Genomic DNA, 144,179 nt, shown 5'->3' on the forward strand with positions numbered 1-144,179 from the left:
TACCTTACACTAGGATTAGGCTTAGGAATGAAACTTTGTCTTGAAACAAAACCCAACCATGTTTTAAAATCCTGTCTGTTGCCAATAAGGTGGCAATGAGGTTTGGGGGAAGCCTTTGGGATTTGGCGTGTAGGGGGTGAGGACTGGAACCCAGGCCTCATCTTGGGCCAGTCACCCAGCTTCCCCAGGAAACACATCTACATTGTTGAATACCCCATAAGGTGTTGTGGGTTAACCTGGCTAAGGTATCTAAGTGACTAACTAACAACAGATCATTGGCAATTATTCATTTCCTCTTCAGAAGCAAACCATTCGGGTCACTGCCGAGTCAGGAGTGCTGGGGGTCAGTCATCTGATGGATGAGGACATTCCATGTTCTCCACCACGGTCTAGAATCAAACCTTCATCAGTTACACTCACAAGTGGCCACTTCATTTTTCCCTCAAATATGACAGGTTCAATAAGGAGGCTACAGGTCTCCACCGACTCCCATCTAAAAACTTTTAGGCAGCTTCACAGCTTTATATCCCCTCCCTCTCCAGTTCTTTTCCCAGGTAACTAAACTTATTTCAGAACAAGTTAAAAAATCACTATGGCCTTTAGGGGGTTCTGGGGAGTCATTCTTGGGTATGTTTATTTTTCTTTTCTTTTGATGTTGGAGAAGGGTGGGAGAAGAGTTGAAAATAATCTCTTTAAAATAGTGAAGGTGACATTTGCTTGATCACACTGACATTTTTATGGTATCAAAGCCCAGCTTACTGAAACAGAAATCCAATGAAAAGGATAAAGAAAGCTCAAGCTTAGCTTTTGGCATTTGTATTCACTGATTCACCACCCTCCACCCCCCCATCTCCCCATGAACAGGTTTTCACTGACAATCAGATTACATGCAACAGAAAACACTGGTGTTTTGCTCATACACTGGATTTGGACGTCGCTGTTCATTTTGAGCTTCCTCGAGATAAACTGCACTTTTCCAACTCTGATCACCACACTGAATCACATACAACACTTTTTCCAGACACCCAACAATGACACTTACTTTGACACAGAAAGATTAGAACTTAAAATATCCTGACAAGACTCAAGGTATGCCAAAACAAGCTGTCCTCTAAAAAGAGAGATGGAATTGGTGCTGCTAGATGGAGAGTTCATAATAGGGCACAAACATCCATTCTCAGAATTCTCAGAGTTTATTCAAAGCCTGTGGTTCCTATCCTCAAAGCATGGGATGGTGGGAGTGGGGGAGGGGGTGGGTGGATGGGACTGAGGGAAGTTTACAAAGGAGAATTTTTGAAGACAGGAAAACAAAATGAATCATCATAAAGGTAGACAGCAGATCAAGGAATGACAGATTCAAAGCATAGGTTGCTTGCTCATCTGAAGTGATATTTGTGGCACTCATGAAAGATAAGGGCTGGTCTAAGTGGCATAATCAAAGCAGCTTTGGAAAATGGTTCACTCTGAGAGTAACTTCTTTTTCTTTCTTCTGGGTGGAAGGAGAGGGAAGACAGAATGGGGGAAGAGATGGATTGGAAATGGGGCAGGGGTTAGAGCCAGGCAACTGGCTAGAACCTGGGCAGGTTAAGCATGGACAATGGAAACAGCTCTGGCTATGACCAAGATGGGACAGCCCCAAGAGCCTGCAGAAGAATGGGATGCATGGATTATAAAAAGCAAACTGGAGTCTCAAGGCTTCCTGAGATGAACAAACATACTAAAATGTTAGAACAGTGTTTGTGCTCCATGGGCTCCCATGTTACCTGTAAAGAGAGAGACTGTAGTCAAAAAAAAATGGGGGAAGGGGAGTACTTTAAACAAGGTAAATACGTTTTTTCACCATAGAACTTCTCAAAGCTTTAATAAGCTAATGTGCCTAGTTTGACTTTTAAGAAAGAAAACTATCTTGACATCAAGAAACAGGATGCCTCATTTTCTAAGCTTATTTGATGACAGAACTTTTTTTTTTTTCTCTTTTTGTCCCTTTCTTGTGGAAACTGTGCCCCGAAGATCACAATTTGGGAAGTACACATTAGAGGATTCTTCATGTTTGTTATTCTGTCATTATGGAATCCAGGAAAAAAAAAAAATTTCCTCAGATGCTTTTAACTTACTTCATTGACACCCTTAATGTTTAGTTTTTAAAATCAGGAATTTACTTTCCCCATGACTTTTTTATCAGAATTTAAGTGAAGATTTCTCAAACTTAAAAAAAAAAAAAAAATAAAAAAAAAAAAATCCCTAAAAATATATTATTTTACTTCTGAACTGGATGTGGACACAAACCCATTATCAAAAGAGATTAGAAAAAAACCTGATTTTAAGAATGGTGCAGTCCTTGTAGGGTGGACTCAGGTGAGGTAAGGAAATGCATGTCCAATAGCCTCTCACAACCCTTTTCAGATTCAGAATTCTGTGATTTAAAACACCTGAAGTACTGCACCTACATATTATACACTAGCATAGGTATTTCAAGATATGACATAGTTGATATATCACTTGACTAACATAAATATATCCTGAAATGAGGAAAATGAAAAAGCAAATCTATTCATGTCTTTATATTTTTAATCACTGAAACCATCCCAGAATGCCTACTGGTAATGAGGAGGTGAAAACCAAATGCAACCCACATCTCCAGCATCCTTGGAGCTTCCTCAGAGGCTTGGTGTTCATTTCTGAACATAAGGTTTGCCTATTTCTAGATATAAGAGAAAGGGGAAGCTGTTCAGACAAAGTGCCCGTGATCTGGGACTCCTGGGGATCCTAATCACTGTCACTTCAGCCCTTCCCCTCCCGAATCCCCAGAGTTGGAATGGGTGCATATTGGGAAAGACAATTTAGCAGCAAAAGCCCTGAATATGCTATGTGTCTCAGGACACAAGAACTGCTTCTTCTAGTCTTGAGAACACTACACCCATGGTTAAAAAAAAAGAATTCAAATTTGACAAAACAGGATATGCTGAGGCAGCATTATATTTTAGGTCATAATAAATCCTTAAATTAAAAGTTTGAAAATGCAATTTAAAACATAAATATTAACACATTACAGCACTCAGTACTCCAAATCAAAGATAATACTTTCAGTTCTCATGCTAGAGCGATTCTAATCCCAGAGGCCATATCCTATCCTATAAAGTTTGGACCTAGGTAGGATCGAGGGGCTGAAACTCAAGAGACTTGTTAACCAAGATCCTCATGTGAAGTGGCCAGAAACTGAGGCTCTTCACCAACAAAGATCCAAAGCCAACCCTCCCAGATACTGCCTTTCATTATTAAATAAACATTTGTTCCCTTACTTTTATACAACACATGGCCTTATTAAGCAGGTGACTGAACACTCAAATCCTGGGCTTAGGCCCCACTCACATACTGAAAGCCACAACCAAAAAGAACCATACAGGGCAGCATGTGAACTGAGAGGCCGGGCCACAGGCACAGCAGCCCCCCAACATTTACAGGCTGCGGGAAGCAATGCACATTTGCCACTAGTACTTACATGACTGAACACATATCCTATCAGCTTGTACTGCCTCAGTCCAAAAGTATATTCCTAATACTTTTGAAACATTATACTCCTGACCATGAAAGCATAATCTCCTCATGTTGAAAATAAACAAATATATTAAAAGAAATCTGAGTTAAAAGTTTTATTCATTCAACATCTCACATTACAAATATTTAAAAATTATATGCATACTGGTATAAATAGTCATTTGCAAACTATTTAATAACATTAATTTTCCACTAGCACTTCAACAAATGAACTCTTAAAAAAGGAACTGTGTTATATAACTTAAGAGTAGAACATACAAAAATAGGAACTTAATGTGAAAATGACTTTAATAAAAAAATGAATTACCCTTATTTAAAATGCTATAATAAATACTACAACCTCCCCATACACAGTAAAAACTATATGGAAATTCAGCCAAGTAGTACAATTAACTGACATACTTAAATAACTTTTCCTTCTGATAATATGAGCAATACACTGGAAAAAAAATTAGGGATTAGTAAAAACTAGACACCCACTTGCTAAAAGTTTCACTTCCAAAAAATATAACAAAAATCTGATGAAAATTATAAAAACTAATTATACTTTAAATTTTAAAAATATAAAAAATAAAACAGTTGAATACAATATTGTTCCAATTCTTACAATGCTATCAATCACAGTAGCTTTAAAATAAGATAATAAAATAAAGCAAATGACCAAAACCTCTTTTATTCCATTTTTAAAAATAATCTCAAATTTACATTAGTAGAAAGATTGATTTATGATTCTTTTCTTTAGAAACACCAGCAAGAAAGAGGATTACTCTTAACAGTAGAAAATGACATTTTTAAATGTCTGCAATTAAAAACAAAGAATTACACTGCAAAGATCTTTCAAAAGTTTGAAATAAGTATTGCACATAATTTGAAGTTAACTTGCCACAATTCATCACATTCAAGTTTTAAATCACCTTTTAACAGAAGATTCAACTCTTCAAAACAAAAGGGGTGAATTATCAAGTCTTTCCAACAGCACTCTCAAAAAATGCTAAATTCATTCACTGCAAGTTTTATTTTGCATTCTGCAGAGGTCTGTGTATGGAGAAGTAGATATATTATACCAAAGCGTGGGGACCAGAAGGGGCCAGGGGAGGGTTTCTTGACATAGAAAATAATCAGAAACACTTTATTTTCCATTGCAAAAATAACCATGTAATTACTCTGTAACTACATTGTAAGTACATGGCCACTGCCATGCTAGTGCGCTGGAGCTACATGCTTGGTAAATTGAAGTGATACCCTACAATCTGTAAACTAATTACATGTTAATTATGTTTTGAGTTACATGGTAACTCCCAACTACAATCTCATGTAATCTGAAGGACATGTAATCAACAAAGTTCAGAGTAATAGCTAATAATTGTTTATGCCCTGTAAATTGAAGTGTAACCAAATAATCTGTAAACACGCTGTCACACAATCACAAGTAAATATTAGTAGAGTAACAATTTCTTACATTAGTCATGCATACTAACATTACACACCTGACCCACGGCAGGCTATTTTTTTTCTTTATATATAATTTAAAAGAGCAGACATCTCTGAATCAAACACTTAACATTAATTTATTAATATTAAAAATGGCTAAACATTCACCAAAAATGTCTGCATTATGAATAATTTTAAAAACTTATTAAGAAGCTGTAGACAATTTGTTTTTTTTCTAATTTCTACCCTAGCTTATGCATTTATTTTTTATTTTTTTCTTTAGGAACTACAGTGTTATCTGTCATTTTCATGCGAATTTTTTTTCATTAATCTGTGACTTTACATAGACTATTTCTTAAATTATAGGTACACCAATAGCTGGTGCTGGGATAGGATGTTTAAGCAACATGCTTTCTCTTCTCTGCAGACTCTAAAATAGCATTGCCAGTGCACAACATTCATAATTTAAAATGTATGCAGAGCACTGAAATGTATAAAAAGCAGAATATAAGAAAATAAAATTTATTAAAATTATTTATATTAAAAAATGAAGTATATGAAGATCTCTCAGTAATAAAAGTACAAAAAGCTACTCTTTGCAATATGAAAAATTGAGGTATTGCATAAAGAGATATCCCGTCAGTGAAAAGTGTGCCTAAAAATGTTCACTGTTGGAAAAACAAGATATACAAAAGTAGTGCATAACAAATATACATTATGTGCATGACAAAATAAGTTAGCTACAAAAACACTGTACCGAAATTCAGCAGGTCATGTACAAAGGGAAAAATTATTATTCAAAGCTAGTTCTCAAACAGTGTTATTTCTGGTAATGTTAACTCATCACACCTGTTTACTGAGTAGGAACAGCACAATAGCACACCCCAAGCCACCTACAAGCATTTAAAAGAATAAAAGAGGCAAAAGAACATTCCAATTAGAATTATGTAGTTCAAGAGAAAAGAAAACAAAAGTCCCTGACCAGCTACACAAGAGCATCCTCCGTTAGCATGACTGCTTTCGATATTTGCAGGGAATTCTTTAAAAGCAGCTCCCTTTCTGTGTTTGACTATTAGACAGCAAATGCCTCCATTTTGACCTTTGGAACTTAACAGGTATAGTTAATTAAAGCCTGTATTAAAAATAAAGGACTGCTTTTTCTAAAGACAATCAGTAGGGGATCATCAGCCAGGTGGTTCCACAGCAGTGCTGGGGCAAGTCTTTGGTTTTAAAGAATCCAAGATGGTACTGTTACATAGCACAACTAGCAAGACTGCCATTGGATCTTTTTTTTTCTTTTTTAATGTTTTGCACACTGATAATAATCCTTTCAATGATGAACAGGGCATTTAATAAGAGAATGTCAATTAAAATAAAAGTTACTCCTATGGCCAGGGCTTCAAGAGACTATTTTAAATTTACCCCTGAAGCATACTGTTCAACACATAGTAACGCCTTTCAAAGCTAGAGTTTTACTTATAATAAAGCATGCATTACTTGATGAAGTTGGCACTTCAAACACTGACTATGTCCCATGCTAAGTTCTGAAACTGTAATGTTATTTTATTTTATAGGAAGAGTAAGATAAACATACGTACCTTTGCACAGATTTATACAGTTACTTAGTTCAACAGTGCAAAACACTTTGCAACTACTTAACTTTTTTTAAACTTTTTTTATTTAAATCATTTTCTATGTTACAACTAAATTACAGGATACCCAAAGTAACTTGAAATCTAAAAGTAAGCCAATCCGCAGCCAATTTGTATATTGGTTTTGTTTCCCTGTTTTGGCTACAAGTGTACTGTATTGCAAAACCAAAAATGATATCCTTGAGGTATCTCTAGATCTGTTGTTTGTCATTTAACGTCAAAATGGAGAGCAAAGGCTGACACCTGATGAGCATTAGTAAATTAGGGTATAGAATTTATATAGAACATCAAAAATAAAATTTATACATTTGTTCTTCAGGAGAGGAAACGCTAGTTTTCCCACCAGTCGACCTTAACTCTACCTTTGGTAGGTTTCCTGGGGCTGTGACCAGATAAGTAGTCTAAAAATAGATAAGCGCACTCCCTTCAGTCTTAACTTTACCCAATTTTTACAATCTAAGTTTTTAAAATTGCTTAAAAGAAAATAAACCTAGCTCTGCCTACTGCCTACTTTGCTGTTTTTTCTTTTTTCTGACGTGGTAGTACCTTTGAGGCATAATGAAATAACATTCAGCCTCAAAACCCTTAAATTTAATTATAATGCTGCTTCAATCTTGCTCAAACATTTGTTTGCTTTAACATGCTCTTTCCTGTTAATAATTGTTAACTTCCTCCACTGCTGTTAAAAGAATAAAAAGGGGATGGAAAAAAGAGAGGGAAGAAAAAGAGGAACAAAAAGAAAGGAAAAGGAAAAGGCAAAAGCACTTCCCTGGGGAAAAACTCTGTCAGGATAGACTGATAGTGTTATTGTTATTGTGGCATGGTTGTTTTAATAAAAGTATTCTTATGTGTTATCTTATTAACAATAATTTAATTAAAAACCCAAAATACTCTATTGTTTCATTTCTCTTTTAATATTTCTCTCTCTCCTCTAAGAAAATGCTGCAGGGAGTTTGGATGCTCTTGGTCTCCAGCACAACAAGAGAATAAAACTTCCAGGCAGCATGATGGCAATACGAAAAGGAGTTCATACATATTGTTTTCAGTGACACAAGAATCTACAAAACACCTATATTATAGGTCATTCTTTTCATTATACTATTGTTAAGTTACAGACTGCTACAAAAGGACATGCCAGCGTGAAGAGGCTGAGGAAAGGGTGAGAATTAACAGAGAAGTGTACTTATTCTGAGGCCTGAAAATGAGCACTGTAGTTCTCCTTTAGTTCCAGCGGAATGAAATATGCCGAGGGCGGTCGCCGCCTTCCTTCACCAGGGGCTTGTGGAATTCCCTGCCAGCACGAGAATGGATAGCAGCCCAGCAATATTCACAGTAATACTGCAGACAGGTAACATTAGCACAGAAAAATGGAGCAAATTTCCCCCCACAACGGGCCCCCTGACATTCATCACACAGCTGATCATCCAAGACATATGGCTTTACTTCCACCTGCAATCAAAAAGAAAAGAAGGGAGCTGACATTTCTCAGTGACTGGGCCAGGCAACTCTTACTGTCCGGGTGCATTTCCATCTGCTGTCTAAACGACTCTGTGCCAAGGTGCCCACAAAAGCGGGGTCAATAATTCACACTTACTGAAATTAAGCCAGCACACCTTTTAAGAATCTGATAAAACTTTCATATCCATCATTTTACTTTTTTGTTTTATTTAATAAAAAATTTTCCGAGAGAGAGAGGGAAAAAAAAAAAAAAGGATTCTACCAGAAATAATAGAGCAAAGCCACCTGTTCAGACTAGAACATTGTTGGTTAAAAGCCACAGAGGATTTCTCATAGACACAAACCATCATCGCAATTAGTGGATCTGGACTGCTGTCATATATGGAATTATAATTTAAATAAAACCAACTAAGGGCTTCCCAGTTCCACTAAATAGCACACTTCAATGTTCTAATAGGTGCATAGATGCCTGACTTCTGTGTCATGGGCTTCTGGGTGGTGATACAGCCTGGCTTATGGTTTCTATTACAGTGTACACTTCTTGGGCTACGATAAAACAAGATGCAGCCATATATTCACAATTGAAAACCCTGCTTTTGTTCTTTGTCATTAAGAATGGATTCCTGAGTTTCAAAGTCAGAGGTGAAGTTATACAACTGGGCCTGTTCCAATGTACAGTAGGCCAACCTGTCACTTGAGCCACCCAAGCATTAAAAATAACCTGGCTATTAAATCGCTCGACCTAGAAAAGAGTTGGTTATTTTTAGTCTTGGAGAGACTCATGGTTGAAACTCCCTCTACCACTATCACTATCACCAGTGCCAGCTAGTACTGACAAGGAGTCCTGACAAAGGTTAGCCATGAATAAAAAGAGAGGAGAGACATGGAAGCCAAGGAAGAGAGGGAATAACTAGACCATTAGGCTCTGGCCCCTTGGCCACTCCATAACATCTGCAGAGTGGCCAGAACACTGATTAAAGGATTCGATTGTAAGAAACACTAACTATGTCTGGATTTCTAATGACTGATCTCACAACTCTTGAAACATGTTGGGATGAAGCAGTGAGGCAGAAGGAACTATTTGCTCATATCTGGATTTTTTTTAGTGTGAATAAAAAACAAGGTGGCCTCTTAAAGTATACTGCAAGGAATCCTGCACCCCACGCCCACATGCTACTAATATAGTAAAATACCTTTCTCTTTAGTACATTCAGAGGATAACAGGATGACCACTATTATCTTAAACTTTTTACTACCACTGAAGTAGAATATACATGATGTGAAACATTAGCGTTACGTGTAAACCATTATTGACTTGATAGTTTCCACACCTTGAATTAAGAACAAAAGAATGAAATCAATCAATAAAGAATATTTTTAGCACAAGGCCTCATAGTGTTGGATATCACAGTCAGTGCTAATGAAAGTACCAATCAGCCATGAAATAAGGAGCTTACACCAGAATATAAATCAACACATTGCTTCGTTCTTCAAGGTCTCTCTATGAAAAAAATTCAGCCTAACTAAACATTGTGCTTAGTAATGTAGTTGGGTCATATTCTGGTATAAATTCCTTGTCTCACCACAAACTAGTAACAAGCAGTTTGCAGACTGGTCCACACACCACACTTCAAGTAGCACTAGTATAAGATTCAGTTCTGTCTACTAACACCTAAATTCATGAGGACAGGGACTTCTTGTTCAGTCTCTTAACCTCTAAAAGCTACAGCAGCGTCTAGTCTGCCATAGGCACTAAAACATTTGTTAAGTGCATGGAACACAAAGAGAAGAAATAAATCTGTGAATACAAAGAAATAAGAAACATAATGGAATAGAGTTTCAAATGCAATACCATGGAAAACAGAGAAAAGGGATGTCTTTGAGGTTTTCTCTGGCCTTGTGATTCAGAGGATAAATCCAATAAAGAGAAATTAAGAGGTACTGAAAATGATGCAAACTAATTACCACCTAATTTTGGGTGGTAGAAAAGACCATCAATGAAAAGATTATTATCTCTTTTATTTAATCTGTTACAATGAAAGATTTCTGAGAGAGTCCTGGAAATGAATTTATTCAATCTTGTTACATAGTACATTGGAAAACAGGGCTTGCTGAAGTATTTAGGATGATTTAAAAAAAAAAAAAAAAGATCAAGAAATCTCAAGGGCATTCATGTATGTATCCCCAATATAATATGGTACAAAGGACTTTGGTAAATATTTACTGAATGAATGAATGAATGAATGAATGAATGGAAGGATGGATGAGACGATAGCTTCAGAAAGATTAAATTGACCCTTAAGTAAACTGATTCTAGTGTTCTCATTAGGCTACTCAGACTGAGAGAGAGAGGAAATTCAAAGGAAATTCTTAGATGTGTGAATCACAGAGCAAACACTTGGCTATTCATGCATAATGCTCAGCTGCCAATTTATTGTCATATAAAACTTACCCATTCCAGTCTTGGTAATGATACATTTAGAGGAACATTTCTAGAACTTTCCAGAATGTAGTCTAGGACTTACCCGTTTATCTATCTCTCCATGCTGCAGCTGAACAAAGCGGGCACTGATAGCAGCTATGTAACTCTGTTGATTAGAGAATGCAACTCGCCCAGCTCCTTTTGGGTATTTTAGCTCAGGGTCAGTATCAATCCCAGCGTAGCACACTCCTCCATACAGCCGATCCATTATCATCGCAAGCTCCACTAAATAAAAAAGGAGCAAAGAGGGTATTTGAAATTAGAAAAATTCATCTGGCTCAATAAAGATTTCATCAAAAGCAGTTCATTTGTACTCTGAGCTCACTTCATTATAATAATGCTAAAATGAATATTAAAATCAAATTTATCACCACAGTCCAGTGACCATTGTGTTAATCTTTTAACTATGAGCAGGAGCTCTGTTAGGTGTTTTACATATGTTTTTTTAATCTCATTTTTTTAAATTATAGAAATTGTAGGTTTAGAGTTACATATGTCTCTTTTAATCTTCACAAAAAACCTATCAAGTAGGTAATAAAATCCTAAGGAAACTTTGGCACCTCTAGAAAGGATGTTCAATCTGTCCAAGGTCAAATTGCTAAGTGATAGTGCTGGGCCTAGACACGGTTTTGTCAGCTCTATAGCATGTTGCTGCCATATACTTACCAGTTAACAATGTATTGTTTAATATAAATAATTATTTGAATAGTAACATTGTATTCTTTTACACAAATGAGTCAATTCAATTACCACAAAGAAAACTGACTGGTAGATTCTGTTTGGGGGTCTTCCCGGCTTATCTCCATCAACCCTGTTACCGTTTCCCACAGTCTAACTACCCAACAGTTTTTCTTACAAAAACTTGAAATAATGAGTGCATCTTCTTTTCCATGAAATTCTACAATTTTTAAATGGTATTCTTATTCATTTTATGCTTTTTGCCTCCCTTATACTATTAAATCTCAAATTACTTAAAGTTGGGGCTATAATTTCTTCTAAGTCTTATTCTAAAAAAACATGATGTACTCCTGAGAACCTTATTATATTTCAAAACTCAGTGAATCGCTGTTGAGCAAAGAAGACATGAAAAACAAAACCTGAAGCCTCAATAAACAATCTTCTTATTCTTGAAGGGATTTTTTCCCCAACAATGATGAGAGCGATCATGATCCAGCATTATAACACAGTACACTCAGCACTTTGTATTGGCTATCACATTTAATCCACAGAACAACTCTATGAAGTAGATACACTCATTACCTCATTTGACAGGCAAGGAAATGGAGAATTAGAGAAATTAAGGAATTTGCTCAAGCTCATTCAACTATTAACTGGGAGCAGAGCACAAAAATTCAAACCCAGATACTTTGATTCTAGAACTCACTCTTAGGCATTAACCCAAATGCTTATGGAGAATTTATCTTGACAATTTTTTCTATTTCTTATGTTAAAGGATAAGGAGGTTTTCGGTGGGGTTTGTTTGTTTAATCATACCAGCTCGTAATGGTCGAGGAACACCACCAACAAATATAGTTTTTCGTGGATCAAGTGGCTGTGAACCATCCATCACAAAGTCACTGTCACTGAGATTCCAAGGCCGAATCTGTACCTAGGGAGTGTGCAGACCAAAATGTATCATTCTCAATATAGACAATTTATAGGGAAAAATAAGTTTAAAATTATAGCAAAATATTTTACTTCTAAGAGTAATAATCAATATTATTACAAATAAATAAAGTTGTAAAACTAGAAAAGACCAAAAAAAAAAAAAAAAAAAAGTGTATTCCAGCCCTTTTATTTGAAGAAGCAAACTGAATCAGGGTGGAAAGTCCAATTGAATTGCCTATCATAAGTCAAATCACTCAATCATCATGTACTTAGTTAATTAGCTATTTTTCAGCTAATTGTGCCTCTACTCTACCCAAATGTTCCCTAACATCCTTATAATTTAAATTTAGCATGGTATCCTCTGCTAATTCGTCTACAGTGCTAGGAAAACTAGAGTTGTGTGCCCAATCGGCTTATGCCCAGGAAATACAAACTACTCCCCGTACTAATAAAGCTGTTGCATATTTCAAAAAGCACTTCAAAGTAGAAATATTGATATTTAGATATTTACAGAAGTTAACTTGTTTATTAAACACACTTCAATCTGTCCATCAGTTCAGTCAATCAAGAATCATGTACCTCATTTCAAATTATTTCTATCTATTCACTGTTACAAATAGCCATACCAAAAGTCTATGGGTTGGTATGGGGTATTCCCAGTAGGCACACCAGGAGAGTCCTAGGCTAGAGATCCCAAATTCAAACTGGTAGGGAACATAAACAAGGGAGGTGGAAAGAGTTCAGGCCACAGGAACTCTGGAAAGAATGTTCCTGACCTAGAAAACCCCAAGACACCAAGATGAGCTCCAAGAATTATGGCTTGAGTTAGGTCCACTGAGACTCCATTCTATGCTATATCCCACCGCTAAGTGCTGGCTGAGTGACAGTAAATTGTTGATTTGCCAGATTCGTCAAAACAGGTCAGTTGCTACTCTTGCTGAAGACTAAATTTTACGTTAAACTTTTCCAAAAAGAAAAAAACAGTATGTACTGTACCTATACATGTATATACATATTTCATTCTCCTTTGAGAGAGTACCATACACAAAAAGTTAAGGATAATACTGAGTAAAATCTTGGTCAGAGAGAGGAAGGAAATAGAATGGCATACATATATTTGGATTTGAGTTCTATTCGTCAGAGGAAATTCACCTACTTACCAAATGCATTATCAAGTGAAGTCTTTCCATAGTAAAAATCTACCAATATTTTAACTAGTCAAAAACTCAATATCAAAATGGAGTGTATAAATAAGCGGAATGTCAATGGTAAAAGCTTAACAATGACAACAAAACTTAGTAAGTTTTTATTTAGGGTCTACTTGGTGATGTTGTCAATTGAGTATACCGAACACATCAAGATGTTTGTGGGTTTTGCAAACAAAGGAGCTGAATGGAGGCAAAAACAAGAAGCTATTTCCAAGCTAGACTGTACTTACTGGCTTATCCTTGATAGTGGGACTTGATACACACAGGTAAAGTTTTCCATCTTCTTCTATGCATGCGTCAATGAGAGCCTGAACAGAGCTTTCATCTTGAAATAACAGGAATGCATAGCCTGAGAAAAAAAGGAAAAAAATTTAAAAGGCTTATTTATATGCTTTCCTATTCATCTGCAATTCTTCCAGGGAAAGGAAGCATACACTGAAAGTCAGGATGGAAAAAGGAGTAGGAAAAATGAAAACAAAAAATAAAAACAATATTCATATGAAGAAATTGATAATATCAGCAAATACATGGTATATTGAAACATCTTTTAGAGTAAAATTAAATTTGAATTGAAAGTATATTAGGTAGAAATTTTAAAGAGGCCTTTTGGAAAAATTAAGTTTAACAATGGAAAGTTTCACAATGAAGGCAAACATCTATGAAGAGGCTAAACATTAAACAATGCTTTTTATAAAGATAGGAGTACATGTATATTGAAACATGAAAATTACCTTTAGGAGGAAAATAGGATTTGCTCTCTGCTTTATGAGGCCAATCCACAATCAAAGGGCCGAAGCGACGAAAACTAGCTGTGATTTCATCTAATGAACAAAGCAAAAGAGTAGGCTAAAATATTTTGGGGCTCATTTTTTTTAGAAGTAGTTTAAAAAAAATTGTTTCAAACCTGCCATTTGCAAGACAGCACAAAGAACTCCTGAATCCCCTTCATCTAGATTCCAACCACTACCATTTCTCACATTGCTCCTTTACCTCTTCTTTACTTCTCTTCCCCTTCCTCCCTCTCTGGGTGTATATATGACTCAATCTATCTATCTTTCTCTGATATGACACCCCATTACCCCAAAATAAAACTGTTTGTATCTGCTCAAAGCAAAACCACTCCCCTATAATGCCATATAACCCTCCCAATAAGGAAATCAACATTGATACAATACTATCATCCAGTGTACAGACTCCATTCAAATTTCAAACCATCCCAACAATGTCTTTTTCTTTTCTGATCCAGAATCCTATCCAGAACACATGTTGCATTTAGTTGTCATGCCCAAGGACATCAGTCTTTATTGATATGGAACAGTTCCTCATTATTTCCTGTCTTTTATGTCCTTGACAGTCTTAAAGGGTACAGGCTATTCATTCTGTATGATGACCCTCAACGCAGGTCTGTTGTTTCCTCATCACCAGATTCACACTGTGCATTCCTAGCAGGGATACCACTGTTTCCCCACCATAAAGAAATCAGTTTTTGCTTTGTATTTGGTTAGTATTTTATGGGGAGACATTCTTTTATACACTAATATCCTGTTCCTTATCAGCCGTGGCATTCACTGAAGACTCCTGCCTATACCAACTATAGCTACAAAGGTGATTGTCTATTTTCATCATTCCTTTTACATTTACTACATTTACAGCAAGGAAGAGCTTTCCCTTCTCCTGCATCTATTTACTCATTCACTTACTTATTTATTTCAGTATGGAACTATTTTATTTAAAAGATTATAATATGACTCTCCTTATTTATTTTGATGCTCAGACTGTCCCTCAAATTGTCCCTGATTTGGCGAGTGGGAACACCTTCAAGCTGGCTTCTATGTCCTTATGACTTGTCCCATCAATCTTTAAGTACTTTCTTATTTTCTGGCCCAAGAAGATAAGGCAGTTTCATTTTGTTTTCCCTTACTACAGCCCTAAAAGCAGACATTTTTTCCAAGAAGTCCTGGCTCCTTGTAGTGGCAGAAGACATTGAAAAACTAAGATTTGGGTGCTTCATACCCTCATTGCTAGTGGAGGTTCATTATTTCTAAGTCATCTCAGTGGACAAAGTTAGGAAATACATGAATATTTGTGTACACACACATATATTTACAATTATTCCTATATTTGTGTGTGTGTGTGTGAACAAAAAGTTAATACAGATACATTTCAGGGTTCTTTCTAGCTTTCTCCCTTTCTATGTTTGTAAATTCCCTTTCCACTGAGAGAAGCGTGGCTTCCATTATCCTCAATATAGTTACTTACTTGCTCAATGTAACCAATCTTTCAATTACCCTGGTAGTCTTCTCCTCCTCCTACCTCTGAGTTCAGATCTTTACTGCCCTAATTTCTTGGACACTGTGCATGTACACTGTGCATGTAACAGCTGAGGTGTCTGAGTGGGCCTCTATGCATACATAAATACACACACTCCTTCCACCTGACACCCCTTCCCCCCTTGCCAACCCACTTCCTTGGACACAAATATCTCTGAACCTGATGGAGAACAGAAAGGAAGGTAAGATGAAACGGGAAGGAAAGGAATGATTGGAAGGGAAGTCTTGATCATATTTTACTATTAATTTAAATGATACTAATTATGCTACATTATATATTTAGACGACCAATGAGTAAACTATAAGAAAATAAATTTCCAAGAGATTCTAAGAAGAGTAGGTATAAGTAAGCACGTGTACTCCAGATTTGGGAGTAGTGCAGGGCAGAAGGACAGAAAAGAGACATGGGGAATATGTTCTAATTTCATTCTGGTACAACTCTTTTCATCTCCCCCAGATCGTGAAACAAAATCAGAACAGTCTGTTCTGCTACAGTATCTGTTTCTCCAGAACCTTTCAGCTTGTGTGAGGTTGGTAAATAGGGGGAATGACATCATTAAAACATGGAAGTTGTCCTGGTTCATAAATGATTTTTCCAAAGCAAGGTGAGTTAGCACAGAGGGAGTAGAAGTATGACCTTTGTCAGGAAAGGAAAAAGCCCCCAGCTTGATACACAGATGGAAGCCTCCTCAGCTCTATTTTAAGAAAATTAAAAATGAGCAGAGCAACCAAGGATCCCTTGCCAAAGTGGTGTATGCCCAGCCTTGCAGGGCTCTCATTTCCTGGCTGTTTGCACTCCCTCAGGAGCTTAGAAGTCCACTGCCCCCTGTCTTGTCTTCATGCATGCAAGCTTTGTGCACTTTCAATACTCCTTGAGGCAGCCTCCAACCATGCTGGGCTGCTGCCTGGATTGTCTAAATTATCTCTAAGGTACCAATTATCATTTTGGGTTCAGAATTCATTAAGTTTCAATTGATCTGCCTCTAACCCTCTTTTTCCCCATAAATCATGTAATTTTTAGTGCATGATTCTGTAGAATACAAGAATGCATATTTCACATTAGAGTAGGAAGTCCTGCATATTTAAATTGCAGCAGACTTAACATACCTGGTCTTAAGGAAAAAGCAAGATGACTATCACATCATTAATTTTGCTCAGTTTAAACTACCTCCTTTGCCAAACTGGTCAAAATTGCCTCTTCCTTTGAGAATTTTAGGAACCGTCCTTTATATCATTTAAGAATGCTCAAGCAATTTTCTAAAAAAGATAGACTATCTAGGCCAGAGAAGTGTATCTCAGACAAGGTAAGATAAAATTCAGTTTTCTTTCTGCTTTTTGTGTATAAACACACAATTTACTCATCAAAGACCACCTAGGGCTCAGAAGTGCAGAAGATCTGATCTTAAAGGGTCAAAAAACCTAGAATCCACAATAGTAAATAAAAAGAGGATTCAAGACAAAGAAAGGAGAAGGCCACACCCACAGGCTTACTAGAGTGGACAATATTGTGACCCAGAAGAACAGCCCGGACCAACACTGCGCATAAGCCATGCTCTCTGAGGGAAGGATGGAGTTTGAGTCAGTCTAGCCTGAAATTTCAGCAAGATATTTTATGGTGGCCAAAACCCCTATTTATTTGAATCTTTGGCCTTTAAAAAAAAATGAATCAAATATTTATTAAAGTTTGGATTTTATATTAAATGTAAATATATGTATAATTTATTATATGATATCAGGACAACTGATTAATAATCTTTGCCTTTTTTAAACCACTTTTGTCTCAACCTACCAGAGACTGATCATCTAAAGAAAAAGGAAGGTGGTTCAAATAAGCTTGATCTCAGTCTAAACGGGAAGTACTAAACCATTCTGCATTATTAGACCTTACATAAACTTAGAAAAAAACCCTTCTATTCTCCATAACAAGAATTAATTTCCATTTCCATTCTGGAAACTAAGACAAAATAAATTAGGGAAAAAAGCAATGAAGGATTATATATAGTTGCTCTGAAGTCTGCTACTTTGATTTTTATTAGGGTCACCTGAATCTCCTTAAGAGCAATCTTTGCATGGCTGGCTCCATCACAATCTTCTCAGCTCAAATACCACTTCCTCAAAGAGGCTTTCCTTAACCACCCATCTAAGAAGACTTACCCAGGTCTATCACATCACCTGAACACTTATCCTCTGATACTTTCCTGCATGTTGGCATTGTTTTTTATTTGCCTTCCCCCACTAGAATGTAAAGTTTTTGTGATCAGGGACCTTGTATCTTGTTTCCCATTGCAAGCAAGCCTAAGAACACTGCAAGCCTTTGGAAAGCATGTAAATATTTAACAAATGAAAAAATACTTGCAATATAACCCTGTCTTACGGTAAAACTATAGGTTATATTTTTCAGAAGTTCATGCTTAATCTAGGATTTTAAATTTTTAAACAATTAACTATACATTTTATGGGGCACTCATAAAAGGTAGGAAAGAAACAGGAAAATACACAAATTGAATTCATTTAGTCCAATCCCTTATTTCAGCTGGTTCCCCTTCCTTCTATGAAGTAATCTTATAGGCTATGATAGGAAGATAAGAGGAGGGAAAAAATGCATCAAGACTGAACACCTAGGGCCAGATAAGACTGTTTCTATAATAGCCACAACCACTTTCTATGAGTTACCTAATGTGTGCCATAGGCTGGGCAATGTGCTATAAACAGTTCTTTCTTCATCATACCTTCATCAATGTCAGGAGGCAATCCACCCACAAACACCTTGCGAGAATATCGTTCCACTCTTTCTCCATTCTGGTGAGTGAAGCAGTGAGGAGAACCCAGACCACTATGAAGAGGTTGATCCCCACGGCCATCATCCAAAAATCCATCTTCCATTGGAAACAGTGAAGATTGACCTGGAATAGAAAGCAGGGGGGAAAAAGCTAACAGAAAATGTTCTTTGACACTGATTATCATGCACAAGAAACAAGGAAAATGTACATTCATAAAACTGCTGCTTTTATTTTTCTCACTAAATAAAAAGTAGGATCACTTAGATATGCTGTTGAATTCCCATCACCTTAAAGTCCCAACTGAGTTAGAGAGAAACCACATGGTTAAATAGAGAGCTGCTCAAAAATCTCACTGGAATTCAGAAACTTGAGCAAGGTGAAATGGAAGTCCAGTAGGAGAGAGCTTGCTTTTGAAAGCAGCTGGCAGCAGGCTGCACTGGCTGGCAGGCCACATGGCCACTGGTAACCCAGACATTGCACTAAATATTAAATACAGCTATCAAATGACAAATTTAGGTCAGTTAAATTTCTTTAAAACATCAAATAATATAGTCTGTGCAATTTCCTCTAAGAATGTATGTAAAGTGAACAAGTCAGTTTTTAAAGTGAGAGCTCATCTTAATTAATCTCAACTAACAGGATGTGATCAAAAGCCACTGAATGCTGCTAGCTAACTTTGTTATCTGGGCATATAGAATTTAAGGTTTTTAGGCATGCTAAAGATATGCTTTCTTTCAGCTGAGTAGTTATCAGCTTGCTGAGGTACTATCTAATTCTAAAAACTAGCCATTAAATTTGGTCTTTGAAAACCTTACCATTCAGAATATATAAACAGAGAAGACCAGAGATGCCAACATGGGGAATACTCATCCCGTATTTACCTGACAGCAAAAGTAGAACTTTTAAATCATAAACAAAACACAGAGCTACAAATAACTGGAGAATCTCTCAAGCACTGTTGCAGCATTTTTCAGACGGCCAGTTTACTTCTATGTACTACATAAGGAATTTGTTAATGGACTTTTCTAGAAATATGTCTCCAGTGCTCTTCCTTTATTGAGACATTCCAATGTCCTTTGGTTGTCACACTTGTCTTTCTTTAAACTTTCCTTACTAAACACAAATAACACAGTGGATTTGTTATGATTGTATCCTATAATAAACATCTCAGAGTTACATAATGAAGACAAAAAGTGACTATATTGGAGGTTATTTCCTGAATAATCTTCAAACACCACTTACGTTTTAAACCTGAGGTATTTGGGTGTTTAACTCACTTCCTTGTAAAAAAGCAAAACTATTACAGGAGGCAAACTAAGTCAGGTTATCTTGGGCACCTCTAGGAAATGATTCTTTAAAATTCTCTAAACTTTCTAGCATTTTCCCCCAATGTTTGAAATGTATAGGATTAATCATTTATTTAGTTCATCTCATTTTAAGCCAAATGTATTATGCTTAGCAGAAATAAGGTATTCAAGTATAATTGAGTTTCCAAGGTAATGTTATCTTGGGACTAGTTTGACTGTATTTTTGTTTTTAAAGATTCTGAATTTTTTTCTTCTAAGAAATGCCTTTCCAAAAGGAAAAAAGAGAAGCAAATCTGCAGACATAAAGAAGTTGAATTTATAATAAAATATAGGGAAATCATTTTGACTGAAATCCCAATTCTCTCATTCTGATAACTTCTCTTGAGCTCCTTAACTTCCTTAAATCATAATGCCTAAAATGTTAACTATAACACATCAACTATGTATAGATTAAAGCCAGGTTTTATTCCCCTTCCCCCCATTCCAGACAAGGGTTAGAAATTGAGCAAGCTGGTGTCCTCTCCAAATACAACTGATACATTCAAAAGTTAGAAATTATAATATTACCTCTCCTTCGCCCATATGTCCTTGCTGCATGTCAAATGAGAAAGAAAACAATCTTTCAAACATTGTCAAAAAAAAAAAAAAAAAAAAAAATCAACTGTGGTTTCATCTACCAGCTTTTGAAACTGAAAAATGTTGCTACATTCCTCATTTCCTGGTAAGTGTCTCAAAAACAAATAATTTGGATGGTGAGAGGTCAATTTAATGCATTTTTAAAAAACGTTCTTCAAGGATACAGTAATGCTTTATTTAATCCTACTTGTTTTAAAGGAAGCCTCTTACTGTATGTAATTGTCACCCAATGCCCAAACTATTATGAAACTAAGGCAGTATGTAATATGACCTAAAAATCAGCTACTACCATATCAATCTCTTATTTTCTCTCAGAATTCCCTGCCAACTGGCAATTTAGTAGATATTTCCATATTTAATTCTTTACTTTTTTATCACCACAAGATAAATAGCAATATTAAGGTATTTATTGATTCATCTCTAATAAAAGAAAACCCTAACAAAGTAAATCTTTAGGCAATTTATAAACTTTCTTTTAGCCAATGATTTCTTGTTCCTAATCAAAACTTTAACCCAATGATGAAAAGTAAAAAGTTTGGCATATTATTGACAAGTATGTTGCAGCTAAAGAGAGAAGACAAGGTAATCAATAAGCCAGGAACATTAAGGAATTGACAGCATAAAACTTTAAATCAGCAAACTTTCAAGAAAATGTCTTCCCTTAAATAAACCGGAATCTATAAGCCCAGCTCGTCCAAACACCTCAACTCTATTCAACAAATTTCTGTATGCCTGATCTTGTTAAGCAGTATGGATAAATAGGACATGGCCCTGACCTCAAAGAACTCGCAGCCTTAAATGCAAAACAGCCACTTCAGTGAATAATGATAATGTAACCTGCCTATTGCTGTGACAGTTATGCATTAGGCAAAAGGAATAGAGATTCTGATTAAAGAGTCAGAGAGAGGGAGCTGTGTCATTTGAGATGGATGTTAACAGAAAAACAGGGGAAGGGCATTCCAGGCCCGGCAATGCCACTGACAAGGATGCTGTAATGTTCAGGGAAAGCTACCCAGAATGGAAGCATATGGAATATGTAGAGAGACATGGCTGGGGATAAGGCTAAAATAGGAAACTGGGATAGGTTTTTGAGTTAGAAGGTATAGGACCTGTAAGAATTCACTACATAAACTGGTCAGGGTTTTATTACTTAGTTCTCTAGATAAGCACTAAACAAATATAACTCAGAAGTGCCATGTGTTTTCCAAAATGAAAATATACCTTATAACAAAATACATTTCTACCCCTGCTAGACTCACCAAATTTCATGAAAGTACTTAAAGGATTAAAACAACATAACCTTACACAAAAAATATGAGCAGCAAAAGAAAAAATTAGATAAACTGAACTTAATCAAAATTAAGGACTATTGTGCAACAAAGGACATTATTAAGAAAGTGAAAAAACCACCTACAGAATGGGAGAAAACATTTGGAAACTATATTTCTGATAAAGGTTTAGCATCCGGAATATATAAAGAACTCTTACAACTAAACAACAAAAATATAACCCAATGAAAAAACTGGCAAAGGACTCATGTAGATATTTCTCCAAAGAAGATATACAAATGACCAACAAGCACATGAAAAGATGCTCAACTTCACAGGTCCTCAGGGAAAAGCAAACCAAAGCCATGAGATACCACTTCACACACATTAGAATGGCTATTATTTTTAAATTGGAAATAGTAGGGGGGCTCACAAGGATGCAGAGAAATAGGAACCTTAGTACATTGTTAGTGGAAATGTTAAATGGTATGGCTATTATTTAACAGTTTGGTGGTTCCTCAAAAAGGTAAACATGGAACTGCCATATAACCCAGCAATCTCACTTCTAGATACATATTCCAAAGAACTAAAAGCAGGGACTCAAACAGATTTGTACACCAATGCTCATAGCAACATTATTCACAACTGAAAAAAGGGAATCAACCCAAGTATCCATTGATAGATGAATGGATAATAGAATGTGGTCTACCCATACAGAGGAATATTATTCAGCTGTAAAAAGTAATGATGTTCTGATACATGCTACAGTATGGATGAACCTTGAAGACATCGCACTGAGTGAAGTAAGTCAGACACAAAAGGACAGATATTGTATGATTTATATGAATATAATTTATATTATATTACATGAAATAACTAGAATATACAAATCTATACAGACAGAAAGTAGAGTACAGGTTGCCACACGTGGGTGGGGTGAGTATGGGAGGAGAATGGGGAGTTATTGCATAATCGGTACAGGGTTTCTGTTAAGGGTGATAGAAAAGTATTGGTAATGGATGGTGGTGAGGGTACAACATTGTGAATGTGATTAAACCCACTGAATTGTATGCTTGGGAATGGCTGAGATGGGAAATTTAATGTTGTATATACATGCTTCCTCAAAAAAAAAAAATAAGAGAGAGCTACTACAGAGACAATGGACAATTAAATGCAATACATGATCCTGGAGTGGATCTTGTAATGGAGAAAATGCCAAAGAGGTCATTATTGAGACAACTGGAGAAAAACAAACAAACAAACAAAAAGGAATATAGACTGTATACCTTCTTTCAATGTTAAATTTCCTGAACTTAATAACTGTACTTAATGAAATTACATAAATGAATATCCCTGTTCTTAGGAAATAAACTAGGAAGTATTAGGTGTTCAAGGAGCATGAAGTATGTAACCTATGCTCACAGGTTTAGAAAACAGACAATGTGGCAAAATGTTAAAAGTTGGTATTTTGGGTATCTGGATAAGGAAAGTTCTGGCGTTCTCTTATTGGTTTTGAATTATTTTTGCAACTGTCCTATTAGTCTGAAATTAGTTTTAAATAAAAAGTTAAAAGCAAAAACAAAGTCATAAAACCTTCCACAATGGTTAGGTTTTCACTGTAACAGGTCTTAAGTGTTAACAGATCTTAAATGTGGTAGTGGGGAAGGTATTTTCTTAACTCAGTTTGACAGAGTTTAGAAAGACAAATGATAGCACAAAAACTGACTTGCTTAAAACCAGGGAGTTTAGGGGGACAGATTAATGGTTTGAAAATCTTGGATCTATCAATCTTAAAGAGTTGATTAATGTAGCTTGCATTTCTGAGAAAAGATATTTGAAAACAGTAGACATTTTAAAGCTATAAATTAACATAAAAACTCCTATAGATTCCATTATCTCAAAGATAAATACAGTTTTGGGATCAAAACTAAAAGGCTATAGATCAAAAAGTAAAACTCATATTCTCAAATTCTTCAAGAGTGTACTGTCAAACTTTGACTTTTGTACCACAAAATTAAGTTGGTTAATATAAAAGAATTTAGGTTAAATTAAGAGATTAATTCTGAATTAATTTTCCCATATTTCATTTTCCAGACATTTCATTTCCATATCCCGAAAACAGGTTATACTAGTTGTACACTGCTTATACCAATAAAAACTGTTCAAATGGAAAAATTAATGTAAATTAACACTGAAAAAACAAATACAATGACATTTTGGAGCACAGAATAATGAGACCGTTTAAAATTTTGATTTCTACTTACAATGCTGTTTTTATACCTTTTATTATTTTTAAATGTATTTTAAATATATTTTTAAATGTAAAATTTGAGTATAACTTATATAGAGAAAAGTTTACAAATCATAGGTGTACAGTTCAATGAATTCACAAAGTGAATATACCTATGTAATCAGAACCCAGGTATAAGTGATTTTAACAAAATGTTAAATGTTGCCACTTTATCCTATATAATATGAGGGATGTACTTGGCACCTTTATCTCACATATTTCAAATAATACTTTGCCCAAACATATTATGATGAAATACTTGTAACATAGATCCTCACTAATTTCCTGAGGAAAATGTCAAATTTCTAATCTCATGACTATCAAGCATCACTTGTTTTTTGATGTTTGAGAATGTTGAAGGTGGCTGAAGAATTGGCGAGTAAAAAAAATCACTTTATTATGTTCAAGGAAATCTATGATATAGAACATTTCTAGCTAAGTCAGCTGAAATGCATGCTATTATCACTGAATATATTCCAGTACCTATCAGAGTTAAAGTAAATACTATTTAAATGTTTATCCCCTTTTATTTTTATTTCTTAGTTTTGATTTATAAATTTCTCAATAATCTAATGTTCAGGACATACATGATTCAAGAAAGTAATAAATGGGTGTGAAACATTATGGCTATAAATTTTTATAACCTCTGGATGCATGTAGTTATTAGATTGACTGACAAACACTTTATTTCCAAAATATCTTCACAGGATTGCTTACAAGTGGTATGCCTGTTATTAGCCCTATATTGGTCATCAGATTCCCTCCAGTAAAAAATATTCCACTAGACTGCTATGGTAGACTTTCAGAGAAGGTATGGAAAGACTGGGCAGGACTAAACAAAGAAATGAAAATATTATTTATCTCGTAAAAAGTATTTTTAATGTATTTGTTGCAACATCTGTAGTAGTCAAAAAAGAAACAAAGTATTCATAATAGCTGCACATTCATAAGATGAAATACCTAGTACGCAGCCCTTGAAAACAACGTGGTGCATTTTCATGTGCCCGTATGCAAAACCCATGAAGATGTAGTTTGTGTGAGGTGCATAGGTGTGTATTGTGTGGTACCTGCTGCATAATTTAAAAAAATACAATATAAATAAAGTTGGGAACATGCATGAACTTTTTTCTAGAAACAACCACAATAATCCTTTGGGGAGAGAAACTGGGATGGGGAAAGAAAGAGTCTTTTACTTCTTTTACCCCTTTCTGTGCTATTTGAATTTATTATTATTATATAAACTATATTACTAAGTTTGTTGATCAACCTTTTTTGGTTTTCTTCTTGGTACTTATATTACAAACAAAAATTGATCTATTAAAGAAAAGCATCCTTTCCTATATGAGAGCATCTAATCAATTCTGTAAAGAACAGGGATAAAATACACAAGGATTTGTAGACAGTGAGAGAAGTGATCATATCAGGCTGCTCCAGCCTGCTGCAGGCTTTCCATCTACCTGCACCTCTCCTTGCCCCATGTTGACAAAGCAGACTGTGATTCTATCTGGGGTGGGGTGGGGTGGGGAAGGCTCAGATTAAAAGATGTTATCAAATAACTGACTCTTCCAACAGAACTAAAAAAAAAAAAAAAAATATGCAGGATGGAGGTAAGTAGCCAAATTGGTAAACCAATTAAAAAGGATAGAAATCAAAGAGTGGAAGCTAAAAGATACTGTTTTTAAAGGGCTCACCATTACAAAATTACTTTAAGACATACGTTTAATAGTTAATTTTCTATGTCACATTGACTTGTGATTACATTAGCCTGTAAGTACAATATGCAAACAATGTTGATATGATATAATAAAGATCTGATACTATTATTTGTAAAAAGCTACACTACAGAAGGACAAATGTTACTGAATATCCCTAATCCTCAGTTAATTTATCTATAAAAATGGGGAGCTGATGAGAGAATAACAAAAGATACTTTAAGTATGTGTGGACAGACAGATGCTCAATAAATCATTTCTTCCCTTCCTCAGAAGCAAACTCCTATGCATATTTTCTTAGGTTGGTCTTCAACAAACTCAGCTCTCCATTATCTAAGGTTAACAAGTGCTGAGCATTTCAGAGTTTACATTGTTTTCATTTGATCTTATTCATGGAAGGGATCTTTCTGCATGTTCCTTATTATGCAATCCAGTAGCAGCTAGAACCATAATCTACATTTTTCTTTGCTAAAATTATATTCTCCTTTTGACAGATTTCTGCCCCCCTTAAGCAAACAATCTTCCTCCTTTCATTCCAAAGAACTATAATTAAGAGATGTTGTTCTATGCTAACCTTTAACAGATCTCTTACTAATCACCTCCTCTAGGACAATCACATATTTAGTTGATGCTTCAAAGTGCACAGACATCCTCAGAGGAAAGGAAATACATCCATGACTCTGTTAAAATTTAATGTTTTTTGTTCTGTAGCTTTTGTCACAAGGTTCATTTTTGAAGCAGCTAATCTTAAGAGCAAAAGCAGTGGAAAGGAAGGTTAAAACAAAAGTACAATGGACAAGCCTTTGATACAGAGATGGTGGTGGTAGTAGTTATATATTAGAGTTTACATACGCAAAAACATATCAGTCTTTTAATCTGATGTCCATCTGAGCTAAACCAAGACACACCAAAGAAACTGAAGTAGGTCTGGCCTTTAATGAGCACTCCCTTCTCAAAGTTTACACACAGTTGAAAAACAGTAAATTTCAGGCTTGTTCTTCATAACCATAAAATGGATATACTAATTATGTCCCTATTTCACTAAATTTACCAGTAAAAGGAATCCCAAAGGTAGTTAGAAAGCTTTGGGGTTTTATACATTTAAAATCCCAGGTTTCCCAACATGCCTCAAAAAAATCTCTACAACTAATAAGGCAGAAATAAATTGAATATTCCCTATAATATGTATAACATTCTCAGCACAGTTATCAGTCATTATTTGTTGAATTATATTGACATTGCCTTTAGAAGTCACAAGTCAAGGCATATGAAGGTCATTGTGTAAGATGAAATCTAATAGTTGCACGTGCAAAGAAAAAAAAGATAAATTTGATCCCCTAAATGAGTAAAGCCCCCTTTATCCTTGTTCATGCAAATTCCAATATTATTCCAATATAAACTGCTATAAACTTGTAGACCACTCTGAATCTTTATTTCCTTTTTTATATCATTAGGATTTCTACTCTGTCTCTTACCCAAAAGCTTTGAGATTTCTTGAAAATTTCAAAACAAGTTATACAATAAAAATCACATAGTCAAACTCAAATGTTCATGTTAAAATGTTCATGTGACAGCTCTTTCATCTTTTATCCAAACAAAACAAGAAATGGCTTTCAACTCAAGAAAGACTTGGAAGAAAAAGCCCTGCAAGCTACAGTTGAAAAAAATCAGGATAGCTATATAATCACTCTTCTAAACGTTCAGAAAAGCCTGAATAGACTATTTATGAACAGGGAAGAGCAGCTCCTTTTAGACTTAAAATTGGATAATAAATATAAAATACAATGCATTAAGCTTTTACTTTCAGTTTTTGAAAAAAAGGCTGGATGGATATGTAAGATGTGAATGACTGCATTTAAAAGTGAATATGGTTAAGTTTTAAGTTACCTATCTTAATAACAAAGAAAGCATGTTTAACAACCACAGACAACTTCTTACAAACTCATCATAATCCCTTGTCTGTTTTTCCTACAAGTCTTTAGCACTAATATTTCTAACAAAGAAAAAAACATTTATTCTAATTATTTTAATTTGGTTTACTATGTGGCAAGTGCTATGCTAAGTGATTTATACACATTGACTCTTCACTGCAACCTACTAAATAAGCAATATTCCTTTTTTATTTTCCAAATGAGGATCCTGTGGTAGGCAGGGGCTAAGTAACTCTCTCCAGGTCAGCCAGCTAAAAAGTATTATGACTGAGATTTGAATCCATATTCTACATGAACCCAGAGTCAAAGCTACTTGCCTCTCTGCTCTGTATATCTTCAACAAGAAGTAGAATCCAAAAAATAAAGGCCCAGAGGCAATTAAAAGAATATTATGTGATACGACTTTGCTAAGTTTATAGCTGGACCACTAACGGGTTAGTTATTAGAGATAATTTGATGCTAAAGAACTTAGTATATAATCAGGAAAACCAAAAATGTTGGGGGAAAAAAACCCAGAAATTATATTCTTAAAGAAATATAGCATTATACTAGACACTCAGTTCAATGGGGAATAATTATTTTACTACATTATCTCTAAATAGCTTTTCACTCTTTAATCATATAGAGGGCTGTTGATGAAGGATTAATAAAAAGGTAACACTCAAGAAAACTGGGTTAACAAACTCACCATTTTAGGCTCCTTTTGGGGATTCTACATTCCCCTTAAATCTACAATATCTATAGAGATTATGCACAAGTTTATGTGCTAATACAGTGCCTGGCCCATAGTAATTGAGTACTCAAATGGTGGTTGAATAAACAAATGTTAAAAATTTAAAACAGTTTATCTTCATTAAGCACAATTAATTCATTATAATAGGTTTTCAATATGGGTACCTGCAAAACCTGGGCCAACAAGAGAATGAAGGTACTAAGAATCAAACCTGAATGAGAATAAGTTATCTACAGAAGCAAGAGGTTTCATAAATAAAGCTAAAGAGAATTGGCGATGCTCACACCTAAATCAAGGTAACTAAAAAATTGTTTCAAAATCTCTCCACCCCCACACCTTCCTTTAATTTCATGACTATCAAGCAACCTTCTGCTACAATTAGGACTGTGTTATGACGAGACAATATGGCTATCCGTCAGTTTCAGCATCTGATTCACCTAGAAGTTTTATTTCTTACTATAAATGAATAAATGGGCATCTGGTCTTAGTTGGGTTGGTCATCAAGAGCTAACAACATTTGATCAATTCTGACAAAATCCAGGTTTTGGTACTGCAAAGCTGAAGACCAGACCTGAGACTGTAGCAGTGATAACCCCACACTCTGGGGTCTTGCTTGAGGAGCCAGCAAGTTTCCTCTCTTTGACCTCTCTTTTTGTTTTCTCTTTATCCTCCTATCTTTCAGTTTGAGACAATGTTAACCTCAGTCAATATACCTCTATAATAAACACAATTTCCATGTATGCAACAGTAAAAAGCATTTAACCCACTTCTAAAGTTTATAGTACAGCAAAATTTCAAAACATAAATATTAGGGGAAAAAGTTTTTTGTTTTTTTTGTTTTTTTTTTTTGGCCAAGTAAGGTCAATACAAAATTATCTATTTATAAAAGAAAGGACATTAGGAGGGAATAAAAAATGAAGGACAATCTCACAATAATAGTTGGGTTTTTAAAATTTCTTTTCTTTAAGCGAATTTAGCTCTCAGAAAAATCCACTAGAGAGTGTTTATTTTTCTCACTTCAACAAACATGGGCCCTAGGGGCATCTGACCTCATTCAACCACTTCAGGGGGAAATAGGGACAAAGGAAAGTTGATCACTTTGCCTAAGATCACACAGCAGTATTCCAAATCTTGGTTCACTGCAACGTTCCAGTGTGTGGACCTGACTCTGGAATTCGTTCCACAGGAAACGGTAAAGCAAATCCTACCCCATGGCATCCCTTATATTAGATCCCCTTATCCCCATGCCATTTTCACCATCGGATTTGGTTTTCAACCTAACCAAGTTTATGCTGGAATATTTTACTGTGGCATTATTTCTAGCAGCTGTAGCATGAAAAGACCGAAGTCTGATGAATGAGTGAGGTTTTTATAAACTTTACGGTCTCTAGTAGATCTGGTACAGCCAAACAACTCTCTTGTAAATCAAATCTCCTCTTAACAAGTCCTGGCTTAACAATCCTATATTCTATAGCACACTGATTTCAAACACTACCCAAAAGGAGATCCAATCATAAAAATAATTTTAAATTCCCCATTTACAATATACCATAGACAAGGTGTGAAGCTTTTTAAAATTTGTTTTGTTTTTACAATGAAGAGAATATATTTAGCTAGTTAAGAAAACATCTTAGAGGTGGTAGGACTTAAAATGGAAAGGCATTATAAACACACTGAATTGTGAAATAAACATTCAACAGTAAATGGTTAGAAAAGAAGTAAACAAGACCTCTGTATTCCATCCAATTATTTAAAGTCTGTGATACTAAAAGTTGGTACTTTTTAATTTTTTAATTTCTTCTGTGCATGGATGATCCCCCTTCCCTGTGAAATTAAGCTTGCTTCAGCATATGTACATAAGTTTTAGCCACCAAAACTTCATTTTTCTTGTACTCCTTAGACAGCAAACAAATAGTGAATGACCTTGTCCTTTGCAATCTCAAGCACTGTGGTCTTAGGCTGCTTTTTCTGATTTTAGATCTCTGATTACTCTCCCTTTCTCCTGGAACATTTTCCCACTACATGGAAATGTTTTTTATATTGACATTTCAAAGGTCACTCTACAGAAGCTAATGTTAGATAAAGTCATTCTTTTATGCATCGTTATGGGATTCTCATTTCATTCTCATTGTCACCAATTTCAGGACAAAGAATCAATTGGCTCTCAAATTTTAAAAAAGTTTCTGCCACAATTTGGAGGAAAAAGAATTAATTATTCTTAAAATAGCTGATAAATTAATAACAACTTGCAGTTATCATTACAAAACAAACTAACGTCATTTGACAACTTGTCAAAGCACAGCTACTGTATTTTCTCACCTAGAACTAACTAGTGAGCAGTTAGTTTTGTGAACTTTACTAGGGTAAATCAATTATCACTTACCATTAATAAGCAGAGAGCTATCGGATCCTGGATATGAATAGTTTAGACGACCTGAAGGTAAAAGAAGGCCGTTACTAAATTTATCTTCTTCATAGATGGCTTAAATGTATTCAATAACAGAGCTAAATTGACTGCTTTTAATAGGCAAGGTATTTTAAAAGCTATAATATGGGCCAAAAATTTGCTGTGCTAATAAACACAATGAGTCAGTGGACATATCAATCAACATAACATGTTCACGTATCTTCAGAGAGGGAAAGTTTGAAAATGGGAAAATAAAATATCCCTCACATTTAACTAATAGGTCATTCTAATTTCCAAATCCCTGTCCAAAGTACTTTTCTTTATACCATTATGTTCTAATACCAACCCATAATCTAATCCCAATATTTTATGCCCCATAAAAATGTGAATTTTTTATCATTTGTGTAGTTTTTGTTGCTTTTTCAAAGTTTATAATTAGCAATAATATTTTTCTATATGATTTATAACAAAAGTACCAGGCTTATGTCTACATGTAGAGACACAGTGATGGGTTTATATTCACAGTTTGGGGAATAAGTACAGAAGATAAAGAAAAACATTTCATTGTAGTAATACATAACAAAATACAGCAAAGCACTTAGCACAGTGCCCAGAGCACAGTAGGCACTCAATAAGTGCTGGGTGAGTAGTTCCCTTCAAATTTTGAAATGGTTCAAAATTTAACTGTACCCAGGATGTCAATCAAAACAGAATTGTGAAGGTACTAAAATTTTTGAAGGATGAGCCATCTTCCAAATTGGTAGTCCACAAATAAGGGGGAAATAGTACTGAGATTTCTCAATTTTTAAGGCATTAACTTATAGAAATTGCATTTCTGTTTTAGAAGAATTTCTACATGTAAGTTGAGGTATTTATACCACAAATCCTTACTGAGTGCATACCATGTACCTAGTTCTATGCTATAAATTATAAAAATCATTGTGGCAACATTTTTAAGTCTCCATACCCCACATGTCCATCTGCACCCACCTTCATAAGAGTGGTGGAAAACCCTCAACAAGTCTTGCTCATCTAGGGAATGGATAGAGGAACTTGATTATTAATTATCTACCATAGTCCAGCATTCTATAAATCAGGAGTAGTGTGAGAATTTAAAACTGACTCACAATTACAAACATTCCATTAGGAAACAGCAGTCTAAACTACAACCCCACAGAACCATTGCAGACTCTCAAAGGCCATGGAAAAGTATATAAGCAGAGGTTCTCCCATGCCTTGAGACTTGGGAAAGCCTTCTAAGATGTCAGAAAGATGCTACCTCGCTCCAGTGAATGCTATAGGAACCAGACATTAGATATGGTCCTATCGATCCAATAGCTCCTGGTTTACAACTTCTTTAGAGAGGAACTTTAAGCCTCTGCTATCCTCCAATGTCTCAAAATTCTGCTACTTTGAAATGATCTCAACAAAAATGAACTCATAACCCGAAAAGAAAAAAACGTTCTCTACTTCCAGCAGCTTTAATTAATCCATATTGAAACTTTTGAGTCTAATGTGAAACAAAATCAGAACAAAAAATTTTCCTACTATTTAAAACCAAATACAAGGTTTTTTTTTTTTTTTTTTTTTTTTTTTTAATTAAGCTGTTCATTGTTCCACTTAAAAATTTCAGCTTGTCCCTGTCTAGGAGTGAGGACAGGAATGGAGATGGAGGAGAAGGAAGTAAAAAATTAATTTGGATAATTTTATTTTCTTCCTAAAAATTGGCTTCATTCTTTAAAGCTTCTGTACACAGACTAGTATCCAAACCCAGTGAGTTCCATGTGACTACTTTAACTACAAGACTGGATCTTATGACCTATCACAAGTACATTTTGAAAAAGAATAGACTTGAGAAACGAGGAACAAGTACATGACCTCAACTGTCAAAAACTTGGGATGGGAGAGTTCTGTTTCTGAATCACTTAACTTACAAAGTAGCAGTTGATTTTCTGTAATGGAACTTATGCATCAATATTATAACTGTAAAATCCTCTAGTAAATGAACTTACAGAGCTAATACACATACCACTTTTATTTATTATAAATCATTTTAAAAAGGTGATGAAGGTAAACAAAGGAACAAAAATATTTAATTACATTAACTGAAGTTAAAGATTGAGAGGAAATTTTTATCAATTCTAAGATATTCCAAAATTTTTTAAAGCTCACATCCTAATGGCTTGAAACCACTGCTGTTTTATATGACCCATAGTATCTCCTATTTGAGGCTAAGGAAGGACAATTAACAAGAACCCAAAAGACAAATTACCAAACTGGCTTTCCCAGTTTAACAAATGAAGTTACACCTTATCAGAAACTCACCTTTTATATGCCTTTTAAGGAGAAAGAGAGAATATTTCAACTTGACAGGCACAAAGATGCCCCATAACTCAGTTCTTAAAATGTGCCTCAACACAAACCTCCTTGAAGAAATCTCCTTACCTCACCCGCAAGGTAGGTGACCTCTGGCATTTTTCTGTCCTTAGATTTCTGAATACAGTAATTCTACCCCTCAGCTAAGATACAATTCAGCATTGAAAAATCATTGGCAAAGTTCATCAGCTAACTCTGTGAAAGTGATACTTGTTTTTAATTTTTTAACCTGGCTTTGTGATATGGCTGGAATCAAGTTTTGGCCTCTGAGCAGCAAAAAACACCTGTGGCATTTTGTTAAACAATCAGTATTGCTTTCTATTTCCATTTTAAAACATATGCAATGACATTTAAAAAAAACTTTTTTTTTTTTTTTTTTTACTTTCATAATGCTTTCCCAACCTATCTATCCCTCTGTAAATACTTTTCACAGCCAAGAGTCATTGATTTATAACATCCACTATGGGATAACACATATCGCTTCTTTTTGGGAAATCTTCTGAAAGCTCCCATTATCAGTGCCATGGGACTTATAAATTTTTCTCCAAGTTTTTTGCATTCTCCACGTACTCCTCTCATTTCTGCTCTAATATCCTCTCTGCTCCATGGATGCCATTTTACACCAATATTTCTGCATTTTGTTCCATGGCAAGCTTATAGAAGATGCCCTCCCACTTCTGAACCAGCAGCCTTCATTTCATGTCCACAGTGAAGAAAATTTTTCATATCTGGTTTTCAGACTCACCTTTTTCCAAGACTTCTTTCCCCAAAAGGAAAAGCTTTTTAAAATTAACTCACCAAATTTTATTTCTAGCTATCAGTAGCAATAGCTAACCTTCTTACATAATCCTTTCAGCTACTGGCCAACTTTCTTATCTCTTTTACATAATAGCCCCCTTTAGAACCTAGAGCTTTTTCACCTAGGCATACTGAGTTTCCTGTTTGGGCACCAGGTGAGCATTCGGTGAGTTCATTCCACTAAATTTAAAACACCAGCACTTGACAAATGGATAAAGTGTAGTAAAATAAAAATACGTGAGATATCTGAATATGAATATAAACCAGTGCTTGTGATTTCTGTTTGTTTGGTTTCTGACAGCTTATCTATTTATAAATATAACCCAGGTTTTGGCACCCCTAGAATCAAATTCCTCAAGGGAGAGGGAGGGCATTAGGGTTTCAGGCAAGTGAACCTATTTTGTGGGTAAAATTTAATCTTTGAAGGCTCTTGGTATTTATTATGTTATAAATATAAAGAAATACTACCTGATCAGCAGTCCCAATCTTAAGGACATTATGACAAGGAGAGTAGTAATCTCTGGAGACCAGCTGTGGCATTTGGAGCCAGAAGCCTGGTATACATCATTCAGAAGACATAGGCTATATTTGGTGACATGACTCAATCTAGCCAAATATAGGCAACTGACACATACAATGTGACTCTGGGGAACTAGACTACCAAATTCTACAGCCTGGAAAAAATCCATACTCCAACTAGGAAATTCTATACTAGGCATTTATGAGTTAGAGAGAATCGATATTTACTAACCAGACTGATTTAGAATTGGTTGGGGGAGGAGGTGCTCAAAAGAACAGTATTCACTATGATATTCCTTTATGACACTAACTAAAGCAACCTGGTCAAACAGATGAAAAGAGAAAAGATTAGAAGGAAATACTCCAATGCATTAGTGGTACATTTATTCACAATAAGATAAAATAAAAGTTAGTGTCTAAAAAGCCACCTAGATCTTATTGCTACTAATGATTCAGTAGGAAATGATACATCAAATGCTGCCATTTCAAACACACAAACACTGAAAAATATCAAATGTTCTACAATGCTATTAGATGTCATGCCATGACCTTCTCTTTTTCAGTCATGCCAGCATTCTTGGCGACATGGTGTAGGCCAAGAAATAATAGGGGGAAATTTGGCAGCGTTGTCTAAGGTACAGCCATGCAGTCCTATAAGTGACCAGTAGCATAAAAGTTTAAGTTAAATTTTATTTGACTGACTTACAATATAAAAACTTAGATACGCCACAAAAGGGGAGAGGGAATGTGTCAGTGAACACCGTTAACATTTCTAACAGGGAAAGGTTGAGTATGGATTCAGGACCATTTCTAAGGTAGGTCAAAGATTTACATACACACATATATATACACACAAGTATACATTCCCATGATGCATACATATATTTGTTGTTATTGTTTATCTGCAGGCACTCCTCCTACCTAAGCTCCCAATTTTATTTGGATCATTTCTAAGTAAATCAAATCCATATTGTCATAAATTTTTTTTTTAAAGGAGGTGCTTCTACCAGCCTCTCCAACTGCTCTTTCTGTCAACACTATCTGAGACTTGCAGCAAGATGGCGCTGCAGGGACCTGGACAATATATAACTTCAGTTTGCTAATGGCCTTGGTCACAAACAGATATAATTCTCCTCTGGGAGAGAAAAAATACTAATTTCTCATTTTTATAACAGCCAAACTGGCAAAGTTCCAGAAGGTTTTTAAGCTTTGAAAACTATGGAAAATTCAACTTAAAATTTTTTATTTTGATAAAACCAGGGAGAATCTTCCTCAAATTTAATTCTTTTTAATTGTGATGATAGTTGGAAAAAAGACTATAACAGTGGCAAAAGAAAGTAACATTTATCTGTAAGATGAGTAAAGTGGATGGGATACATTTCTATAGATTGAGAACAATTTAATATAAAGTAAGGATTGCTTTGGTGTGAAGGACCTGTGTGAAGTTGCAAGATTTAAAAGCTTCTAAGAATTTCAGGCAGAAGGGAATGTCTAGAGAAAATCTAGCAAGGAGTTAACCCAATTAAGGAATTCAAAAGATTTCCTACTGCCGGTAAACCTAACAACAAACCAGCAAAAGCAGGAAGGCTATTTTTATCCCAGCCAGAAGCTTCTGACTCTAGATGCTACATTTAGAGAACAGAGCAACAAGATAACTTGCCTTAAGAGGATGTTATGATACCAGTGATTAATGACAATTTTTAAGCTTTTAAAAACTAGGCATTGTTTTTGTCCAAACTAAACCAAGCTAAAGCTGTTTAACAAAAAAGTGATATCATGGAAAGAAAAATGGAAAAACAGACAAAAGGGTAGGAAAAATGTTTTAAGTAATCCAGAAAAAAAAGCCAAGAAATAAGATTGTCTTACCTTGCAAAAAGGTTGATTAAAAAAAGCATGCATTATAAGAGGCTTTTTTTTTTTTTTTTTTTTTTTTTTTAAGAACCAGTGAATAAACAAAGAATTGTGAAACTGGCACCAAGGTAAAAATGAATATAAAAGATCAAGACAACTTACCAAATCTCTAGGGACCATAAGCTAAGTCACTTGTAAATGACAAAACTTTAAAGTTCTCAGATTTATACATATCCTTAAAAAAAAAGTATTTAAGACTTTTCTGATTGATCCCTAGAAAATAAAAAGAATCAAGAGTGATTTCCTTTTATATAGATTCATATTCTATACCCAGTGCAGAAACTTTAATCCTTACCCTCTATCTAAAGTATACTAAGTAAGACAAAAAGGTTTTAAAGGTTCTTTTTGTGTGTGTGTGTGATGTTTGTTTTCCCCTTAAAGGTTAGATAATAAATACCTAGTCTATTATTTAGTCTAAATTATTTTAAAAAATTGAACACTATTCCCTACATGAATAAAAAATTACCGAAGTCCAACCCTGCCTCCCCCACCAAAAAAATCAGCAAATTCACTAGTTGGCTTTCTGCACACATACCTATCATCAACTCTACTTATTTACTTAATATAAATTCTTCTGATTTAATTGAAGCTTAATGAAGAATGTGCTTTAATTTCATACCTCTTCAAAGAATTTCACCTTTTGTATTTTTCAGAAGGCCCAGCCACTATATTCTCCTATGGATAATTAAAGCACTGGGCCTTCCTATTTATTAGCCTTAAAAACTAAACAATAAATAGGCTGTTCAAAAATACCTGCTAATGATTTGAAGGATAAGCTGCATGAGGCCAGGGGTCTTTGTTTTTATTACAGTCCCTGATATATCTCAATGGTCTAAAATAGTACCTGGCACATAGCAGATGCTCAGTATATATCTGCTGTGTGAACGGTCTCAGGCAGCTTTAGAATTTACACATATATCTCAACTGGTTCTCGAAGTGGAGTGAAGATGAGGGTAGGAAGGGAGAACTGTGTATGAATCACTTGGGGAACAAACATGCTTAAGTCCCATGACAAACCTGATGAATCAGAATCAGGGAAGAAAACAAGCCAGCTTGGAAAAGTTCCCTCAGTGATTCTGTTTTGACCTCCACCCAAAAAGAGACACTCTTAATAGGAAACCAGCAGGTGTGAGATCTGAATCCTTTATCGAAGATTATAATGATAAAATACAGATTTATATTCTATACCCAGGACAGAAACTTTAATCCTTACCCTCTATCTCAAATATACTAAGTAAGATGAAAAAAGGTTTTAAAGGCTTTTTTGTGATGTTTGTTTTCCCCTTAAAGATTAGATAATAAATACGTCCTCTATTAAACCGGGAGCTAAAGGTTATGTGTTCCTGGCATGATCCTCAAGATACCAGTTAGCCGAATGACTTTACAGAAGCGGGTGCTTCTCTCTGAACTTCAATTTCCTCAACTTTGTAAAACAGAGATCACACAACCCACATAAAAAGTTATAGTAAGGATTTAAGTTAGAGATAATTCTCAGAAGGGTCATAGAAGAAAAATCAAAGAAACGATCTCATTTGTAAGTGCCCTTTCACATGGAACTGGCATTTAACACTGCTTTCTATACCGAATGTATCCAGATCTACCTCAAGCAGAAAAAACACATAGCCCAGCATCAAATATGTCCTGTGATCAACTCCTACCTGGTACATGGAATGTTTGCAAACGTTAGTGGAACTAGAATATAAACAGAAGTCTAAAATGTAAGCTAATTCCGAACCATTGTGGCTTAAAGAAGACTCTAATAGTACCTGTCTCCCCGCCTCTAACGAGGGCTGCTGTGTTACACAGCTCCCTGTACCTCTAGTCATCTGGCTCCCCTGACCCAGGCACTGTGCAGGCTAGAACCTAAATAGCCCACACTCCTAACCCTGCCTCAAAGGGCAAAGAGATGGCTTCCGATGTCAGAGATGAAGCTCTAGGATAGAGTAAGTGACCTCCCCACCCCTCTCTGACCTACTCACCATTTCCTCTATTAAATTCCTTTTCACTATGTATTATGTACTTGATGGTAATGGGTAGTATTCTAATAGCAAGAGCCTGAAGCGGAACAGTTAGAGAAGCTCTCCCCAGAGCAGTATTTCATAATCTTTCATAATTATTAAGACTTACTTTGGTCAAAATATTTCATAAAGGCTCCTCTCCATGATAACTGTGGCCCCCACCTCCCACCCCAGTGAATACAATAAGTAAAACAAACAAACAACAAAAAAAAACACAAACACAAAAAAACTTAACAGAGGCTACTATGAATAGAGTAACAACTTTAACTATGTTTTAATTGCAATTACATCAATATTCACAAGCATTTGGAAGGTAACCGTGCATATATAAGCAGCATTTCCATCATTAAACTGGAACGCTGGTCACTACAGGGTTCACAGACCCCACCAAATAATTCCCAAGGCTGAAGAGGCCCATGGTTCACAGGTTGAGAACAGAAACATTTCACATGGCTTGTATTTCTTGGCCTACCTCAAAAAGAAAATACGCAATCTTGAAGAAAAAAAGCCTTCACTCAAACAACTAAATTTGATTATCTCTAGTTACATACAAGCATTCAATATTAAACAGTCTGCCACACCCAGACTTACATGATATTCATGTAACTATTTTCAGTCTTTAAACTATAAGAACTGTAGACAGCAATTTAAAAATCATTAAGCCCAACTTTTCTGTTTACAGTTGAGGAAACCAAGGCCTAGGGAGAAGTGACCAACCTAAAGCCACATAACCGCTCGTGGCAAGGCCAGGTTTAAACACAATCCTAAATGTTTCTCTCCTTTTTACTACTTAACATTTGGGTCAGTCTATAATAAAATAACAATTTCTGATTCTTTCCATTAAAGAGATTGAGCAGTTGATTTAAATACCTCTATTTATGCCAGACAGCTAATATTTGTTGTACTATAAATAGAAAAAGAACTTATGGCCAGCAGAAGTCAGATTCTTTTTTTAGGCTCTTTATACTTCACTTAATCACGGTGGCTCTTCATAATTACAGATGTACACATTATTGTTGGTTTTTCAGGACCCAAAAAGGGTTTTCTAATTAGTTGATTCCTCCTCTTTCCCAATGTATAGCAACCATCATCAACCCACCTGGTTTCCAAAGAGATCACGGAACTACTTTCCCTTCCGAGTTCCACTAATGTTCTCGACTGACTAGTTACCAGGTAATAACCGGACTAAAACAAAGCCTTGTTTTTAGAACTGAGTGCACTGGTGTGGGACTGAATTCAGGGTCAATCAATTAGACAAAATAACGAAGCCCAAAGGCAGCCTGGCCTTCTCAATTTCTGATTCAAATAGTAACAGGTTTAGAACTAGTTAAAAAATATTCCTTTTTATTGTGGAGCAACAACAAATTAACTGAGTTTTCTTTTGTCCCTCTTTTGCTTTGATAGCAACTTGAAGAGAAAAATAAGGAGAGGTGAGTAAAGAAATTAACTAATCAGACATACACTGCTGATAAATGAATCAACTGCATAAAACGTTCAGGTAGAAATTCCACGCATATCAGGAAGTAATAATTTTGTGGCATAATTATGCAACTGTTTCCTCCTTCCTGTTGCTAAACTGCATGCAAAGAGAATCTTGGATATTTTTATGGCAGCTATGAATCATGTGGCATTGCTTCCCTTCCCCCAAAGTCAGCAAATAACATACTCCAGGATTATATAACAGGATCAAGGAAAGCCTTAAGACCTTCAGAAACAACTCCCTATTGTCTTCGCCATCATCAAAAGATCTTTCATTAAGCAGATATTCGTACATAGAGCTGTTCTAGGAGCTGTCAGGAAGTGGGACAGCAAGTCACCTCTTCATAGAATTTTACAATAATACAAAAGGAAAAAAATAGAAAAACAATAAGTGACACTTAAAACGTACAAAATATAAGAAAAATGGACCTCTATAAATTGTCTGGACCCCCTTACTCCTTGTCTTATACTATCAGGAGAGATCTAATATTTATCACTGAAAAATCGTTGACAAAATCTGAAAACCTTACCACTTAGATGACATTCAGATTTCATTTCTGAATGGAGAATATTATTTTTGTCTGTCCGCATGGTAAAACCTATACTTACTAAATTGTGCACAATAGTTAACATGAAAATATAAAACATTAAAGAAAAGCACTTGTTGATTTGTTACTTGACTGCAGATTGTTTTCTGATTTATCTCTGTTTAACTGTCACATCTAGTTTATTCCTTTAATAATCCCTGTGCTGAATGTGTATCCAAACAAAATTAAGTCTTAATGGCCATAAAATAGGTGAGCCTTAATACAACTGCAAAGGAGAAAAAGAAATGATAATGAGTTAAAAGAAACTTTTAAAGAAATTTTTAGCATCTTTAACCTTCTAATAACAGAAAAGGATTACTATCACCCCCCCCCACCTTTATCCTTACCTCTCACCCAGGTAAGAGCAGAGTTGCAACAATATTTTAAGATGACTAGGCAATTTTCATAGACTCAAAATAAGATCCCTTGTGCTCAATGTTCAGGATTAAGATAAGGTGTATGCTTAAGTAATTATGAACCCACATCATGAAAGACATAAGACAAATCCCCCTTTGTGACAATTTTTATATGATTTTCAGCACAAATAAAAACAGGAGTCAAATATTCTATCACAAATATGTGGGGGGTAGAGGGCAAGGGATCACTACCTCCTACTTAGCAGTGCATGTTATGTAAATAAATAGAGCAGATGAGGATCTGGCCAACACCCAAGACACATTTAGTATTATCTAAATTAGTATCTAAATTCATTTCAGTTTAGAGGCTGTAGTAAGGAACACTTGAATCCTATGAGTACATCAGTGTTCACAAACATCACATTTTTTCTCCCAGGCCTTTCCCCATCCCCTCCCCGATCTTAAAAAAAAAAAAAAGCAACCAACAACCCCTAATCTGAAAAATGTAGTCATGCTGTTCAAAATTCACACTTTTATACACTCTGCCTAAACAGTGTTGTGAGGAATCCCACAAATCCTGACCAAAAGTAAACCATAAAGGAGACAGTTGTTCAAAATTAAGAATATGCCCTGAACCAGTAATACAAAGAAAATCATACCCCACAACTTTGCCTTCCTCACAAAAGGAGTTACCTCAACAGAGAAGCCCAGGTCCCACCATAGGACACAACTAAGCAAAGGCAAAAGAGAAAGACTGTTTAGGATGTACCATTTCAGCAGTTAGGAAAGGTAGAGTACAGAAGGAGGGGAAATCCACCTCACTCCTAAATCTCTACATACAAAGTTAATTGTAGCAGTTTTAATCATATTCTTTGCTAGGTATCTTACTCCATTATTCATGAGGCTTCTAGAAGTAAGGCAGTTTTTCAATCTTGAGATACCTTGGCTACTCCCCTGCTATGCAGTTCTGAATTAGTTGGTATCATCCAAACAGAGCAAGAAGGAACAAGCGGAGACCAGGAAGGCTCCAACTGGGCATGCAGTGCAGCTGCGTGGCTGCCTCTGAATCCTAAAGACTGGTAATATTAAAAGATCCGGCAATTAGCCAGAAGATGCTAGGGATCACATAATACTAATTTACTTGGAAGGAAAAAACTGATTTTGAGTCCAAGTAAAATGAGCTGGTTTGCATTATCCATTTCTTCTTTATTGTACTTTGTATCAGGCTCCATTAAATGTCCCTTAAAGGAAAATGTCCATGTAACACTTTAAGGGAGGTGGGGGAGTTGCAGAGTAGTCTTTCTCCAATTGCCAATGGCAAACTCATTTAAATGGAAAAAGGTTAAATGCTGTAAGATATATCGCACCTCCACCCTTATAAAAAATAAATTTTAATTTTATAGCAACAGAACTTTTGAGTCCCTTTCACTTGTAAAATTTTATTTATTCCCAAATTCAAATTTATAAGTGAATGACATGAAATTTAGTCCTATTTTCAGCAACTCATAGCAGATTTCTAGAGAATTATCAGTCTATATAATGTCACTATCAGTATACTATATCTATTCTAAAACATCTGTATCCATATACAACATCTGTTCTCTAACATAGAGACTGCAATTTGCAATGTAGGAGTATCAGAATTGTGTATCAAAGGAAAAGTTAAGGTTTCCTGCCTATTCTTCATGATAGATAGATAGATAGATAGATAGATAGATAGATAGATAGATAGATAGAGATAGATATAATATTCATTTTTTCCTTCCCATAAAGATAAAATTTAAATAATGATCTCCATAGTCACTCTCTTATAGTGACATAAAATCTTTTATAAATTTAATGAAATAGGCTTTTTGAACTAAACTTTCAACTGAGTTTCATGATTTGCTTCTAGAGAGAATATTATAAATTCTTTTGCTTAGCAACAAAGAAAAGAGGCACAGATGGAACATCACTTGTCTACTCATTTAAGCATTTGATTCAAACAAATCCACAGAAATGAAAAATAGTGGGTGGGAAGGGTCCCCAAATTTAATGTGTAGATAAGGAAAAAAAAACATCCACAGTGTTTTAAAATGCAAGGTCAAAACACCTTCAGCAGTCAAGAATTAAGTACATAGCATTTTTGGAGTATAGCCACAGCACTTGAAATAATTCTATTAAATGAATGCTTGAAGCAAGTGAGGCAGTAATGTGCATTTTTTTTTTAACATACTCCCATACTTCCCTACATTTGCAATAGGTTTTTTGGGCACCATGGGGATATGCAAAAGACTGGCACTTTAAACAACTTGCATTTCTGAATGCAATCGTCATTGCTTACATTCAAATGAAGTATTTAAAATGTCTGAAAACTCAGGGAGATTGTGGTGGATATGCTGAGAGCCCCCCTTTCAAAAATTGAAAGCAAGATACATTCTACAGCAATATTAAGAGGAAAAGTTTCCATTTTCACAATATTCAAAGGAAAAATAGGACAACATTCTGTCGCATAATTTAGTTAATTAACATTTGAACAATAATACGTTGACAATTTACAGATTGCCTTTGTTTTCTCAATAACTTCACTGTCTTATTTTGGCTTTTTAGTGAAGTGAAGCAAGTTGGATATTAAATTATTTTCATATATAGGATCTAAAATAATCAACCACTATTATGAAATTGTGGGTTGTTATACTCGAGCTAATATGTGATAATTTTCAAGCACTAATTTTTGTCTCTTTTTTCCAGGACTATCTCAGACCTTCTCCTTCCAGTCCATAAACTACCATTACTTCATTTATGCCTATATTCCTTATTCCCTTCACACACACGAAAGAAAAAAAAAAAAAAAAACTCCTTAATTTCCAGAGGTCTCTCCTACTATACACTGAACATATACTGCTTCATGAATCTTTATTTGACTGTGTCCAACCTATGCTTCAGAAGGCTAGAACAGATGTACTCGCATGTGGTTTTAATCTATTTCATGCTGCTCCATTTCTAAACAATACATACCAATTTCACAGGCCAGGACAAAAAAGCACAAATAACAATAAGTTACGAGAGCCCCAAATAATCATCTCAGCATCCACAGTAGTAAAAGATTTTTCTGTTCAGGTGAAGAAAAATGCTTGATAAGCCTAATAATGAAACAATGTGCAAGCTGCTGCCTGGGAGATGAAATTCAAAATCGGTCTCTAGCTCAGGCTCTTAGCTTATGAGAGAGACTGGGTGTGCTGTGTGGTGAGGAAAATGAAATCGGTCTCTGGCGAAAAGCTTCTGCAGATTGTCACAGGCGTTGATTATGGAGAAGGCAACACACACAATCCCATGGGATAAAAATAACATGCAGACATGCCTGTCCAACCAAAGAAAGGACATGGAGATAAGATGTGGGGAGGACCCTTTTCCTCCCAAAAGAGCTAAACCCCTGAACATGGAGAAAATGATAGTAGCCTTAAAATTGAAGAAAAAATTTTTAAATAAACTGTAAAAAAAAGAAAAAAAAAAAAAAAAACAAGCTAGGTATTCTTTGGAGCATTTGTTAAAAAAAAAAAAAATATATATATATATATATATATAAGGTTTCCAACAAGCCAGTTGGAATCAGCAAATTATTTATTCATAAAGAAACGCAAAATCTGTATTTGAAGGTTCCTATGCATATTAGGCACTTGTCTATTGATTGCAAAAATAAACTTTTTAAACATTATAAGTTTTTTCCCCCAAATGGAAAAAGCAAATTCAATTTTCTGTCTTTTTAAAAAATGTAAGTTAATAATATAGTCATGCAAATGTATTCAACTTGTAGTTTTTATATTAACTTTTAGCCTTTATTATTTAAACACATACAAGCACAAACTACATATCTATGAGGAACTGCAAATGAAAGAATGAAAACAAAAGCCAAACAAATTTTATAATTTTCCTTCACTTCATAGGGGAAGCTTAAAAGAAAAAACAAAAAAACTCTCAAATTCATCCTTTTAATTAAGTTTTTATACCTTTTTCCCCTGAAAAGCATTGCTCTCTACAAATCTCATAGAATTAATGCCCATTTTTTTGTCTTCTCTGTTTCTAGAGAAACTAGAGCATGTGGAGATGTTATTTATTTATTTTCAAAATGGATCAGCAGGTTTTAGATACTTATTTTAAAAGGACAATGCATTACTTTTTAAAGGCATTCAACTTTATTATCACCTATAAACAAAGTTTCACAATAGAACCACTGTTAAAATCAAGCATAGTGTTCCTAAAACAGCTATTTAAATCAGAAGAGAGTTTATGACAAAAAATGAAGTATTCTCCTGAGCAAAACATTTTTGGTAGTGATATACTCCAGTGATAGAAAGTTCACCATTTTGGTTTAAAAAAAAATCAAGCATAACTATAATCTAGCATTTTAGGACCATGAACTCATTGTAAATTCTTCATTGCTCTTTGAAGAAAAAAAACTATAAATTTAATTTAATATGCTAAAGTTACCCTGGCATTTCAGCATAAACTGTTAAATTCAAACCGGCTTTCTCATTTGCTAACACGAAAACAGAATGAATAGGTGGCTAATACTACATACCATTTATTGCGTGGCTCCTATGAACTAGACAGTGTGCTGGATTCTATAAATACATTGTATTAATGAATTCTCACACTATCACAAATTGAAGTAACTGGCAGAGTGGCAATTCGAATCCAGATCTGACTCTTAAAAACCCATGGTTTTTCTATTCTGCCATGCTGCTTCTTATTAAGCACAATTTTACAAAAACTTTCATATTCCCAGACTAGGTCAATCAATCAGATTTAATATTTTCTGTCATTAGACTTAACTTTTGATTATCCCTTACAGAATCAGCTTAAAGAAACTTTAAGTAAAGCTTGGCAAGAAGAAATGTAAAGCAAATTAGGACAGAAGAAATAAATCTGAGAGAAATGCCCTGGATAAAAGGGATAAACCAAAGAACTTCTATTGATAATTCTATTAGAATAATGTATACCAAAAATTGTATCTAGCCTAAGTACTGGTTGGAGGCTTGCTTCTTAGAAGCTTCACATAGCATATGTTTCCACCTGCTGCTGTTTGTAAACTGGTTTTCTCTGATAAAAACCATAGGCACTTATCATGAAAAATGAGTTATAATTACTTATTATCCCTAGTATCTAGCATATAGGAAGCTCTAAAAATAAAGAAAGAAAAAAAAAAAAGGTTGCTGAAGGGTAAACACATTAGGAATAAAAAAAATTCAGCTACATTTTTTGCATTCAACTTTTAATTTTGAAATAATTATAGATTGATAACAAGTTGCAAAAAGTAGTACAGAGAGATCCCATGTACCCTTTACCCCTTGTCCCCACATCTTACGTAGCTACAGTACAAAACCAGGAACTTGACATTAGTACAATCCACAGACCTTACTCAGATTTCTCCTCTAGCTACTTTTGAACAGTGTGCAGTTTTTCTGGTGCTTCTAAACCTTTTTCTAATGAGAAAAAGAAGGGACAAAGAAGCTAAAGTCAGAGTGCTAAAAAGTGGCAAAAATAGAGCCGACTGTGAGTGAGACATCACCCTTCAACAGAAACAGTATGAATCAGGATTACAGACTTATCCCTCAGAATTCCAAGAGGAATTCAGTAAAGACTTTTAAGATACTTTATTTCAAAGTCATCTCATCAAATGGATGCATATTTTTCACACATCATTTTCTATCTCTCCAGAACCCCAAAAGCTTTCCTCATTAAAAAGTTACCACTATCAGTCTGTTGAAAAATACTTAGTTTTGCTGCATCACCAATATGATAAACCTAACTCAAAGAAAACCAAGCTAGGCGGGCCAACACTTGAAGTGTGGGTTGCCTTGCCATCTTTGACCCCAATACAAAGCTTTGACCCCAATACAAAGCATGAGGCTCATAAATGTTTAATGAATGAAAGACTGAAAGTGAGATGATGAAAAATACCAAACATTCCAAATTTCTTTAAAAAACAAAAACAATTTCTTTAAAAAACAATTTCTTTAAAAAACAAAAACAAAACTGCTTTCTAGTAAAGTGAGATTTTGTGAAGAAAAAGTTTTTGTTTTGTGGGGTAGCTTCACAAAATCGTAAAATGACAGCTGGAAGGGCCTTTAGAGAATACGGGTATGATAATTCTCAACCCTAGTTGCATGTCAGAATCACCAGAGACATTAAAAAATAATATGCAAGCCCAGGTGGGGCCCAGGCATCTTACTTTATTTTTAAAGCTCTTCAGGTGATAAGAAGTCTCTTATTTATAATAAGTCCATCCCTTATTTATAGTAAGTACCTTATTATAAAGGTGAGGAAACTGAGGCTTAGCCAGATTGAATGTCTTATTCAAGATAATACACCTAGTTGGTGGCAGAATTGAGATCATAATCTAAGCAGGAATAGTAATATCTTTTTTAACAATACATATTTCAAGAATTACAAAAGTTCATTTTAACTTAGAAACTGTTGGTCATTTTTTGAAATGTGAAACTAGGAAAAAAAGAAAAAACATCTATCAACATATGAACTCTTCCTAGTTTATAGTCTCTGTCATGGGTAAATAGGCATACACATTTGGGGCACTGAGCAGTTTTTGCCTGCGATAAAAAATGAGACGTATGGCTCATGTCTTTCCAGTTAACTGTCCATCCTCAGCAATGACTACTCTTGTATTCTTAATTGGCATTGTGATGGGCCTACTCTGGATGTCTAAATAAGTTTGAGTATTTAATGAAAAAGAGGTAACACTGATGGAACTTACTGGACACAAATTATGAATCTATAATATTTTCCACATTATTCATCAGTTTTATTACATAAATAATACACATTTTAACTACTTACTAAAATCAAATCACTGAAATTCTAAAGTTACCTTTAATCGAATCATTTTCAGCTCTCATTATGTCAATGAGTGAGCTCTCCAGTGAGTGCATGTCAAATGTCCTGGGGCGATCCTGCAAAGACAAACAGTCACAAACCACTTTTTAAAATAGCATTTAAACACAAAAGAAGACAATAAACTGCATCAGATGGAACAGGGATGAAAATGTGGCAATTTTACTCCCTCTATAAAGAGGGTACATCACTTAGTAACAATTACAAAACATCAAAAACCACAAAAGTACACAGGGCTTGGCAAAGAGTGGTGTTGGGAATGATTTCTAACAATAATTTCAACTAAAGCATTACTTTTATTTGTAAAGCTGAAATAATTAAAACTAATTTCCATATTAGTTAAGAACAAATATAAAAATAAAATTCTTAATCTTTCTCTGCCACTTAAGACAGCAATAACATGCAAAACATTCCAAACTTGTTCTAGCAGTTACCTCTAAATTGGCATGGATACATGCTAGTCATAGTAGCTATATGTTCTTATAAGCCAAAGTTTTAAATAGTCATCAAATGTCTGTAAGAACACTAAGTGGTAAATTATCCCAAAATAAATATCATTGGGAAATCATGGCAAAGACAAATTCTAACCTTTCTTTAAAAAATATGATTGATTTATTCCTCTCTCTGCTACCAAGTCTGTCCTTGACTGTCAGTGATTCATTTTCTCTAAAGACTCAGTTTTAAAACTAATAATCCATATAGAAAATGGAAAAGACCTCTCTCCATCTCTCAAAAGCTACATAAAAATAACTTTGGTGGAATTCCCCCTCCCCCAATATAAAAATAAATTTGGAATAATGAAGTACAGGAACTGCTCTCATTACTTTGACAAAACCTTCTCTAAGTGCTGAAGCAAGTTCTGTTCCCCAATTTCTACCCCCCAGCAACAAGTTAATAGGTCCTCAAACAACTCAGTCATTATTTCTGGTAAATAAAGGATAAAAAGATACTGATCAAAGTTAGAATCTGCCCGAGAAAATAAAACACACACACACACACACACACACACACACACACACACACAAACTGATTCTTATTTACTATCTCAACTTGCAAAAGTCAGGCTTTATTTTGCTGCCATTAAATTTAACAAATACATAAAGGGAAGGGGTGTGGAGAGCCCTGCAGGGCTAAAACCTTGGCTTGAGAAAATGCATGTCAAGAGTGGATGAGGAATCCTAAAATACACAGTGTCGGAACTGCTCTGCCATTCTGGATGAAGAGTACTAGCGAGAACCAAAATTAAAGTTTAGCTTGATAAGTTAAAAGTAGAAGATGAAAACGCTTTAAAATTAAACTCTGAAAGGAAGCAGTAACACATGCTTCTAGCCCACGTTAAGAATAAACAGATATACAAGACCAAACTGCAAGAGTATTAAAGAAACAGGAGCTTCCAAAGGAATTTAGCAAGCAGGGTGCTACATAACCTTTCCTTCAATCGTATTTGCTCTTTCATCACTTTTTAATTCAAAGCTCTGCCCTTAAAAATATTTCACCTCCTGATTTGATCTCATTTTTAAAACTTGTTGGGATCTCCTTTCTCCACTTCCCTGGCTATCTTCTAGAACATTCAGGCTGATGGAGCATTTCCTCCACTTGAAAGCATTTTTTTGATCAACCTGCATCTCTCCTCTGTGCTTTCATAACACTTTCCACCTGAATGATTACTGTTTTCCTGACAATAGGGACAACTCCTCCTGACACTACTCCACCACAGTAGATATTCAATAATATTCACTGAATGAATTGTTTTATAAGACAAACTTTTACCACTGCAACTTGAGAAGGCTAAAGGCAGCTTTATTTGGTTATAATCCCATATTGGAAGTGGCAGAGAGTTTTGCAGGCATTTATCTGGGAGTGGGGGGAGAGTGCCTTAACATGCTATTCTTCTCTCAACTAGTCTGACTCACTCCAGAACATCTTTCCCACCTTTTCCTCTTGCTTCTTTCCTGGCTGTCCTCATCTTTTCTACATGATTTATAGAGAGGTAAGGAGGACATTTGGCCAGAATTAGACATTCTTAGGGTCACTGTTCACAAAAGGAGAGAGACTGTTATGTTTTTAACCTTCCTTATCTCAAGCTGCAAAGTAAACCAAAACCCTCACTGCCTATTTTTGGGAACAGCAGAGTGGATTTGAGACTTAACTTGAAGGGTTAGAGGTTAACATAAAGTTACAATATCTCATTTTATGGTACCAGGATTTGTCCTCTTTTCAGCAGTCTATAAACCACATCCAGACAGGGCAATCCAATACAAAACCAGTCTTGAAGTGCCTAATTCTGAGTGTCTGTCCACTTGGCTATGTCCTCCGACTGGAACCTTCCCAAGAGCAGGCACTATGCCATACATCAAATGTTCCCAACATCTGTGCCCTAAACAGGTCACAGTGAGACAAGACATCATCTGCTCAGCCCTCAGAACTGTCCAGAAGGGCCTGATGTGGCAGGAGCTCCCTAGCAGATGATGTATGTTCTCAATATGATCATTTTCTATGTGTGCCATAATGTGAAAAAGGTTGAGAAGCACTGCCCTACATTTCTGTATCTCTATGCCTCACACAGGGCCTGGCAGTAAAAAGCACACAAATGCTTGCTAAATCAACGAATGAATGAACTCCTTCAAGCACTTTTAAAACGTTCAAAATATTTTCTTCTCTCTTATTTCCTTATCTTAAATTTTGTTTCTATATTTCCCCTCTCCTGCTACAGAGTTGTAGGCTTTCTTTTGCCAAAATAACTTAATACAGAAAAAAATAAAGAACTTAGCCTAGTATTCATACTTAAGCAACTAAAGTGGTAAGAAACCTTGTGAATTTCTAGAATTTTCATTCTGCCAATCGCTAAATTAAAAGAACACCAAAGAGAGACAGCTGATAAAGAATATAACACATATGTTTTTGTTTCAGTTTGGTTTACTTTTTTCCAGTAAGCCCCCAAAGCCTCCATTTTACCTATAAGTTTCCAAATGAGGTACTAGAATATACCCCCTAGCATATTGCCTGGAATATAAAAATTGTTTTACCAAATTAATAACCACTGACTTCTAACTGGTAGAGTACATTAAAACTAAAATCCTAAATGAAATTTTAAGATTTCAGTAATGCTTTATAAGATGGCCAAAAAACGCTCTATCCTTTTTACACTGATAGTAATTTTTCCTTTAATTTGTCATGACTTAATAAAAAAGTGACAAGTAAATACCATATAAAAATTTCAATCAGTTGGTACCAACTCTCAGATGCAATGTGTTGAGGACTCTCAGGCACTACATGGTTTCAGAAAGAAACAGTGCCTCGACAGACACAGGTAACAGCCAAGTGTAAAAGGCCCAATGGCACAAGTACCACTTTCTTGCCAACACGAATCTAATATATATTCCTATCTACAACCCAACCTTAGTAGCAATTATAATTACTATAAACAACTTTACATTTATATAACATTTGATTTTGTTTGATGCTTTGGCAATTCAAGGAGTTCAAAAGTCAAATACTTTGTCGAGTAAACAAATGTATGACTAATCAAAGTTCATCATTCTTTGTCCACAAAAAGGTGGGGGTCAATGACCCCTAGAGTCTTAAAAGAACAGTCACTGCATTTTCATTAAGCTATAGGTAATGCAAAATACACTCTTTTTAGAAAAAAAAAATTACTTAAAACAATTCCTTGGGGTGGGGGTGGGGTCCTGATATCATTTAAAAAAAAAAAAAAGAATCTCATTAAAGCAAAACACACAGGGAACCATGTTTGCTTTAATCCACCATGGCCAGTTTCTCCTGGCAGCCTAAAGGAAGAAAGCATTAGAAAAGTAGAACTTCTCTTAATTGAACATCTACTAAGTAAGTAAGTGGCATTACTGTACATACTTTATTAATGCAGTTTTATTTAATCCTCAAGTTTCCATATAAGTTAGATTTTACTATTCCCATTTTAATGATAAAACCCAAGGCTAAGGGAAATCCACACAGTTTACTGCATAGTCAGGTAACTGCACAGTTTAGCAACACAATCAAGACTCAAGCCCAAGCCTGACTCCAAAGTGAGTGATGCATCTTTGGGTAAGGTAATGGTCACAGCAGCCAGAGGACCACACTAATTAAGGTGTACATATGAATGAATGAGGCACTCTGCACTAAGGTCCACGAGAGCATGAATGTACTGGCGAACAGTAGGCACTCAAATGTTATTTAATGAATGAAATAATGAGCAAACTATAAAGGGTACTAGAGAATGATATAAAAATTACTAAAAACATAAGAGAAAGAGAAGCCTTATCTCCCTTCTCCCCTTTGGGATGACAGATACATGTGGCACACAAATTAGATGCCTAAACAGATGCATCTCTAGGTATCTGCTTACTACAGGGGGAGAAGTGGTAGTAATAATAATAATATCAACAGCTAACATTTATCAAGCTCTTCTGCTTTACCTGCATAATCTCATTTATTCCTCATAAGAACTTGATACAATTAGGTATGTTCAGTTATTACCCTATTTTACACATGAAAGAACTAAAGCTTAGAGTGATAAAATTACTTTATCAATGTCTGGTAAATGGAGGAGACAGAATTTGAACCCAGTTCTTCTGACTTTAAGACATGTGAGCTTAATACTCATGAATGAAAAGAGCACCAATTATTTTTCAAGGCTTAGCAAAGCAAACTTTATTACAGTGCTCATACCTCCTTTTACTTTTTAATCTTAATTGTAATATTTAATATATTGGGTTGCATGTTAGTCAGCAGTTTCAGTTTCTGTCATGTCTACTTTATGGGACAATTTCTAAAGGAAAAATCACATTGTGAAAAGTCAAAGTTGATAGACATAACCTTCTGACAAAACAAATGTCTATTTCTAAGGGCTGTGCTCTAGGATCCTTCCTTTTGATATACATCTGAATAATCCTGTCCAAAGGGAAAAATAGGAAGACCTACATCAGCCTATCACTAATGAGATGGCCTTTCATAACCTTCCAGAAGCAGCCACAAGGAGCAGGTGAACCTGTTGGACTATTACTATCAAGAACAACAACTCAACTGTAATTAAGCCACAAACCAAAATCATCATTTGTGGTGATTTTTTTTTTAACATCCAGATGGATAATCATAAGTCAGTGGTTCTCATACTTAAGAATGCACCAGAATCACCTGCAAGTCTTGTTAAAACACAGATTATTGCCTCCTCTCAGTACGTCTGAGTAGGGCCCGAGGATTCACGTTTCTAACAAGTTGCCAAGTGATGCCAGGGACCACACTTTGAGGACCACTTTGTTAAGCAATTCCATTCAAAACATTAACTTCTTTAGATACTTAGTGTAATTTGTAGCCTACATCCTGGTTGATCAGCTGTGATGCAATCCAGCTTAAGTGAAATATTTCACAAGAGCCATTCTAAGAATTTCTTATGAAGAGAAGGCCTTTGCTCTCAAACCCTGAATCAAAGCCCTCCTTTCCAAGTCTCAGGTGCATAACTTGGGAAGAGATTAAGAGATATCAAGCTGGAATATTTCAACAAATACAGAGTTGCTCTGTGAGAAAAGCCTTAAGAGGTGAATGGTTCACTCTAAGAACAAAATACATATCTGGTGCTTACATTTTCACAACAAAACATCATCCTTGATGTCTGTATACCAGGTATTTTAAGCATATGTCTCTTTTTTCATTCAACAACATAGAATACCTGCCCTTCAGGTATTCACTAATGATGTGTCTCCTCCATCTCAAGCAGTGGTCAAAAACTCTAGAAGGCCATCTCAATTCAAGAAGTCTAAGCAAAGAATATGCTAATTACTCAATCCTCAAGATTCTACCTATTTATCAAGTTACTTAATAAAAAAACTATATAGTATATTCTGGTTCCTGTTGACTTTGCCTTTACAGAATTGTGACATAGCATTATGATCTCAGATTTCAATAAGTAGAAAACATTAGTATCTGCCATTTGTTAAACATCTATGGATTTTCTTGTAAAATCTATTATAAGGGAACAATTCATTATATCTGTCAATGCCCCACAGATAGAGACCCATGGGCAAATTTTTCTCAAAAAGGTTCCACTCTTGTTTATTAGAGAATGAAAACTCCATAACATACCATGGGCCTTTTTGTCTCAGCTGCCGGGATGTTCACAGCTAAATTCTGTGCTCAGAGGCAGTAACTTTCCTCAGCCTAATTTTCTTATCTGAGTATATCCAATGTCACTGACAACCGCCACCATCACCACTGTTATTGGTTCTTGTCTTTTTAAACTTGAGTTTGTGTGTTCTGGCTTTACCAGACTGGGTCCAAAACAAAATGTAATTAAACTGAATGTAACCACATTATTAAAAATCAAAGCCAAGATTCAGCTACTCTCTTTACTCTTTCTCTAAAAAACATTCATTACTATGATTGTCATCTCTCAGATGCTGTGTATCTGTAACAGCCTGTAGAAGTTTCTCTTTCTGGCTAAACTTTCCCTCGTGAAGAAGGGAAAGAAAGATGTTTTGGTCAGAAAAAAGTCTATGCCTGTGTATCAGCTGCCAAAACAAACAGGAAGTTTGAGATGCCAGTAGAGCGCATAATTAATCAAAGGTAACTATGAGAGTTTTTATCCAAGATTTGCCAAGATGTAAATATTCTTTTTAAATCAGATAATATTTATGCCCACAAATCATCAAGAGTTGACTAGAGAGATTGACAAGATTCCACATCCAAGTGACCCTCCCATCCCTATGGAGACAGTAAATCATTGTTCTCCTGTGCTACATGACATTGACACTCTCTGTTACAACTATTCCCCACTGGACTGCGAACTCCATCCACTCATCTCCATAGCCACAGACTCTAACATACGTTTTGCACACAGCAAGTCCGTCATATTCATCACCACCATTATTAAAGTTGCTACCATGTTCCTTCTGGCTCCATGTTGTGCACCCTATATGCATTATATTTACATACATTAATTTCTCACAACCTCCATGTGAATAGGTACTATTATAATCCCCATGGTTGGCAAATGAAGCTATGAGAAGTTAGCTAACTAACTGCCCTCAAGGTCACACAGTAAGTGGTAGAGTTGAGATTCAAACTTAGGAGATCTGACTTCAGAGCAGAAGCTAAGAAAAGTGGTCAGTTTTCATGAGTCTTGCCATGACCTAGAATTTTTACTCTAGTGACACTTGCAAGGTATGAAATCTTTCATTGTATACATGACCTGAATACAGAGAGAACGAGCGTCAGAGGTCGAAGTCAAAGTGGTAATTATCTGAAGGAGGAGGAACCACATTTAATAGCATCTCATATTTCTCAGCAGGTTCCCTCTTCAGTCACTACTTCCTCATTATGATCTCTTTAATGAAGGCAAAGCGTCTTACAGATTTTAGGCTGCCAAATGCTCCCGAATAGAATTATAAACTATGACTAAATGAATGAATGTCTTCAGTGTATTATCCCAACTGGGTTAATAGCACAATTTGGTTCCCGAGTGAATGACAAATTAGATCTCTCTAGAAATTCTTTGAGAGGAGAAAATGTATTTTATTCCACCTTCACTAAATAAACCACACTCATTTTGAGCATTAGAAATATGTAAGGTGATAAACATTTCTTATCACTGCTTATATGTATTAAAAACAAAACCAAAAAATCCAAAAAAAAAAAGGTCCTTCTAGACTAGACTGGATCAACAGACCCCCTTCTTCTTGTTGACTATTTGTTCATTCTCACCTTCCTGGGCAGAGAGAAATAATTAAAACTAAAGTCTATGACAAGACCTGAATTCAAATCACCACTTAGTGATCTTAACACTGTGTCATCTTTGAACCTTGGATGTATCGCAAAATGAGGATAATAATAATACCTCCCTCATAAGACTGAAGTGAGGGACAAATGAGGCAAAACTGTGAAGCATGTGCACAATACCTGGCAATTAGTAGACACATTAAATAAACATTCCCATTGCCCCTTCTCTCTCTGGTGAATGGCAAAATAACCCAAAACTAACCTTTAAAATTAGGTATTGGTTGTATCTGAATCATTCAGCTGTTCCACACCTTTTCCTGTAGACCATTTTCAAGGAGAATCAAAATGGCCCAACACCTCTGAACCCAAAAATATCAGTGAAATAAAAATGAGCTTCTCTGCAGAACTAAGATTTCTCCTACTTAATAAGTTATTCAGGGCAAAAGGTCATTAGTTTAAAGTAGAAAGCTAGTACTAAAACTCGACCCTAAAGAACGAAGCCATGAAGACCCTTCCGGCCACTCCTTTGTCTTTGGCAGCTTGCTGGCTGGCTGTTAGGGTTCCAGAGTCAACAGGGACTCAAACACTCAACTGTTATTCCTAAACTGAGGTTTGTGTCCTGTAACCCTTGACATCTCTTCTCCTTTGTGAGCCTAACAGCAATCTCTAAAAGCAATATATCCCCAGCTTTCTGGGCCCTCACAACTCCCACCCCCACATTCCACTCCTAAGCTCTCCACAGTCTCCGGGCAGAAGGCACTGAACACTTCAGCACAAAACAAAGGTCACCTGACCGCCCCCTGCATGGGGAGAAGGATCCCGTCAGCCTGGTTCATGTACGCCCAGCACATGGTCCACAGAACACATTAAGCATTTGTAGGCTGAATGGGAGCAAGAAATGAAAAAGTCTGATGCAGTCCAAAGGCCCTCAAAAGACCCTAAACCTCTGAATTCCTCTTTAAAAACACAAAGAACCAACCAACCAAAGAAAATACAACCAAAAGTGCTCACCCCTGTCCCGCTCTCTCATTTCTCTTTGTAGAGGTCCTACCCTCAAGTCCACAGAAGCCTGAACTTTGAGGAAGGCTGAGATGAAAGGAAGAAAATTGTACTAATGCCTCCCAAATCCTTGGTCACCAGCTAATGTTTTGATGCTTTAGTTGGACCTGTTTTTTTTTGTTTGTTTGTTTTGTTTTTTGGTGGCCTTGGTGACCACCAGTACCCTCCCCAACCCAGAAGGGAGGAGATGAAACCAATAGTGGTTTCCTTAGAGCTCACCCCAGGTTAAGTGGTGGAACAGGCTGAGCAGGTGCAACAGATATAGGGGGCCTTGCTTCGGTTTCTCACTGTCTTACTTGAAAAAGCAACCTGAAAAATACTTTTAATGTTTTTGAGGAAAAAAGACCCCTTATCTTCTACAAACACACAGTGAACCATTTACAGAGGAAATGATATGATATCTGGAAACTGCTTCAAAATAACATGAAAGGGGAAAGAGTGGGTAGGGGTATAAATGAAATAGAACTGTCCATGAGCTGATAATGGTTCAGTACACAATTTTGTCTTCTAATGAATATGTTAAAATTTTTTCGATTACAAACATCTAAAAAGAAGTGGGGAAACAACTTTACCAAAAGAGAAAAAAAATCACTGAATTTTTTTCATCAGTATTCAAGAAAACGGGAGCATCATCTGGCCTGATTACAATATTATTTATGTACTGTGACTTTACTAAAAAAATGATAGGTCTGCTTATAAAATTCTACTTAATAATTAATTTCATATTGCCATACACCAGTTATATACTGGTTCCCTCTTATATGTTTGGTATCACTTAAAGATTAGCATAGGCCAGAAATACATCAGAAATCAAATCAAAATAATTTGTATGAGATATCTGGTGATGTGCCCAGCACTTTACATAGCAGTTGTACAATAAATATGTGCTAAGTAAATTAAAACCTAAAACATAAACAATTACACAATAAAAGCCAAAATATACACAATTCAAATCTACATGGTATCTTTTCCTATCTCTTACAAAAAAATCACCAATTCCTCATTAAAATGTCATCTCTTTTAAATTCCATGTTCTAAATTTCTTAAAATAAGTTTTCAAAGTACAAGCTACCAACACTGATGAAAGTTATATATAAAATTATAAAGCCTCACCTCAAGAAAATTGTTAACTTTTCTGGTAAATATTTTTTCTGCCCCTGGGCTACATCTCTTGTTCAAAAGGAATGCCCTAAGAAATAAAGCCTATATAATAAGATAATCAATACTAAGAACTGGTCAAAATATTTCACAGGAGCCCAAACTATATCTGTAACTAATTTATTACTTCAAATTTACTATAGATTCTCATCACATTTTAGATTATTGAAATAGGTTATGATTCTACTCAATATTAGAGAAACAGTTTTACATTTTCAATATTTTTTTAATTAGAGAAATTCTAGGTTTACAAAAAAAAGCATGTAGAAAATACACAGACTTTAAATTTAAAAAAAATTAAGCTACCTAATTTGGCAACATACTTAAGGTATCTCACAAAAAACCTTCAAGTTAAGCATTATCCTGATGGACTATTGTCTTCCTGAATTTCAGTGATTTGCTCAAGGTCACACTGCTAATTAAAGTTCATAATCAAATCTTAATCTGCCTGGATACAGATCCTATGCTTCACTCTACTGTATTTTTGGCCTCATAAAACAGCCTTTCTGTATTACTGATGTTTCACCTTCAGAAACTGATTAAAAATAAAAATAAGATCTCTATCCATTAAGTGTTTTTTTGAATAGGAGAAAGGGGAACATAACCTGTTTCAATAATCTAAAATGTGATGAGAATCTACAGTAAATTTGAAGTAAAAAAATTATATATTGCTCTAAATTTATTATGACAAAAAATATGCTTTAAGTTCTGCAAGGCATCTTTGAATAATTAAATATAAAATGAGTTTTGTAGGGAAAAGTTAAAATGAATGCTCATGTTATAGGCTCCCTGCCTTAAAGAGAAACCATTATATACAGTACCTTATCTGTGATGAGACCAAAAACAACACGGTGCTGAACTGAAAAAAAAATGTAATAGTGGATATTGAAACTTATTTTCCTTATAGCAAGACAAATCAGAGTTATATGAAAAAAAAATTTAGACATAAAAATCAAACCAGGCCTATGTTAATTATAAGACATTTCTTTCTCAGGGACACAAAGTAAGGATTACTCTCAAAAGCTTCAATTCATGAACTAAGTTAACACCTCTCTAGTTGCAACTAGCAACAAACACATTCATTAGGCTTGCAATAAACAGGTTTTTCCTGAAAGATGTTGTAGCAATGTGTTGATCACATTCTGTGGCTTCTCTGAAGACGATAATAACAACAACAACAAAATCAAAAAAATTCTACCCCACCGAAGTTTCTATTCCATCAGAAAAGCAATTAAACCTAGTTAAAAGGCCTTCTTCAAAGAGAAGGAAAATGGCATCTGGTAGGCTTTTCCCAAGGTTTTTCCAATATCTCAATTCTGCTAGAGCCATCCAACTTATATTTTACAGTTAAAAAATTAGTTTTCCCCCTTTTAATATAAATAAATACTAAGTCAAAGAAAATGTTTCCTATCCAAATATCCCTCCTGGGACTATATTAAGAGACAAAACAAAACAAAAAAAATGCAATGGGGTTGCATTTTAAATAATTTTAATAATTCACCATGGCTTTCAGAATTGAAGCAATGCAGTAATTTTCTGTTTACAAATATAAGATGTCATATATACTTTTAAGGAGCAATCAACTGACAACAAAAGACTCATTAAAGTGACATGAATTATTTGCCTGGTTAAGACAACTTAACAAATCTGTGGTGACTGTATCTAAAGTACCAAAAAGCTCTCTATGTCAGGACCTAAAGTCCTAATCAATCAAGTTTTAGGACACCATCCTGTGACATAAAGATTTTGTCCCTTTTTTTTGCCCTACTTCGCAGTTCTTAGCTAATGGAGTCAGTAGCATAACTGAGCTACAGATAAGAGGGTGTCAGCATATATACTTGGCAAATCTCCTTTACTTTCCTGTAAGGACAGAAGAAAATCTAGGCACCCCTCCAAAGAAGTGCTAGAGTCTAATGTAATTATTGGCAGGTCCCCCAATATATTATTTGGTTTGAACATCCAAATTCCAGGATGTATTTGATGATATGGTTGGGTCAAATCATGCCTTTAGTAACATGAATATGGGCCCTGTTTCTTCATTTTGAAATCAGGACAGTATTGCCAATCTCACAGGGTTGAGAAATCCTATACATGAAGTGAGATAACATATGTGAAAGCACCTAGCTCAGTGGCCAGTATGGAGTATATATTCAAAATTAAACAAAAAAAAAAAAAAAAAAAAAAGTATTGACTTGAATATTATGTAAGTTTCGCCTTTTAAAGTTGATAAGCAAAAATATTCCATTTTCCATTTTAGAAACTAAATCTATAATCATTTTGGATCATCAACCCTGAAGTAAACAAATGTAAAAATCATAGCTATTCATATAAAACTGAAATAAGCATTGCCCAGTATCAGTTACATGGGGCAAATTATTTCCTTTTAATACACAAGATCATGCTAGCCTTTTGCTTGAATACCAATATTATCATGTAGTCATAGAAGCCCTATTCTGGAAATTTCTGTGCTCTCTCTGTAACATGTAAGAAATACATAGAATTGTTGGTATCGATAAGCTTTCTTTCCCGAAATTAACAGCTCTTGAGGAAATAAATGTAACTAAGTCATAGGAGTCTTTGGAAAGAGGAGTGTGGATTGTGGTTGCCACAGTTCAAGTCAATGTCACAGTCCCTTGCTTAAGGATCACAAGGAACTTGAGGAGATCACCTAGGTCAGGCTGCACATTTTATGAAGGGCTGGGGGACCCAAAAGGTGATGATCCTGATAGAACCAGTCTCCTGGCTCCCAGTCAAGTTAGACATTCTTTCAATTCTTTCATACAAGTTTAACCAAGTAATTCTTACCAACTCAAAAGGAATTTTTTGCCAAAAAAACTAATTCAAAAGAATTATTGTTAAACACAACACATACACACACACACACAGAAATGTATTCATTTAAATTAAATACCACAGTAGTCAGCTTACTTACTTCTAAGGATTTTTTCCAAAAGTATTAAGAGTTTCTTGTCACAGAAGATTTTTTTCAAATCACTTATTTTTCATGTGACTTTCATACCACCTCTACTGCTCCCTCTGCCCTCACTCCTGAAATTGTGGGGGTGGGGAGCAGAAGTCAGCAAATCTCCTTCAACCCTATCATGTTTAAACCAGGTACATTGATCCATCCTTTTTCCACCCTCAGAATAATAAAGAACAATTCTAAAAAAGAGTTTGTTTCTAACAAGATCTTTTAGCATCAATCTTTATCTTATTATTTCATAAATCAGCTTATGCTCTTAAAATATTGTCTGGTCACAAAGATTTCACATGTTAAATACATTCCATTAGCCCCAATAGGAAAAAAGATAGATTAATGTTGGGCAAGTAAGCATAGTTTACTTATTTTTCCAAAATTTTCATTTTCTACAAAGCAAATCTTTATCAAAAGTCAGTAAGCTGCGAAACAGACCACAAGGTCAAAATAAGAAAAGTGCATTCAATTTTGAGCCAAATCTTAATCCATTTAAAATGTATAGGATGCCATCTTAGATTTTTAAAATTAGCAATATATGAATATGAGTTATCTTTGCACCGAATTTCCCTTAAATTTATATTCAAAGGAATATCAAAAGCAACTTTTTAATGAGACTTCATAGTGATTGCCAATGTCTTAAACAGCGTTTACCTGACTACTAAAGCACAATAATTGCTCTTCAATTTGAGTAAAATCCCTTCCTAAAAATGAATGCCAACAGCGTTTTGCTACTGAGGGGGAAAAAATTTTATATGAAACAAAAACATCTAAAATGGACTCTAACCAAATACTTTAAGATACATTCTAATCATTATACCTGAATCCTTAGGGAAGGGATATTTAAATCCTTGGAAAAATACAGGGTTCCCTGAGCAAATTTCCCCTACGCAAATTACTAATTAAAACAGATAATTCTGCTTGTGCCAACATCATATTTGGGAACACTGCAACTATTTTGTAATCTGCTTTAGCTCTTGCAGAAAAATCACTAAAATAACCCTCTAGCTGTACCACAGGTGTACATGTGTATGTAAACACACATATATACATATATATTTTTAATCCTTGTTTGTTTAGACTAGAGGTTGTACTCTTACTAGGTATGTGCTCTCAAACAAGTTATTCCATCTTTCTAATACTCAATTTCCTCATCTGTAAAATGGGGATAATAATAGCTCTTCCCTTAAGGGGCTGTTGTGCGGACTGATTCAATGTAGCTATCACTACCCTATATAAATTTCCTAAACATACAAAATTATCATACCCCAAAAGTATACAAATGTAGTGGGGGCAGCTGATACTCAATTAACCACAAAATCTTCTCTCTCGTTTCTGCCCACTAAACTGAATGCTCATTAATTCAAAAACATCCAACAATGTGACACCGGCCAGGCAAGTGATCTTGGACTGGATCTATTTTTAGGAACGGTTTAATTTTCTACATCCCAAGTGTTAACAGTGAAAAATAAATAAATGGTGAAAGGCATCATAAAAGAGTCATTCTCAGGTCAACAGTTTCATAGTATTGGAAAAGAAATTGGAATGATAAAAACATGTAGATTATTTCTTTCTCATTAGCAGTCTTCACTAACACAGGACAGGCCAGAATTTGCAAAGAGAAGAGGTATTGCTGAACTTATCAATGTACCCTGTTCAGACTACAAGGTTCAGGGAGGTTCCAGGTTTAAAATGTAACAGATGAGAAAACTAATTCAATCTTGGTTTTCAGCCAATCACTACTGAACAGTGGAAAAAGAAGTGCATTTTTTGTGGGGGAGGGGGAAGTTACATATTTACTGTAGATGGGCAGAGAAGGTTTATTAGTTTCCACAAGGAAATACATCAATGCTTATAAATTATTGATTCTGACAGAAATAAGTAGGGAAAACCCATCCCTGATTCTCTAGCCAGGCAAGAGAGGTATAACAGTTAATGGTACAATCGCCAGCTACCAGGTACTTGCAGTCATGCCAATTTATAAAATGATACCCGGAAAGATGAAGGCTACCATTAGCAAACTGTCAAAGAAACAGCTGAGTATTTTGTTCCAAATTCCACTCCTCTGCTGCTAAAATGATGCCTGGTAATTAACTCCTTTTCTATCCAAGAAGAGCTCTGAAGTGAATAAGGACAGCTCACGATCTCTTGGTTACACCATGACTATTTCCTAAATCATCTTAACCTATAAATGGAATATAATCTTACCGGAAAAGGAAAAATGTTGTCAGCTCGGTTCAGGCTATCTTCCATCCAGGATTTGGGAGCAAAAGCAGAGCTGGGGCGAGCATACTTCTGGAGCTGAATATGATTGCTTGCAAAATTCTTCTTCAACGGCGAGATGGAGTTCAGGGGCGTTATTCCTCCGTTCAGGCCTCTGCGGTGATCTCGGCCTTGAGACCCTCCCCAGCCACCATATCCGCCCCCTCCTGGGCTCCAGGAAGATGATGGTGTTGGAGAAGGACTCTGGTAGCTGCTCCACGGAGAGGGGGGTTTGTTAAGATTATTCGCCAAATGAGGCAGCTGGTTAAAAGCAGCATTTCTGTGTGTGAAAGGCGGGGGATGGGGACTGGCAGGAGACCTCCTTTGCTGCTGATGCTGGTTGTGATGATGCTGAAAATGAGGGTGATGAGGGTGGTGCTGCGAAAGGGGCCCCATCTGAGGGGAGAAGCTGCCTCCGAAGCCAGGGCTGACATGGTGGGGGAAATTTTGAAATAAGAGAGCACCGTTATTAGCTGAAGCGGCAGGGACCCCTCCCTGGTGAAAGAAACTTGCATCTTCATTGATAATTGTAGAGGACGAAGGTGCTATCGCTGCTGACCAGTTACTGAAGCCAGTAAGAGACGATGCACTAGATGTCAAGGGTTGAGTGGAAGTACCTAGCCCAGTGGCTTCTTGGTAATCGAACCCTGTCAACACTGGTGATTCAATTCTTATCTTCTCCTTCCCGTTGCCATTTTCTGAAGAGTTGTCCCCTTGGTTTTCTTCTGATTTTGACTTCTCAGTTTCAGGTAGTATTCCAGCTTCCTGACCTGGACTGGGGGACAGCTGCTGCTTTTCTAAGGGGTCTTGCTGTTCCTGTTGCTGACTTTTTGCTTTTTCTGACCCCAAAATCTCATCCTGAATGTTATGGGTAGCCGGAGCAGGAAAGAGCCAGGCTGACCCAGCACTGCTGCCATTGGCAGCTGTGTTATTATTTATAAAAGCAGCAGGGCTGGGGGTGGCATTTTGGTGATGGTGTGGAGGCTGCAGATGTGGATGGAATCTGACTGGAAAAGCAGATTTATTCCCAGTATTGCTTTGCACTAGCACTCCAAACCCGTAATCCCCCATTTATTACTTTTAGGATCAGAATCTTACAATAGAAACGGCAGCCTGAATGTCTCACGTCTCTTTCTCCCTCTATCCAAAATGTAAGTTGTTTTTGTTTTGTGGGTTTGAAATGTCTTATTTATAGCTAGCTCAAAAATCACAGCTTATCCCCACCCTAAATAGTTCTGATTTGGAATTCTGGTCTCTGGGGAAAAAAAAAAAAATCTCTTAAAACATTGACATGAATCCAATTGAGCTGATTTCTAACAGGGAATAAAAATGAAGAGGGTAAAAATCAAGTCTTTGGTTAGTGAAATAGGCGCTTTCTTTTTCCAAAGGAAAATGCACATGAATGACAAAAGCACAGCTTCTCAAGCATCTATGGATGTAGAAGAATAAGCATTGCCCGGAGTAAAAATATATATATATAATTTAACAATCACATATGGTCTTCCTCAGCAGTTTAGATTCACTCACATAAAAATTAGAATAGGGCTAAGGGGAAAATACGTTCTTTTCTTGGCAGCTTGGTTTAAAAAAATCAGGAATAATTTAAGAACATTATATATTATATATTTATATAGATAGATTATATTAGGTTATCTGGGGTGGGAGGTGAATTCCTGGTTGCGGGAGAGGAAATCAGCATTGACTAATGGAGGGAGGTTTCTGCTGTTCCTGGTCCTGTTTCTGATCTTTCACAGGGTGCAGTTTTGGCCTCTGGGGCTGTTCCTGAGGCTCCGGGTGCAGATCTTGCTGCGGTAGCTGTTCCTCGGCTGCCCCCGGCCTCCTCTCCCCCATGAAATGGGTTGGAAACACCCGTTTCTCCCTCTTGGGGGGGTTCGTGATCAGGAGGGATTAGCGAGACTCGACGAGAGCGAGCTGGCGGACCGGGGTTGCGGGGACCAAGGGGGCGACCTGGAAGGTCCTGCGATTTCTGCCTCTTGCCCTCTCTGCGGCTCCGGGTTTTTTTTCCCTCATGGGAGCCAGGGGCAGTTTGTTCAGTTCTCTCAGTTCGATTCTCCGCAAGGGGATTAGAAATAAAAATTTAAAAATAAAAAGGAAAAAAAGGGGAAACACCCACTACTGCAGTTACTCTAAAGGAGAAGGGCCTCTCCCCTTTGCTCTCTCTCTCTCGCTTCCCCCAGATTTTTTAAAAACTATAATTTAGAATGCTTTTGTTTCTCCTCACGGTTGCTGGGGCCGTCGTCGTCGTCGTCGTCGCCGCGGTCGCTTTACCCCGGCTTCGCAGGACCCGCCGTCGTTGTGGCGGACTCCGCCTGGCTCTTCTTTTTCTTTCCTTTATCCTGTTCTTCCTCCTCTGCTGTCGCCGCCGCTGCCGCTGCCGCCGCCGCCACCACCGCCTCCCGGTGCCCGGCTCTCGCAGCCGCGGCTGAGTCCTTCTCCTCAGGACCGAGCCGAGTGAAATGACAACCAGCTGGAAAGACCGAGAGACACTTCCGGTTCGAAGAGGGAGGGGTGGGGTACTGCGGACACCCCACCCACCGGCGGGAAGACCAATCATCTGTGAGAGTTTAGGCGGGGCCACGCCCCTTCAGCGCGGGTCTCCTCCCAGGAAGGTCGAAAAGTTAGCCCTGCCGAAAGACGCCCCTTCCGTCTACGCCTTGCCCAGTGAGGCCCGGCGCCTGGAACCCTCTCTCCGCACCTTGAGTGAGCGCAGCGGGTCGCCATCTTTTGTATGGGCAAAGGAGTCCTTCGCTTTTTACCTTCCCTGAGCAGGCTTTGCAGGAGAAGCATGTGGGGACTCGCGGAAGAGAACGGAATCTTCTTGCACTCCGGTAAACAGTTAAGGTATTGGGCATCGAGGTGGCGACCCGTGAAGCCCCGGGTGAACGGGCGGACTGCCCACAGTAAAGGTGGTTTCCCGGGCGTCACGTGCTCGGGCCTGAGCTCCGCCCCAGAGGGATCTGGAAGGAGAGACGATGGGTCTTCCCAGCGGCTGTGCTGTCCCTAAAAGTGCGGAAGCCCTGTCCTTGTAGTGCTGACGCGGTCCTCTCCATTCACCTTCCGTCCATCTGTCTCCCTCCCCCAGCCTGTCTTAGGCTCTTGCCTGGTACAGTCTCGATCACAAAGATACAGCTGCTGTAGTCGTCGGTGGCTGAACCCCCGTCTCCATCCCGTTCTAGTCCACCCTGCACGCTGTACAGAGGGAAAATCTTATCATGGTCCTCCCCTACTCAGATCTCTTCTATGGCTGCCCATTACCTGGAGGATAAAGGCCAAACTCCTTACGTTGCCATTCAAGGTTTTTATACACTGTGAACAGTATCTCTTTAACATTTCACCTTTCTTTGAAGGCCTCACACCAACCTTCTTTTACATGCCCTTTCCTCTTTTCTCCACTTGGTAAACCCTATTTGGTTTCAGGAATCAATTCAAGAGCCACCATTTCTGTCAATGTATTCTCTGAAGAGGAGCTCCCACAGTCCATGGATATCTTGCTCCTGTTTGGTTGCTTACATCTCCAGGACCTGGGTTCCACTGTGGACTCTGAGGAGGGGGCTTTAGAGATAGAAGGCATCAGTGGGTGAAGGCTGAAGAAATAAACAAACAGGCAACATTGAAGTCTTTCTTGAACCTTCTCAAGTCTGAATTATTTGTTTCTTCATGCACATCTCTCCAGCTTTCATAATGTAGGTTATTTGTTTGCTATTCAAGGGCTCCATGTCTTGTTCCTCTTAGTACATTCCTACACCATGACCACCATCCCTGCCCAGGGTGATGCTCTGCTCTTAGCAGTGTCTCTAAAGATGCTGAATAAGTGAATGTTTTCCTTTAGCAGGAAATGAAAAATGGAAACAAAGAAATCAGGGTAGAACCAGAACTGGCTCTGGCTAGATTAAGGGAAATAAAGGAGAGAGAGAGAGATTAAAGACTTTTAAAAAGAATTTTGTGAAGAATGGTGGCTTATAGTCTTGCCGGAATGACCCCAGCCTGCAGAACTTCTGTTGCCTCAGTCTCTGACCCTCCATGCTGACACCTGTTTGGGGCCTTAATCAGTCAGTGATTTTATTCTCTTTCATTCTATCACAAACATCAGTCTTTCTCTGCAAGTCTGTTGTGAGTTCTTTGAGAGTAGGGGAGAGTAGGGATCAGGTCTTCTGTTGTTTATTGCCCCTGTACTGGACATACCTTGAGACTTAGCTGGTTTGGTCAGGTGTCATTTTCTTGAGAATGCCTTCCCCTTCTGGCTGGGATAAGTGGTCCTCCTCTATGATTCCTTAGCATCTTGTAGGTTCAGGGCAGAGGTTGTGTCTGATTTATTTTTGGGTCCCCAATGTCCAGCAGAGGGTCTGGCAGAGAACAGATTGAGGACATGTTTATTGAATGAAAAAAAGAATGAATGAATGGTCAGTGCCCAGTAGATAGTTGAGGGTCTTTTGGAGTTGACAAGTTCTCAGTGGCTCAAATGGCAGCCACAACTTGTGGGAAAGAGGACAGACAGTCTTTGACCTGAATTTGAATCCCAGTTCTGCTACTTCCTAGTTGTGTGGCATTGGGCACCACCTCAGAAGCCCTGATTCCTCATGTATAAAAAGTGGATGATAATTTCCTCCCTCATTAGGTTGGTCTGTGTAAATTATAGGAGATACATGTAGAGAGCTGGGTTCACAGGAGGTGTTCAGTTCCTTATTAACATATTAAGAACAGAAAAATACTTCACAAATGTCTTTTGCCTGGAAGCAGCTGCATGCCTGAAGGAATCCAGGAACCTGTCTGGGTTTGTAGAGGGAGGAGGTGTGCCCAGAGCCACAGTCAGGGAGCTGCTAAGTCAGCCAGATCTTTCTGGGCAAAATCAAGGGTGGGCAGTAGGTTTGGGCTGGACTGACACCAGAATGATCTCTGTAGACATCTGCCAGGTTTCTGGTTAGGAACTGGGAGTGTGGGAGAAGGACAGGGAAAGCAAGTCTCTTGGGTCGATTGCCCACTTAGAAACCCAGATACCCAGCCCACGGCTTCCCTCCTTGAAAACACTCTGGCCTCAGAAACTGCCCTGCGGTAACCATGACAACAGCTAGGCAGCTCCAGTTAGGAACTCCAAAGGGATCTACAGTTGCAGATGAGTGCTGGCTTGAACACTGCTGGCAGAAGAGAGCCCACCCCCACCCCCCCATGGTGCAGCCTGCTCTCCAGGAAGCTTTCTGGTAGCAGAGAAAATAAGCTCTGCCCAAACATTAAGATAGGAGCAGATAGAAAAAGCCCCCCTCCCTGTCCAGCTAGGGCCGACACACCTTCAGGGTGCATGCACCTTGCTGGCTACTGCCCAAACCCCTCTGAGGTTGGAGGTCTACCACACCCCAAAACCAGAGCTTCCCAGGAAGCAGGGCCTTCATATCTCCTTCACCAGCCTCTTTTCAAGTTTGGCAGGTGATACAAATCTCACCCCATAATCACACAGGGTGAACTCTGCCCCACAATTCTTCTGATGTCCTCTGTCTCTGCCCTTGAAGCAAATAGTATCAGCCCTCTCCCAAGAGCCCACACCCAAGCACCCCAGGGGCCTGCCTGATCACTTTAGCAATCAGGGCCACCACCCAAGGCTTCCCAAGCTGTGTACTGCACAACTCCATAAGACTCCACAGACTATAATGTGAATGCCACCCCCCGGAGTTGTGCAATATCGTGGCCCTGCTTCTGTTCCTTCCCATAAGACACAGAGACACATTATACAAATATGACACCCATATAAAAAAGCCACCAAATACTACAGTAAATTGCACGAGCACATGCTCATTCCGTGCAGAAATATGCCAAGCAGCTGGTTCTTTTAGTGTTGGTGGCCCAGGAGCTTTCTGTAATGGAATTGAAGGACACAGTGTCCTTGGTATTGTGGTGAGCTGTAGTGAAAAGACAAGTCTGGGCAGGAATGTGGTCCCGGCCCCTGAGAGATTAATACCCAATACCCAGCCGTTACTTTGGCAGCATTAACAAGCATTCTAATGTTCTGGTGGAGTATGTATTTTAATGAAACCAAAAAATCATCAATATGATAATAGTGTTCAAAGGCAGGTCCTAGAAAGATAGGGGAATAGAGAAGGGTGAAATCACTTTGCAAATATCTTGTTTGCCTAGAATACCTGGAAGCTCACTATCATAAGGCAAGCTGGACAAAAACCAACCCAAATCCTGGGAGTGGGTTTTACTAAACCCCATCTCTGACTTTCATTCTGTTTCAATATTGAAAAGTGTATGGGTTTGCTTAGAAAGCACCATTGTTTTTCTTAAGTTAATTGCTGAGTTACATTTTCTCCTGTCTGTTACTGTTTTGCAGGCCCTCTGCATTTTAAACACCTTTTCCTCCCACCTTCCCATTTATGGGATTATCATTAACATAGAATCTATAGTCATCTAGCCAATTTGGTGGGGAGTGGTGAAGCCAGTTCCTCCAGTGCACTGCTACTGAATAAATGGTTTGGAAAGGTACAGGACACACACATGCTTCATTTGAAATCGGCCATACCTTGGCAAAGATGCAGGTGAGCTGGAGCAGGGGTTGACTTTCCAAACTCTGATATGCATGACACGGGATGACTGGATTCTTTTGTGGCTCCAGCCACCTCTGTGGATGACTGCTGACCTAGATAAGTCCTTGCTGTTGTGACTGGATATACTTCACATTCTGTATCAAAACTGTGGCCCTGCTACCAAACAGCTGCACACCCCTTGGCTGGGCTGGAGGATTTTCACCTGCTACACTGGAGAAAGAATAGCTTTGCAGAGCGTGCAGAGCGTGCGGGGACACTGCAAGGTCCCAGAGGTCAGAGACCAAACCTCTAGCCCCAGTCTATCCATGAACTCACAGATACTTGTCCTATTCATCTCTCAATTTCCTTACGATCATTATTTTGTGCTACCGAAAGAATTTGTGAAACATTCAGCAAAAAAATTGAAAAGAAAGCTATCTCTGTTTGTCCAAGCTTCTTGCTCCCTTGTTCTTGGAGTAAATACATGCTACTAAAGAGCAATTGTAAGAGTTGATTCTATAAGTGCCTGCCCTCAAATTTTAGTGTGCAGCAGTCCCCAGAGGCACCGATCAAAATGCAGATTCCCAGGCTCTACCCCAAGATATTCTGATTCAGTTTTCTCATAAAATTATGAAGTACAAGAGGTTTTTCTCATAATAATATAAGAGGACCAAAAAAAAAAAAATTAAGAATGGCTAAAACAAAAACCTTCTTTCTCATATAAAAGTTGTTTGGGAAATTCAGTCTAGTAGGGTAGTTTTCAGATGTCATCAGACACCTAGATTCCTTCTTTCTCATTGTTCTGCCCTCCTCAAAATGTGGCTTCTGCCTTTTGATCCAAGATAGATGATCCAGCTTCAGCCATCATATTTGGATTCCAGACCAAAGGAGGGGGGAAACTTTTCAGAAGACATACACATCATTTCTGTTCTCCTTCCATTGGCCAGAACCTGGCTACATGGCCACACCTAATGGTGGAAGAGGTTGGGAAATCTGGTTGTTATTGTGGGATCACATGCACTCAGTTAAAAATTGGGGTTCTGTTACCAAAGAAAAGAGAGATGGATATTGGGAGACAAAAAGCAGACATTTCCGTGTGGAGCTCTGTTAATCCGCCAGTAACCCATGAAGTTAAGTAACATTGATTCATCAAATGAGAAAAGAGAAGCCCAGAGAAGTTGAATAACTACTCAAAGGCATACAGTCTACAGGGGTAGAATCGGGATCCAAACCCAGGCCGCCTGACTCAATACCTGTATCCATTAGGTTATACAGCCTCACCTCATCCTCCCTAGCACTGATGGAGTGGAGCACTTAGACCCAGAGAGGGATAGTGGCTCTTCTGAGATTTCTTAGCCAAGACAATGTTCTCTTTTTGCAGTTGAGGCAACTGAGGCCTGGGAAAGTCCCTTAACTAAAATAACTGAGTTATTTTACCCAGGTATCTTGGCTCAGAACTCTTTCCCTTCCTTAGAGATTCTCAATTTTTAGCATGCATCAGATCACATGAAGGACTAGTTGTAACACAGACCAGACTATCTGATTCAATTCAATCCCAGAATTTGCTTGTCTAACAAGTGCATGGGTGATGCTGACGCCACTGGCTCAAGGAGAACACCAAGACCCACTGACCCACAGGATATCCCCTTCTGGACCCAACAAAGGGCCTTCAAGTCAATATGATCAGCTGAGCCTATCACTCTCTCTCCCAACCTTAGTCCTCCTCCCTTTTTCTCTAGCTCATTGAATGGTGCCATGACCCATTCTCTTGGTCATCTAAGCCAAGCATAGAAGTCATCATAAACACACCTCTCTCTCTCTCTCTCTCCATCCTCTTACAGTTGTTAGTCCCCAGATTTTCTTGATTTTCCCTTCTAAGCATTTTCTCTTTCTGTGTCTTGGTTTTGTTCAAGCCTGTTCATTTCTTACCAGGATTATTTCCAAAATATGTTCAGGCCTAATGCCTGGCCCTGCCCATGGGATCTTTGTAAACTGGAGGGTCTGATTACATGACCCCATTGTTTAGACACAGTGTTTTTCAGCTTCAGTGATTTCTATCCTAGCATCACAATTTTTACCATATTGATGCAGTTCTTATACTTTGGATTATTTAATATTTGTATAAATTGATTCACTTTTTGAAAACCATTACATAAGTATGCTTTCAAGGAAATTAATAGCATCACCCAAAACGGAAACCTAGTATCGCTTGTGATAACCAAAAGGGAATTATCAAAATTAAGACAATGGAAGTAAAATAATGCCTTTAAATTTCTCCTAGAGCCTGTATCCTTATCAAAAGCTCAGAATCTGAGGCCTTCTTTTCTTTGTTAAAAAAAGGAAGATGAAAAAGGCTAGAGAGATGTTAAAGACTTACTAGCCCAATTTTGGAAGTCCTTCATGTGATGAGAAGGACTTAAAGAGAATGGAAAAGCAACTACATTTCTCATTGTGTGATTCGAGATTATTTGCCCCCTTGTCTGTGTCCCAGCTGCAAGCATCTCATTTACCCCATTTTCAAAGGACCCATTATTTGGACAGCACTCCTGAATGTGACATCCAGGGCCCTCTAGGACCTAGCACCTGCCTGACATTTCAGCGTCATCTCTTGCATCTATCCAGGAGAGCTGCTCTAGGCATCCTGAAAATTTTGAGGTTCCACAAACATAATCAGTCATTGTATTGGTTTCCTGGGACTGCCATAGCAAAGTACTACAAACTGGGTGGCTTAAAACAGCAGAAACTTATTCTCTTGCAGTTCTGGAGGCTCAAAGTCTGAAAACAAGTGTCAGCAGGGCCATGCTCTCTCCAGTGGCTCTAGAGAAGAATCCTTCCTTGCCTCTTACTGTCTTCTGGTGATGGCTGGCAATCCTTGGCGTTCCATGGCTTGTAGCTGCATCACTCCATCTTCACATGGTCTTCTCCCCTGCGTCCCTTTCTTTATGTGGTCTTCTCCTTTCTGTGTATCCCCGTCTCTTCTCTTCTTAGAAGGACACCCCTCATATTGGGTTAGGGCCCACCATAATTCAGTAGGACCTCATCTTAAGCTTAATTACATCTATAATGACCCTGTTTCCAAATAAGGGCACATTTACAGGTACTGAGGATTAGGACTTCAACATATCTTTTTGGCGGACACAATCCAACCGTAACAGTTATGCATGCTATTTGCTGCAAGTAAAAGAATGCCTGAGTTGGGTGAACTCACTGCCCTCCCCTCTGTGGGATCTGACTCTCAGGGGTGTAAATCTCCCTGGCAATGCAGGACATGACTCCAGGGGATGAATCTGGACCCAACATCATGGGATTGAGAACATCTTCTTGACCAGAAGGGGGATGCGAAATGAAATAAAGTCTCAGAGGCTGAGAGATTCCAAATGGAGTTGAGAAGTCACTCTGATGGGCATTCTTATGCACTATATAGATAACCCTTTTTAGGTTTTAGTGCATTGAAATAGCTAGAAGTAAATACCTGAAACTACCAATCTGCAACCCAGTAACCTTGACTCTTGAAGACAATTGTATAACAACGTAGCTTACAAGAGGTGACAGTGTGATTGTGAAAGCCTTATGGATCACACTCCCTTTATCCAGTGTATGGATGGATGAGTAGAAAAATGGGGACAAAAAACTAATTGAAAAATCGGGTGAGGGGAGTTGTTTTGGGTGTTCTCTTTACTTTTATATTTTATTCTTATTTTCACTTTTTCTGGTACAAGGAAAATGTTCAAAAAATAGATTGGGGTGATGAATGTACAACTATATGATGGAACGGTGAACAATTGATTGTACACTTTGGATGATTGTATGGTATGTGAATATGTCTCAATAAAATTGAATAAAAAAAAGAATGCCTGAGAAATAGTGACTTATACAATTAGAGGTTATTTTTCTCATACATCAAGAAGACTAGAGGTGGGTGGTTTCTGGCGTTGGCAGGTCAGCCTACTCCTTAGGTTGCATGACAGCTGCTACAGCTGCAGTTGTCCCACAGCAGCATTGGGAAGCAAGAAACAGAGGGCAGCAAAGAGCTGAGAAGTTCTTGTTGTGAACTTTTCTCTGATGGGGCCCCAAATGCCCTTCCAGCACACTTCCTGTTATTTGGTTTTCGGTTGGAACTGGATCACATGCCCTGTTCTAAACCAGGACCTGGACCCCCCTTTCCCACCACCCAAGGATCCCACCATGAGACATGAACAAAATCAGTGTTCTGCTAGCAAAGGAGAACGGAAAGTCTTTGGACGACTCAAGGGGTGTCTTCTCTGCTCACCACACAATTTCTGTAGGCCTTGCCGTGCATGCCAGAAACACCTACTTTGTTTGCCTGGGGAGCTTCCTACTCAGGCATCCTCCTGGCTTTCTCTGCCCCCCAAACAGAGGTGGGTGTCTGCTCCCAGCTTGGCTTGGCCACTTGACCACCTAATTGACTATTTACATCCTGCCCACTAGACTGGGATTTCTTTTCCTCTTTGTAACCTCAGGACCCAGCATCCTGCCCAGTCCCTGGTCAGCCTTTAGTGGATGTTTGTTGAATTAAGGTTGAATGAGTCCACTTTTTTCCTTTCTTACATACAAGTCTCAAGCACGTCTCAAAGTAATAACTGTTAGGTTGAATTTACCAACAAGCATACTTTGGAAAATTTTGCAAATAGTACTCCAGATTTTTATTGTTGCTGTGTGTTTTGTTTTGTTTTATTTGGGGGAGGGGTGATATAAGAATCTCTTAATAGCATATGCGAAGTTACTGGTGGCATAATACTTGTACCACCCCACTGATCCTACGGCAGATCAGTCAGTGTAAATCCTGGTGAGTAATTTTATAAACTTAGTAAACCATTTCTATCTTGTATAAAACACATTACACAGAGTAATAGCTTCATTTGGCCAAGTCATCTTAGGTGCAGTTCCACAACTGCATTAGGCTTGGCTTTATTGATAAACCCTCGATGTTAAACAGCTTCTTAATGAAGTGCATTGCCTTAAAGCCATTGGATGGTGCATGCACACACTCACACATACATGCACACCAAGTTATCACCACCCCCAAACAACTGCAGAGTCAGTAATTATATAATATTAATCCACAATATCCCATACAATTGAATATGCCAGATTCTAATGTAGCTGAGTTGATTCTCTGTAATGGGCTTCTTGAAATGACCTGGCTCCGACAGAAGCACCTTCATGTTCACCAGCCCATGTAAAATGTAATAAATGCATGAATAATTTAGCAAGGAAAATAGGTAGCATTATGGCCACACTTATGTGCAGCCATTATTTAAAAGCCTGGCAGCTTGGTAGTTAGGAGCCCTTACATCCAGGGGTGTTGTAATTCAGCCCCTAACCATTTGCTCAGAGCTGAGATGAGGCAGAGGAGAGCTCCAGGCCCCTAGCTCATTTTTTATTTAGAGCCAATTTTTTTAATCCATTAGGCCATTTAAGTTCCAAAAATAGAAAGGGGAAAAAGAATAAACATGCCTCAAATTTAGTAGTTTAAAGACTGCTTGGAGTCTTCATTAAACAGGGTGTGGGATGCATTTTTTCAAACACCATTCTGCACAATTGTAAGTGAGAGTTTAAAAATTAGTTTCATTGTATGTGTGTGTGTGTGTGTGTGTGTGTGTGTGTGTGTGTGTGTGTGTATTTCTTTTTAATCCATATATAGTGGTTTTTAAGGTCGTGGTTTTCAAATTTTTGTTCTTTCTGTATACTCAAACACATAATTTTGTCTGTATAGTACTACCTATCGTATTTATTATTTACCCAACAATATTTTTAAATGGACTCAATTTTTTAGAATTTGATAAGTTTAAAAAGAAAATTCTGCATCGCTAATGTAAAAATCAATATGACATGCCATAAATGGAAACTGTAATTTGTTTTTTCCTAATACACACTAGAATAAACATAGATTGAGTCAAACAAAGGCCTAGCGATTAAAATAAGAGACAGTTTCTCTGTGTGCTATCTGAAAGCCTCTCTAGGATTATGAGTGGTGCATTTTGGGAAGCATTGGCTTCATGATTGAGGACACAGACCTTTCAAGCCAGACAGAATTGGTTCAAATCCTACCCCTGCCATTTACTAGCTGAGTAACTTGTGAGCAGATCTTTTTGACCTATCTGAGCCTCAGTTTCTGCATCTGGAAAATGGGGATACAAATTGTTGAGCAGTGTGTTGAGAGGCTTAGATGGTATATGTATTAAAAAGCCCTTAGCACTGTGTTCAGCTTATTAAAAATGTCTAAGAAATGCCAGCTATGATTCTTATTAATTTATGATGGGGGAGATGTGCTCATCACAGAGTGCCAAGCACCAACAAATTCAGTTCAGATCAAACAAAATGTACTATGTGTCTGCCATGTGCCAGGTTCTGTGGCAGGCCCTGGGGACACAGAGATAAGTCTGAGGGTGACAGACATGTAAAGAGATAATGACAGCTGTATATGTGAAGTGCAGCAAGACATTTGTGCCCACATGATTATGGCAGACTAGAGAAGGAGCACTTGACAAGAGTCAGCATCAGGGAAGAAAAATGCATGGATCCTTACATCAGGCCTTTTCTGATGGTTATGGGGGCATACATCAGTAATGGAAGGTACCAAGTAAATTGGATTTCTGCTGGGAAGCAAGATGCATGAAATCCAAACATATACGCAGAAACAAGTACATATTATCGCTCCCTTATGGACTCAAGTGATGTGAATGAACTGAATATTTTCACAACCAAAGAGAGGTCCAGTTGGTCAAGCAACACATAAATGGAATTTCAATTATAGGTGGCTTTCAGATATTTTTAGTTAGGCCTGCACAGTAATTTACGATTTTTTAAAATTACTTGTCAACATGTAAAATTCAAGAGATTTCATATGGAAACACAGATGTGTATCTACTCTTTAAAAAACAGAAGATGTGGCCATCTGGTTCATGTTTCCATGTTTATCAGTTTGGGGTTGGAGTTGAATGGCTGCTACTCTAGTTAAGATGAGTCATTTGCTCTCCAGGTCCCCATAGCCCCTCCTGTATGGCAGATATTACTGTCCTTCGACCTAGACAAGTGGGACTTCTGCCCTAGGCCCCATACTTTAGAGGGCCCCACTCTTGCCTTCCCCATGCAATGGGCAATCTATAGGATGAAGAGTCGTGCCCACCCAGAGCCTGCACTCCCTCCTTTAGACTACACTCCTGGTACCGAGGAGCCCTAGAATTCTCCACCCCAGTGACCTGAGCCTGCTCCCAGAGCCTGCAAAGGCCTCTTTCTTGGTTAGTTCTTCCAAAGGCACAGAGCTTGGCCTGGATGCACATCCCAGACCCAATGGGGTGGGGGGTGGGGGAAGGCAGGGGGAAGCCAAGGAGAAGCTGAGTAGTTTTTTGGTGGGAGAGGAGAATGAAACTTGGATGTATACAGGCCAGGTGTCCAACCACCTGCACAAGGCCTCTTGTTGTGTGAAATGGAACCAGGTGTGGGGAAAAAATAGGGGAGCAGGTGGTGTGTGGGTGGAGGAACCTTGGGCTGGGGACTAGTTCTCCAAATGTCATCATCTTCAGGCAAGGAAATCTAAGGAGTCTGAGAATTCTAAATGTGAACTTGGCTTCCCAGGTCATTATTAAGGTGTATTTGTCAAGGTAGAAGAATAGAGAGTACTAAAATTCATTAGCTTGACTTATATCTTGTAAATATTTCAACATGTGATAGGCAGGTCTCTATTCATACTCTTTCCCTGGGCTGGCAAATGTTAACACCTGGCCTGCTGGTGGATTTCATTTTCTCCTGGCTGCCTGGCCCCTGTTTGACTTTGAGTTTGTGGCTGCTGCTAGACTGTAAGCTTCATGAGGGTGGGAAACATGCCTGATTCATTTAACACTGTATCCTCTGCCCCTTTAAGATCCTCAGTACATCCCAGGGTACCCAATTAATATTGAATGAATGAATATCTAGTCAATATCTTTGATTGGTCTTGTTTAATTATTTTCTCCTGTCATATATGTACACACATCATGGAATATATAAAATTTTCTCCTTAGATAATTTATTAATTGTTAGAGATGGTTTTGGTTATTTGTATTTTTCTGATTATATGTGAGTTTATATACATGATAAAATAATCCAAAAACTTTTTGGTATGTTTATTTCCAGTCTTTTTTCATACATTTCTTTTCATAGTTGAGATCTTACCCAGAGATTTATGACAGTAAAGCTCCTATATTCCAACTATTTGAGCAGCTTTCTTGCTGCTGTTTGTCATTCTCCAGGATGCCTTGATAAGTTACATTAGAAGGCTTCTAGATCATGAAGAAATATCAAAGTGAAGAATGTGATAAGCACTTTCCAGATAGGTGAATGTGGTTCTAAATTTTGTGTGTGTGTGTGAGTGTTTTATGATTTACTCGACTTACCAATTGTTTATTGTTTTTATCCTGATCATGATCATTACCGAGGCTCAATTATTAGACATCTAATTTTTTGCTACCTTTTCCCATTAAGTTCTCTATAAAGAAAGCTGCCTCCACTTGGTCCCTACCCTTTTGAAGCTGACAGACACCCACGCCTGTGTACTTATCTTTCAGTCAGCAGTCCACAAGCATTTATCAAGTGATGCCAAATGCTGGGCACCCTGAGACTCTATGGTGTGACAGAGAGAGATGACTAAATACCGAATTGCAATAAGCATGACAAGCCAGTGAGTAAGGGTGATGCAGGGACATTGAAGAGGGACGACCTTACTCAGCCTGGGCTCCAGAGAGAGCTTCCAAGAAGAGGGGAAATTTGAGAACAACCTGCAAAAATGAGCTGGTGTTGGCATGTGTGGAAGGGAATCAGGTGTCAGGTTGGGGCCCCATGGGGGTGGGGCCTGGTGAGGGGGCAAGTAGCTCACCCACATTCATTGGCCAGATACTATATGTCAGGGGCCATGCTGGGGACCCAGGAGACAGGGATGGAGGGTCGAATGAATGGATAGGTGAACAGACTTTTGGGTGACATCCTATGTAATAGAATATTTTAGAATTATATCCTTGATATTTAAGCCTAAATCCAAGGCATTCTAGACCATTCTCTAATAAAAGTAATTTTTAAATGCCTTTTACAGTTTGGTCATGTCTCTTAAAATTAAAAATGTGCATATCCTCTGACCCAGAAATTCCACTTCTTGGGTACATATTGCAGCACTATTTGTAAAAATGAAAAAAACCAGTATCAGCTATATATTTATACATTAAGGAATGGCTTAATAAACTCAGCTATCACTATCCCATGGAGATTTATGAAATGTTAGAAAGGGTGAGGTAGATTTTATATAAACAGGAGAAACTCCAAGACAGACAGCTGAAGGAAAAAAAGGCAAGTCACAGAATGCACACATAATATGACATCATTCACATAGGAAAATCCACTCAACAAACATATCATCTATAGGCACAGAGATATACAAGTTTTTATTGGTTCATAAATATACGGCTTTATATACATACACAGATAACTAAGTAAGTGCATGCACAGAGTACTTTTACTAAACTAAGAACTGGCTACTTCTGAGGGGTTCAGAGATTAGAGGAGCTGGTTAAAAGAGATTTAAGCCTTACCTTACATTTTTTTTTATAAGGAGAGTGTATTCTGTGAACCACGTGTGCAATTAAAGAGTAATTAAAACAATGAGAATGTTCTAACTTTCTGGGTAAATCAGTACTACCTATTTGAAAACAAATTGAGCAACACCAAACAAAACTCTCAAAAACGTTCCTACCCTGTGACCCAGTAATTTTCCTTTTAGGAATCCATCTGAAGGCAACAATTCCAGAGAGTCACAAAGATTTTCATCTGAAGATGTTCAATGCAGTGTTATTTATAATAGTGAAAAAAGAATGGAACCGTCCAAAATGCTTAATATTGGGTGAAAGCATAAATGGCAAATTTATATAGTGGAATGCTGGTTGGCCCATTAAAACGGCACTGTAGAAGAATTTTTATTGACTCGTGCAAATGTTTACAAAATAATATTGTCAGAGTATAAAAATGTGCAGGTAGTATGATCACAACTATGATACGAGTGCAAATACACAAGGCCTGTGGGGTGGTTTGGAGGATCCAGGAGGCCATTTGACCTGGGCCTCATGTTCACCTAAAAGTCTCAAATTGAGACTTTTGACATGAACTATAATGCGATTACACAAATAGTCACAGGGCTACTCCAAACACAGTTACACATAGTCACAGAGATATGCTTGCAGTTTATCATGTGACTCGGATTGTTTTATGCAAACATTTTAAATACGGCTGGGGTTTTTCATGCTGCTTTTCACATTGCTTCATACTGAAAGGATCACAAATAGAGGAAGCCCAGACTACTCTCACCCTCTAAGAGGATTTGTTCACCACAGGCAACAAGGTCAGAAGGAAACACCCCAAATATCAGCATTTGCTCTGGTTGTCTCTTGGTAGTGGGATTACAGGACCATTTTTAATGGATAATTTTCTGCTTTTTTCTAAATTGTCTACAATGAGCATGTATATATTTTTTCCGGTTCTAATGTTGTTTTTTTATTGTGATGAGATATATAAAATATAAAATTTGTCTCCTTAACCATTTTAAGTGGACAATTCAGTGGCATCAATTATATTCACAGTAAGCATGTGTGTTTCTTTTATCACTTAAAATATGGTCAAAACCAAGCAAACAAAGAAACAGAAGAGGAAATATTCTCCTTTAAAACACAAAAGCAGAGCCTGGCTCTAGAATGTGCCGTATCAGGATGTCCCCAGCCAGAGATCTCGGCAGGCTGGCACCAGTGCTGGACAGAAAGAATGCAGCTGAGCCCCACTCTGGGGTGTCATGGAAAGGCCAGCCCCCCCTTCCCCTGCACTTCTAGGTGAGGTCATAGTAGTCTGTTGGCCAGAGGAGCAAGAAGATTCTGGTTCCAAGCTGAACTGGGTATTTGGAGGGGGTGGGAAAATAATCCAGGCTCCTGACAGACGGCGGACCTGGGGCCCTAGCTCCATGGCCCCGGATCAGAGCGTGTGACAGTCATTCAGAAGCAGGAGGGAGCCAGTCATTTCAGGAGCAAATGTGATATGCAGGTTGGGCTGATAAATAAATCCCTTTATCAGGGGGCTTCAGAACAGAGGATTTATTTGCATGGCAGAAAAACTGCACTTGGGATAGTGGGCTCAATAGGGCAAGAGAAAAAAAGAACCATGAGATCACAGTGGAATCTCTTATTTGTGGAGTTGGCTCTTAACTCTTGACAGGTTCAGGAAGGAGGTGTGTGTAAGCATGCATAAGAGTGTGTGTAACCATGTGTCCTAAGTGTGTGAGAATGTGAGTTCATGTTAGAGTGTGTGTGTGTCTGTGCATGGATACAGGTGTTTTATAACTAGTAAAAGTGAATACCCCGCCCCACCACTGCTACCGCCCTCCACCCCCACCCCATAAACCAGTTTCTTCCCACTAACAAAGCGAGTGTAACTGGTTCTGTTTGCAGAATAAACATAAGGCCTTCGGTTTTAACCCTTGTGAGAAAATCGCTCCTGCCTGCTCACTTGCGGAGCACACGCACTGCTAGGTCAGGGAGCAAACACAGTGTCTTGTGCTAAAACAGCTGGGGCTGGAGCCAGACCCCTCATTAGAGGAAGCTGCTACTATTTCCAGCCTGCCTCTATTCACTGAAAGCAGGTCATTACAAACACAGCGCGTTTTTGCATATTAAACAAATTAAAATAATAATATGTTCTCTCCTTTCATGGGCTATGCTGATAAATCCCAATTTATGAATGAAACATGCTGATTAGTTAGTTGAAAAATAATTAGTCCCAGAATGTGCTTCTAAGTTGAAGACTTAATGAATGCACACAAATACGTTTTCATAAGTCCTCAGCAGATTAGTCTTTTAAAGGAAAGTATTCATAAATTGAGTTCATAAGAGACAAATTATGAAGAAGCATGATTATATTTTTCTCTCTTTCATGCTGTGTGGAACAACATTTCAATGTTATTTAGTACCTGTCAGCCTGGGTCACTTTACAAATATGGATTCAAGCAATGGCTGCTATACTCGATGGAGTCTGGCGTTCCCAATTGTCAAGACAAAATATCCCAGCTCTGAGACGCCTTCCTTATCCTGGAGAAGACCTTCCTACTCTGTAATGGAGCTTTCACTTACAGTTCATTACAGAAAGATCGAGACACGGCTCCAACCACAAGAATATTAAGAAGAAAACCAGGGGTGTTAGCTACAGAACCAGAGTGAGGTCTGTTAGATTTTCATGGTGTTTCCAAGGCTGGAAAACCAATATTGGGTTTATGATCTGAGTGTCTTGACCACTGAGAATCAGAAAGCCCCAGACCTCCAAAGACAAAGGGGCACAAAGGTGACTGCCAAGCCAAGGGCCTTAACCCACAGACCAGCTGACCATTCCTAATCTGGGAAGCTTTACACAACGCAATGAATCTTGCTGGGGTATTAGGTTTTAAAGACAGCTGGTACTTCATTGTGTATGGTCAAAAATCACCCTGGAAAATTCCTTAACTATCAGGCCTGCGTGGCACAGTAAGATTATTTGATCTTCATTGTTGGACCAGGTCACTGTTTCTCTGATTGAGCCCCAAATGAAGGCATAGACTTGAATTTAGGAACCTTGCAGCACGTGGAAATGCTTTTCCTATGCAAGGCACATAAGAATAGAAACCACCAAAGGGGAACTGCAGATTCAGGCTTCCGTCCCACATTTCTTCTAGGGCAGCAGATGCCCACTGAGTATTATGATGAGAAGAATGGCCCATGTTTTTAAAATTACCCTTTTTTTCCCCCTCTCCAAGTGTCGGTAGTGGAAATCACATAAATTAAATGGCCGTATGCCCAACCAGCAGGATATGGGCCAAGCTAGGAGGATGGGATTTGGTTTCAGACAGACCTGGCTGTATAAATTGCTAGCTTATTTCTTGGAGTTTCAACGTGCATGTCTGTAACTTGGGAATAATAATATAGCTAATGCCTAAATAACGCTGACTTTGCGTCAAGGACTGCTCTAAGTGTTTTAAATATCTTAACTCCTCTAACCTTGGCAATTTGCTACCTCTGACAGGGAGGATGGAATAAAACAAACCATAGGAAGGCCTGGTATAAAGTGGATTGCAACAAACAGAGCTGCATTATTGCTTTATTGCTGCTTTTGGGCCTCATGGTTCATGACTCCCCATCACACTACCTCCACTTCATTCGTTCACTCATCCTTCTTTCATTATTTCAACAAATGTCTACTGGCCACACGGAGCCACGCACCTTGCTCGTCTCTGGAGAAGAGACCCTGATAATTCCCCCAGTGGACCCTCTCACCTGCCCCTCTGTCTTTCCTGCTCCCTCAACCTGGAATTTCCCCCTCTTGCTGTTTGTTTGTCTCATGTAGGTGCCCTTCATGACTCAGCTCAAGGTCACCTCCTCTGTGAAGCCCTCTCTCATTCCACTCAGAATTGATATTCTCCCAGTTCTGCGTAAAGTCTGGAGACTGTCCTGATGGGTCAGACTGTCATTCTGCCTGGTTGGTCAGTACCTGTTGTAAACTATTTTGAAAATCAGCTCTGATTTCCCCCACCCTCCACCCCCTCCCCATTCTGTGGCCCAAAGCATTCTGTGCATATCTCCATCTTTGTCCTATTAGCCTGTGATTTCATTGTTGGTTTTGCTTGTCTGTCTCCCCTGCTTGACTGTGGGCCCCAGGAAGGCAGGTCTGTGTATCACTCATCTCTGTAACTAGCTGAGGGCTGGCCCCTAAAAGGAACTAATATCGGAGGAAGAGGGAAAAGGAGAGAAAGATGGGGGGGGGGGACAGAGTTGGGGGGTGGGGGAAGAGGGCTGGTGTGTTTCCAGTTGTGTGCTGATCGCCATGAGGATATTGCCACAGGCTATAAACCTGTCTTTATCTACACCCCGCCCCAGCCATCTGCCCCCCAAATTTTGGCACAAGAAATCTCTGCCTTTCCTACAAAAATTTCAGCTTCTATGAAAATTGTATATAAATGTTGAGCATTCTCTGGGTTTTGCATTTGGAGAGAAAAAAAGTCTCTTGCCCTTGCTATGTCTGTTTCATTGTCTGGCCCTTTGAGGGTCTGGTCTGTGAGTGTCTGTGCCAGTGCGTATGGCTGAGAATAGATGCTTTATGTGCAAAGGAAGCAAGGCTTTTCTTTAGCTGCTTCTCTGAACCCAGCTGCCAGTCACAGGGCTGGCTGCCTCGATCAGCTTCAAGGAAGTCTCACATCTATATTTTAGCTCTGTATTAAGGGGGCTGCTACCTTTCCAGGCAGATCTCTGGGACATCCTCTGAATTCAGGAGTTCCCCTGGGGTTGCGGAGGGCCCGGGAACCGAGTGCCAGGCAGCACAGAGTAAAACCAGAGGCTCTTATGTGACTTCCTCCTCCGCTGGCCATCTGCTATAGTAAAAAGAAGTCAAGCAGAGTGGGTGCAGATCTGTCTCTGAGACCCTAGCTGTGTGATCTTGGGCAAGCTTTTTGGCCTCTCTTGGCCTCAGTTTCCTCATCTGTAAAACAGGGGAAAGCAGAATCGCCACCTCAGAGAGTTACTGCAAAGAGTAAGTGAGATGAGGCGCATGATTGATTTTGTGAACTGAAAAGTTAAAGGCACAGGTTGATTTATTATTCATGTGACAGGAGGTTAAAAATGGAGTTCTGGCTGAGGCACCAAGGTGCAACAACTGCAGGCATCCCACAGGAGGGGCAAATTCTGCCAGGCACAGAATTTACAAAGGACAAATCCAAATACCAGTTGCACCCTTCTCAAAGCTCTTCACCTCTTTGGAGGGTAGAAAAGGGTTCGGGAGTTGACATTTAGGGAAGGTTTTGTGAAGACTTCTTTGGAAAACCATGTGTGCCTTTACCCTCAGCCCTAGTCCAGTGACTGGGGTTCCCCTGGGTCCCGCGGAGAGCTTGTTTTGTAAGCCCTGCAGCTGGAGGATGTGGTGGGCCAGGGTATGGCTCATGGTCAAGGATGCTACAGTGTCAAACAGCAGAAAAGGAGAGAGTAGGGTATGACCCCATAATAGCAGATCAAAGGTAGATGAATGGGGGGTTGGGAGGTGGGTCATATTCAGAACCACAGTGGGAATGCCAGCCAGGGGTTCCTGTGAAAGACATCCAGGCTGGAAGAAAGCACCTGAGAACAGTAGCCAAAAGGGGGGTGGGGGTTGAGGTTTGGGAAGCCACCCACCAAATGAAAGGGTCACCTGCAGGAAGGGAGACGTAGTCATACCTGCTCCAGCAGGGATGTTTCCAGAAACCTACAGAGCACCCAGGAGAGAAACTGTCAGCTGAAAACATTTGTCAGACTCAGAGAGTGTAAAAGCCAGCCTTTAATATTACCAACCAAATAAGAACGTTCCTGTTCCCCTCATCTCCCTTCTTTATCCCCGCATGATCCCTGGAGGGACTAGAAAATAGGTTAGCAAGCTAGAGGAGGGGCAGAATGGCCAGACCCACAGGGTCCTAACAGTAGGGGACTCACAGGAAGTGGGGAGAAGGTGTAAGAAATGAGTTGAGGCAATGTTACTGACTTAAAGTGACCACAGGATCTTTTATCACCTAAAAGTGATTAGAAAAGTCATGTGCCTGCCTATTTTCTCATTCAGGAGCAAGTGGTAGATTGCTCATGCTGAACAGGTTAATAGGGGAAAGGAGAGACAAAAATAATGGTGCTTTATCTTTATATGTCATGAGTCCTGCTTGTTCAATACTACCCACATGCCAAGGACTGTGAGAAGCACTTTACTTTTTCAAAATAACCCACGGGGGTAGGTGCCATTATAAGCCCATCTTGCAGACGAATTGGAGGCTCAGAAGGGTTTGGTAACCTGCCCCAGGGTGCAAGGTGGGTGGGCAGGAGCCAGGATTGGGAACCAGGAGGTTGAACGGGCTCCTAAGCTTGCAGCCATTCCACCTGTCCATTTCCATGTCTCAGTAAGCAGATCAGACAAGGTAGTTGGGGAAGAGCTAAAGTTATCCCTTATGTCTCCAAGTGCACTCGGCTAAAAATACTTCAAGAGTTCCCAGGAATTTTCACCAGTCCCTTTGGAGTAGGATTACAGGGAGACATGCTGTTTTGGTTAGAATGATTTGATACTAAATATCCAAAACCCACACAAGCTAGCTAAAGGGAAAGGGGGAACATGATCATAAGGATACAGGGATGTGTTCTGGAAGCCTGTCGTAACTCTTTCTGCTTCCACTTCTCTTTCCATATCGCTTTCCTTCTTTCCCCTCTGCACATTCCACTGTCCATTTTGCAGAACAGGCTGCCCCACAACTCCCGCGTTAGGGTAATCTCAGTTCCAGCCTTGTAGACAACAGCTGGTGGAATCCTGATTCAAAGCATAGAGAAAGAGTCAGTAAAATATATACTTAGTACCTGCCAAGCAAGATTTTAAGCACAAGATAAGGCAGTGAATAAAATAGGGAAAACAAACAAACAAGGAAAAACCCCTGCCCTTGTGGCATGTCCCTTCCAGTGAGATTCTGATTGGTCCATCTTGGATCAGCTGACCTGTCTCCTGACCAATCATCTGTAGTCGGGGTGGGGTCACAGTGTATCCATGTGGCTGCTGGAGGCCCATCCCTAGACTGTGCTTGGGAGTGGATTCCAGGGCTCTCTGTCCTTGAAGCCATGGGGCCAGAAGATCTCAATATGCAGTCAAGCTGGTTCTAGCAGTGTTTCCAGCAGCTCCGCAGTGGTGGCTGCCTGCTGGCCGTCTCTCTCAGACAGCCCCTACCTCACCAGCTTTGCTGGGTTTGACACATGCTGTCCTTTGTCCCACCCCCACCCCACAACCCCCACCCTTTGTGTTGCATGAAGTCAAATCTTATTTCCCCCTTTGCTTTTTGTCCTTCTGTCCCTCTGGAAGTTGGACCTCATCTCTTCTTCCTGAGGTGACCCTTTTTAGGGGAGTGCAGGGAAGTGTCACCCTGCCCTGGTGCAGGCAGCGAGCTGAGGCAGAGCTGGGCAATGACAGCATCGAGACAGGACAGGACTATACCTGAGCCGTCGTCCACCCAGATGGTCGCCTCTGCGGCAGTGATGCTGCTTTGTTAGGCTGGGCCTGGCTGAGGGAGCCCAGCATCTTAGCTGAAGGGGGCCTTGTCAGAGTGAGCCTCATCCTTCCTTGTCTGGCAGGCTGGGGTCAAAGATGACCTGGGAATTTAGGGCCCTTCCTCCCTTGCTTCTTGTCTGATGTCTCCAGTGATGCCAGCTGCTTCTTTTCAACTGGCTGGGTTCTAGGCCTCCCTGCCTCCCTGCCATTTCTATTTCCTTTTTTTCTTTCTTTCCTTTTTTCCTTTTTTTTTTTTTTTTTTTTTTGAACATGAGCCACTGTGCTTTCAGTAATGGAATAGATTATGTCAGATGCTGTGTTTGCTGAACTCCTCACTGCTTCAGGGTCCAATGCCAACTTGATTTATATGGGAATGGAGCTTATAGTGCAGAATCACCTGGAGAGGTTTCTCTGGGATCTCTGGATTCTGTCAGTTGAGAAGCATGGCATTGTGTCTTTTCCTAGTGGTTAACAGCCTGAATGTCTGAGTCAGGGAAGCCAGGGAACCATCTGGCAGAAGCCACTTTCTATGAGTAACCCTATGCCTTGGTGCCTCAGTTTCCTCATTTGAAATGAGGTTGATAATGGTTTCCTCGTGGCATCACTGTGAGTCAAAATCAAGAGATTGTATGTAAAGTGCTTATCAGGGTTCTTGACACATAGTAAGGACCTAATACACAGCAGCCTTGTTCGTATATTGGCTACACCCCTTCTTGAACTCCATCCCGCAACATAATCTCCAGTGCCATAGTGACAGTGTGCTGAAACTAGGCTGTGGAGGCAAGCAGATCTCCAAAGATGTGACAGTCAAACACATACACACACACACACACACACACACAAACACATGCACACACACCCATCCTGGGGTTGTTATGAGGTGAAATGAGATAACATGCATAAACGTAATAAGCATGTATAAGTGCTTTACACATATTACTCATTTAATCCTTACAGTAACTCTTAAGAGGTAGGTACTCTGTTTATGTGCATTTTACACATGGGGAAACTGAGGCATTAACAGAGTCTTAAGAAACTTGTTCAAGGTCATAGCTAGTAAATGGACAAAGCAGGAAGTGGATTGAGTAGGCATTCCTCGGCACTGAGACAACCACAATCCTCTACCATATGATCACGAGTGCCTGGCACCTAGTAGCAGTTCATAAAAACATGAATTACACTTTTACACATTGCAGACGTATAAATGACAGGGCTACAAAGCAGAGTGGATGTTTGGGACCATATCTGTGCAAATCTTTAGGGAATAAAGCCAAGCCAATGGTTTCACCAAATAAGGTTACTTGTGCCTATGGGTGCCAGGTGTTCTCCTGGGGGCTTGGCACGTGTAATTGCAAATTAATTCTGACAACCACCATGTGTCATAGATGAATAGGCCCTAGCAGTTCACATGAATTATGTCCGCTCGTAGCTCTGAGGTTTCCGATAGCACATGAGGCCTGAAAACTACTTTTTCTGAAGAACTTGGAGGAAAAGTGACTTTTGTGGCTGGCCCCAACCAAACAGCAAACAGGATGTGCAAGAATTTGGGAGGACAACTTCGTCATGGCCAAATTTCCAGCCTTATATTCCACTGGTCCAGAAAAATATATGCACAGAGTAAAAAAAAAAGTCTCCAAGCTGAGAACTTGGAGGTGTCAGTCAGGGGTCTGGTAGGAAACAGATGGCATGCTCAAATTAGGCGATTAGAAGGGAGTTTAGTAAAGGGGCAATTTACAGAGGTGTGGACAAAGTGTGGGGGGACCACAAGGGATAATGCAGTTCCTTAGGGCTGGTGATAGCCAAGGGCTGTCACCACCCTGGGCCTGTAGGGAAAGGTGACTTGAACCCTGGGACAGAGAGTACTGGGTGGAGAGAACCACTAGCCAGAGCTGTGTCCTTCGGTCAAGGATCTCAGTTGACCTATGGTGACCTGGAAAGGTGGAAGCAAGGGAATAAATACCCCATCCTCACTGTCCTCCTTCCTTCCCATCTCCTGCCCAGGCTCCCCATTTTTTGAGGACATCCAGCATAGCAAAGCTGCTCCACTGATGCAGTCCACCAAGACCAGCCTTCCGGGGCACGTGGCAGGGTGGGGAAGGGTGGAGTGTGAGTTTGGATGGGCAAAGGGAATATTCTGGTAACCTGGTTCTCAGGTGGAACCACAAAGAGGCTGCTGTTCTCCCCTGGGTATGGAGATCTGAAGACAAAGAGAAGTTTGGAATCTTAGAGATGGACTTGCTGGAGAGAGGTGGGGCATTGACTGGACTTGGGCTGGACAAGTGGAAGCCTCTGTGCACTTTGGATGGGGTCTGTAACCAATTCTAAGTTGTATTGAATATTGAATCTAATATTTCTCTATGTCTAAACTATTAAATGAAGGAAATAGCCAAAGAGGACTTCGCCAACTCAGAAATGTCTGACTGCAAACTCCTTGTCCTTCAAACACACCTTAAATTTCACTTCTTCTGAGATGCCTTCCCTGATGTTTGGATATGTCTGTCCCACTGTCTAAAATATAGACCCCACAATGACATGTTTTATTCATTTCTATATACCTAGAACCTAGAAGTCTTGATGTGTTGTAGGATATCAGTAAATATTTGTTAAATTTTATGTCTCCAGTAGTCCCCAGTAGATTCCAACTCAGTGGACATTTCTTAAGCTCTCACTATTGTCAGGGAATTTTCATATCACTTCTCTGATTTAATATTCTCAACAAATCTGGTTGCATTATCCTCATTTATACACATGAGGAAACTGAGGCTTAGAGAGATGAAGGTGGCAGAGCCTCAGGCTTTTTCATTTCCTGCTCAGAAGCTGTCCCTTGATTGGTCATTTAGCAGTTACTTCATGCATATGCATGAGCTGACTGCATGAATGAGCCCAGTGGGGCCTCTTTGTGTGTGTGTGTCTGTGTGTGTGTGTGTGTGTGTGTGTGTGTGTGTGATTTGTGAAGCTCCAAATGTATCCTGATGGTGCTGGCCTGCTCACAGAGCTCGTCCAGCTTCGATGGTTGCTGCCAACGGACACATTCACAGATACTCTCCCCATAAAGGCTACCTAAAACCCATCGTGGAATCAGGTTTGTCCTATGCTGCCCCTGCACTTGGCTCTAAATTGGACGGATGGACCTGGCTTTCTAATACTGCGCTTGATCCAGTTGATTCAGAACACACATATTTCTCACAATTTCTACTGCTGAATAGTGAAAACATAAAATTGTCAAGCACCTACCCTTTAGTTGTTCTACCATGAAGTTGCCAAAATTCTAATTGGCCAATGAAATCTACCTGTCTTAGAAGAGCCCCAACACGTCCCCACTTACCAAAAAGAGAGCAAAAGCTAAAAGCTGATCTTTATGATCAATATTCCATATGCCCTGAACTTGCATTTAGGGCTCTGGGTTAGTCTTCACAATGGCCCTGAAGATGGGAACTATTGTTAGCTGTATTTTATAGCTGATAGGCCTGAGGCTTTATTGGGGAGGCTGGAGGAGAGGAACTTGCTCAAAGTCACACAGCTTAGAAGTGGCCCAGCTGGGGCTGAGGGCAGATCTGGACACCATGGCTCTTGCCCATGGACAGGACAAGCTCCAGGGTGTTCTCTGCTGCTTCCAAGCTCCCTGGCCCCAACCACAGTGAGAATCACCTCGATTCCTTCTCATCACCTTCTGCCCTATTTTACTGAGGATTCAGGGTGGATTCGGATCTGGCCTAAAAAACATCTCCCTGACCCCTCAGAGAAAGACAGAACTGTGTTTCCAGAGTTGCTCTGTGGAACCCAAGGTATTTTCATGACACGCATTTCTCCTTCCCGCAGCCCTCAGGACAATTTATCTGCGTCTTCATAGGTCCTCATCCCATTCTACCTGGTTTATTTCTGCCTGTCTCCTATCAGGGAGCTGCTCAATGGCAGGGTCAGAGTTGGATTCGGCTGTCTCCTTTCAAGACCAAAGTCTCAATGTCCAGCAGATATTTATTGGGCACAGATTGTGTGCCAGGCACCGTGTCAGACACTTTCACAGCTGTGGCCACGTTTCCTCTCCATGCAACCTGATGGAGTGGATTGTGTGATCAGCCCACTTTACAGATGAAGAAAACTGAGGCTGGGAGGGGAGAAAGAACTTGTCCAAGACCCCAGAGCTAATAAATGGTAGAGATGGGCTCTGTGCACCTGCCTGTTTGGCCCCACTACCCGTGATCTTTCTGCAGCATTGCAGCTGCTGAGTAGGAGCTCAAGCAATGGTTGAATGAAAAAGGAAGGAATGGAGGGAGGAGGAGAAGGAGGAATAATGAAAATATTTCAGACAGGAAAATAATGAGAAGCAGTCAATATCTCTAAGCAGTAAAATGCTGAGAAATTAGAGAAATGAATCTAGGACTCTAACTTCCTCTCTTCCAAGATCACAAAAAGAAAGCCACGCACCTGAGATATGACAAAGAGAAACTGGGAAGCAGGTTTAATTTCCACCTTCAGAGTGGCTCTTTCCCTAGGCTTTCTGTGGGAATGGAAATGCTCAGTTGGCAGTCACAACAACTGATTGTGCTGTTTAGCATGTGTACTCAACATGCAAACAGTTATATTCTTTTCAACTAACTTGGACATTTACATATGCAGTGTATGTATATACATACATGTGCAGTGATGTTAGAAAAGTCACTGCCTTTGGAATGGATTGCCCAAGGTGCAAATTCCAAGTCTGTTGTTTTCTAGCTGCCCAATTTGTGTAAAACCTTTTCTCTGTCTTAATCTCAGTTTTCTCATCTGTACTATGGGCATGACATGGTCCCTCATTTCACAGGGGGTTAGGTAAATCAAATTAAGTAAAGTGGCAGATATAAGCACCCAAAAAGGACTTAGTTAATTTTTTTTTTCCTTGTCATTCTGTCTAACTAATTCATTTTAAATGCGAAAATGCAAAGTAGTCCCCTCTTTACCAGCTCCAATTCGCCACCTGGGGTTAGCACACAGAGGCAGGTCATATTAGCAGGAAATACCACGGGCTCTGGGGCCAGACTGCTGGGATTTAAACCTGGCTTTGCCATTTCCCAGCTGGGTGACCGGTGGCAACATATTTAACCTCCCTATGCCTCAGTTTTCTCACCTGTAAAATGGGAATATTTATAGCAGATCCCTCTTAGAGTTCTCGAGAAATGTACAGACTCTCAGGGCCCCTCCTGGCAAGCAACAAGTGTTGAGACAACGTGAGCTGTTAAGTATTATCACTGTTGCCATGTGCTGAGTGTTTTCTTATGGCTGCATTTAAACTGTCACATTGCCCTCTCCCCTCCCTCCTATGTTTCCCAACTGCTGAGATGGAGGACCCAGATCTGCAGGGCAGGAAGGCATTACTTAAGCGAGGAGACAGCCTCATCGTCTTTCAATGAATCGTCTTTCAATGATGTCAGAAGGGCTCCTTATCAATAATTGAACAGTTTTTCCAGGAACCCAATCTAGAGAGTGCAGCACCCTGGCTGCAGCAGGGCCTGGCTGGCTGGCGTTCCCGGAAGGCTCTAGCAGACAGAGGATTGTTATCTTAGTGGGGGGACCTGCCTGCCCTGTGGGTGGAGGGGTCTGCTTGCTGCCAGAAGGGCTGCTGCTGCAGGGAAGGACTGAGGTGCAAGCATCAGAGCAGGGTTCTTGATCTTCCCCAGGTCCTGCCTTCACAGTCCTGTTCCAACCTTCCTGACAATGGCTGGCCCCACTTGTCACCTGGCGTGCTCCAGCCAGGGGCCCCGAAGTCATCCCGAACCCCTTCTTCTCCCTCACTGCTCACTTTCAAGCTACTGATGAATCTGGAGGATTTTGTTTTTCGCCATATCCCAAACCTGCCCCATTCTTCCAGTCTCATGACCACTGGTCCAGACTTACCTGGCAAATACAGCAGGTATTTATTTACTAGCTTCCCTGATCCCCACCCCATACCACCACCTCCCTACCCCACAACACACACACACACACACACACACACACAGCTCAGAGTAATCTCTATGAATGCAAATCTGGTCATGCCACCTCCATCCCTGCCTAAAACTTGTAATGCCTTTCTGTTGCTCTTCGGAAAAAAAATTCAGCTCCTCCACACCATAATCAGGACCCAGAATCAATCCCAGTGGCCAGCCTCTGTTCACCTTCAGCCTGGGCCCTTCTCCCCTCACCCATGACCTTCCAGCCACACTGCCCATCCATCAGTCCATGGAATGCGCTAAACTATTTCTCACCTCCATGTCCCTGCCTTTCTTGTTCCCTACTCTTGGAATGCTGTAGTCAGGGTCTTTCCAGGTCTGGCTCCTACTTATCATGCAGATAACGTACCCCCCTCAGAGAAGCCCTCCCCAACCCTCCCATCGAGAGCAGTTACCCCACACCCTCAGCCTGTACTCCCTGCCAAACCCCTGATTCTTTCCATCATGGTACTCATCATGCCCAGAAAGATTTTGTCAGCCCATTGGTTTCCTTGTTTAGAATCTATCTCTCCCACTAGAAGTGAGCCCCATTGGAAGTCAGATCCTGTCCGCCTTGCTTACACCTGTATCCTCAGGTCCTCAAATAGCACCCGGTACCTGGCTGGTGCACAGTAAATATTTGTTAAATGGATGGATGGAAGCCAGAAGGCTGTGTGATGGAATAGGGTGAGTGCTGAACTCAGTCAAGACTTGTGGGTTGGAGCAGCAGCTTTGTTACCTGCTCTCTGGGTGCCGTTGGACAAATTGTTGTACCTCTCTGAAGCCGCAATGAGAGTCAGGAGACTTGGAGTCTAGCCTCGACTCCGCCACTTCCTGGCTGTGTGAGCTTGGGCAGCTCATATTAGCTCTCTGAGCCTCTTTTTCCTTATCTGTCAAATGGAACTACCTACCATAGGTGAGTTGGCAAAAGGCCATGAGATGAAGTGTATGGAATCTTTGAATGTAGACGGTCAGAGTCTGGCACATTCTGAGGGTGATGAGAGAGAACTGTGGGGACTGTACTAAGTGGGGAGGGCAGATACTGCATTTACCTCACAATAACCACAGCCAGAGGAGCCAAAAGGTTTCCATCCAGCAAGAAGCATGTTTAGATGGCACCCAGTTAGATGGTGTCTGGTTAGATGGTCCCTGATTAGATGGTACCTGGTTAGATGGCATCTGGTTGCCTGACACTCAACTTCCAAGGAACGAAACTAAAGCAACAACCACCAAAGTGTTTGCTTCCTCCTTTCAGGGAAGGAGAGCCCCCTGGAGACTTCACTGAGTTTCCTTTTAGGAAAGGGCTGCCAGGGAGCTCAGAGATATCTTGGACACTTAACCATAGGCTTTTCTCTTGCACTGCAACTGTCCATTATGCAAACTGGAAAATTGTATGCCAATGGATTATTTATAGTATACAATTGGCCTTACAGGATCCCCCAAGGGAACTGGAAGGGTGGTAGGTCAAAGACTTTGGAGTTGTAACGTTTGCTTGGTTTTGAGAGAATTTATCATCGCACTGGCTGGAAAAGATTATAAAGAGGATAAAAAAAAATGTAAGATGCTTTGCAGTTATGTCAGTCTGGTGATGATAAGGAGGGCTCCTTGTGATCCCACACTGCAGGAGCTTGGTGACATTTAGGTTTTATGGCTATGAATTCCTGGTTATAAAAACACCTTTACTGTTGGGATGCCGGTAGCAAACATTATTTTGTTATTGTGACTCTCTAAAACTCTCTAGCCCGAACTTGCTCTTTGCTCCCGTTGAAGCAATTTATTTTGTAATCGTGACCTAGAACTCAGGGTTGCTCTGGCATCAAAGTGAGAAAGTGCCATCGATCCTTAGCAAATCTGCTTCTGCCTGCTAGCCAGGATGCTGTTTTTTCTTTTCCCTTTGAAACAAAAATAATGTGGGTAAGGCATATTATCCAGAACCTGGCATATAGTAAATGCTCTATATATTTAGCTGTTATTATTCCTACCCCTATTGTATTAACAGCAGTGTGTAGAAATACGCTCTGTTGTAAATCGCCTCAGATCACTTTTTTGGAAAGAAGTGAATTTGGTTCCAGTGCCAGGTGACTCTTTACCTGGGTCACCCATATCTGCCAGATGATACCTGGCCTTTTCTCACTCCTAAAGCAGATCTGGTTAAGAAGCCCCCTGTCGGATTGAGGAGGAAACTCATACGCAGTAAGCACCTGGATGGCACCTCCCAACACCTTATCCTATCTAAGCCTCACGCCAATCTTGGGAGCTAGGGCTTATTTACCCAAATGAATGAATAGAGAAACTGAGGTCTATCTGCAGATAGGCAACTCAGGAATTCATGAGAGGAATATAGCTAGAAAGTGACCGGGCTGCACTCGGCAGATGAACTCACTACCCTTCCCTCTATGTGGGACCTGACACGCAGGGTGTAAATCTCCCTGACAACACAAGACATGAATCCTGGGGATGAACCTGGACCCGGCATCATGGGATTGAGAACATCTTCTTGAGAGATTTCAAACAGAGTCAAGAAGTCACTCTGGAGGGTATTCTTATGCGCTATATAGATATCCCTTTTTAGGTTTTCGTGTGTTGGAATGGCTAGAGGGAAATGCTAGAGGTTGTCAAACTGCAGCCCAGTGACCTTGATTCTTGAAGACGATTTTATAACTATGTAGCTTGCACAGTGTGACTGTGTGACTGTGAAAACCTTGTGGCTTGCGCTCCCTTTATCCGGTGTATGGGCAAAGGAGCAGAAAAATGGGGACAAAGATTAGTGAAGAATAGGGTGGGATGGAGGGGATGGAAAGTTTTGGTTGTTCTTTTTTGCTTTTATTTTTATTTTGGAGTAAGGAAGAGGTTTGGGAATTGATTCTGGTGATGAACACACAGCTGGATGGTGGTGCTGTGAATAATTGATTATACACTGCGGATGACTGTAGGGTGTGTGACTATATCTCAATAAAACCATATTTAGAAAAGTAAATGAACAATGGGTGGGGAGGGGAATGGGATGTTTTGGATGTTCTTTTTTATTTTAATTTTAATTTTATTTTTTGGAGTAAGGAAAGTGTTCAAGGATTGATTGTGGTGATGGGTGCACAGCTATATGACGATACTCTGAACAACTGTGCACTTAAGGAGATTGTGTGTTATGTGAATACATCTCAATAAAGTTGCATTAATAAAAAAAAGAAAGTGACTGGGCTGGATTTGCACCTGATCTTTGTGACTTTAAAGACTTTACATGTTTCCACAGTCTAGAATCAGTTCTCAGGCCTCAGAAATTTCATTAGCGGCCTGCATGAAAGTTGGAGGCAGCGAAGTTTACTCCTGTTTAAAAAGTGGCATCCTAAGTCCATTATTTTCCAGTGTTCATACCCCATTTTGTGGGCAGCCCTGCACCAAGACTCTGACTTCTCTGCCTTAGCTGGTCAGGCCCATCATCAGTAACCCAACCTATAATCCTAGCAAATCCTGTTAAAGTTATGGGCTGTCAGGGCTGTTTAAATATTTCATGGTGGCCTGGAAGGACGCAGAGGAGAAGATTGCTCTGCACTGGGGGAAGGCAAGGCAGCTAATGGCTCAGCTACAGGCTCCAGATGTCCAGGGGCTGGGGATAGATGGCCCGTTGGAGAAAGCGAGCAGACGATGGATGCTTCAGAGCCAGCAGCTGGCTAAGGATGAGGTTGTCTGTTTGTAAGGGGACACATTTTCAAGGGCTTGCTTTAGCTGGGCCCTCAAACCTGGATTCGAGGGAAGGCTGCTTTCATGTTATCACAACCCTGACATCAACCCTTGCATGGTCTTTAAAGAAACAAACACACACATCCCTGAGGAGGTTGGTTCAGCACCCCAGTCAGCACATGGGTGAGTTGAGGCTCTTGGTCACCCAGGAGGTAGTCACAATACTAGGTTTTGATCTCTCTTCTCTCTGTCTCCATGTAAGAGAAGTAACAGATTATTGAAAAGGTTCTTTTCCATCTTTTTCCCTTACTGCCTGTGGCCAGATCACTTTTCCTGACAGAACCTTGATTTCTCTCTTCTGAGGAGCTCCTGGGTGTGCTGATTTAGATATATTGTGTCCGCCAGAAGAGCCATGTTCTTTAATGCAGTATTGTTGGGCCAGACTTATTAGTCTTGATTAGGGTGTGACTTTTGATTAGGTTGCTTCCATGGAGATGTGACTTGCCTAACTGTAAGTGAGACATTTTGATTAGATATTTCCATGGAGTTGTGGCCCTACTCATTGAGTATAGGTCTTAATTATATCACTGGAGTCTTTTAGGAGGAACAGGAGTGGACAGAGATCCTTAGAGATGTTTGAAGATGCAGACAGAAGGATGTTTGGAGATGCTAAGCTAAGAGATGAAGCCCAGAGTTTGCCCTGGAGAAGCCAAGAGAGGACCCCCAGATGCGTAAAGAGAAAACAAACACCTCAGGAAAACCAAGCAGAGAGCTGAGAGAAACTAAGAGAGCCAGAAGCCCAGAGACATTTTGGAGAAAGCCATTTTGAAACCAGAACCTGAGAGAAAAGGACCAGCAGACACCAGATATGTGCCCTCCCAGCTGACAAGTGTTCCAGACCCATTGGCCTTTCCTCAGTGAAGATATCCTCTTGTTGAATCTTAGTTTGGACAACTTTTATGGCCTTAGAACTTAGAAATTTGTAACCTAATAAATCCCCTTTATAAAACCAATCCATTTCTAGTATTTTGCATAATGGCAGCATTAACAAACCAGAACACACAGCCAACATGGCTTTCTTTTCCCCAGCAGCAGATGAGGTGGAGAAGGCAGGGAGGTGGACCAGAGGGCTGATAAGGCCATTCCCATCCCAGGGCCAGGATCTCTGCCTAGAGAACGCAGTCATCCATCCTGGGCAGAGAAAGGAGCTACAGACCAGGATGCAGTTTATTTGTTGGTTGTCTGTATTTTGAAGAGTTCACCTGAAAAATGAGAATGCTAATGATCAGGAGGAAATGCTGGAGAGGTTAATTGACTGGAAGCTGCCCCCTGTGCAATATGGAGTTGATCACTGCCTGGGAAATGAGAGCCTGAACCTGAACAGAGGGAGTTGAAGCGTTACAAAAGGTGGTGTAGAGCCAGGTTGGAAGGGCCTGGGTTTGAAATGCCAGCTCACCACCTTCTCATTCACTCAGTGATGACTTATTGTGTGTCTACTCTATGCCAGGCACAAGCTAGGTCCTGGGGATATGTGGTGAATAAGACAGACAAGGCCCTACCCTCTTGGGGCCTCTGTTCTGGTGCGGAGGAGGAAGAGGGTGCTGTCACTAAGCAAGAGCAGTGTCATGAGTCCCAGAGGCTCTGCAGCACATAGAACTGGGTGTAGCAGAGCGATGGGCAGGAGGCACTTCCACCAGGGAGGAGTGGGGTGGCCTCTGAGGGGGGCATCTCTGAGCTGCACATGAAGGATGAGGTGGAGCCAGTCACAGAGAGAAATAGCAGGAGAAAAAGCCCTGAGCCTGTACACACCCCAGGAGGCCTTCAGCTGGAAGGAAGAAAAAACCCAAAAACAAGGTGGCTAACATGCTAAGGAAATCCATGATCTCACTGAGCAGGGAGCTCTGAAGCAGAAGGGCGAAAGCAGGGAGGATACAGTGTTATCCAAACAAGTCTTCAGGGTCTGGGTTCCTTTTTTGTCACTATTCTGCCAACTTCTTCACCCCAGGCTGGATCTCCTCCTCCACCCCAGGCTGGATCTCTTTCTCTACCCCAGGCTGGATATCCTTCTCCACCCCCAGCTGGATCTCCTTCATCTGAGGCTGTATCTCCTCCTTCATTCCAGACTGGATCTCCTCCTTTACCCCAGGCTAGTTCCCCACATGGTCTCAAGATGCTGTCTGAAGTTCCAGGCACATCCAGACCTAACAGTGTCTAGGGGAAGGAAGGACACTTCCCTGTGTCTTTTTTAAAAGAGGAAGCTTTACCCAGAAGTCCCCCAACACACTTCTCCTCAGACCAGAACTGAATCACAGGCTGTGTCAAGGGTCCCCAAGACCATCCTCTTGTTCAATGACACACTAGAAGGACTCACAGGACTCATCATATGGCCATCCTCAAGGCAATGATTTACTACAGCAATAGAATACAAAGCACAGTCAGCAAAGGGAAAAGGCAGAAGGGGTGAAGTCCTGGGGAAACCAGGCACAAGCTCCCAGTGTACTCTCCAGGGGAGTCATACAAGATGTGCTTAATTCCTCAGCAATGAGTTGCAATAACACATATGAAACGGTTTCTACCAGGAACTCTCGTTAGAGACTCAGCACCAAGATTTTATTGGGAGCTGATCACATATGCACCTCACCAAATCCCAGACTTACTGAAGGAAAAGAAGGTGTTCAGCATAAATCATATTATTTGTTCAAGAAGTTTAGACACAATGAACCTGCTCCTATAAGTTCATGGTGGGAACCCTCCCAAAATCCAAGTTCCCAGCTGATCCGGGAGCAAACAGACCTTTCCAAGAACAGCAGTTCAGGCCTGCTATGTTAACTCTTTTCTGCACACAAACCCAGCCCCAAACTAATTACAAGTGAGAGAAATAGGCATATCCATGATTAGATTAAACAGAGTGGGATTTACTACAGGGATGGGATTGAATAACCTTCCCCAGTGGGTGGTCACTTCTATAAAATCAGGGCTCTATTAGCCAGGAGGAAGTGGGGAGAGTGTTTAGGGAGGTGGACAGTGTCCAGTACCAGCAGGAGCCAGCTGGTGCTTGGAGGTGCAAAGAGAAGGGAAATGTGGCAATAGCAAGGTGTGCTAGGAGGAGGAGAGGTCAGGGACGGTGGGCAGGGGACCCTCGATGCACTTTTAAACAGGCCGAGTTACTCATCCGTGAGCAATGAAGACATCAATAATGTACTTCATCAAATATAAAAAAATCCAAACACTAAAATACACACCATTATTTTATGTGTCACTAGAGAATAACCACTGTCAATTAAATTACAATGTGCCATTGATTGTAAAATATACCCTGATTTCTGAGATGTTAACATGTGAAAACAAATCCATGTCTTAGAACCATTGAACGTTCGTCGTACCAACTTCTGGGGCAGAGGCAGAACGGAAATTAAAACCCAGGCCCTCTGTTTCTATTCCCATGTTGTTTGATTTTTTGTTCTGGTCTGGTGATAACATTTCTGTGGGGTTTGTTATGGTCATATCTTAAGAGTGGGGCCAAGAAATTTGGCTCAAATGTTGGGGTGGAAAAAGCCCATAGCATAGAGTAAAAACAGTTTGTATTTGAATATGTCTTGGGGCATCTGGCTGTGATGGGATCTTGGACAAAGCACTTGCCATCATCCCTGAGCCTGTTCCCTTTTCTGCTTTTTGATTGCTATAAGGGTTTGCTGAAGCCATGTTCATGAGCCTTCTATCACATTACTTTACACATAGTAGGTGCTCAATAAGTTCCCTTCCTTTCTCTTGCAACTGGGGAATGATTTGAACACAGTTCTTCAGAGATAAACAGAACCATAGTCTCAACTTCCCTTAGAAACCATTCACCATAATCAATCTCCATCTTGCATTTTGCCTTTGAAACAACAGTCCCTAGAAAAAGATGTTACTTTGGACCACTCTGGACTGTGGCTGAATCACCTCTCACCAAATTATTGCATGCCAATGCTATTTCAGTTACAGTTACTACCAGGTACTAAATGTTTTGAATTAATTGGCTTCTATTTGCCTTCCTGTACATGTGCCTTGGTGCCTTTTTAAGGGAAAGATTGACTAGAGGGATCCTTCCTGAATTCTGGCAGCCCCTGATTTGACTTTGAGTTAATTATCTCTAATATGCTGTACAATTCCCTCTGTACCTTTCATGACATGGAGTTGAGTAATAATTTTTCCACCTCTATCATTTGAGACTTTTTTTTAGAAAATGAAAATTAGTATGTGTGAGCCTCATATAAAAATTCATTCCGTCAGTCAAACGTTCATCCACAAATGTTTATTGATGACATGCCCCTGTGCCAAGCATTGCGTTAGCTGCCTTGTAACTCATCACCAAGTTAAATTCTCACAAGTCTAACATGCCAATATTCTTATCCCCATTTGGCAAAGGAGAAAACTAAGTTTGGGGTGGAGAATAATTTGCTGTACTGGTTATTCCCCACTAAGTTATCCTCTCTTTGCCTTCTCTGTACCCTGACTCCTTTGCCCTCTGAGCTTCCTGATGACTTTAGTCAACGGAAGTCACAAGCAGGGAATGCGGGAGGTTGAAGTCTTTCTTCCCACACTACCTGCTTGGGTGTCACATCTCGGGCAGAGCTATGACCTTCTATGATGGCAACTTCTAATAGACTCCCATAACACCCTTTATTCCCCTTGTCCCCTTAACCTTGTAGGTGTCCCAGCGTGCTTCCATTGTTAGTCTCTGTGTGTTTCACCATTCCTTTGCTTGTTCTCTAACTCCTCAGCACTTGTTGGTGTGGTCCCTTCCACTAAGTATCTTCATTGGAACCATCTCAGGTGAATGGTGTTCCCTCCAGGACCCTGCCTGTTGCACCTGTCTGAGACCATGCTGCTGATAAGTAAGTGGTGGTTCTGGGATTCCGCATTCTACATCTGTCTACCATCTACATCATTCTGCCCTCTTGCCCATTATCTTTTCTTAAATTCAATTTTATTGAGATATATTCACATACCATATAATCATCCAAAGTGTATGATCAGTTGTTCACAGTACCATCATATAGTTGTGCATTCATCACCACAATCAATTTTTGAACATTTTCATTACTCCAAAAAAAAGAATAAAAATAAAATAAAAAAGAATACCCAAAACATCTCATCCCCTCCTATCCCTCCCTATTGATCATTTAATTTTTGTCCCCATTTTTCTACTTATCTGATCATAAATTGGATAAAGGGAGTGGGAGCCACAAAGTTTTCACAATCACACAGTCACACAGTGAAAGCTATATAGTTATACAATTGTCCTCAAGAATCAAGGCTACTGGGTTGCAGTTCAACTGTTTCAGGTATTTCCTTCTAGCTATTCCAATACACTAAAAACTAAAAAGGGCCGTCTATATAATGCATAAGAATAACCTCCAGAATGATCTCTCGACTCCATTTGAAATCTCTCAGCCACTGGAACTTTATTTTGTTTCATTTTTCTTCCCCTTTTTGGTCAGGAAGGCTTTCTCAATCCCATGATGCCAGGGTCAAGCTCATCCCAGGAGTCATGCCCCACATTGCCAGGGAGATTTATACCCCTGGGAGTCATGTTCCATGCAGGCGGGAGGGCAGAGAGTTTACCTGATGAATGGGTTTAGAGAGGGAGGCCACATCTGAGCAACAAAAGAGGTTCTCTGGGGGACACTCTTAGGCACAATTAGAAGTAGGCTCAGCCTCTCCTTTGTAGTAACAAGCTTCAGAAGTTACCCATTATCTTGACAATCTCCTTTTTAGTAGACAAGATAGGGAGCTATGTTTTATCATCAAATTGCCCCTAAATTTTTGATAGGACACATAGAAAAGGCCAGTCCTTTTTAGAATCAAGTGAGAGCTCAGGTGTTTTTCTTCCAAACTTCCATTCAAATTCACCCAGTTGAAATCAATCACCTAATTTCTTTTGAAAGACTCTGGTCCAGTCATAGACCCAATGGCTATTGCAGGGAGTTATCAACGAAGACTGGGGATGAATGTGGTGGGGGTCAAATAGCCACATAGCTTTTGGTTTAGCAAAAAGATTTAAGTAAAGGAAAAGTTTAGATGTTCAAGGACAATCTTTTCTAAAATATCACATGTAATATTGTTTCAGAGCAAAACAATGTTTAAAACACTTGCTCACTTCAATTAATGTTTCCATTTGTAGTTACTGGGATGGTGAATGGTAGAGACTCGGAGAAGTGGGCAACTGGATAACACATCCTTTTCATAGAACTAACAGGACCCACTGATGCATTTGCTGTGTGTGTATCTGTGTGTGTGTGTTGTGGGCAGGGGATGATAGTAGGTTTTTTTTCTTTTCTTGTTTTTGTTTTTTCAGAGTAACATTTATTGATCTGCCTCAGTCCATGCAATATGCAAGAGCAGAAGACTGCAAGGATAGAGAGTACCTTGGGACAAGGCAAAAAAGGGGTTGGGAGGAAGAGAGGATTTGGAGATGCATTCTACAAAGATGGAAGAATCCTTCCTTCCTTCTTCCCCTGTTTTTTTTCCCCTCCCTCTTTCCATCCATTCTTCTGCAGGCTTCCTCCACTCCACCACCTTCACCCCCCTACCAACTGGCTCCCACATGTCCCATATAATAACCTGCTAAAGAAAGGTTAGGCATCAGATTGCTTTGAAGACATAAAGTAAATGGTTCAGCCAAGCAGTAGCAGAAGCCTTGAGGTTAGGGTGTGGTGAGCAGGTTGTAAGTGTGTGGACCACTTACTTACAAACTGAGAAGTCTCCAGTCTCAGCAGGTGTTCAGTGAACAAATGCAAAGCATTGGAAGAGCAGAACATCCAGGAGGAAACTGAGACAGAGGGGGAGGGATACGAAAGAGCCTTGGGATCCCACTCCATCTTCTTTTCAAGACTTCTTGATAGAGGAAAAATGTGATTCGCATTTTTTTAGCTGTGAGTTCTATTATGTGCTCCTCCAAATCATTATGACTAGGAAGAATTGTCTTAATAACATTTGAATTTCTCATATGTATTTTTTTTTGAGAGAAAAAAGAATACACGGATGTCAGAAAAATATTCAAATGGTCCCAAAAGATAAATGGGAATGCTTAGATTTCCTTTTGTCTCTGATTCTTGGTCCCATAGAGGCAACATCTATTATGGGTTTTCTTCACTTAACTGTCTTTGAAAAACAAAAAGTCAATGTCTTCTGTCGGTAGACTTCTCACTGTTCCGAATGAAAGTGCTCTAAAGTGACATGAGTTATTTCCCCCACTATGATGAAACTGTTCCCCTAGAGACTGACTAAGCCTTCCTTCTACTAGGTGACAGCACTCTCAGAGTTAACCAGGGGGGCCGGAGCACATAGCAAATGAAACCTGGAAATGCTCTGTCAGGAAATGGTCTCATCTGTAGATGTAGTTATCCCTTTTTTTACTAAAGAGGAAACTGAGACTAAATGACTTACCTAAGGTCATATATCCAGCAAGTGAGTTTCAAAAGGACTCCAAAAAGTAAGACAGATTGTGGGAAGATGGAGGAGTGGGGAGCTCCAGGAGTCAACATCTCTGCCAAAACAACTATTAAACAGGCAAGAACTGTCTGAAACAACTATTTTGAAACTCCAGAAGCCAGAAAAATACTCTACAGCATTCAGGGAAGAGTGGGAGGAAGAGGCTGATAAATTACAGTAAAGAACAATAAATTGCTCTCTCCATACAGGACAACCAGAACCCGTCTCCCACTCTCACAGCAGGCTAGGGTCAAGCCCCTGGCTAGCTTGCTGGTGACAGAAAGAGACATAAAAATCCTCTTCCCCCAAGAACAGGGATGGGCATGGCTGATCACTGATCATGGCTTTTGGTTGGCAAATTCAGATCACTGTGGGCCTGGCTTTGAGGGCAGCTATTGCTTCAACCTGCCCAGACAGGGTAAGTGGCTATGGAGACTAAAGATGCAGCACTTCCTCAGAACTGCGGGGAATGGTTAGCTGAAGGGCTGCATTTACTGGGCAGGCCAGGAAAGCTGAGCTTTGGAGAGCCATAGGAGAAGCTTTTGGTGCCCTCCTTGATCCCCTCTCCTGAGCACTTTGGAGGCAGTCTGCAGACCATTAGTGGATCCCTGGCCCTGTTTTGGCTGAGAAAGACTGACTTGGGAAAGTCCTCTTTGGTGTGCTCTCCTCCCAGAATTTGCTCTCCAGGCAAAAGTAGCTTGAGACAACAAAAGGAGTGTAAAAACCATACAGGTAGATGGTCTGAGACAAAGGTCTGCTAGCTTCCAACACCCAGGAGAGGGAGGTCTGTCTCCTGTGAAATAGAAGGGACAACTAAATTCCAGTAAACAGGAGAACTCTATGGCAAAAGCCCGGGAAAAAGTGAGGTCCAGAAAGACAGGGAAAACCCTGCACACTGCAATCACTTTGGGCAGACTTTCCAGATAAAAGGGCTGAAGCTCAAGAAAATCTCTGTCTTATCACCAGCTGGTTACAAAATCAAGAAACAGGCACCTCAGGGAATAAATCCCAGAGTTAAAATTTTTAAATGTTAAAATGTACAATGCAACAAAAAGAGTACAAGACAAGGAAACAGAAAATGCTAGTCTATCCAAAGGAAAAGGATAAAAATCCAGAAAACACTAGCAAAGAAGAAAAGAATGTGGACATACCAAACAAATCCTTTAAAAAAATGATCTTAAAAATGCTCAAGGAGATGAAGGAAAATACAGAGAAAGAACTAAAGGATATCAGGAAAACAATGAACAAGCAATATGAAAGTCTAAGTAAAGAGATAGAAATTTTTAATAAGGAACCAAACAGAACTACTGTAGTTGAAGAGCGCAGTAACTGAAATGAAAAATGCCCAGGAGGGTTTCAAGAGCTGATTGGAACTGGCAGAAGAAAGAATCAGTGAACTTGAAGACAAGACAATTTAAATGAGTCAGGTTGAGGGGCAGGAAAAAAAAAAAAAAGAAAGAGTATAAGTGAAAATAGCCTGAGACACCTCTGGAACACTGTCAAGCACACCAATATTTTCATGATGGGAGTCTAGAAGGAGAAGAAAGAGAGAAAGGGGTGAAAGGAATAGTCAAAGAAATAATCAGAGAGAACTTCCTAAACTTAGCAAAAGTTGTTAATATGCACATCCAAGAAGCCCAGAAAACACCAAACTTATGAAAAGTCCAAACATATGAAAGTAGCTAACATCCTACTTAATGGTGAAAGAAGGAAAACTTTCCATCTAAGATCATGAACAAGACAAAGATGCCCACTGTCACCTCTGTTATTCAACATTGTACTGGAAGTTCTTGCCAGAGCAGTTAGGCAATAAAAATAAATAAAAGGCATCCAAGTTGAAAAGGAAGAAGTAAAACTTTCCCTATTTGCAGATGACATGATTCTACATACAGAAAATCCTGAAAAAAAAACCACAACAAAATTCTGGAGCCAATAAATGAATTCAGCCAAGTGGCAGTGTTCAAAAATCAGTAGTGTTTCTATACAAAAGCAGTGAACAATCAGAAGAAGAAATCAAGAAAAAATTACATTCACCATAGCAACTGTGAGAATCAAATATCTAGGAATAAAGCTAACCAAGGATGGAAAGGACTTGTATACAGAAAACAACAAAACATTGCTAAAAGAAATTAAAGAAGACCTAGATAAATGGAAAGACATTACATGTCTATCGATAGGAAGACTAAATGTTGTTAAGATATCAGTACTATCCAAAGCAATTTATAGACTCAATGCAATCCAAATAAAAATTCCAACAACCTTCTTTGCAGAAATGGATGAGCCAATCATCAAATTTACATGGAAGGGTAAGGGGCCCTGAATAGCTAAAGTCATCTTGAAAAAAAGAATGAGGTTGGAGGACTCATACTCCTGATCTTAGAACTTATTGCAAAGCCACAGTAATCAAAACAGCATAGTACTGGTACAAGGGCAGACATAAAGATCAATGGAATCAAATTGAGAATTATGAAATTCAGCCCTCACATTTATGGCCAACTGATTTTTGACAAGGTGGCAAAGACCACCCAATCGGGAAAGAACAGTATCTTCAACAAATGGTGCTGGGAAAACTGGAAATCCCTTTGCAAAAAAAAAAAAAAAAAAAGGAGGATCCCTACCTCATACCATATACAAAAATCAACTCAAAATGGATCACAGACCTACATTTAAGAGTTAGAACTATCAAACTCCTAGAAGAAAATGTAGGGAAGCATCTTCAAGACCTTGTATTAGGCAATAGTTTCTTAGACATTATACCCAAAGCACAAGCAACAAATAAAAATATAGATAAATGGGTCATCATCAAAATTAAAAACATTTGTGCCTCAAAGGACTTTGTCATGAAAGTAAATGACAACCTACACAAAGGGAGAACATATTTGGAAACCACATTTCTGGTAAAGGTTTAATATCCAAAATATATAAAGAAATTCTTCAAATTAACAAAAAGTCAAACAACCCAATTAAAAAAATGGGCAAAAGACTTGAATAGACATTTCTCCAAAGAAGATATACAAATGGCCAGAAAGCAATGAAAAGATGCTCTATATCATTAGCCATCAGGGAAATGCAAATAAAATACACTGAGATGCCGTTTCACACCCATTAGAATGACTGCTAATTAAAAAAAAAAAGGAAAAGAAGTGTTGGAGAGGATGTGGAGAAATAGGAACACACATTCTTTGCTGGTGGCAATGCAAAATGGTGCAGCTACTATGGAAGACATTTGGGTGATTCCTCAGAAAGCTAAATATAGAATTACAATATGATCCACAATCTCATACTAGGTGTATACACCAAAGAATTGAAAGCAGGGACTCAAACATATATTTTCACACCAATATTCATAGTGGCATTATTCAGAATTGCCAAAAGATGGAAGCAACTCAAGCATCCATCATTTGATGAATGGATAAATAAAATTTTGTATATATTATATATATATAATGCAATTTTATTCAGCCATAAAAAGGAATGAAGTCCTAATACATGGACGAATATGAATGAGCTTTAAAGACATCATCTTGAATGAAATAAGACAGACACAAAAGGACAGATATTGTATGATATCACTGATTTGAAACTATTAAAATAAGCAAACTCATAGAGCCAGAATCTAGAATATATGTTACCAGGGGATAGGGGTGGGGAGAGGGAGTTGGAAGCTAAGGCTTAAAATGTACATGGTACCTATTTGGAATGATGGAAATATTATGGTGATGGATGGGAGTTATGGTAGCACAGCGTTGTGAACATAATTAACAGCAATGAAATATATATCTGGATATGGTTAAAAGGGGAGATGTCAGATTGCATGTATGGTAACAGAATAAAAAATTTTTTAAAAATCTATGGAGCTGTGCTACATAAACAGTGAACCCTAAATTAAACCATGGACCTTAATTAATAGTATAATTATAAAAATGTGCTGTCACCAGTTGTATAACAAATGTTCCACACTAATGTGAGGTGTTGGTGGTGGGGTGATGTATGGGAATCCTGTATTTTATGCATAATTGTTCTGTAAACCCACAACTTCTCTAATAAAAAAAAATTCAAAAAAAAAAAAAAAGTAAGACAGACAAATCTTACAGGTCTGGCTGGCTCTCTTCAGTATATGGAGTTGCCTTCTCACTTTTTACAAGAAGACTATTGATTTGTTTCATGGTCACCAATTCCCACATAAATAAATAAGTAAATGATTTTATCAATTGATAGATCAATAAATTCCCCACAAATATTTCTTTAGCACCCATTAGGTATCATACCCCGTATGAGTTGATTTTGGAAGATATACAAGTAATGGATAATGAATTCAAAGATGGCAGCAAATTTTTTGCCACTCCTCATTAAATAGGTGGAGTCTGTTTCTCTTCATCTTGAATCTGGGCTGGTCTGTGACTTGCTTTGACTGACAGAATGCAGCAGAAGTGATGCTGTTTGACTTCTGAATCTGGGCCTGTTGGGAGATCTGCAGTTTCTACTTTGACACCGGTGGAACACACCTTTGGGAATCTAGCCACCATACAATAAGAATCCCATATCACATGGAGAAACAACATGGAAGGGAATTGAGAAGCTCTGGTTGATAGCCTCAGCTGAGGTCCCAGCTTATAGCCAGGACTGATGACCAACTATGTGACTGAGTCATCTTGGGTGTTGTGATGGTTGGGTTCATGTGTCAACTTAGCCTAGTGATGGCACCCAGGTGTCTGGTCAAGCAAGCACTGGCCTAACCATTATTGCAAGGACATTTGTGGCTGCTTAATAAACCAGAAGGCTGGTTTATTAACTCATCAGTCAACTGGCTGCAACTGTGACTGATTATATCAACAAAGGGTGTGTCTTCCTCAATGACAGAATCTAGTCAGCTGGATTTGTCCAATCAGTTGAAGACTTTTAAGGGAGAAAGAGAGAGAACATTCACTTCCTCTTCGGCTAGCCAGCGTCTTCTGAGGAGTTCCTCGAACACTTTCATTGGAGTTGCCAGTTTGCTGCCTGCCCTACAGAATTTGAACCCATGCATCTCCACAGTTGCATGAGACACTTTTATAAAATCTTATATTTACTGATATTTCTTGTTGGTTCTGTTTCCCTAGAGAACCCTGACTAATACAGGTGCTCCAGCCGAGGTGAGTCTACAGATGGCCTGCAGAACTGCCCAGCAGAGCGCAGTCAGCCTAGAGAGTCATGGGGGATAACACATGGCTGTTGTTGTTTTAAGCCACTATATTTCAGGATGGTTTGTTACCCAGCAACAGATAGCCGAAACATAGGCATGGAATACCTCATTCCTTGTGCCCTCTAGCTTTTTTACAAATATATGTTCTGCTTAAATAGATCTCAGATTTCTGCTTGCTGTAGGAACCCTGGATCACAGAGGAGCCACTGAAGGATGTTTTGGTAAGGGGTGTCAAGGTTTAGTGTGCATTTTAGAAAGGCCATTTTGAGGGAATAACTGAAGGCAGGGAAATCAGTTTGGAGACCAGGGTAGATGAAGATGATGTCAACCCCAGCAGTGGCAGAGAAGTTGGGGGGAAACAAGCAGTCTGGAGAGCTATTGAGGACATTAAGTCTTGGTGATACAGAGGGTAAGAGAGAGGCAGGAGATAAGGATCATGTCCAGGTTTCTGATTTGGATAACTGGGTGGTATCAGTGCCACTTACAGAGATAGTAAGACATTTACAGAGATAGCCAAGATAGAGAGACTTTTGGCTGGAGAAGGAGGACAAAGATTAGATTCTTTCTTTCCTTAGTGGGCAATACTACAGAGCAGTTGCTGGGCTCAAATCCACCCTCCAATCTATCTCTACTTTTCAAAGATCTGTAGCCTGGGAGATCATCCCAATAAGCATGCCTGATCATGTTACATCTCTCTGTAAAACCCTTTGTGGGATTTCCATTCTTCCAGGATAATGTCCCAAGTCCTCAGTGATGTGCTTCTTACAACTCCAGCCTAATCCCTCCCCATTTCTCCATATCCTTTCTCTTTGCATTCCAGGAGAATTTAGGTCCCCAGCCTAATTTTGCACACCTGCAGGCCTTTGTCCTGCCATTCCTTTTGTCTGTCTTGTCCTTCTCCTCTTGCTGGCTTGGCTGGCCCTTGTTTCAAGAATCAGTCATCCCCTCCTCCAGAAGCTTTGCCATCTCAGCGTAGGTGCCGGTCCTCCAAGATCCCAGAACCCCCTATGTTTATCTCCGTAGCAGCCAGATCCCATCGTCATGGCCTGTTTATGTTCCTGGTTCTCCCACAGGACTGAGAATTCCCTGAGGAATTGTGCTTTAGAGCTGGCACAGAGTTGGGCTAGGGCTTTTCCCATGCATTACCTCATTTCTTAGTCTACTGTTATCATCACTGCTTTTATTTTTGTTGGTGATTCTCCTTTTGTAATCAGAGTGCTCTCAGGACAACACTGTCCAATTCATGAGGGATTCATAAATTTACTTAAGGGGAGGAAAAAACCACCATTTCAGAATTCAAAACAGGATAAAGAAATTGACCCAAACTTTACACCCAACTCCTTAAGTGGGAGGACAATTAGGTCCCCAGGTAATGTTTACACTTAAACATGTCTCAGAGGATAGATGGAGAGTATGAAGGGTATGCAATTGCACAAGAAACTTGGAGAGCTTCAGCAAAGCCAGCTTCTTGGAGGCAAAGAAGTTCAGCTTGTTCCCACCTCCTAAATCTCAGATCCCTTGCCCAAAGTGCTTGCTGGCTTGGGGTCCCCAAATTACACCCAGAGCAGTATGTCCCAGGCTGGGGCCATGTCCCTGACCGCAGAGTAGAGAGAGCATCGGAGTCCTACAGAATCATGGCACTGTTGGACCTATGGGAAAACTTGTTCCCTACCAAATGTCCCCACCATTCTTGCTCTTTCTTAAGGACTTTAGCTGCAGGTTTGCAGGGGAGAGTGGTGCAATGAAGGGGGAATAGAAGTGGTTGGATCCCACTGTTGGCATTGCAGGCATTGAATACATGGATCAGTGGGAAAGAGGTCGTAGAGAATGCCAATAGGGACAAGCAAGTGATACAAATAGGTTAAGTGGGCCAGAGATGGGCCATACAGAATGGCATGAATGATGAAAATTAGGGCATCAATACTCCATCTAAAGGGAACAACCAGCACTCAGCTCCCATAGATTCTTATCACCTGGGAATGTTGGTCCAGAGTGGCCAGATCTTCTCATTCTGTTCAAATGGACCTAGAAATTGGAATTTTATGTGACTCTCCCCAAATTAAATATTGAACATGAATTAACAATTAAAAAAAAAAATCTTTTCCAAACAATGCATAGAGTCTGCAGGCATTGAAATGGTAAGTTCTCTCTCTCACGGGCATCCTTTGTTCCAAATTATAATCCATACCTGAATGTTTGCTTCTGCATAAAGTCACAGAATCAAGTTTCTACACCTTACCAGATCCAGGTAACTGGTAAAACTGCAGGTGGAATGAGACAGTGAAAAGATTTTGAAAGTCAGAAAAAAAAAAAAAAATTTGAATCTCAGCTCTACTATTTCCTAGGAATATGGACTTTATCAGGTTTCACTTTCCACATCTGTAAAATGGGGACAATAAATGTAATAGACACTTAGTTGCCTGCTAACAGCCACCTCTCACCTCCAACTCCTGATACTTCTTGCTAATAGAAAATAATTTTGTTTAGCTATTGGAGGAGCAGTGGTGAGCTTAAGAAGATGAATTGTGGTCAGTTTAAGTCATTGTGGGGATCCTCTTCCTCCTTGCCAGTGATTTGTCTTGAGAAGGGCATGAGACCCAGATTTGGACAATGAGTTGGAAAGGGACATCTGCTGGGGGAAATTCCTGAGATAGGTTTTCCTTGCTGATGGGACAGAAAGTGTTGAAAAAGAAGAGATTCCTTTCTGCCAACACCCCATCCTTTTTATTTGGAACACAACAATGCAATTATGTGATGCTTAATGCTGTGGCAGCCATTTTGTGACCATGAGGAAAAGGATGAGAATCTCAGAGATGCTGACCCACAGTCCTGGCAGGGTTGGGGTGCTGAATGAACATGGGAGTGGCCTGCTTCCAGACATTTTGTTGAGAAACAGTAAATGTCCTTATGATTTAAGTCAATAGTCCTCAAACTTGAGTTTGCATCAGAATTATCCAGAGGGCTTATTCAATAAAATACTACTCCCTGAGTTTCTAATTTAGTAAGTTGGGGTATAGTCCAAGAACGTGCGTTTCTATCAAATTTCTGGGTGATGCTGATGATGCCAGTGAACATTTTGAGAAATCACTGTTAGTTGGATATCAGCTGAATGCCCCCTGATATGATGTTACTTACTTGTGAGAGGTACTGTAGGCATTAAGGAAGATGCCACGTGTATCAAGTAAAGGCACAATGCTCAGTTGGGACCTTAGTTTCTTTCACTCTATACTTTTCCTTTCTACCAAGGTGCTATCATCCACCCAACCTAAGCTGGATGCAGGTCCACCTTGAAGTAACATACTGAAATGTCCCCGGAATGCTTCTCTCTCTCTCCCTCTCTCCCTCTCTCTTAAAAAAAATACGTTATGCTAATGATAAAGACAACAAAGTTTCCATTATGTAACTTCCCTCAGAAATTCTCACCTCTGGCATATATGAGAGAACTCAATGAAAAGCACAGTACAGGAATGGCTTCTACCTTCAGTACAAAATGTCAATTAAACACATTGGCAACCTTAATCCACTGAGACCCATGTCTGATTTTACAACATAAGGTCCTGTGACCAAAGATTGTGCTGGTTTGATTTTGTTATGTACCCCAGAAAAGGCGTGCTCTTTTCATCCACTCTTGTGGGGGCAGACCTCTTGTGGGTGGGATCTTTTGATTAGGTTGTTTCCATGGAAACATGACCCACCTAATTGTGGGTGGAACACTTTGATTAGATTATTTATATGGAGATGTGACCCCACCCATTCAAGGTGGGTCTTAATTCATTTACTGGAGTCCTTAAGAGAGGGGAGAGGGGAGAGGGGAGAGGGAGAGAGAAAGAGCCCTCAGAGCCAATACAGTCCCAGATGCTCGGAGATGCAGACAGATAGGCATTTGGAGACGCTAAGCTAAGAGATGTAATCCAGAGTTTGTCCCCAGGAGAAGCAAGGAAGACCCACAGGAGCAGAGAGAAGCAGAGAGAGACATTTTGGAGAGAAGCTAAGATATGCAATTCAGAGTTTGCCCCCAGGAGAAGCTAAGAGAGATGCTGACAGAAGCCCAGAGACATTTTGGACAAAGCCATGGAAACCAGAAACCAAACCCGGGAGAGGACCAGCAAACTCTGGCCATGTGCCTTCCCATGTGACAGAGAAACCCCAGATGCCATCGGCCTTCCTTCAGAGAAGGTATCGTCCTGTTGATCCCTTAATTGGGGCATTTTCAAGGCCTTGTAACTGTAAATTTGTGAACTAATAACACCCCACTGTAAAAGACAATCTGTTTCCGGTATATTGTATTTTGGCATCTTTAGCAAACCAAAACAAAAATTCAACATATGAAAAATTCCTTGTACAGCTCTTTTCAGAGACTTGGATTTCTTTCATTTACTGGACACCCAGCTCAGTCATGCCCAGAAACCAGTACACGTAATTCATCATTGTCACCCATCATAGTTGGAGTCTCTGTAAAGCTTCCTGTCCACAGACCTGCCTCTGGGCTCTTGGCCTATCTCTCCACCCCCTTGGGTCCACATTGTTTCTCATCTTTTCTCTTTTTCTCAGATATCTTCACTCCTACTGTTGAAGCTTTTTCCTATTCCCCATGCCCTCAGCATTTTTCTTTTTCAGGCTGTGCAGGTTTTTTCTGCCCAATCAGAAGGGACATGAGGGGATTCAGTGTAGTTCAGAAGGAAAAGTCTGGCAAAACCAACCTCTAGAGGAAGCCCTGCCTTGTTCCCAACCCAGCTACAGCCCTTCTCTGAGTAGAGAGTTCACAAGCCAAGGGCATATGCCTGGAAGCCTTCTAGAACAGCCTGCTTCTTAAACCCTAGTGGACATATCCATCACCTGGAGATCTTGTTAAAATGCTGCTTCTGTCCAGGGTGGGGCTGAGATTGTTTGGGTGTTGCTGATGGTGGTGAACCACCAAGCACACTTTGAATACCAAAGTTCTAGACTGACACCACCTAATAAGACAGCCACTAACACAAGTGGTTGCTGGGTATCTGGAATGTGGCTAATCAAACTGAGATGTGCTGTCACTGTAGAATGCACCTGGATTTCAAAGACTTGGGACAAAAAGAGAATGCAAAATTTTACAAGAATAATCTTTTAACATTGATTTCATGCTGAAATGATTATGTTCTGGGTATATTGGGTTAAATAAAATATATTGTTTTAAAATTATTTTTACCAGTTTCTTTTTACATTCTTTTTTTTTTTTTTAAATAGAGGTTACTGGAAAATTTTAAATTCCACATGTGGCTCAAATCTGTGGCTTACATTATATGTCTGTTAGCACTGTTCTAGACCATGCTCCATGTAGACATCCTGGGAAACATGAAGAGCTGGCCCAAATGGCTCTCAGCCCAGTTCTGGAAGATGCATGGACACCTTCCTGAGATCTGTCTCCCCATAGGCTTAGCAAGTTGCCCATGTGCACAACATTGAAGCCCAATGGCTGGCCAAAGGAGGGCTGTCGGTGGGCTTGGACATGTCAGCACAGGCAGAGATCAGAGAGGGAAGAGAAGTAGGGGCTGGGGCCAGGCCTGGGGACCAGCTCTCCCCACGTCACCACCACTGGTGCAGAATTCTGAGACATCAGATTTCTAAATTTAATCCTGGCCTTCCTGATTGTTACACAAATATATCTGTCAAGGTATGTGGTTAGAACATATTTTATTTAATGGTTTGTTGGTTTGATTTATAACTTTTAAATTTTTAGACCTATGATGTCTGGAGCTCAATTTGTACTCTTGCCCTGAGCCTGTAGGGTAACCACCACACTGGTTTATAGGGCCATGCTACCAGGGGGAGCCCAGAGGAGGGAGAAGCTTGCCTGGGACAGAGTGGTCTTTGAATAATGTTAAATATGGAGAAAAGATTAATAGCTGAGGGACCACGATGGCAACAGGAAGATATTAACCCCATTTTTTTCCCCAAGACCGAAATGCAGGAGGAAAGTCCTCGGCATGTAGCTGTGGGGATGGGGACCCTGGTGAGCCACTCTGCCGACCGGCTTTGCCTCCCTCCAGCTGCCTCACATTTGCAAACATGGAGCATCTGGTTGTGACACTATCCACCTGCTTCTTTAGAGTAAATGAGCTGGGCCGTTCACCAGTCCTATTCCTTTAAAAACCCCAATGGCAGCACCAGGCGATATAGCACAGTGGTGGAGGGTGTAGACTCTGGTGCAAGATTGTTTGGATTTGAATTCCAGGTCCCCCCTCTCTGAGTCACAGTTTCCCCATCAGTAAAGTGGGTTTCATAATAATAGTAGCATAAGGGGGTTCTTGTGAAGCTAATTGAAGTAATATTTCTAAAGAGCCTGAAACAGTGCCTGGTTCAGCATATGTGCGATATGAATAACTGTTCTCTTTAATTCCATTTACGGATGGGTGCTAGGTTTAGAGGGGGAAGGTGCCCTGGCTTAAGGACCCAGCCTGGCTGGACCCCAGAGCCCACATTCTCCCCTGCTCTCAGGCTGTCTCTCCAGTGTGAGCATTTCCCAACCACATAGATAACTCCATCTCCTCTTTCATGCAAGGTGCATTCATCCAGTTGGAAAGGAGGCTAAAAATAGGTGTGAATGTGCTCCAGTGGGAAGGGGTGTGCCCCCCAATTCCCATGTGCCATGGTTGGGTTGAGGGTGGAAGGAAAGGGCCAGCACCTAGCTTCCTTCTCATTTTTTTTTTCAATTGAAGGCCTGGACCTGTTGTGATGGGATTCTGAAACCAGAATTACGATGGCACAGTGGAAGAACTAGCTGTGTGTCTTAATTTGCCAGGGTGGCTGCAACAAAGTGCCACAGACCGGTTGGCTGAAACAATAGGGAGTCATTGTCTCACAGTTTGGGAGGCTACAAGCCCAAAATCAAGGTGTCAGCAGGATCACGCCGTCTCTGAAGTCTGTAGCATTCTGGTGGTGTCTGGCCGGCACCCCATAATTCAGTTTCTGCCTCCGTCACATGGCTGTCTGTCTACCCATCTGTCTTCTTTGGTCTCCAACTGCTGGCTGTGTCCAAATTTCCTCTGCTTATGAGGACTCCAGTCATATTGGATGAAGGCCCACCATAATTCAGCTTGGCGTCATCATAACCGGTAGGATCTTGAAGATCCTATTTTCAAATGGGTTCACATCCATAGGTCAGGGGTTAGAACTTGAACCAGTCTTTGAGGGGGACATAATTCAACCCATAAAATTGTGGCTGCAGGCCTTCCAAGACTCTGCTTGCTTCAGCCCCACAGAGCTCCCTTCTGATCTGTGAACAAGTCAAGCTTGTTTGCAGATCAGGCCGTCACTCAATGCACCCAGACCCAGATCTTCCCAGAGCTGGCTATTGGCTCAAAAGTCACCCTCAAAGCAGCCCTCTCCAACACCCTATCTAAAGTGGTCCCCATCACCTCCCCATCCCAGCGCACTAGCATGGCTCTCCTTTGGAGACTCCATTGCCCTTAGCAGAATCAGAAATTACCTTGTCCATTTCTTTGGTAATTTCTTGCACCCTGCCCTTCTAGAAGTGACCTCCCAGAAGGCAGGCATTGTATCAGTCTTGTTCACTGCTATGTCTCTGGCTCTTGCAGTATACCTGGCACATATCAGTCCTCAAAAATATTTTTTGGGTCAATAAATGTATGCATGCGAGAATGAACAAATCAAGGAATGGGGCCTCAATTCTGGTTGTAATTGGGCCACTAACTTGCTCTGTGACCTCAGCAACATCCATTTACTCTTCTGGGTTTCATTTTCCTCAGTTATAAAATGAGGGGGTGCACTAGATTAGGGAGTTTCAAAGTGTACTTTGTGGGTAATGCTGAAGGGATTAAGCTGGAGAGTCACGTGCTCATCTTTGCATTAGAAACAAAAGGGAAACAACTGTGGGACCCAGTGGAGAGGGGACTAAAGAGGCCCATTCTGAAGTCCAGGAAGTGGCCAGGAGGCTATAGCAGATGTACAGGTCAGAAGGAGATGAGTCACCCAGGCTTATCAAAAGACAGCAGATGAGCATACAGACATGCTCAGGTGACAAACTGTCACCAGGGCCCAAGCAGATATAGTTACATAAACAGCGGTTGAAGCCATCTCTCCCCTCCACCCCTTCAGAGTCTGATCCACAACCCCCTGCTTCATTATTTCTTGGGTTACCAGATTGCTGTATCTGCAGTAAGAGAACGGCACCACCAGACATGAAGGGTGCTATCATGTGGCAGCTTTATTTTTCAGTTTACATTAATTAATCTTGCATTCTAACTTTATGCTAAACATTGGCAAATGAACAAAGACACAAAGGTAACACAAATATTCAAAGATTCAGGGTGATGTGATTGTGGCAGATTAAAAAATAGCTAATATTTTGATAAACCAGTTTTTCCAGGGACTACTTTTAAATAAGTGAGCCCTTTCCACCCGTGGCTTATGATAATACATACACTAAAACAGAAAATTATAACCAGAGAACAAATCAGGATTAGGGAAGAATAGATTTAACAGCTATCGACTGGGTGGGGTAGGGAGTAGAACATAAATGAAGGCACAAAAGATTCTAGGCCTTTTGTCAAAGTTGAGTCACAAATTTGGCTTTGAGCTTCCTAGTGGCCAGAACAAAAAGGAAAACATGAACAACCACATTATTTGCATCATACATAAAGAAAAAGCATACTAAAATCTTAGGGGAAAGTCTTTCCTTGGAGCTTAGGTTAGAAAGAAGCATCTGGAATGGGTTTTGAAAGAGAGAGAGAGAGAGAGAGAGAGCGCTAAATAATGCCATGGGCATACTTTCAATTAAAAAGGAAATCAGGTATATTAGCAACCATTTTATAAGAGGAATTTTTTTTATTAAGAAAGGGACACATAAGGAGGAAGAAGGACTGGATTGCTTATGTGTCAGCAGCATGTATTTGGATTTGGGGATATAAATTAATTAATACAATGACCACATTTTTTAAAATTAACTCTTCTTCTCAGTATAAAAATGAACAAAAAGAGCTATAATTTATTGAGTCTTTATTAGGTGCCACATGCTAAGCTTGTGACAGGAACGAGCTCAGTCCTGCACCTGAACTGGTAGGTAGGGTTGTCATCCCATCAACAGGTGAGGAAACAGGTTCACCTTGTTCCTGGGCCTTCTTGATCACAAGCTCTTAAAACTGGTTGTTCTGACCCCAGATCCCTGGCACAAAACACAAGTGGACTCCTCCTCTCCCAGGGAAACCTGTTAAATGTACTGTGGATGTGGATAATGGTCCCAGAGCCCATTTTATTTCATGCCGAACCCAAAAGAAAGTTTCTTGCAGGAGATTTCATCCCAGGGTGAATCCACAAAAATGCCCACATCGGCTTCAGAAGGAGAAACTCATCAATCTACCAGGCTGCAGTAGATTACTATAAAGTTGTGGCCTTTTATCCACATAAAATAAGATTCCCATTATCATTGGGTGCAGAGTTTCTTTTTGACATGATGAAAAGGTTGGGGTAATGGATGTTGGTGATGGTAGCCCAATATTGTGACCATAATTAATACCACCAAATTGTATACTTGAAAGTGGTTAAAGCAAAAAATTCTAAGTTGCCTGTATGTGTTATTTCAATAAAAAGATTTCAAACATTTCCCATTATTGTGAGGCAGCAAATATGTCGCCATCACCCTGCTAGTAGGAAGGGAAGAGGGCAGTCTCACTGATAAAGCTCATGGGCTGTTCAGCAGGGTCTCTGTTTTCCTTGAATTTGTCTGTATTGCACCCTAATGCTGGCCTCCCTAGAAGACAAACGCTTAGAATTAAAACTATTTTTGTTTGGAGAAGATATCCACAGAGCACTCTGGATTCATGCTTGTACTGGGTAGTTTAGAGAGTAGTTTCTGGAGTCAAAAAGAATTAAGTTCAAGTTTGGGCTCGGCCTCACGGGATTCCCGGGACCAAGTTACCTCCTCTAATAGCAGTAGTGTAGACACTAGGATTATTGGTTGGATGAAATGAAATGCTGGCTGTTAACGTTCTGTCCCAGGTCTGGCATACAGCAAGTGCTTACCAGATGAGAGTTATTATTATTAACACCTCATCCTTGAACCAGCCACATGGGCCAGGGGAATGCAGTCCTCTGAATGCCCAAGCCCGGGTCCCAGAGTTACATCCTGAACGTTGATATTGACTGCTGCCTGGGCTAGGGAATGGAGGAGGGCAAATGTATATGCACAGAAAGCAATCCTTAGGGGATCACTTCAGTCATCCAGGCATGAGGGGATGGACCCCTGAATGAGGGTGGCAGCTGGGGTTCTGAAAATGAGGTCTAGGCATTATAAGCAGTGAGTAATGAGTTATTCAGGTTGTGCCAGTTTGAATGTATTGTGTCCCCCAAATGCCATTATCTTTGTGGTCTTGTGGGACAGACGTTTTTGGTGCTGGTTGGATTTGCTTGGAATGTGCCCCACTCAGCTGTGGGTGATGATTCTGATGAGCTGTTCCCATGGAGGCATGGCCCCGCCCATTTAGGGTGGGCCTTGATTAGTGGAGCTATATAAATGAGCTGACTCAGAGAGAGAGAAGGGACTGCAGCTGGGAGTGATGTTTTGAACAGGAGCAAGCTTGCTAGAGAGGAACGTCCTGGGAGAAAGCCGTCTAGAGGCCGGAGCTTTGGAGCAGACCCCGGCTGCCTTCCCAGCTAACAGAGGTTTTCCTGACGCCATTGGCCATCCTTCGGTGAAGGTGCCCGGTTGCTGATGTGTTGCCTTGGACACTGTGACCTTAAGACTGTAACTGTGTAGTGAAATAAACCCCCATTTTATAAAAGCCTATCCATCTCTGGTGTTTTGCATTCTGCAGCATTAGGAAACTAGAACACAGGCATACTAGTAGCTCTGCTTCTTTTTATCCACTAGGAGAAGGAAGGAAGGGAACACTAGAGAGGCAAAGGGGAGTTAACACATACTATGGGCTCAGTGATGCAGAAGGCCAAATAATTGGCTGTCTTTCAAGAATTGCCCTTCTTAGACCTGGTAGATTCTTAAGAAAATGCATCTCCATAGAGGAAGGATGTACTGTGAAGCCAGACATGGGCTCAAGAGTTTACTGACAGCCATGCTGACCACCAGCCATAGGCAGCCCTTTCTGCATGGTGCATTGGGTACCATCTTCCCCGAGACTCTACTATTCATCTTAACTGCAAGCCAGTCACTGGGGTTCAAAACAGGAAGTAATCCACCTTGGGTTGCAGTTCTCTCTGGCAGCTTCCCTGCCCATCAGCCTCTCTTCCAGGCAGATGAAGAGGTGAGGGAGCCATTCTGCAAAGGGCAAGGCATCACCTTTCTTGGAGCTGTGGGATGGGAAACAGAATATGCAGTGGCACCAGACAGGGGAACCCTGGTGGGGACAGTGTGACAGAGCTGCAGCAAGGCCCACCACCTGGGTACAAGGCATACCCGGGATTGGTAAAGCAAGCATAATACAAGAAGAGGAGGCCCAGGCAAGCACTGAGAGGAGACCATGTCCCAGGCCTTGGGATAAGATGTTTTATCCCGGAGCTGGATCTCAATGACCCTGAGAGGTGGCTGTTGTGTCCCTCCTTTGACACACTTGGAGTTAGTAAGTGGCAATGCCAGTAGGAGTCACAACTCTGCAAGATTCCAAAAGCCCATAATTTCTTAGTCAATCACCTGATTGATTTCACCATGGCTCCAGTTGTATTCTTTTCCCCACTAAATTGGATAAATGTGGTGTTTCAAACTGTATGTACCCCAGGAAAACTGTTCTTAAAGTAAATCCATTCTTGTGTGCATGAACTGATTATAAGTAGGACCTTTTGATGACATTCCTTTAGTTAAAGTGTGGCCCAACTCAATCCTATTACTAGAGTCCTTTAAAAGAGAATGAAATTCAGACAGGAGGGAGAAAGCCACAGGAAGAAGCTGAAATGGAACCTGGAAGAGAAGGGAGAGACCAGGAGATGCTGCCATGTGTCTTGCCACGTGACAGAGGAGCCACAGATTGCCAGCAGCCAGCTCTGAACACCACAGTCTTTGGGGATAAAGTAATGCCTTGATAATGCCTTGATTTGGACTTCCTTTTAGACTCAAAAGTTAATAAATTCCCATTGTTTACGCCAATCCATTGCATGGTATTTCCTTAGGCAGCCTGGGAAACTAAAGCAATGAGCCAGTGGGGAGAGCAGTCAAAGACCACCAGCTCCTGTTGCTGGGAGAGAACAGCCTCGTTGCTGTGTACACACATACACATCTACGCGTGCACTTTGCACAGTGTCAAGGGGAATGAAAATGTCGCTATGAATAGCACTACCATTAATCACACCAATTCTCCTCTTAAATTATGACAGCCTAATTTCCCAGAAGTCAGGAAGCACCCCTCATCAGTTCCATTTTGTTCACCCAAAGAATGGCGTACCATCACCATCTGACATGTGATAACTGTTTGCCGTCTAGGGCTTAAGTGGAAATAAGTTGAATTTTAAGTTTCATCTGTGCTCCACAGGTCTTTGGAATTTAAAGGGAGCTGATACTCCACTCATTTTATTGCCTCGTCGATACTAAAGAGCTTTGCGAAAGGGAACCTTTTCTTTAAACTCCAAAGGGGTTGGTCAGTGTTAGTTTGAAGGAGTACAAGGGCGTGACATGCAGATTCACTATACAGGAGCTCGTAAACGACTGTGCTGTGTCCAAGACGCTGTTATGCTTTCCAGTTTGGCTTCAACGGAGCCCGGCCAACACCCAAAGGCCTTTCCAGCTCAAACTAAGGCTTGCCTTGCCAGAAAGCAAAGTTCCCAGCCATTCATCAATGTCTAGTCCCAAACAGGCTGAGAATAGACCACTTGCTTGTAAAGATGTTCAAGGAGACTTTCAATGGCTTCCGGGAATAGCTAGTGTGAGTGGGAAAAACATAAATTATTAAGGGGTGGGTTGGGAGGAAAAGAAAATGAGGGTCCGCTGTCAGTGGCTTTGTCCAAAGCAGGATGGGATTTTCAGAGTAAAATAAAATCAAATAAAAAGAGTATAGTAAGATCAGTGTCACTTCCTGGTTCATCCTGTGTTGGACTTCAAACAGTGATGCCTTGTTTTCGGTCTTTTCTACAGGAGGCAAGATGTGATTGCAACTAAAGTTCATTGATTAACCTAAAATAACTTTCCCCCAATTTGCTGGATGCTTGAGAATACTCCAGAGACCCTGCTTTTGTTTTGAGTTAGCCATTTGGGAGCTTGGCACCGATCCTCGGGTAACTATTCAAACTGAGTGAACCAGAAAAATGTCAGGAACTACACAAGGACATATAGTGCAGTTTAATTAGTTTAGAGAGAGGGTGGGTCCCCCCCCCTTCTCCCTAAACATCACTCAAGCAAATTGTTTTTTTTATGGCCTTGTTAAAATAATTTCATGGTTGCAGTTTTGTTCTCATGCTAAGTGAGCAAGACCGCGTGGGTTATTAAAAAGGGTAGTCAGCCTGGCGGAGGTGGGTGCCTTCTCTTTGCTTTCGTAAAACATAGGGGTTTAATCACCTGGTTTGTGCAATGACTTATTAAAGAACTCGATCTTGAATGTCAGTGCAAGGCTGAAGCTCCTATTAATAACAGTTGCTACCTAGGAACTTTTTTAGCTGATTTTAATCAGGAATTTTCCATAGTAACCGAGGCTGCCCACGGGTAGCTGGGCAGTAGGGATTTTCATTCCTTCACGCAGATTTTTCAGTTCATCATGGTAAGGAGCATGTTACTTACCGGAACATGTGACCAGAGCTGGGCTCTCTAGGAGTGAAAATCTTGCTGTTTTTCCTCCTTCGGACAATTCTTCAAAGATATGGAAGCATAGTCCTCTTTAAAGGAAGACGAGCCACCGCAGTTGCAAAAATATTGGGCTGTTACATTTAATTCCAGGCCCCCCGAGTCTTCCTGGCATTGCTCTGTTTTGTCATATAAAGCTTGCAGGCATGATGGGGGTCAGGCAATTAGGGCAACCTTGCATGGATACCAGGGCTCTGATTGCACAGAGAATTCACTCCCCTTCTGAAGACCCTTCCACGGCTCAGCTTTATTGCCCATGCGATAAAATTCAGGCCCTTCATAATCTGGCCCCAAGCCATTTCTAGCTTCATTTCCCTTCCCCCATTCCACCCCCTCTCTACCCAGCCTCACTGCGTGGCTCTTTGGGCTTCTTTGACAAAAGCTCTTTCCTTGGCTTTAGACCATCCTTTACCATGCCTGTTGGCAGTGCTCAAATTCCATTTCCTCTAGGGAGTCTTCCTTGAAGATGGTGCAGGTGGAGCATTGGGGTTGCCTCAGCAGCCCTCTGTATAGCTACCCCCACTTGTAGCATTTCTAGGTAAGGGTGTGTTTGCATGTGATATAAAACTGCCTTTTAAGACATCTACCTTTCAGAGAAGACAGTGACTCCTGGGATCCTTGCTATTGCAAGTGTGGTTTGCAGCATCGGCTTCACCTGGGAGTTTATTAGAAACGCACAATCTCAGACCCCACCCCAAGTCTACTGAATCAGACTTAACATGATTTCCAAATCCCCAGGTGAATCATTTGTGCATTAAAGCTTGAGAAGCACTGGTCTGGAAAGCCCAAAGTCAGGAGGACCATCTTCAATTCTTCCATGATGCATGGCTGCACAGCAGAATTAGCATGGAGCTCTTTAAATATCACACACCTAGGTCTTAACTGATTAAATAGCTCTGGGATAGGCCCTGAGCCAGTGTGTCCTTTTAAAGTCCACAGGTGATTGAAAAGTACAGCCAGGGTAGAAAATCATTGGCTTAGTCCAGTGGTTCTCAAATTTGAGCATGCATGAGAATTAGCCAGAAGTTTTCTGATTCTGTAGATCTGGGGTAGGGCTTAGAAATTGCATTTCTGACAAGTTTCTGGGTGATGCTGATGCTTCGGATGTAGGAACTCCCCTGAGAGCTCCTGGCTTAGCACATAGCAAATATTTGTTGGATGTAAAAAAAGGAAGGAGAGATTAGAAAAAAATTAGATTCAAGAAATATCTAGTGTTTTGTGAATCCCAGGACCTTACATGAGAGTAAAATGACAATCCTACACAATGGGTGAATATATTTGGAAACTACATATGCTATGAGGGTTTAATATCCAGAATATATAAGGAAGTCCTTCAACTCAACAACAAAAAGGCAAATAACCCAGCAAAAAAAAATGGGCAAAAGACTTAGACATTTCTCCAAAGAAGATATATAAATGGCCAAAAAGGATGTGAAAATATGCTCCACCTCATTAGCCATTAGGGAAATGCAAATCAAACCACAATGAGATACTATTTCACAAGCAACAGAATGGCTACTATTTAAAAATGGAAAATCACAAGTGTTGTAGAGGATGTAGAGAAAATAGGAATACTTGTTCATTGCTGGCGGGACTGTAAATGATACAACTATGTCTATGGAAGAGAGTTGGCAGTTCCTCAGAAAGTTAAGTATAGAATTATCATATGACCTGCAATCCCACTTCTAGATATATACCTAAAAGAAATGAAAACAGATACTTAGTCAGATATTTACACACCAATATTTATAGCAGCATTATTCACAAAAGATTTTTGCCAAAAGATGGAAGCTACCCAAGCATCCATCAGCCAATGAATGGATAAACAAAATGTGGTATATACACGCAATAGAATATTGCTCAGCCCTAAAGGAATGAAGTGTTGATACATTGCAATAATACAGATGAACCTTGAAGACATCATGTTGAGTAAAACAGGCCAGACACAAAAGTACAAATACCGCATGATTCCACTGATATGAAATAATTAGAATAAGCAAACTCACTGAGTCAGAATCTAGAATATAGGTTACCAGGGGGATGGGGGTAGGGGTAGGGAATAGGGAGTTAAGAAAAAAAAAAAAAAAGAAAAAGAAATACCTGGTGTTTTAGTTATCAATTGCTGTGTTACAAGCCAACCCAAATCTTAGTGGGCTTAAAGTTACAAGAACTTATTATTTCACAACTGTGGGTCAGCTGGGATCGGTCGGGTGGTTCTTCTGCTGCACACAGTGTGGCCAAGGGCACTGAGGAGGTTACATTCCTTTAGAAGCTTGGCTCATTTTCCAAAGCCTCTTTCCAAGTCATGGCCTCTTTTCCTTCAGCAGTCTGGCCCAAACTTCTATAGAGCATGCAGCTGGCTTCCAAGGCGGGGTGTTGGGGGAGCAGAAGCCATCAGTCCTCTTAAGGCTTGGTCTTGGAATACCCAGGATATCACTTTTGCCACATTCTATTGGTAAAGCAAGTCACAAGGCCAGCCTCGGTTCAAGGGCAGGGGAAATAGACTCCACCTCTTGGTGGCAGAACTAGTAAAGAATTGTGGCCATCATTAGTTCACCACATCTAGTTTATTATAAAGGACAAATTAAGGGACCTAACGAGAAATGCCTAAAATTCAAATAACCAATCTGTAGGTCAGCCGTCTATTGTTCTCCACGTTGGGCTCTGGGCTGGGAATTCAGAGGTGGGTGTCAGCTTTGTACAGAGTTCCTGCTTGGCCAAGCTCTCCTTGGAATCTTGTCGTTTTGGACCCAGACTTTCCTCAGGTTTCATCTATTACACCAAAGAGGGAAGGGGCTTGGGAGACTCGCTTTGTGGGTTTTAAGACAACACTGCACAAAGTGCTCTGTAGGGCTCCAGTGTGGAGGTAGTGAAGATTTCTAGTAAGTGTCATAAAACACTGTGATGAAGCTCATGATCCTTCATCATCAGGCAGAGGATTAAAAAAAAAGTTTAGAGAATGAATGAAAAATGAATGACTGTCATACAAGACCTTACCCATGGTTCTTTTGATTAGAGTTATCATTGGTTATAATAGCAATTTGGATTTTTTCATTTAATAACCAATTACTTTAATAATTACTTTGGCACACTCTACAAAGCCCCTTTTTAGGGGCATTCTCCTATCTGATCCCTCACAATCCCCCATCAGGAGATGCTCTTATCCCACCCTGCAGATGAGGAAACTGAGGCTCTGAGAGTGGAAGCTGCCCGAGGTCATGATAACTAAATAGCTGCTGGAATTCAAACCCAGGACTTCTTGCCAGAAACCTTCCCCATGGGCCTATTTCAGGAAATTCCTTCCAGCAAAGAAGGGAGTTAAATGTCCTGCAATCAACCTAACATAGCAGGAAGAAATATAGTGTAATTTAGATCTTCGCTACTCAACTTGTGTGCTCCAATCAGAGGCAGCAACACCATGCGAGAGCTTCTTACAGATGCTAAATCCTAGAGCCTCCCCCAGACCAGTGAATCAGAACCTGCATTTTAGCAAGATCTCTAGGCGATTTGTATGTACGTAAAAGCTTGAGAGGCACTACTTTAGGGCAGAGTTAAGAGTTAGATAGGTTAGGTTCAAATTTCACCTCTGTCACTTAGTATTTGCATGCCTTGGGCAAGTTATTCTCTAAGCTACAGTCTCTTTATCTGCAAAATGGTGATAAAAATAGCAGTTGCCTTCCCAAGGTTATTGTGAACATGCTACCAGTTAATTCATGGAAAGTGCTTAGCAGACTGCCTGGCTTCTATTAAGTGTTCAATAAATGTGAGCTATTATTATTGTTAAAAATAATAAGCTTCCTGATCAGCCAACAGGATGGTGCATGATTTCTCTCTATGGAAAACAAACATCTACACACACATGCACAAAAACACATACATACACACAAATACACATATACACACATATAAACATTCACACACATATACACTTACACACACATATACACATTCACACCTTCACAATACATGCATGCACACAAATACACAAATACATATTCACAAATCCAATCATACACACAAATACATATACACACATACCACACATACACACATAGATACACACACAAATATACACACATGTACACACAAATATACACATATGCACACACATAAACACATATATATACATACAAAGCAAAAGAAAGGAAAACATCTGCCCTTGAGATGCTCCCCATGCAACCAGAGAGGGAGGACAGATGCCTAGAGGAACAGACAAGCATGCCTCTCCCACCAGAATCTGGCTGCGGAGCCCACACACTCACAGACTAGATGCTACTTGATGAGGTGTCCCAGGGAAGGGGAATGGTTCTGGGCTTGTTAACTGATGGGTGAGTCAGGGGCGACAGTAACTGAAGCCTGAAGATGGAAATGCACAAACAAGGCTCAGCGAGGCCTGCTGGCCATGGCAGAGAGGGGCAGCAGTCGGGGTGAGCCCAGAGTGGGAGGGGGTGGTGTGGAGTCAGGGGACACTGGAGCCAGAGGAGAAGGAACCAGGAACTATAGAGGATTGCTGAGCTCCGAGGTCCCGGAACAAGCAAATCATCCCAAACCCAGAGTGGGCAATGGCAGGATGGACATCAGGAGTAAAGAGTACACAGGCGAGTACTCTCTGGGACACTGTAAGTACTGGTGAGTACTCCCTACGTCTACTGTAAGCACTATGAGCACAGATACTACCCTGGGGAGGCAATAGGGAGCCAAAGTAGACTGGAGTGAAGGTTGGGCCTTGAAATATGATAATGCTAATGCTAATGATGTCTGATTATCAAGTACATTTATGTCAGCATTTCACATTTATTAACTTGCTTCATCCTCACAAGTACATGAAATCAGTAGTAGCTTACAGATGAGAAAACTAACACAGAAGCGTTAGCCTCCTTGCTCAACGTCACACAGCTAGTAAGTGGCAGAGTCAGGTAATTTGGTTCTCAGAACCCGTTGCTCTTAACTGTTAAACTAACCTGAATATCACATGGTCTTCAATGCTCTTTCTTGGGGGTGCCTGATATATGAGTGGATCTACTCAAGTGGGGGGAAAAGAAAGGGAATGACCTGTGACTCTGTTGAGGGGGTGTCCACCCTAGAGATGAGCTCATGCATAATTTCACATTGTCTCCAGTATCTCCCACATAAGGTAGACACTGGCTGCATGCCCCTTCAACATCACACACTGAGCTAGGCTCTGGAGGACAGAGATATACAAGACATGCCCTGGCTCTCAGGAGCTCAGGGTTTGTAAATGCCTGTTGCAGCAGTGTGTGCCAGAGAGATGCAAACCACAGAGAGGTAGGGTAAGATGCCGTGGCTGCAACTTTCTCCTCTGCTGCCGAAACCAAGATGGCGGGAGGATTGGCATCACTTTCTGTTTCTATTTTCCTTCGTGCCTTATATCTTTATGAGTCTTTTCCCAAGCCTTAATACACAGCTCTCACCTTCTCACCTTCTCCCATTTCTCCACATACCTCCTCAAGTTTCCTCATTTATGAAGATCTCAGATCTGGCCCCAAATTAGGAAGATGCATTGGCCAAATCTCAACCTCTTCAGCATGTTGACAGAAATGATCCACAGGCCAAAAAAAGCCATGAGCAAGGCTCCCCTGTGAGGACTGGCTAGGGCCATTTGGTGGCAGAGGCAAAATGCCTTACATGGCAGTGGAAAGAGACTGTTAGGACTTGGCATGAAACACTTCTATGCAAATCTCAACTCTGGCACCTGTTGGAAGTAGGATCATGGGTGGCGACGGCCCTCATTAAGCCTCAGTTTCCCTTCCCTATTAAAATCCTTTACTTGCCCCTGTAGCCTTTTCAAATAAATCTGAATCCCTAGGCCTGACATTCAAAGTCCTGCATGATCTTCTTGCTAACTTCTCTAGCCTCATTTCTCACAACTCCCCCATTAGCTATGATATTTTTGACTACAAATGACAGATGAGCAGAGGCTTAAATCACAGGGACACTTATTGTTTACTTAATGACAAGTCTAGTTATGAGTACTTCCAGGGCTGCTTAAGGAGGAGCTTGATGTTCAGATATTGTGCCATGTCTCCCCAGTCATCGTGGCCTTTCCCTTATTTTCACAAAATGGCTGCTACAGCTCCAGGCATTATACCCACACATGACAATAGGGAGCTCTCTTCATGTGCATCCTTGCTTTAATCTGAAGCTCCCAGGGAGACTCTCCCTGATGTCTTTTTAGATGAAACGGTGTAATGCAGGCACTTCTAGCTGCAAGGGATGCTGGAAACATCCATATTTGGCTTTTTCAGTCTTTGTAGCACAAGGCTGGCAAGGGAGAAAGAAATTGGAGACCGCCATTGGTTGGCCAAGCAACATTGTCTTCTGTATTCCTAATCAAAGCCTTCTGCCTCTAACTTTCCAAGCTGCTCAATGTTCCCCCAAAAGAGCATATGATTTCAGGTTTCTTTGTCATTGAAGATGCTGGTTCTCTCTGCCTAGAATATCTTTCATTCCCTTTTCCATTTGGAAAACCCCTTACTTACCTTTTAAAATTCAGCTATGGGATGCCTTCCTTTAATATCACTTCTGCTCTCAAGTCTCTTCAATATGGATAAAAAGGTTCTTTTCCCCTATATTCTAGAGAGTCTAGCATATTAGCTCACATAAAACAGGTGTTCATTAAATGCTCATTGAATAAATAGAGGTAATAATCACCACCTCACAGTCATTGTGAAGTTGAAAATGAGATAATTTATGATAAATTATATGCATTTTGAGTAATAATAATTGACATAATGATAGCAATAATTTCAACTAGCATTCATTGAATACTTACTATGTGCCCGACACTGTTCTAAACATGACATATCTAGCTCACCTAATCCCAACAAAATCCCTGTGAAGAGTGGCATGAGTTAGCATAAACTAGGTTTTGCTGCAGTAACAAGTGGTGCTCACATCTTAGTGGTTTAAACGCAAAATACTTATTTCTCACTTCCTAAATTTTTTTTGTGTTTGTGAGTAGAGGGGACCTTTATTCATAGTAATCATGCAGGAATCCAAGCTGACCATCCCGTACTATGCTTCCTTAGCCAGTGTGGTGGAGGAAGAGAGCATGGAGAAGCCATTCTGGCTTTATAGGCTAATGTCCAGCAATGATGCATGTCACTTCCACCTCTGCTTCACTGCTCATGGCAAGGCACATGGTTATGCCTACATTTAAGAGGAGTTCTTCGCAAGCACCAGTAGCATCTACCACATGGGTGCTATGATTACCTTCATTTAACAAATGAAGAAACTAAAGCAGAGAATGGGGGTTGAGTAATTTGCCCAAAGTCACACAGCTAGTAAGTGGTCATTCAGAATTCAGACTGAGGCCTTTGTGAATTAGAGCAGAGATCAGCAAATGCTCTCTGTAAATGGCCAGATAGTAAATATTTTAGGCTTTGCAGGCAACTCCTCCATTCTGCTGTTGTACTGCAGAATAAATGGGTGCGGTCTTACAATGACAAAACTTTATTGACAAAATTAGGGGGTAGGCCATATTTGGCCAGCAGACCACGGTTTGCTAATGCCTGAATTAGAGTCCTTGATTATAACATCAAGGTGAGCCCTGAACTCTGAGAAATGTGAAATGATGAACAAATATGAGTTATCATAACCACTTTCTACCAATATCTGCTACAACATTCCCTCCCTAGCCAGCCAGAATAAAATGGACTTCACTGACTTTAATGGGTCACTGAGCTTTCATCCAGCCGAGGTTAAGAGCAACCAGCTTCTCTATGGGGCCTGGCTAATTATTACTGCACAAGTTAAAAGGGAATGACAGACAGGTAATTTTCTTACTAAAAATGACAACAGGAACCACACCAAGAACCAAGCAAGCCTTTATTAAACCCCCATTAGCTGTGTGGGGACATTTCTAATGGCACATTTGCCAATGGGACAATTGTTCTGCTAGCTGTGCTAACCAGCAATTGAAATCAATGGGAGGTTTTGGGCACCAAAGCAGGGTTGTTTTCTTTTTTTTTTTTCTCTCTTTTTCTGGGCCACCTAACCCAGGCCCTGTTTTTCCAGCTGACACTCTGCCTGTGTCAGCTCATTCCTGCTTTGGAAAATGCATTCCAGGGCCAATAAAGACTTTAAAATCACAGTATTTTCCCACTGTGTTATTAAAATCCAAACAGCTTTGCTTATTCCTAACATGACCAGGAGAATCCCTGGGTAGCTTGGAGATTGGCCGAATGTCACAGAATCTGAGTTTCCAGTTGGGAAGACAAGGCCTGAGTTTTATTTGTAGACTCATTGCTTCTAAATGGATCAAGTTCTGTGAGGCCAAGGCAGTGGGTTGGGGGCAATAAAAGAAGAACATGGAGACCACAGTGTCATGTGTGTTTGGAGATCACTGAGGCAACATTCGTCTCCACTGGCTATGAGAGGTTGGGCACATCATTTCACCTCCCTGAGCCTCAGTTTCCACATTTGTACAATAGCCTCAATGAGACCAATTTCAACGTGTTGTTGTGAAGGTGACAAAGTATAAAGGCCCAGAAAGCCCTAAAGGAATGGCAGCTGGCACTAAAGCAGGAAGGCCCTGGGTTTGGCCAAGCCAGAAATAGCTGAGAACTGGCTCAGGAAAACTGGCAGAATCAAACCCAAGCTGGGCTTCCCCAGTACTAATTGGGAATTAATCAGAAGAGACAATAAGCAGCCAGGACAATTAGGAGAATGAGCTAATGGGACCTGCCCACCCTGAGCCTTGCTCATTCTGGGATAGCAACCAGTCCACCCCCCAGGCCTGGTCTGCAGCTGCCTGGGGGAGGGTGGGGTGGTGACAGAAGGAGAGCTGCAGTATTTCAATATGCCCATCTTTATCTCCACTGTCAGTTCTCTCCAATGCTGATGGGTCCTTAGCTAAATAGAGCAAACCGACAGAGGCCTGGAGAGACCAGCTGAGGCTATCAGCAAGGTAGGCCACTGAGGCACAGCAAGGCTGGGATTGAGGGTTGAGAGTGTGGAGGTGGAGTGGGGTGGGGTGGTGGGCAAGCTCCTCAGTAGCGAAACAGCGGCAGGCACAAGGCCAGCTGGAAATGCTTGCACTGCTTCCTCTCCCCAATCCATCGGGTTTTAGAATCACCCCTTTTTTCAGATAAGAAAACTGAGGCCCAGAGAAAGGAAATTACTTGCCTAAGGTCAGGCAGCAAGGCTGTGGCCACGCTAGGAACTGGGCTCAGTCTCTTCCTACTAACCTGTTGACAGTGAAATCCCTTTAGAAATGGAGCAGACACTGGCACTGGAGAGGCTGGGGCTGTGTTTGAACAGGGAGGGGACAGCGTGAGGTCAAGGAAGTAGATTTCTAAAATTCTGAGCTAAATGGCAAGTAAAAGTGTTCCCTGCAGTGATAATATCTATATTGGAATCAAGGGTCCTTCCGTTCTCTCACCCCTAGAGTGTACAAAAGTCAAGGATCCCAACACAGAAGGAAAAGTTAGCTGTGGATCCAGGTCAAGCACACACACAACACTTTCTTTTCTTTTTTTTTTTTTTTTTGTCTGATTTGCTTTGTGGAAAGTTTTCCATGACCCTGATATAGAAGCCCCTGCTGTGTGTCCTTGGCCCAGTCACTCCCTTTCTCTGAGCTCTGATTTCCCCACCTACAAAATCAGTGTGGCAACAGAGTTAGGAATCTTTCATAAGCTATGAAGAGTTAGACAAATGTCAGGCTTTGACCAAGAGGACTTTATTTATTTTTTAAAGCAGACTGAGGCAGAGAATTCCCAATTGGTAGCAGGTGTCTCTGTTCCTTAAGAAGGGGTAGAGAAAAAAACTCCAGCAGGCATCCTGGAATCTCCTTCCTGTTTTAACAACCTCCCTGTAAACTGTCCAGGGGGTGACTAAGTCTCCTCTGCTGAAATATGCAGTAAATTGCATTCCATGCACACTCACCAATCATTAGCTATGTGATCTTGTTTATCCTGCCCCAGTCTGGAATTTGGCCTCTTACAAAATCCCAGCAACCAAAGGAGAACAGGTTGGACCAAAACTGCTTAGCAAGTGAAGGGAGCCTTCCAGGAGGATGGCTGGGGAATGTTAATTAAACAGACACCAGGCTGGGACCCACCCACCAGGCCCCAGCCTCAAAGTCCCAGGTTACCTTTCTGATTTGAGAGTTTGAGGTGTGATATGACCCCAGAGAGAACAGTTCCTGAATCCTGATTAATAGTCTAGCCCCAGCCAAAGGTCAAATCTTCACTAACAATGATAGCAACAGCACCTTAATTTGCCCTAGGGAGGAATCAACATTTTGGGGGCAACTTCTGTGGGGTAAATGTGTAACCCTCACAATTTTTGTAGGAAGTTTTACAGAAGTGGAAGTTCGGTTTCTGATCCCTTGAATCACTTGCCCAAGGTTACAGAGCCAGAAGGTGGCAGGAGACAGGAGCAGCTACTGTTGTCATGCACCAGGCAAGCTTCACCCTGTTCATCTTTCTTCCGGCAACAAACTCAGCTGCCTGTCCACGTGATCTGGTCACAAGACCCAGCCTCATCCAATCATAAGAGTGCATCTTCCTGACCTCTGTGATTGGTTCAGAGAGAGGAGCATGTGACCAAGTAGGGCCAATCAGACACAGTTTTAAGTTCTGCACATCTAGGGACACATTGATGTCTTATAACCACCTCAGAATACAATTGCACAATAATGCAGATCCCTGTTTTACAGATAAACAAACTGAGGCAAAGCAAAGTGAAGTAATTTGCTCAAGGTCACACAGGAAGTTAATGGAAAGGGCAGGATTCAAACCAAGCCAAGTACTTGGCCTCCCACTGGGTCTGCCTCCCGATTACACACACACACACACACACACACACACACACACACACACACACACACACACACACACACACACACTCTCTCTCTCTCTCTCTCTCTCTCTCTCTCTCTCTCTCTCTCTCTCTCTCTCTCTCTCTTTCTCTCTCTCTCTTGCAGACAGGGCAAACCACTTAATGGTTTCCACAATCATCAGCTCTCTAGAGCAGCGCCATCCATCCATACGATGCAAGCCACACAGGTAGTTTTAAATTTTCTAGTAGTAGTCATATTAAAAAAAGTAAAAAGAAAGCTGGTGCAAATAATTTTCATATTAGATTTTATTAAACCAGTATATCAGAAATATTCTTATTTCAATATGTAAATGATATGCAACGAATTGTTTATTAGTTTCCTTTTTTGTTTCCGTTCTCAGTTTTCACTATCTGGTACAATCTGGCACATCTCAATTCATCCTAGCCACCTGGGTCTAGTGGCTACTGCCCTGTGGGACAGTGCAGATCTAGAGTAAGACTTCCTAAACTTTTTCAGTCACAAAGCACCTGAAATGATCATGTTTGTATGATGCCCTGGGTAGAGAGTTGAGCCTGCTCAGGGTAGAGGGATCAAGCCAGGTATCCCAGTTTCCCCTACTCCCTCCAACACCCCTAAAGGGCTGGACCATTCCTAGGCTCCATGCATGCTAGGAAAACCATCCTGTCCTCAGGTGTGGAGGTGCAGGCACCAGGGGCATGGCCTGACGGTGGAGTACAGGCTGGGTTTCAGCCCCATTTGCCCCCAAAGCTAAAGCTGGATGCCCTTGTTCTATGTGCAGCCTCTACAACTGTCTGCAGGAGGTTGTTGGCAGATGATGGCTCCATTTCTTGGTACTCCTGATCTAGCTGTGATAGATGGGTTGGGAAGCTCTGTGCTGGAACTTCCAACCATTTGTTACTTCTCTTCCTTCTCTTCTTTGCTCCCCTTCACTGCCCCCCAGCTTCCCTGTGGCCTCATAAGCGAAAAGTTGGCTGGTGGGTATCAGAGTGAGGTTTCTGGACTAGCAGCTTCAGCATCACCTGGGAGCTTGTCAGAAATGCAAGTTCTCAGGCCCCACCCCAGACCCACTGAATCAGAATCTCAAGGAGTGGGGTCCAGTGATCCACGTTTGACAAGCCCTCCAAGTGATTCTCATGCTTGCTAAACATAATAGGAATAAAAATAATAGAAAACACATCCATTTACTGAGTACTTGCTGTGGCCAGTCACTCACCAAAGGACTGAGAGCCAATCCTCTAAGGATGCTGTGACTAGCCCTTTGTTACAGAAGAGGAAACCGAGTCTTGAAGTTGAGTGGTATGGCCAGACTACATAGCTAGTGTATGTCAGAGATGGGCCATGCAACTTTCTTCTCTATTGTTAGGACTACTGAGGGTTTGGAGATTTGGGATTTCAAATATCCTGTTCTAATCTCTCTCTTTCTCTCTACCATTGATTCATTTTCCTTTCCTTCTACATTGAGCTCCTAATCTCTGTTCAATCCCATAGTCGACACTGAGACTACAAAGAAGAGATTTGTTCCTTTCTTAAGGAGGTCATGGAATAGCCAGTTTGGGCATCAGGGAGGTGGGACAGCTCAGGAAAAACCTAGAATAAAGGATAAACTGAAGCCAAAGAATAAAAATTGGGAATTTGTTGCTGGTGGTATTTCTTAGGCACACATGTGTTTGAATTTTTCAGGATAGTGTTGATTATGGTTTGCCTCCTTCTCCCCTTTCCTCATCCTTGAGTTCTGTGCTGGTTTGGATCTGTTATGTACCCCATAAAAGGCCATGTTCTTTTAATACAATTTTGGGGGGGCAGACCTATCATGGGTGGGATCTTTTGATTAGGTAGTTTCCATGAAGATGTGACTCACCCAATTGTGGGCGGGACCTTTTGTTTAGAGTGTTTCCATGGAGATGTGACCCTCGGCCATTCAAAGTGAGTCTTAGTTTATTGGCATCCTCTAGTACTCTATGGGAGGATAAAAGCTCTCTTTGAAGAGAGCTGAAAGATGCTTAGAGAGAAAATGCCCAGAGATTTTGGAGACAGCCATTGAAAGAGAACCAGGAAAGAAGCTAAGTGATGAAATCCAGAGTTTGCCCCAAAGAAGCTAAGAGAGGACCCCCAGATGCTTAGAGAGAAATGCCCTGGGAGAGACAAGCAAGGACACACACAAGTTGAGAGAGAGAAGCTAAGACAGAAGCCCAGAGACACTTTGGAGAAAGCAATGGAAACCAGAAACTATCCCCAGCAGAGGCCCCACGGAATCTGGCTATGTGCCTTCCCATGTGACAAAGGAACCCCAGATAACATTGGCCCTTCTTCAGTGAAGGTATTCTCTTATTGATGCCTTAGTTTGGACACTTTTATGGCCTTAGAACTGTAAATTTGAAACCTAATAAATCCCCTTTATAAAAGCCAATCCATTTCTGGTATACTGCATTTCCGGCAGCTTTAGCAAACCAGAACAAGTTCTCTGGAGGCAAAACTTTTGTTTTATTGTTTTGAATATTGACTGACTAAGTCCCAACTTCTTCACTTATCAGCTGAGCTCTGATATGGCAAAGTGGGCCAATCTCCCTGAACACCCACATTTTTAGGGGTGGAGGATATTGTGATACTTTGGGAAATGGCAGAGATTATATGTGAGAGTTTTGTAGGGCAGGATATACATGCAGCCTGTATCTGTTAGGAATTCCTTTGGCTGCAAGTAACTGAAAACATGACCCAGAGTTTATTCTTTTTTTTTTTTTTTTAAAGAAATAAGAAGTCTAGGGTGACATCCAATGGCCTTTGTTCCACAGCTTGCTAGTGCCAGTGATTCTGTGATTCCCTTGGCTTTTTCCTTAAGTTTGACCTTCAGAGTCACATAATCCTCTACAGCAGCAGCTCCAGGTCTCACATCTGCATTCACAGCAGGATGAAGGGGGAGAAGGTGTTGTGCCAGCCAGGTCTGCCTTTTTTTTTTTTTTTTAATTGGGTTAGCAAAATCTTTCCCAGAAGCCCCCATGACTTTTAAGTCCCATCGGCCAAAACAGGTTCACCTAGTCATCTCCAACATCAAGGGACACCAGGAAAATATTTGTCACAATTGGCTCAGATCAGTGGTGATTTCTCACTGAGGCTGGGGAAAGGGGAGAATGGACGTCAGGCAGGAAACTAACAGTGTCTTTCACAATCACCAACTCCATCCCCATCATCGTCATCATTATCCTCCTCCTTGTAGCCATTGTTCCTAACACTTACTGTTACTTAACACCTGTCAGCCCTTATAGAAAGTGTTTTATAGACACTTCCTCATTTAATTCTCACAAAAACCCTGCAGAATTAAGTGCTCTTATTATCTTATTATAGAGATCAGGATGTAGACTCTAGATGAAGACTAAGAAAGGTCAAGGGACCTGTGCAATAACACTCAGCTGAAGGTTGCCATATCCCACGGTCTTCACCACTTTAAGAGCCTGCCCCCAGAGAGATGGGAATCTCTGGGATGGAGCGACCCAGCATCACAGCCTTGAAAACCCATAGCCCCTCTCTATATTTTTGTGATTTGTCTGGCATGTCCTCAAGGTACCCAGTGTCTCCAGCTCCAGCTTTGAAACTATCTGGGCTAAAACCTGAGTCATTTTATTGGATTTCCCAACATACCAACTGATGACAAGCAGTCAGTTGGCTGAGTAGATTTTACTGATTTTGTGGGGTTCAAAGGGAAGAGGATGACCTCAAAGTGCACAGACTTCCACCATCTTGCTGGCTCTCAGGTCATCTCTTCCCTTCCCATTACTGTAGCTTCCTCCTTCCTTCCCAGAGTTCCCTAGAAATTCCACATTCTTGTCCCTTGGTTACCTAAAGTGATTGAGCATCTTCTCCCAAACTTGGGAGGAAAAAAAAAAAGAATAAACTTCTGGATCATGTTTTCAGTTACCTGCAGCCAAAGGCATTCCTAACAGATACAGTGATCTATCCCTGGGAATGGAGATATCCAAGTTGACTTCTAGGCTGCATGTATATCCTGCCCTAGCAGCATAGGAGCCTTATAAAACCCCAAGTCCACTGTCTTTGCCTGGAGTCTGCTGTAGACTGCCTGACCTGGTCCAGCCCCCGTAGTGATGATGCCTTTGGGGCCTAGTGAGGCACCCATCACTGAAGTCTATGGTTCCAACCATCTGTCTCCTGTTCTAAAGTCCCCTTACACCAGGCTTTCTCAGAACCTCAGTGTCTTTACTGGGGACCCTGGGAACTTGCAAAAACTTTGCACACTTCCTGCTACCTCCGGTTCATTTATCCAGCTGCTTACTTCTGCAAAAGCTGCACTGTTGTTCCTGCCCCAGGGGCACCTGGGCTTGTACACTGCCCTCCTTGAGCTCTGCAGCCCACTCACTACACCAGGGAAGCCTGCTACCAGCCCTTCACATTCATCCCATGTACTTGGCTGGGATCCTCTTACCCACCTGGACACTTCCACCATGCCCTCCTCTGGGTTCCTCTCTGATCTAGAAAAACCGATCATTTGTACGTCAGGCTGCTTCGCCCATTGCCATCTTCTCCGTGGAAAAGTCATGGGGGAGCAGAAGGCGCAGGCCTCCCCTTTTTTGCCTCACCTTAGGACTTCCTCTAAATTCCTCTCCTCTCTCCTGAAATGGCTTTCACGCTGCCCCCTTCCCAAGGGCCATAAAGATGGGCAAGTTGTGGGCAAAAAATGAATAAATAAATGCGGTCGCAGTTGACTCGTTTTGGGGGGGGGTGGCGGCCGGTTGCTAAATCCTAGGCTCTCAGGATTGCTCGGAGGGTACCGGCGGCGGGGGCTCTTTCCCGGAGGCGAGGGCGAGGCGGGGGACTTGGCCAGGTCCCCGGCGGAGGCGTGCAAAGTATGGAGGGTGGCGAAAAAGGAACAGGCGGGACACGTTTCTTTTAGGGTGAAGAAGCTAAGAGAGTTTATTAGGGGAGAGTACAAGCTTATATCGGGCGGTTTAGAGGGCGGGGTAGCTGAAGAGGTTAAAGGCTTGGATTGGTTCTGAGAGGGCGCGGAGGTTGTCTTTGGTTGTTGGGTGTTGCACAATGATTGGTGCATGCGCACTGGCAGTAGGGGACGTTGCATTGTAACGGAGGGGTTGAGTGGTTAGACGAGGGAAGCGGTCTTACCCGGCAAGCTTCCTCCAACGGTTGGTTTTGGGTGAGGAATTGGGGCCTGCCTCCGGCCTCACCTTCTCAGGCCCGGGGGGCTGTGGAGGGCGCTGTCACCCGTACCCACTACCCTCCCCAGGGGTGGATCCGGTCCCCCGGCCCAGGCCCGCCAGGTTGAAGCACGTAATCAGTATCCCGCAATTCCCCCTTCTTTTCTAATTAAAGGAAGAAGCTTACCGGAGAGGTCCGCTAAGGGATGAGGGAAGGGGGAGGCCGGGGAGGGGAAAAAGGGGTTGACGGTGGCTCAGCGAGGCTGGAGCTCGGCGTTGGTGTGGCGCCCGGGCGCTCGACAGGGGCCTTGCTGCTTGCGGGATGGACGAGGGTGGGGGGTTTAAAGTTGGAGGCTCAGAGAAGCTGGAGCTCGAGGTTGGTGCGATGTTCAGGCGATCAAGAAGGGCCTCGCGGTCGGCGGGTTGACCGGTGGCGGTGAGGTCGCGGAGGGTTGGTTGTCATCTCGGAGTAGGGAGCGTCAGAGGTGGTGAGTCGCTGGTACTGGACTTGCACGAACGAGGAGAAAATAGCATCCGTTTGTTTCCTTACAAGCTGGACAATTCTGCGGATAATGCAGGGTCCTAAGGTGAGAGCTAGAATAATCATTAGTAGGGGGCCGAGGAGAGGGAGGAGGTAAGGGAGGAGGGGGGTAAAGATGTGGGACCAATAGCTGGTGGCTTCACAGTCTCTTTTGCGTTGTTCCAGTCCCTCTCGGACCTTCTTTAGGCTGTCCTCGGCGAGACCCGTGGAATTGGCATATGCACAGCACTCTTCTCCTAGGGCGGCGCAAAGGCCTCCTTCTTTGAGGAGGAGAAGGTCGAGACCTCGGCGGTTTTGGAGCACGACCTCAGAGAGGGAATTGACAGAATTTTTAAGATGGGAAATAGCGTCTTGTAGGTGACGAATGTCCTCGTCAACAGCCGTCCGGAGGTGAGTTAGGGCTGAGCTTTGACTGGCTAATGCAGCGATTCCGGTGCCAGCGCCTGCAAGACCTAGGAGGGAGGCAATTGTGAGGACGGTGATGGGCTCTCGCTTTTGCAGAGGGGCAGGAGCTGCAGTTGTTTCCAGGCGGAGGAAGAAGTCTTCCTCGCTGTGGTACAGGACCCTAGGGATAAGGACAATTAGGAGGCAAGTTTCATTAGTTGTATTGAGGGTTTGCACGTTAAGGCAGGGGGTAAGCCCTGTAGAGGAGCAGAGCCATTGGGAGGAGTTATGAGGAATGAGAAATTTTGCAGAGCTGCTGGGAGATGAGTAGTCGGCACAAGCTGTGAGGTTGGGAGAGTTACTTGAGCGAGGGCGGATGCACTTTCCTGTAAAGGAGACTGAATGAAAGGTTAGGGGGACGGCAGAGGTATTCCAATTGCATTCCGAGGGGCTGTCCTCTGTGTTTTCTGAAAAGGAGAGGTTGGAGGCTACTGGCTCATACAGGGGGGAGGAAGTGGAGAGGCAAAGCCAACAAGAGGAGGTAAGATTGGGGTTGGAGGAATTCACTGAGGTGAAGGCCGCTTGGATAAGGCCGAGGAGGGGAGAGGAGTAACGAGAGGGGGGCAGAAAAGGTTGGGGTGGTGGGGTTGGCGATGCGCTGTTGGCAGCTGAGGTGCAGCTGGTTGGAGCTGAGGTGTGGCTGGAGGGCTGTGGAAAAAGGGGGTTAATGACTTTATTGGGACCAATGGCAGAGGGGTTTTTAGTACAGCCTCCTTTTTTATCAAAATAAGGGAACTTGGGTTGGCTTCTTCCAAATAGATTCTGAAGCCCCAGGTTCGACCGAGTAACCAGGAGGGATCAGTGGGGAGCTGCACTGTAAGATTAAGATGTGTGCAGGATCCCTCGCTTTCTTGGCCGAGCCAGTTAACTGTAGGGAGTTTGCACCCTGTAGGGGCCCACCTTAAGGTAAGGTATTGATTAGTAACAGGAGGCTTCCAATTAGTGGCTAATGTTTCACACCCCCAGTATGCACAGTAGTACTCGTTGGGGGAATTACAGTACGATTTTCCAGGATTTGAGGATGGGCACATGTAATATTGGGCCTGGGGATCACTTACCTTTCGAGCGCAGGTTTCTTCGACTCTGGAGACAAAGGTGGCGAAAGGCTTACTCGGCTCCTGGAAGAGCTTGGTGAATTTATTAGGCCGACAGGCGGAACAGTTGGCAAAAGCTCGCAAGGCGATGCCTCTGAGGACAGTCCAGAAGGTAGCAGGGACATTAATATAAGCAGACGCATTTAGAAACGCTCCAGTGCCCAAATAGGCTTCGGGGGGATGATAGACTCCAATGGCTGCGTCTTGCTCACTTTGCTTAGCTGCTTCTGCCTGGAAGTGAGCACGCCAATCAACAAACTGGCCGGGGTTAAGAATGGAACGGGCAAGCGAGGCCCAGTCTTGGGGGATGCAAAAGTCCATGGCGAGATCCTGCAGTATTTGGGAAGCGTATGGGCTACCTAACCCGTCCTCCTTGACGGCCCTGCGAAGCTGCTTGATAGTATCTGAGTCAATGGGATACCAGTCGTACGGTTTCTGTGGTGTGGGGGTAAGGTTAAGAGGAAAGCAGCGAAAAGCACAAGAGAAAGGAGGACGCGCTTGCAGAGGGCTTGGCGCGGGAGTGGGGGTAGGGGGAGCGTTGCCCCAAGGGTTGCCTTGAGGTGTAGAAGGCAGCCAGGGGTTGTTAGTCGGCAGGGTGGGAGGAGCGGCGGCAGCTGCCGGTAGCGGCTCCGAGGGGGAGCTCGCCGAAGGGGGAGGCGGAAGTGGGAGGCCCCAAGCATCGCGAGACGGCGGCGCGGTGGGAGTGGCTAAGGCATAAGATGGTGGACTAGCCCCGTCCTGTGAAAGGGCGGGGCCCAAGGCATAAGATGGCAGACTAACTCCGCCCTGTGAAAGGGCGGGGTAAAGCGCATGCGGTTTCCGGCCCGGCTTAGGGCTGACGTCATCACTAGAGCACTTCCTCCCCTCAGTGGAAGAAGAAGGAGGAAGTTCGCCATTTTGGAGAGGCTTAGTATTGCTTTGTTTTTGGGGGGCGACTTTGAGCGCGTTGTTAATTTGCTTGACTAAGGATTCTGTGTCCGAATCGTGGTCTACATTAGTATCGCCGTCTGAATCTGTTGACTGGGTTGATAGGGCCTCCTTGGATTTAATGGGGCCTCGATCAGGGGGGAGGGAGCCTTGAAGGCAGGAGCGGACGGTTATTAAGGTGGGGAGCAAGCCGGGAGGGAAGCGCTTGTTCTCATGTTCCATGGCGTTGGTGACCCGATCAATAAGGCGATCATAAGTAACAGGGTCCCAAAGATGGCAAGTGGTGAGCCATGGGTTAAAGGGCAGCAGGAGGTCCCAGTATACTTGCAGCTGCCGGACAGACACCTTACAGCGATGTGTGTCTAGGAGACCCGCCAGAGCGCGAACTTGGGGTGCTTGGCGTGCAGATAGACGATTACCCATAGCGGAGGGAGAAAAGAAAAAAAAGGGGGGTTGATTATTGAGTAAAGAAAATGAGGTAAACCGTGGCCGCGAGGCCGAAGGAGACGGTGAGAATAGAAGGCAGGACCCTCTAGTAGCGAGAGCAGTTTGGGGGGGCGGTCGCAAAGAGGCACACCGCGCCAAACAAAGAAACAAAGACACAAAGGACCACAGCAAAGTAATGGAGGGGAAGAGGGAGAGCCACTGGAGGAAGAGTGTTAGGAGGAATGGGGGGACATAGGAAGAGAAGACGAAAGGTAGTCGGGGGCAAAAGCTAGGTTAATGCGGGAAAGGAAGAGCGGCCCGGGCGCGGAGCGGCGTGGGAGAGGCGGCTCCAGACGTGGAGCGGCGAGGGAGAGGCGGCTCCGCGGGGCGGCGAGGGAGAGGCGGCCCTTAATTTGCAGGCGAGGAGAAGGGGAGGTGGAGAGGCGTCCGGGCGAGCGGGTGGTTTCACTGGACCGCTGCGTGGAGAGGACTTTTAATTCCAGGGTCGGCTTTTAATCCCAGGGTCGTGGGTTCGTGCCCCACGTTGGGCGCCAGTTGCGGTCGCAGTTGACTCGTTTGGGGGGGGGGGTGGCGGCCGGTTGCTAAATCCTAGGCTCTCAGGATTGCTCGGAGGGTACCGGCGGCGGGGGCTCTTTCCCGGAGGCGAGGGCGAGGCGGGGGACTTGGCCAGGTCCCCAGCGGAGGCGTGCAAAGTATGGAGGGCGGCGAAAAAGGAACAGGCGGGACACGTTTCTTTTAGGGTGAAGAAGCTAAGAGAGTTTATTAGGGGAGAGTACAAGCTTATATCGGGCGGTTTAGAGGGCGGGGTAGCTGTAGAGGTTAAAGGCTTGGATTGGTTCTGAGAGGGCGCGGAGGTTGTCTTTGGTTGTTGGGTGTTGCACAATGATTGGTGCATGCGCACTGGCAGTAGGGGACGTTGCATTGTAACGGAGGGGTTGAGTGGTTAGACGAGGGAGGCGGTCTTACCCGGCAAGCTTCCTCCAACGGTTGGTTTTGGGTGAGGAATTGGGGCCTGCCTCCGGCCTCACCTTCTCAGGCCCGGGGGGCTGTGGAGGGCGCTGTCACCCGTACCCACTACCCTCCCCAGGGGTGGATCCGGTCCCCCGGCCCAGGCCCGCCAGGTTGAAGCACGTAATCAGTATCCCGCAAATAAAAATAAAAAATAAAAACCAACTTGCCCATCAATAATGGAAGATTCACAAATATTATCCTGGTTTCAGTTGTTCTTCCAAACCATTCAAAGAGCTCAGCAGAATAAAGGGTCCTCCTTTGAGAGTCGCCACTCTCCTGAAAAGGCAGTCAAGGTTAGAAATGACAGTTTCCTCCCCTGTTACATGCACTCCATGGTGATTATTAAGATGTTAATTATTCATTTAGTCAGGCAAGGGAGAGAGGTAAAATACAAACAATGCAATTAGGCAATGCAATTAGTGTCAGCATGTAAGCATCCCCCACCGCCTCCTGGAGCTCACTGATCCACAGTAGAAATCTCCCTCCCCATCTCCATACCTGCAATTTCAATTTCCTGCACTCTCCTTCCTTGGTTTCCATCCCAGATATTCATTTTAATTCAATTTCCCCCCCAAACAACTTATCAAAGGAATGGAAATGAAAACAACATCAAGTCACCAATTTTACCTTTTCTGACAAAACACAAAATTATGATAATATCCAGGGTCAGAACCTTTGACAGCAACTTGGCGGTGAGTTGCAAGAGCTATAAGAAAATGTTCAGGACCTTTTGACCTAGAATCGATCCCACAGGAATAATTCCTGACGGGAAAAACCTTCGCATGCATGTTCATTGTGGTGATATCTGTAATAGCTCCAAATTGTAACCTAAAACTCAAATGACAGGGGAAAGGCACAGGAAAAGGCCATGCCTCGAAGCAGTGTAATATTAGGCAGTCATTAAAAATGACGGGAAGATTATGCAGCAACATCAAAAGTGCTGATAATTTGATGTTTGGTGCAAAAAGGCAGAATACCAAGTTGTCTTTCTGCAAGCTCTGCCTGAACCCCATGGCCTGTGTTAACTGGGAGCTTCCCAAGTCCTGGCACAGCCCAATTTGGGCCTCCTGGTTGCTAATGCACATGGCAGGGCACACAGATCCTTTGCACACGGCATGCTCATTGTCCATCTACAGGTCCACCCCTGGCTCTGGATGATG

The 144,179-nt window shown here is 40.7% G+C and overlaps 1 protein-coding gene across 6 annotated transcripts; it reads right to left on the reverse strand.

The window, feature by feature from the left end:
• Nucleotides 1-1,221: 1,221 nt before the first annotated feature.
• CPEB4 (cytoplasmic polyadenylation element binding protein 4) lies at nucleotides 1,222-65,378 on the reverse strand. Of its 6 annotated transcripts, none has more exons than XM_037800804.1 (11): nucleotides 62,848-65,378; nucleotides 47,698-47,779; nucleotides 31,779-31,820; nucleotides 30,765-30,815; nucleotides 20,379-20,402; nucleotides 18,454-18,627; nucleotides 14,126-14,215; nucleotides 13,625-13,743; nucleotides 12,073-12,187; nucleotides 10,622-10,803; nucleotides 1,222-1,763 (listed from the first exon to the last, which is right to left on the reverse strand). In XM_037800804.1, exons 1-11 carry the CDS (start codon nucleotides 63,970-63,972, stop codon nucleotides 1,668-1,670), a joined length of 2,100 nt encoding a protein of 699 aa, XP_037656732.1. In that variant the 5' UTR covers nucleotides 63,973-65,378; the 3' UTR covers nucleotides 1,222-1,667. The 6 variants fall into 6 exon arrangements, with proteins under 6 accessions (XP_037656732.1, XP_037656727.1, XP_037656729.1 ...); XM_037800799.1 differs by lacking the exon at nucleotides 1,222-1,763 and adding an exon at nucleotides 7,164-8,087 and having other exon boundaries at nucleotides 62,848-65,377; XM_037800801.1 differs by lacking the exons at nucleotides 1,222-1,763; nucleotides 31,779-31,820 and adding an exon at nucleotides 7,164-8,087 and having other exon boundaries at nucleotides 62,848-65,376.
• Between the last annotated feature and the right edge of the window lie 78,801 nt (nucleotides 65,379-144,179).

Source organism: Choloepus didactylus, chromosome 13, assembly GCF_015220235.1.
Source record: "Choloepus didactylus isolate mChoDid1 chromosome 13, mChoDid1.pri, whole genome shotgun sequence".
Taxonomy (NCBI): domain Eukaryota; kingdom Metazoa; phylum Chordata; class Mammalia; order Pilosa; family Megalonychidae; genus Choloepus; species Choloepus didactylus.

Coding starts and splice junctions, on each gene's coding strand:
- CPEB4 (XM_037800799.1), bottom strand. CDS start 63,972: ATGGGGGATTACGGGTTTGGAGTGCTAGTGCAAAGCAATACTGGGAAT. Junction 10,804..12,072: donor TCCTCGACCATTACGAGCTG/GTATGATTAAAC, acceptor TTTTTTATTTAG/TGGAGCTTGCGATGATAATG. Junction 8,088..10,621: donor ATGGAGAGATAGATAAACGG/GTAAGTCCTAGA, acceptor TTTTGATTGCAG/GTGGAAGTAAAGCCATATGT.